General features: G+C 40.0%; 10 protein-coding genes across 10 annotated transcripts in view; 2 read left to right on the top strand and 8 right to left on the bottom strand.

Annotated features, from left to right (window-relative positions):
- Positions 1 to 11,222: 11,222 nt before the first annotated feature.
- On the bottom strand, positions 11,223 to 15,377 carry LOC306734405 (uncharacterized protein; the record flags this gene model as incomplete). Its single annotated transcript, XM_079215762.1, has 17 exons — positions 11,223 to 11,416; positions 11,513 to 11,643; positions 11,726 to 11,817; positions 11,897 to 12,066; positions 12,145 to 12,259; positions 12,325 to 12,521; positions 12,766 to 12,883; positions 12,985 to 13,193; positions 13,271 to 13,427; positions 13,514 to 13,731; positions 13,814 to 13,910; positions 13,984 to 14,148; positions 14,246 to 14,320; positions 14,395 to 14,538; positions 14,968 to 15,092; positions 15,182 to 15,277; positions 15,356 to 15,377. The coding sequence occupies 17 exons, from the start codon at positions 15,375 to 15,377 to the stop codon at positions 11,223 to 11,225; spliced, it is 2,325 nt and encodes a 774-aa protein (XP_079071888.1).
- Positions 15,378 to 15,814: 437 nt separating this feature from the next.
- Positions 15,815 to 17,781, bottom strand: ttc32 (tetratricopeptide repeat domain 32; the record flags this gene model as incomplete). Its single annotated transcript, XM_079214763.1, has 3 exons — positions 15,815 to 16,671; positions 17,303 to 17,469; positions 17,666 to 17,781. The coding sequence occupies 3 exons, from the start codon at positions 17,779 to 17,781 to the stop codon at positions 16,544 to 16,546; spliced, it is 411 nt and encodes a 136-aa protein (XP_079070889.1). The 3' UTR covers positions 15,815 to 16,543.
- Positions 17,782 to 22,038: 4,257 nt separating this feature from the next.
- Positions 22,039 to 27,465, bottom strand: LOC306734404 (uncharacterized protein; the record flags this gene model as incomplete). The annotated part of the gene is made up of 6 exons (XM_079215761.1): positions 22,039 to 22,091; positions 22,272 to 22,385; positions 22,789 to 22,914; positions 24,051 to 24,626; positions 25,818 to 26,351; positions 27,309 to 27,465. 6 exons carry the CDS (start codon positions 27,463 to 27,465, stop codon positions 22,039 to 22,041), a joined length of 1,560 nt encoding a protein of 519 aa, XP_079071887.1.
- Positions 27,466 to 28,250: 785 nt separating this feature from the next.
- Positions 28,251 to 35,289, bottom strand: laptm4a (lysosomal protein transmembrane 4 alpha). Its single transcript, XM_079215185.1, has 7 exons — positions 35,097 to 35,289; positions 33,106 to 33,226; positions 31,586 to 31,662; positions 30,404 to 30,526; positions 29,855 to 29,950; positions 29,425 to 29,523; positions 28,251 to 28,996 (listed from the first exon to the last, which is right to left on the bottom strand). The coding sequence occupies exons 1-7, from the start codon at positions 35,223 to 35,225 to the stop codon at positions 28,922 to 28,924; spliced, it is 720 nt and encodes a 239-aa protein (XP_079071311.1). The 5' UTR covers positions 35,226 to 35,289; the 3' UTR covers positions 28,251 to 28,921.
- Positions 35,290 to 42,550: 7,261 nt separating this feature from the next.
- On the bottom strand, positions 42,551 to 55,856 carry pum2 (pumilio RNA-binding family member 2; the record flags this gene model as incomplete). The annotated part of the gene is made up of 22 exons (XM_079215615.1): positions 42,551 to 43,698; positions 44,326 to 44,518; positions 44,827 to 44,948; positions 45,859 to 45,930; positions 46,196 to 46,321; positions 46,639 to 46,776; positions 46,901 to 47,035; positions 47,160 to 47,289; positions 47,407 to 47,674; positions 47,872 to 48,099; positions 48,195 to 48,518; positions 48,614 to 48,754; positions 49,561 to 49,681; positions 50,419 to 50,558; positions 50,720 to 50,827; positions 50,994 to 51,087; positions 51,183 to 51,537; positions 51,793 to 51,965; positions 52,088 to 52,275; positions 52,513 to 52,618; positions 52,910 to 52,978; positions 55,527 to 55,856. 22 exons carry the CDS (start codon positions 55,854 to 55,856, stop codon positions 43,567 to 43,569), a joined length of 3,693 nt encoding a protein of 1,230 aa, XP_079071741.1. The 3' UTR covers positions 42,551 to 43,566.
- Positions 55,857 to 58,095: 2,239 nt separating this feature from the next.
- LOC306733451 (rho-related GTP-binding protein RhoB-like) lies at positions 58,096 to 61,222 on the top strand. The gene has a single exon (XM_079214687.1). The coding sequence runs from the start codon at positions 58,145 to 58,147 to the stop codon at positions 58,733 to 58,735; it is 591 nt and encodes a 196-aa protein (XP_079070813.1). The 5' UTR covers positions 58,096 to 58,144; the 3' UTR covers positions 58,736 to 61,222.
- Positions 61,223 to 62,096: 874 nt separating this feature from the next.
- On the bottom strand, positions 62,097 to 77,296 carry LOC306733719 (apolipoprotein B-100-like; the record flags this gene model as incomplete). Its single annotated transcript, XM_079215004.1, has 26 exons — positions 62,097 to 63,219; positions 63,342 to 68,041; positions 68,172 to 68,545; positions 68,664 to 68,779; positions 69,805 to 69,980; positions 70,090 to 70,262; positions 70,398 to 70,599; positions 70,719 to 70,849; positions 71,076 to 71,246; positions 71,392 to 71,597; positions 71,862 to 72,029; positions 72,132 to 72,335; positions 72,439 to 72,612; positions 72,903 to 73,122; positions 73,247 to 73,458; positions 73,556 to 73,702; positions 73,804 to 73,918; positions 74,035 to 74,485; positions 74,590 to 74,675; positions 75,021 to 75,145; positions 75,404 to 75,556; positions 75,980 to 76,127; positions 76,256 to 76,401; positions 76,497 to 76,609; positions 76,824 to 76,868; positions 77,242 to 77,296. The coding sequence occupies 26 exons, from the start codon at positions 77,294 to 77,296 to the stop codon at positions 62,104 to 62,106; spliced, it is 9,927 nt and encodes a 3,308-aa protein (XP_079071130.1). The 3' UTR covers positions 62,097 to 62,103.
- A 7,654-nt stretch (positions 77,297 to 84,950) lies between these two features.
- On the bottom strand, positions 84,951 to 100,991 carry LOC306734403 (apolipoprotein B-100-like; the record flags this gene model as incomplete). The annotated part of the gene is made up of 28 exons (XM_079215760.1): positions 84,951 to 84,959; positions 85,066 to 85,575; positions 85,663 to 85,849; positions 86,066 to 86,177; positions 86,326 to 92,331; positions 92,530 to 92,903; positions 92,992 to 93,101; positions 93,197 to 93,357; positions 93,631 to 93,803; positions 93,888 to 94,098; positions 94,212 to 94,342; positions 94,426 to 94,608; positions 95,793 to 95,998; positions 96,095 to 96,262; positions 96,353 to 96,556; positions 96,667 to 96,846; positions 96,939 to 97,134; positions 97,258 to 97,469; positions 97,558 to 97,704; positions 97,787 to 97,901; positions 98,007 to 98,451; positions 98,559 to 98,644; positions 98,757 to 98,881; positions 99,200 to 99,352; positions 99,488 to 99,635; positions 99,718 to 99,863; positions 99,979 to 100,091; positions 100,937 to 100,991. The coding sequence occupies 28 exons, from the start codon at positions 100,989 to 100,991 to the stop codon at positions 84,951 to 84,953; spliced, it is 10,866 nt and encodes a 3,621-aa protein (XP_079071886.1).
- Positions 100,992 to 107,409: 6,418 nt separating this feature from the next.
- Positions 107,410 to 125,354, bottom strand: apobb.1 (apolipoprotein Bb, tandem duplicate 1; the record flags this gene model as incomplete). Its single annotated transcript, XM_079215003.1, has 29 exons — positions 107,410 to 108,405; positions 108,498 to 108,684; positions 108,817 to 108,840; positions 108,925 to 109,036; positions 109,128 to 115,157; positions 115,349 to 115,722; positions 115,811 to 115,920; positions 116,007 to 116,167; positions 116,440 to 116,612; positions 116,697 to 116,907; positions 117,021 to 117,151; positions 117,235 to 117,417; positions 118,603 to 118,808; positions 118,905 to 119,072; positions 119,166 to 119,369; positions 119,480 to 119,659; positions 119,745 to 119,940; positions 120,065 to 120,276; positions 120,365 to 120,511; positions 120,594 to 120,708; positions 120,798 to 121,242; positions 121,351 to 121,436; positions 121,549 to 121,673; positions 122,111 to 122,263; positions 122,405 to 122,552; positions 122,668 to 122,813; positions 122,919 to 123,031; positions 123,145 to 123,177; positions 125,300 to 125,354. The coding sequence occupies 29 exons, from the start codon at positions 125,352 to 125,354 to the stop codon at positions 107,410 to 107,412; spliced, it is 11,424 nt and encodes a 3,807-aa protein (XP_079071129.1).
- A 15,831-nt stretch (positions 125,355 to 141,185) lies between these two features.
- hpcal1 (hippocalcin-like 1) overlaps positions 141,186 to 144,179 on the top strand; it is a gene marked incomplete at its 5' end in the record, with an annotated part of 5,062 nt that continues 2,068 nt past the window's right edge. Inside the window, 2 exons of the mRNA XM_079214609.1 lie at positions 141,186 to 141,563; positions 143,761 to 143,866. Coding sequence (XP_079070735.1) covers positions 141,186 to 141,563; positions 143,761 to 143,866 — 484 coding nt within the window. The remainder of the gene's footprint in view (positions 141,564 to 143,760; positions 143,867 to 144,179) is intronic.

Genomic DNA, 144,179 nt, shown 5'->3' with positions numbered 1-144,179 from the left:
GTGGAAACCAAGCAATTTGTTTAAGTAAATGCAAGACACCGTTTATCACTGGCAAATTCTAATAACACGTCATCAAGTAAAATGAGCTCAAACATACTTTGTTGTCCACGTAGCAGCCCAGCAGAGACGAGTAGATTCTGGTGTTGCCCCACGGGTCAGACTCCATGCTGTATCCACACTGAGCAGCCAAGTTGGGTGTTAACACAATGTGCTGGGTGCCATCTGGGTGGGGGGAATAAAGACAAAGCATGACACCACTCTCCTAGTGAGGAACCAATAATGCTCATTAGTACATTGTAGACTCACTTATGGCCTCCACCTCAAGCTCATTCCCCACTGCTAGGGCCTTGTCCAATGACAGCCTCATTAGATTACCCACACAGTCTGAATGCAAGCCACTGCCTGTTAAAAGAAAAGGCTTGTGAGGAAGAGTAAACTTTCTGTAACAATTTCGTAAAGTAATTTTGTTTAAGTTCAGGCTTACTGGACTGTGAATTGAGCTTCATATTTGGCCTTGCTTGACCCAAGAGGATTACTGCAGCCATCAAGTTCCATAACAAACTACAACAAGTAAAACACATAATTTAGATACATTTAGTGTGCATCTAGCAGTCTTTGCAAAAATAAACTAAATTAACCTACATGTTCCCAAGCCTCCACATATTGCAGTCTGAGTGCAGCCAAACAAAAGAACGAGAGGAATCCAATCACAATCAGCGCTTGGCACTGACCGCACTGACCGCCCAACAACAGACCAACTCTGAAGAGAAGTGACTGACTGCTTTCACATCCATCGCCAGCTGTTTTATACATCAGTTAATTACAATACACAGGTGAGACCAATTGGTGATTCTCTACCCAGCTCACATTGTGAGAGCTTGATGTATGAAATTATGTACAAAACAGCTGGCGATGGATGAGATAACAGTCACGTCTCTTCAGCGTTGGTCTGTTGTTGGGTGTGCTGGGTGTTCAGGGCCTAGTTCTGATAGTGATTGGATTCATCTTGTTTAGCTGCACTCAGACTGCAACATGTTGAGGCTTGGGAACATGCAAGTTAATTAGTTCATTTTTGCAAAGACTCTTGGCTGCAAACTTAATGTCTCTAAATTATGTGTTTAACTTGTTTAAGATTGTTATGGAACTTGATGGCTGCAGTAATCCTCTTGGGTCAAGCAAGGCCAAATATGAAGCTCAATTCACAGTCCAGTAAGCCTGAACTCAAACAATTACTTACCATTGTTACAGGAAGTTTACTCTTCCTCACAAGCCTTTTCTTTTAACAGGCAGTGGCTTGCATTCAGACTGTATGGGTAATCTAATGAGGCTGTCATTGGACAAGGCCCTAGCAGTGGGCAATGAGCTTGAGGTGGAGGCCATAAGTGAGTCTACAATGTGCTAATGAGCATTATTGGTTCCTCACTAGGAGAGTGGTGTGGTGTCCTGTCATGCTTTGTCTTTATTTTTCTCCCCTAGATGGCCCCCAGCACATTGTGTTAACACCCAACTTGGCTGCTCAGTGTGGATACAGCATGGCGTCTGACCCGTGGGGCAACACCAGAATCTACTCGTCTCTGCTGGGCTGCTACGTGGACAACAAAGTATGTTTGAGCTAATTTTGTTGGCTGACATTTTATTATAATTTGCCAGCAAGAAAAACATTGGTATAATTCACCTATTCCTAAAATTCTTGAGACTATATCCAAGTGCAGTTAAAACATAGGGAGGTTTGATTAAGTTTTTCAGGAAAGCACAGTGTTTACTCTTTTTACTTTGAAGAGTAATGTAAAAATGTCAGGGCTGCATTCATCTGCCAATTTTCTCACCTCAATTAATTTCTTGTTGTATACAATTTCCAAAGCGAGGTTTTAAAATATCTTAACTCTAGGTAATGGGCAAAAATGGCAAAATCTTTGCTTTTTTTTTTTTTTTTATATTAAACAAATTTCTTGATTTCAGCTCTATTGACTCTCCTCATGCCAAATTCTTGTTTTAATGCTTTTAATTTTTAGGACGATCAAACCTTTAATGTTGGTTTAAGGCTCCGAATGTACAGGCCCCAGTCGTTCAGACAGGGTTGCCCATGATGTGTTGCAGACGTGCAGCTACACTCGGTGGGCCTCCAGAGAGATTCTCTGGGACAGGAACTACATGGAAGTAGGTCACTTAACATTGATAGTTCTTCCAACTAGTCTCTGGCAAACTATTAAGCCACCATTTCTTGTTCTTAGGTGTCCCACCACATCGCTACTCCTTAAGCTAAGGGACAGGCTCAAGATGTTAAAGAGATCGACACCATTCCTGATGTATGTGTAAAAATTCCACTGTTGCAGTGAACTTGCTCAGTTGGTTTATCATTAATAGGTGGCGTCCTCTTCATCAACGATGTAATCGCTTGGCACGCACCTCGCCATGTGACACCTCTGGTAGATGGCAGCTTTGAAATCCTAGAAATGCACATGGGCATCAACGGGAAGGGGCTTGATAGATCTCAGATGGCCACACGGAGGTACACACTGTCTACCACAGATTTCCACATCGTCATTGAGATCCCAGTGGGCTAGCCTGATGGCCACTACAAGGTTGGGAAATCCTCTAGCTTAGCAATGAAAGGGTCACTTTTTTTTTTTAAATTTTTTATTTATTTTTAATTTTTTTTTTTTTTTGCAGTTTTTGTTAAAATATCATGAATAATTGCAGAGCCTTGCCCCAGATTACCAGTACCACATCACCTACATTGTGGAGCTCATTCTTGAGGTACTGTGGAGGGCCACTGACACCCAAGATGATACCAGATACAAGGTTTTGTTCCCCATTACCACCCCTCTTATGCTTCAACCTCCCTACGTCCTAGAAAGTAAGTCACAATTATCTGGCAGACAAATTAACTTTAGGCTCGTGGAGAAGGCTTTAAACCTGTCATTCTGTCCCTCAGATACTGTCCCAGAGTCCCGGGTGTTCAGCGTTCTCTCTCCCCTTCTTCATGATGTGGTGCTGAGGAACATCACCTTCTTCACCCAAGTTCTCACTGTTGAAGAGAGCAATGCCAGAGGCTTTACCATCCAGGAGCACCACCACTACAATGGAACCAAGATCATCTCTGTTTTAGTGCCCTTTGATGCAGATATTGTCCTGAAATATGTATGTGAAATTATCATAGATGCTAAATGTCACTCAGTGCCAGCTTATTTACTCTGTATTGAAGTTTTTCAGTGACATGACTGAGCTGTGTATATCTGCAGAATCCTGAACCCTTGGTGACAACCTACATCCTCTCACTGATCTTTGGGTTTATCACACTACCTGACCAAAGTCCATTTGCCCACCAAGTCGAGTTGCAGGTATCTCTGCAGGATGTTGGTGAGATATTTAGCTTTTCACAGGATCTAGCTCATAATTGCTTTGCCCCAACAAGTGACTATGGAGAGCCATTTAACCAATATTGCCATGAAACTTCCCCATGTACTTTTAAAGTGTGTGTGTGTGTGTGTGTGTATACACATACACTCACCTAAAGGATTATTAGGAACACCTGTTCAATTTCTCATTAATGCAATTATCTAATCAACCAATCACATGGCAGTTGCTTCAATGCATTTAGGGTTGTGGTCCTGGTCAAGACAATCTCCTGAACTCCAAACTGAATGTCAGAATGGGAAAGAAAGGTGATTTAAGCAATTTTGAGCGTGGCATGGTTGTTGGTGCCAGATTTGCCGGTCTGAGTATTTCACAATCTGCTCAGTTACTGGGATTTTCACGCACAACCATTTCTAGGGTTTACAAAGAATGGTGTGAAAAGGGAAAAACATCCAGTATGCGGCAGTCCTGTGGGCGAAAATGCCTTGTTGATGCTATAGGTCAGAGGAGAATGGGCCGACTGATTCAAGCTGATAGAAGAGCAACTTTGACTGAAATAACCACTCGTTACAACAGAGGTATGCAGCAAAGCATTTGTGAAGCCACAACACGCACAACCTTGAGGCGGATGGGCTACAACAGCAGAAGACCCCACCAGGTACCACTCATCTCCACTACAAATAGGAAAAAGAGGCTACAATTTGCAAGAGCTCACCAAAATTGAACAGTTGAAGAATGGAAAAATGTTGCCTGGTCTGATGAGTCTCGATTTCTGTTGAGACATTCAGATGGGAGAGTCAGAATTTGGCGTAAACAAAATGAGAACATGATCCATCATGTCTTGTTACCACTGTGCAGGCTGGTGGAGGTGTAATGGTGTGGGGGCTGTATTCTTGGCACACTTTAGGCCCCTTATTGCCAATTGGGCATCGTTTAAATGCCACGGCCTACCTGAGCATTGTTTCTGACCATGTCCATCCCTTTATGGCCACCATGTACCCATCCTCTGATGGCTACTTCCAGCAGGATAATGCACCATGTCACAAAGCTTGAATCATTTCTAATTGGTTTCTTGAACATGACAATGAGTTCACTGTACTAAAATGGCCCCCATAGTCACCAGATCTCAACCCAATAGAGCATCTTTGGGATGTGGTGGAATGGGAGCTTCGTGCCCTGGATGTGCATCCCACAAATCTCCATCAACTACAAGATGGTATCCTATCAATATGGGCCAACATTTCTAAAGAATGCTTTCAGTACCTTGTTGAATCAATGCCACGTAGAATTAAGGCAGTTCTGAAGGCGAAAGGGGGTCAAACACAGTATTAGTATGGTGTTCCTAATAATCCTTTAGGTGAGTGTACATACACACACATTTGTGTAATGCCAGCTCTGAACCTGTTAATATTAACTGTTCGGGCCTTCAGGAGAAGTCAAAAGATTAAAATACAGCTGTAAAGGAAACATATCTTTTATTCGACTGAAAGATGTGTTATGGAAGCAAATTGACCTCTTAAATATGAAATGACACCAACACAACCCCAGTGAGAGCCTAAGGGAGACAGATGCTCAGTCAAATGGTGAACCTTTTCCCTGCTTTTAGAGCTGCCCACCATCACTGGCACCTGTGACCAGAACCAGTTTTACATCAGCGTGAACTACGAGAGTCACGGTAACGATTTCAAGGCAATGGTTGGACATCAACAGCTGACACATGGGATGGCTGACTACCAGTTCCAAGAAAACAGCACACACTTCAACCTCGTACTGCCGTACATTGCCAAGGACACAGCCTTCGAGGTATGTCAAACTATAACATCTCACCGTGAATCCTATGCACTGGATAACTTCCCTCTTTGTCTTACAGCTGATAACCTCAGATTCAGCAAGAGCCCGCATTGACTTCTTTCTATTGCATACCAGTAACGACTTGGTGCTTGCTGATCTCTTCTTGGCCTGCAACCTCCCCTTAACGACAACCGGTAAGGCTTAAACATGTAGTGTTTCTGCTGATGGTGATTGGAGGACATTGTCTTCACCTTACCACCTCTGCCCTCAGAGTGCTACCCGAATGGCACGATGACCGCTGTGGCTGTGAAGGTGGATTCTGTGACCAATATGCTCCCAAGTAGGCTGACCCTAAAGGACCAGTCGTGCAAACCGGCATTCAGTGATGATCACTTTGCATATTTCTCTTTCAGTGTTGCTACCTGTGGAACCACTAGATCAGTAGGTGTTAGGTCACCTTAAATCCCCACATTATTGTTGTTAAAAACTCTAATGCCTCCTTTTTATTTTTTATTAAGTTCTTTGACCACTACATGCTGTATGAAAATGAGATTGCCTTGCCTTACAACAAAGGAGCTTCCCCCACATCACCAGTTGGTCCTCAGTACAGGTAGAGGGACTCGTCCAATTGTTAATCGTAATATACTGTCTAGTGAGAAGTCAACCTTCAGTGTAATTTTTCTTTTCTCCAAGACAAACTATTTCCTGCTACTGTGTGGTCAATGAGACACAGGCTGTTGGCTTCAGCTCAAAACCAAGACACTATGAACCTACTGCAGAGATCGGCTCAGGACAGCTGGTGGTGCAAATGAGGCTAGCCCAGGGTAAAGTTGTCTTTATTAAACCGTGTCTTGCTTTTGCAAGACTGTACACCATCTGTCTGGGCAATGCCTCTTTCTAATGGGATTCTTCTCCTACAGATTCATTGTACGAGCTCTTCTACCAAGCAGAAGATTTTCCAGTTATAAAATATCTGAGGCAGCCGCTGTATTTTGAGGTGGAGCTGGTCAAGTCTACAGACCCACATTTGGAGCTCATCTTGGAGAGCTGTTGGGCTACACTTGATGAAGACTGGACGTCTCTGCCTAGCTGGGATATCATTGTGGACAGGTAATTGTGACAATCCACAAAGCATACTTTTAGGGATTTAAAGAAGTATTCAAATGTGTGTTTTTTTTTCTGCCCCTTCCAGCTGTGAGAATCCAGATGACAGCTATGTGACCATTTTCCATCCTGTTGTGAGCGACGTCAGGGTTTTATTCCCATCCCACATCAAACGCTCCTCAATGAAGATGTTCACCTTCACTAAAGACGAGGAGGTTCTGAAAGACGAGGTAAAATATGAGTCTTGTGTCCAAATTAAGCGTGTATTGGCCACATTACATGCTAGCTCTGTAATAAACCCTTCTGTCTGTCTACAGATCTATGTCCACTGTGATGCAGCTATTTGTGACACAAACAGCCAAGCAGATGGTTCATGCAGAGGCCAGTGTGTGCAACCTACACACCAGAACTACAGACAAGAGATGAAAGGAGTAAAACGGGGTAAGTGACATCTGGAATAACATTGTCAACTAAATCTACATGCAGTTGGTGATTGCTATTTGTCTTGTTTTTCTAGCGCAAAGGGGAACAGACTCTTCCAACCAAAGGCAAATCTCCTCTGGGCCTATTGTGTTTACCTCTGGTAACTTCTGAATAAACTATTGTTTTTTCTTTGCTCAATTTTTATCAATGCTTTGAAATATCCTTTTGGTTTTCACCCTGCATTACTACATAAGTCATAGTCACAAAGGCAGTTTTTCTTTTGCAGGTAGCTGTTGCACATTAGACCGATCAACAATGGGTGACTTTGTGAACTGATGCAGAGAAATGTAAATTGGGGCCAAAAATGTAATTAAGTATAAGTCTTTGTGGACTTATCGGCCAAGGCTTACCAGGTGAAAAGATGAGCTTGGGTTTATTATTTCACCATCTTAAGGACACCTTTGGAGGTTTGTGGCCAACCTTAATCAAGTATACACATGGTCTCTTTTGACATAACATCTCTTGAGTATTGAAGATATATCTTTGATGGCAAATGTATAATTTGTATTTATGCATATATTAAGTCCAGTCTTCAGACATCAAGCACTCTCCCTGCATTGTGACAAAGTGGGTGAGAACTCACCACTTTGTCAAAATTTCTTGATTCAGTGTGGCATTGCTTTGGTTTCTCATCTTGTTTCTTACCATACCCACCATATGTTCCAGAGTCCAAAGGAAGCACCCAGCCATTTCCTCTACTTATACACTGAATGGTGTCAGCTGTGGCTTTATGGGGTTAGTCAAAGTAAGGAAGTAAATAGTTTCACCTGCACTCATGGTACAAACTAGATCCTGCTAATTGAAGGCTCCATTTAACCAGAGGGTACGGGGGAAAAAACCTTGCTGTGTGCAAGTTAAATTAATCCAAGTTACCGTAACAGAGTAGCGATTTATTCAGTTCAGCTAGCTGTCTGTTGGTTTTGTTTCTTAATGTTTATATATGTTCGGCTACCCATATAGCATAGCTCCTAATGGAAATGAGCACCTTTTTTAGTTTTGTAAGATTCAAAAATATTTAGGTGGTCGTGCGAAGAGATGTCCAGAACTCGATGCGTTTATAAATCTAAAGGTTAAGTGTGAAACTGAGTCGGTACGACTTTAACACCCTCGTAGATTTAATAAAAAGATGCTCAGCGACACAGTACTCTATCGAGGTCCCTCGTTTCAACTATCGCTCACATCCACAAAAAAGCCCCGCACAAAGATTTGCGCGATGTGATATACTTTTTAGTCGCTGAGCCAAAGGCCTCTCATTTGTTAGTATTACAGCATGTACAACACCTTGTCCATTCTACTGCATGCAGTTGGCTACACGTTTCACAGGGGCGGAGTCTTCCTCTTCACCGGCCACCAAAAAAACAAGGTCCGGTAAGAACAGGCTTCTCTACTACCAGTGTTTCAAAGTTCTTACTCCACCCTCCTGATCAACTTCAGAAAGTAGTCCCCCCTTAAAGGAACAGCTACACAATCCTACCACATGTATCCATCTTGTCTATTGTCCCCCATTTGAAATCCACTCACCTGAACCATTTTACAGTAATACAAAACAAACATTAACCTTATGTTTACCAATACACATCCTTCATAATATCCCTTAAGTATCATATCCCTCTTATGCTGAATTATTTATATACATGTGCAAGTCCAAAATAAACTTTTACAATGCTACAGTTTCTGGACTAAGTATATTGTGTCTGCCTCCTACCACTTTCCAAGCCCCTCCGGTCAGGCTTCACCACCATTGGTCTCTGAAAATATAAGGCTATTTTGACATTGGTAAAGGACTAAAGGACAGGGTCATTTTGAAATCCAATTTAGGTGGAAAAGGTTTTGACTGAAGATTAACCAGCTGTTTTCCACGATGCCGCGTGGTTTCCGCCCCTAACGGCATCAGTTTGAACATTTAACCAGCAAAAATAATTACTCATGTAGCGACTTGACAATAAGTTGCAGGCAGAATTGCCGCTGTGTTGAAGTTGTCCCCAGAGACAAGAGGGGTGCCTGCGGGTTGCTGGGAGCAAGGCTCTAACTGTTGTTTGTGCTTATGCACCAGGCAGCAGTTCGGAGTATCCAGCCTCCTCGGAGGCGGTGGGAGGGGGTCCTGGAAAGGGTGCCACCTGCCGACTCCATAGTTCTCCTGGGATGAGGTGCATCTAAAGTCTCTTAATTGCATCATCGTTTCCCTCATTTGCGCCTTAGTCCCGCCCACCAGGGATGCATGAAGAGATGCAAGGAAACAATGTAAGGAGAGAGGAAACAAGAAAATATATTTTTAAGAGAAGAGACGTCATTTCCTCGAAAGCGTGACGTCTGTTTCTGATGAAGGCGACCGCTGATCACATCTGAATCAGCTGTCAGTCAGCTTTAACAGCTGGAGAGACTTTAGACAGTTTGTCTGCACACATGATCAGTGTAAGGGAATCGTTTCCTGGTATAAAAATCAACTTAAAATATTGATAAAAAATTATTGTATAATGTTTTCAGTTGATTTAACTACTACTTATACTCCTAGACTGGAGTTGAGAGGTTTTCTCTCTGTATTATGTTACCTGTTTAACAAACTGCATTGGGTATTTATACTATGTGTGCCCTGTGTACAGGGAAGATTTCTACCGGTGGAAATTTACAGTCTACCGCATCTGCACACAAAAAGTCAACCATTGTTGATCGGTCCAATTAGCAACAGCTACCCGCAAAAGAAAAAAATTCCGTCATGACTAGGAATTATGTAATGGAGGGTGAAAACCAAAAGGATATTTCGGTCGCACTTTATAACTACACACTATTCGGCATTAGTAAAGCATGAGTAAACACTTGAATCATTTATAAAGCATTGTTCCAACATGAACACTCATAACTACAATTCATAAACAGTTATAACTGTTTTATTCTTGATTTAATAAGCTTGATTATGCATTTCATGATTAGGTTTTCGTACTTTATAAATCTTATCAAGTCCTTAATACTTTCTTTACAAATGGGAAATCACTTATATAAAGTGTTAGTAAATGAAGAAAACAATATTAAATCATTCATATGATTTATAAATGCACTAATGCTTAGGGACTATGTTAACATGTGCTTTATAAACGTTTTTATACTGCAATTCATAATTAATTCAGGTAGTTAAGTAGGTTCTGTGACCTCATCTAAAGTGAGGACTATCTTGTAGCATCACTGGCTGAATTATAGTCTGGAGTCTTTAACTGATGGTTCGTAAAGGTTTATTGAACTCACCGTAAGAACTATGAAGAAAAACGGAAATAGCAGTTGGTTAGCTTAAGCTCTGACACAGACAAAACGTAACAATATTTTCTCAAAAAATGAACAGGTACAAACCTTGTGCCCATATCAGCCAGGTGCCAAACTAATACATCCGTAACCTTTTTAATCACTATTTTCCGTTGTTATGGCAAGTTTTCATTTCTGCCCGTTTCTTAACTTCCGGTTTTGTACCTTCAAAATAAGAGCGCAACCGGAAATGCACCGACTGCAGTAACAAAACGGACTAAAATAAGACTAGAGGAACAATTACAATACTTTAAACTCTCAGTGGTCCGTTACAATCTATGCATTTATAAATTACATTAAAAGGACGTGGCAGTGCCTCAAAGCTAACGCAAGTCTACCTGAATTAAAACATGTTTACAATCCCTAGCCATTGGTGCATATCAAACTCATTATATGTATAAATAACATTTATTAACACTTCATCTATAAGTCCTTAATTTACAAAATGGGGAAACCATCAATTAGATGTTACTCATGCTAAATAGTGTGTAGTTATATAAAGTGCTACCGATATTGCAAAGCATGATACAATTTAAGCAAAGACACTTGGAAAAGTTTAAAGACATTAGTTTATTCAGAAGTTACCAGAGGTTAACACAATAGGCCCAGAAGAGATTCGCCTTTGGTTGGTAGAGTCTGTTCCTCTTTGCACTAGAAAAAGACAAATAGTGATCACCAACTGCACGTAGATTTAGTTGGTAATGTTATTCCAGATGTCACTTACCCCGTTTTACTCCTTTTCGCTCTGGTCTGTACTTCATCTGGTGTGTAGGTTGCACACACTGGCCTCTGCATGAACCATCTGCTTGGCTGTTTGTGTCACAAATAGCTGCGTCACAGTGGACATAGATCTGTAGATGGACAGAAGGGTTTATTACAGGGCTACCATGCGATGTGGCAGATATTCTAAATTTGGAGACAAACTCATATTTTACCTTGTCTTTCAGAACCTCCTCATTTTTAGTGAAGGTGAACATATTCATAGAGAAGCGTTTGATGTGAGATGGGACTAAAACCCTGGCATCGCTCACAACAGAATGGAAGATTGTCATATAGCCGTCATCTGGATTCCCACAGCTGGGGGTGGGAAGACAAAATATAATATATACACGCACTTGAATGCTTCTTTTTAAACCCATACAATGTTTTGTCACATGGCAAATCGGAATTTTGAGATTGCACTTCTATGCTACTCATTACCCGTCCACAATGATATCCCAGCTAGGCAGAGACATCCGGTCATCATCAAGTGTAGCCCAACAGCTCTCCAAGATGAGCTCCAAATTTGGGTCAGTAGACTCAACCAGCGCCACCTCAAAATACAGCGGCTGCCTGAGATATTGTACAACTGGATAATCTTCTGCTTGGTAGAAGAGCTCGTACGATGAATCTGGAGGAGAAGAGTCCCATTAGAAAGAGGCAGAGCTCAGACAAACAGTGTACAGTCTTGTAAAAGCGAGAAGGTTTTTAATAAAGTCAACTTTACCCTGGGCTAGCCTCATTTGCACCATCAGCTGTCCCGAGCCGATCTCTGCGGTGGGTTCATAGTTTCTTGGTTCTGCACTGAAGCCAACAGTCTGTGTCTCCTTGACCACATAGTAGCAGGAAATGGTTTGTCTTGGAGAAAAGAAAAATACATAGAAGGTTGACTTCTCACTATACAGTTTATTAGGATAAAAGATTGGACGAGTCCCTCTACCTGTACTGAGGACCAACTGGTGATGTGGGGGATGCTCCTTTGTTATAAGGCAAGGCAATCTCATTTTCATACAGCATGTAGCGGTCAAAGAACTTAACATGAAAAAAATAAAAGGAGGCATTAGAATGTTAACAAACATAATTTGTGGATTTAAGGTGAACCAACACCTACTGTTCTTGTGGTCCCACAGGAAGCACCACTGAAGGAGAAATATGCAAAGCGATCATCACTGAATGCCGGTTTGCACGACTGGTCCTTTAGGGTCAGCCTACTTGGGAGCATATTGGTCACAGAATCCACCTTCACAGCCACAGCGGCCATTGTTCCATTGGGGAAGCACTCTGAGGGTAGCGGTGGTAAGGGTGAAGACAATGTCCTACAAGCACCATCAACAGAAACACTACATGTTTAAGTCTTACCGGTTGTCGTTAAGGGGAAGTTGCAGGCCAATAAGAGCTCAGCAAGCACCCAGTCGTTACTGGTATGCAACACAAAGAAGTCAACGCGGGCTCTTACTGAATCCGAGGTCATCAGCTGTAAGACAAAGCAGGAAGTTATCCAGTGCAGAGGATTCATGGTGAGATGTTAGTTTGACATACCTCGAAGGCTGTGTCCTTGGCAGTGTACGGCAGTACGAGGTTGAAGTGTGTGCCGTTTTCTTGGAACTGGTAGTCAGCCATCCCAGGTGTCAGCTGTTGATGTCCAACCATTGCCTTGAAATCGTTGCCCTGACTCCCATATTTCACGCTGATGTAAAACTGGTTCTGGTCACAGGTGCCAGTGATGGTGGGCAGCTCTAAAGGCAGAGAAAAATGTTAATCATGCGACTGAGCATCTGTCTCCCTTAGGCTCTCACTGGGGTTTTGTTAGTGTCATTTCATAGTCAAGGGGAGACACCCAAGGTTTTTCCAATTTGCTTCCATTACATTTTAAATGTACATGGGGAAGTTTCATGTCAATATTAGTTGAACAGCTCTCCCTAGTCACCGGTTGGTCAAAGCAATTATGAGCTAGATACTGTGGAAAGCAAAATATCTCACCAACATCCTGTAGAGATGCCTGCAACTCGACTGGGATGGCAAATGGACTTTCTTCATGCAGGATGATAAACCCAAAGATCAGTGAGAGGAAGTAGGTTGTTACCAAGGGTTCAGGATTCTGCAGATATAAACAGCTCAGTCATGTCATTGAAACACTTAATTACAGAGTAAATAAACTGACACCGAGTGACATTTAGCATCTATAATAATTTCACATACATTTTTCAGGACAATATCTGAATCAAAGGGCACTAAAACAGAGATGCTCTTGGTTCCATTGGAGTAGTGGTGCTCCTGGATGGTAAAGCCTCTGGCATTGCTCTCTTCAACAGTGAGAACTTGGGTGAAAAAGGTGATGTTCCTCAGCACCACATCATGAAGAAGGGGCCCCAAGATAATGCTGAACACCCGGGACTCTGGGATAGTATCTGAGGGACAGAAAGACAGGTGTGTAGCCTTCTCCACGAGCCTAAAGTTCTGTAATCTGTTAGATAATGTGACTTACTTTCTTTGACGTGGGGAGGTTGAAGCATAAGAGGGGTGGTAATGGGGAACAAAACCTTGTATCTGGTATCATCTTGGGTGTCAGTGGTCCTCCACAGTACCTCAAGCATGGGCTCCACAATGTAGGTGATGTGGTACTGGTAATCTGGGGCATGGCTCTGCAATTATTCATGACTTTTTAATAAAAATATGCAAAGACAAAAAAAAGTTACTCTTGCATTTCTAAGCTAGGGGACTTTCAAACCTTGTAGTGGCCATCAGGCGAGCCCACTGGGATCTCAATGACAATGTGGAAATCTGTGGTGGACAGCGTGTACCCCCGTGCGGCCATCTGAGATCTATCAAGTCTCCTTCCGTTGATGCCCATGTGCATTTCTAGGATCTCAAAGCTGCCATCTACCAGAGGTGTCACACGGCGAGGTACGTGCCAAGAGATTACATCGTTGATGAAGAGGACACCACCTATTAAGGATAAACCAATTGTTGACGCAACTGTGACAACGCAACGTTAACAGTGTCCATCCACCGATTGCTCGGAACTTGCCTGTGGGACAAGCAGCTGCTAAGTTCACCACACTCAGACCATGTGGTGCCTTGTAGTAGGCGCTCACCCTGAACACTTCCATGGAGACTCCACCCACCTAAGAGATGTCAGGTTTAATGTCATGCGTTAAGGCAAAGTTTAATGCAAAACACGAGATGGGTGATGCTTACATCCTCCGAATAAGTCTCTGCTGTATTGTACGGGGATCGCATAACCAGACGGGTCGAAGTCGCCATGACACCATAGCCGGCTTCTTCAGCCTCCCTCAGCACCATTGCCACTGGTTCTGGGGTGTAAAATGTCAACTTCCAGATACCATGTGCTGCCCCAGAGACCTATAGGGAGGATTAATAATTTCCTCCATTGAATGAGAGAACAAATGGTGCAGGTTGAAGAGCAATTTCACTGCAACAGTGGAATTTTTACACATACATCAGGAATGGTGTCGATCTCTTTAACATCTTGAGCCGGTCCCTTAACTTCAGGAGTAGCAATGTGCTGTGACACCTAAAAACAAGAAATGGTGGCTTAATAGTTTGTCAGAGACTAGTTGGTAGAACTATCAATGTTAAGTGACCTACTTCCATGTAGTTCCTGTCGCAGAGAATCTCTCTGGAGGCCCACCGAGTGTAGCTGCACGTCTGCAACACATCATGGGCAACCACGTCTGATCGACTGGGGCCGTACATTCGGAGCCTTAAGCCAACATTAAAGGTTTGATCGTCCTACAAATGAAATGCATGAAACGAGAATTTGGCATTGGGGCATCAATAGAGCTGAAACCAAGCAATTTGTTTAATTAATGCAAACATTTAGCCACTTTCGTCCATTTAAGTACCAAGAGTTAATATATTTTAAAACCTCGCTTTGGAAATTGTATACACCAATAAATTAAGTGAGATGATAATAATAATAATAATAATAATAATAATAATAAGCGGCAGATGAATGCAGCCCTGACATTTTTACATTACTCTTCAAAGTAAAAAGAGTAAACACTGTGCTTTCCTGAAAAACTTAATCAAACCTCCCTATGTTTTAACTGCACTTGGATATAGTCTCAAGAATTTTAGGAATAGGTGAATTTACCATAATGTTTCTCTCACTGGAAAATTATAATAACACATCATCCAATAAAATTAGCTCAAACATACTTTGTTGTCCACGTAGCAGCCCAGCAGAGACGAGTAGATTCTGGTGTTGCCCCACGTGTCAGACTCCATGCTGTATCCACACTGAGCAGCCAAGTCGGGTGTTAACACAATGTGCTGGGTGCCATCTAGGTGGGGGGAATAAAGACAAAGCATGACAGGACACCACTCTCCTAGTGAGGAACCAATAATGCTCATTAGCACATTGTAGACTCACTTATGGCCTCCACCTCAAGCTCATTCCCCACTGCTAGGGCCTTGTCCAATGACAGCCTCATTAGATTACCCACACAGTCTGAATGCAAGCCACTGCCTGTTAAAAGAAAAGGCTTGTGAGGAAGAGTAAACTTTCTGTAACAATGGTAACGTAATTGTTTGAGTTCAGGCTTACTTGACTGTGAATTGAGCTTCATATTTGGCCTTGCTTGACCCAAGAGGATTACTGCAGCCATCAAGTTCCATAACAAACTACAAGTAAAACACATAATTTAGATACATTTAGTGTGCATCTAGCAGTCTTTGCAAAAATAAACTAAATTAACTTAACCTACATGTTCCCAAGCCTCCACATGTTGCAGTCCCAGTGCAGCCAAACAAAAGAACTAGAGGAATCCAATCACTGTCAGAGCGTGGCACTTTGCACTGAACACCCAGCACAACTCTGAAGAGAAGTGACAGACTGCTTCCTGATCCATCCCCAACTGTTTTATACATCAGTTAATTACAATACACAGGTGAGACCAATTGGTGATTTCCCACCCAGCTCACATGCAGTGTGAGAGCTTTATGTATGTCTTATGAAGACTGGAACATCTTAATATATGCACACACATTAATTGGTAGTGTGATCAAAATAATTTATTGTACACGGATTACAAACATATATACATTTGGCATTACAAATATATTAGTTTAATTGTTCAAGAGACACATTGTGTCAAAAGAGGATGACTGTCTTTCCTTAAAACCATGCTTTTAGAAAGACATCTTTTAAGACACAAAACATGTTTTTCCTTTGCAGCTGAGAAACTCATTCTCTTTACTGTATGCCAACACTTCATTAAGGTTTGTTTATAGTCACAAACCTCCCCCCAGTGTATTCAAGATGGTGCAACAACATTTATTACTAACAGTAAACCCAAGCTCATCTTTTCAACTGGTGAGCCTTGGTCGATAGGTCTGCGTGGTCCACACAGACTTATAGCATGATATGCTTTCATTCATGAGGCTATTACAAATTTACCCAACTGGAAGAGTCTCGAGTTAGTGCAGAAAAGGAATTATCAATGCTCGTTCATGTGTTTAAATAACAAATGTTTTTATAGCAATGGTTTGATTTTTAGTGGTGTCATTGGTTGTTGAGTTTGATTTACATTGCCTGTGTTTCACTTTCATGTTCATATTCATGCACATATTCAAGCTTTAAATAAATCAAACTATTCCTATTCAGATCATATGACGATAATTCATTATATGACAGCTGTACATAAATGTAAGCAAATTGACAGTATGTCCATGTTTTCTTTAACTGCCAGATTAAAGGATATGTAAAATATGTACTCTATAGCTGATGAAGCTGTCAGTAGCCCCTTTCTAGCTTGTGCTGCTGGTCCAGAAGTGTCTGTTGCAGGCTCACTTTGGCCTCTTCAAAATCTGGATTGAGCATCAATGCTTGCTGGAAGTCACTCTTGGCATCGTCGAAAAAACCTGTAAAAAAGTTTAAAAAAAAATGTACATACATAATACGTTTATTTGTAATGTACTCACTAATTGGCTAGTTAGTACTGAGAAGTTGCATTTACTGGGACGCATAAGCAAGACACACCAGACTCACTCAACAGCTACAGCCTCAACCCAGCTTTTGTTGTGAATGACTTCAGACTGAGTCTCATATATGATCGGTGCCAAAAGACACATCACTGACACCAAGATGAATTTTCATTAAATTGAGAAGTATTATGGAAATAGGGACAACAGGAAGCTTGTAGAAAGGCATATGTGTTGAAGGAAGCTTTGTTCTGTAGTTCACTGAGCCAGTGTTGCGTTTTAGCATCTGCAATTTTCTTCTTATAAAATGTTTGTGCTATTTAAATAAATCTGGTATGGATATTGAGAGTCTTTGCACCCACCGATAAAGATTCCTCCTTGATTTTCAGTTTTTATTTCAGTTTGGACTATTTCAAAAGGTTAAAAATATTATAACGGAGCCTAAACTTGACATTTATTTTGAAGCAGAGCGGAAGTCACTACTTTTTCTCTGTCACTGTCAGGCTTGATGATAGCAGCACAGCTGAAGTCTAACAACAAAAAACATTTTTATCATTATTATGACCCTTACCTAGTCTATAGCGGATGAGTCCTCTGTTGTAGAAAGGTATTTCAAACCGGCTGTCAGTCTGTATTGCGGAAGTGAAGTCCTCTACTGCTTCATTAAAATCCACCCGGAGATACTTTATCTGTCCGCGGTTGTTATAAGCAACGGCCAAATTACTAGCTTCACATCCCCTGTGGAAATATGACACCGTTAAAGATGGATAATTAAATGACTCCATAGAGAGAGTAACCAAATAAATATCGGCAACAGTTAGCAAACAACCGGGTCATAGAATTTGATGGATGACTGAATATTGTGTAACACCAGTTAGACCACAGTGTTGGACTGTCAGCTCGTTTCACATCTCCAAAACGGAACAAACGGTACCTGAACTGTGCGCAGGACGAGATAAACGTTGTGTAAAGTTCTTCTGCCCGTTTGAAATGCTGTCTTTTAAACTCAGAGTGAGCATATTCAAGTATTGGGGGATTATCTTCCTCCATCGTTTAAAGTTTTTTTTTTTTGTCGTGTACTGCGGATATGACGTCACATCATAAACCATCCAATCAGTTTCAGCGGGTCGCAAGTGGGCGTGACTTCAATCAATACAGTAAAATCGAAAAGGAAATACTGTATTTTCCCTTTGCATCTCATATAATTTATCACTTTGATGTTACTAACTTATTACTTATATTATATGACATACTATCAATACTCTATATGTATATGCTGATGCTAACAAAGATGCCCCTTTTCCTGCAGTTTTTTTTATATATACTGTGACATAGATGCGACTTTCTCCATAATCCTTTTTTCTTTTTGACTCAATAACAAGTAATGATATGCAACCAATATGTGACACCTCCCATAAGTCGTATATTGCTTCACCTAATGTGCACATAAATAGATACATATATTATTTCCCATAAAATAACCCCAAATCATATGTGATTGAAATCCATACCATATGGGAACATACCATCTGAAATTAGTTCTACACTGAGGATAGCTGATATCTGATGGGTTTTTTTTGTAACAGCAGGTGGCAGTCTTGACTCAGATCTCCTTAAAACAGGCAGTGGAGTCTCAATTTGTGTCAGTGCACTAGTTGAACTAGTTCAAATGTTATACTACTAGGCATGCAATTTTAACACAGATTCCAGTCACCGGCTAACTATCAGAAACAGTATTATTCTAATAGTTTAGCAATGGGGGTGTTTTTCATTGTAAAGTAAAGGATGTGACACAAACAGACACAAACATCTGTCACACCAGTCTCAGGACATGTGGACACTCGCTGCAAGGAGGGAACCCATAAGCAAACTGGTGAGACATTCTCAGACCATCTCCCAGGTGAGGAAGTCAACTGCCCTGGTGAAAAAAAGCCACCTTAAGGAAGCAGAGGACGCTCAGTGGCCGTGCAGTTTCCTTTTGCGGCCCATTTATCTCCAGACTGTGTGGACGATTTGAAATAGATCTAACGGAGCGCAGTTTGACCCAGAGGAAGACGATGCGGGCCGCTGGCTGTTGACGCTTCTGAGAAAATGGCAATAACATGCAACCTGTGGAAATGTAGGTTAACTAGGTCATTTCATCACATGAAGCAAGAGGTGAAGCAAAGACTGTTATGTTCAGCAGCCAGGGAACTATTGCTTCCTCTTGCACCCGAACATTTGCTTCTAGCTGAGAGAACTAAGACAACGTATTAGAGTCCACTTTGGTCCGGCAGAACCATGAACACACATCCATGACACACCTTCGTCTTCACTGACAGACACAATGCCATCACACTTATCCCCACAGGTCACTGTCAACCTGTCTCAAACTTTAAGTACTTTTCAGTTAACCAGAGACTACCAAATAATATATATTTCAGTTTGGCTCACCCAGATTACACTTTAAAAACATGATAAATTAAGTTATTTCTGTACTGTAGGGAGGTAATTCCTTACTTCATTTGTGGCTGGTAGAATACAAACAAAATGCTGATAAAGATCCACAAAACGGATTTGACAAGGTCAATTTACCAGCTTTCTTTCAGAGCTTGGTGGAGTTGGTGGTCACAGTATAATTCCAAGTTCAGGAATCAATTCAATACTCAGTACATGCTCATTCAAAAAATCTTATCTGAAACAGAATATTATAAATTGTTTCAGGCTCTTCAATTTCTCTGGATATACATGTATCAAAATATTTCTTATCTATTTGCAAGTGAAACAATTAAAAAACAATATTTTATTCCAAGTACATACAGTTCAATGTTTGCTCCCACATTAATGCAGTAACACATATTCATCTACTTTAGTAAACACAGTTATTTTGTTGAATTTGGTCCATTTTCTTATACTGATATACTTTTTGATAATATATTAGCCCTGTTCTGGTGTCATAATATCATAAGTATTCCATCCTTAGTAACTTCTTACATAGTTTACAAACATAAGAGTGGTATGCATCTTCTCATCTAACTCTTGGCAAGGAAGTCAGTAAGTATATTTCCCAAAATGTCCAACTATTCCTTTAATACAGACTATCCTACTGCAAAGGATTAATAATGTTAATGCCACAAGTTCACTTGTATTCCTCACTTTTGAACAACTACATGTGGTTATTTGAAACATCCTCAGTCCGTCTCTCAGCTTAGAGGATTGTTAGATTGTTCATTATAAGGTTAAATTACTTTTACAAAACTTAATCATCAATGAAACAGAATACTGTTCAACTGTTTTTGAGAAAATTCTAGTTTGTCCTCAACTTTGCTCCAAACTCTGTGTTTTTTCCACTTCTCAGAGGTATGTGAGTCCCATTCATCTTTTTTCCACGGAAACGCCGGTGGGCTCACCTTCCTGACCGCCCATGTGTGTGGTAACCATGAAAGCCACTGAAATAGCGAACAAACACAAAACAGCTGTTTGGTTAAAGGAAGGAGGGAGAAGATCCAAACCAGACGAGAGGTAAACGTTGGCGTGTTGACTCTTTACCTCACTCAGACAGAGCAGACAGAGAAGCTCTGTTGTCAGCGCTGCTTCAGGCAAATAGACAGAGGTTACATGATGACCTCTGACTGTTGTTTTTTTGGCAACACTGAAGGTGTAAAAAAACACATGATGGTGATGGCAGTGTACACAAACCGATGGTGGTGTAGAAACATGTGTTTTGTCCAAATTAATTTATCAACTCAGGTTAGGAATGAATAGCTCTGCTCAGTCACAGCGAGATTGTGGACTTTATTCCAGCTTCATTTTGAATGTTTAGTGACTGAATGTCTCTTTCTGAGTAAAAAGGGTTTAGGGTCAGGGAGCGATCATCCCTTGACCTCAGGTCTCAGAGCGCTTTGACTGTTTTTGTGACGCCAAAGTAAATTATAACACATCGTTGATAGAAATGGGAGAGCTCGTCCATCATGTTTACCTTTCTATATTGACACAGAAATACATAAAGTATATGGCACTGAAATGTACAGTTATACAAGAGATACGAATATAATGGCTCTTCTGTATCCATAGAAACACATTTTAGAGTGATGTGTTGATTCTGCAAACTACTTTATAGTACAGTACAGACTGAAACGCTATCTTCATTAAGGTTTCATAAAGATACAATCAATCCATCAATGACAAAAAAAGGAAATTAAGAGAATTTTACTTCAAAAGGATGTGTTTGTCCTCACATGAGAATTCACAATGCTTGTGAGCAGAGACATGTATGATTAGCCTTTTTTTAAATGTATTAGAAGTAAGATTCAATCCTTCAAACTTTCACCAAACATTTTTAAGCAATAGCCACTCAATGTATTCTGTCGTTGGTGGCGGACCCCACCATTCCCATGCTGGATAAATGACTGTAATCAATGTATTAACGGGGCATGATACATGCATGTAATCCAGCCTTATTTTTATTTATTTCACTGTTAACAGCTTCACTGTTTAGCCTCAAAATATTATGTCATCATATTCATGACATTTTCAATATCATACATCATCTAGTTAAGAACAACAACAACAAAAGACAGTGTGCACAACAACCTCCTTTGTGATTATTTTATTGTCTGCTTGGTTACATCTATGATTCTTTATAAATGCAAACATTATAAGTCATCTGATAACATTCACAGACACATACGATTAACATTTATCATCTATGAAATATAATGCAAATTGCAACAATATTTGACCTGGTGTTACAGATTATACAATAAAGAAATAATGCAAAAATATCTACTGTAGGAAACAATTTACTGGTTGTAAAAAAAAAAAATCTATTAAAGTATGTAACTAATTAAATCCAATTTGATGTTTTCATAAAAACTACTATATACAATATGCAACTTTGTACAAACAGGATGCAAAACATACTTCATACAGTACAGGACAAACAATTGAAATAATACTTCTTCGGTTAATATTCGTCACACTATGTTCATGTAGGTGTTAAGAGAAAATTGTTTCAAAAGTTTCAAAACATGGCGTTTAATGCCCACATTCAACTGTAGACATTGTAACTCCACAGTGCACTACAGTCAGTAAATTGAGGGGTGTTGGTTTATGAATCACAGCTTGACACAATCTGTGGTTGAAATCCATCCAGTAGTTATGGGAGGATGGATGACAGGGAACACATGTCCACGTCCAGGAAGTAAGCCAGCGAGCCGTCTCTGCAGAAAGTAAATAAACAAGAGATCAGACTGTGTGGAGGGTTGAAAGCTTTTACCACAAATCTCCTCAAGAAAAAGAAATCTGTTAATACCTCTGCGTCCAGCTTCAGGCACGGCCCAACATGTTCTCCAGAAGCTCTATTCTCCCAGACACGTCGACTAGTGAGGTCGGTCAAGAAAAAAAAATTGCAAACACATTTACAGACACAATTAAAGGATAAAAACAAACCCCAAAACCAACTGCTAGATTATATTACAATTCCAACAGGTAGATATAATCAACTTTAATTTTAGAGAAATGTGCTGCAGAGAATGTTTCGAACAAAAAGTCTTCCGAACAAAAAAGGATATGCTTGGCGGTGAGCTGCTGGATGGCCGCATACGTCTGCTTCTGGAAAGCCAGTCTGGCTTCACATTTGCAGGGATCCTCCACCACCACCACCGCCTTCACCTCTTCGCCTGGAGGAAGCACATTTCATATCAGTGCAACAGATCATGTTGAGAGGGAAAAAGCACACAAAATACCACTCACTCCGCTTTTTTCAACTGGGCTGCAGTTCAAGAAAAAACTAAGCTTGAAAGTACACTTTCCAAAATATTCCACAGTATTGCCTCAACAGTAATGCCATAATAGTGAATACATTCTATAATATTACTCGATAATTGTCCAACAAATTGCACGGTCAACAGTGAATTACAGAGTCAGGAATTAAGCACCAGTTGGTTGGGATGTTGTGAAGCATTGAAGCATAACACTATCTGCACATTGCTTTGAACGATTTTACACACATACTTTTAGCAGCATTAATAGCACAGCAAAAAGTCACATTTGCTGTATTCACACACATTCTCTTACGTTTCGGGGAACATGTTTTCTTGTCTGCATTCAAGATATAACCATTCCGGCACTGGCAGTAATATGAGGCATTGCTGTTGACACATATGTGTTCGCAGTCATGTCCCAGGGCACAGGGGTCCAGACCTAGAATAAACCGGGATTAAGGGATGGCGCTGTCAAGGTGGCAGCATGGGTACAGTTTCATGCAGTATACTATTGGTAGGTATCTTGTAGGGAAGATAGTGATCTGCAAGTCCATCAAACCAGTTGACGGCTATCAGTATCTCCTTCTACTGTTGACAAAAGTAAAATAAAGTATTTTTTTCTGTTACAGTTAAAGCTGATTCCATTTACGATATTTGTTTGTTTGTACTGGTTAATATATATATATATATATATATATATATATATATATATATATATATATATATATATTCTAGCTTTTTTTTTCTTTTCTTTTTTTAGCTTTTCTTGTGTTTGTACTTGACCACATGTCATTTGTGTTGGAAAACTTGATCCAATCATACACCTTCACCACATCTCAGCCAAGGTCATTTGCAACCTGCTCAGGTTCACTGTGTGTTGGACAACATGTAAAATCACAGAACCCTGAAGTACAACAGTTACATGGACTTATTATCTCGAAGGTACCAGGGGGACAAGACACACGTCAGACAGTAGCATGGGGACAAATTCCGGTTTAACGTTGAAATCCTTGTACAATCAAAATCTATCCATTCAAATACATTATTCTGATCTGGAAATTGCTTTTGCATTTTCACACATTTCACCAGCAACCATTAGCGCCTTTTGGAGCTCATATGGATGTAAACAAGTGTATTATCTGTATTATCAGTCATTATTCCATTAGTTTGGATGGCCGTGCATTTAAATAATTTCCCATAAAAACGGATACATTGAAAGCAATCACCAAAATGATGCTTTGATTATAAACCATTTTCTAACAATCACCATTTACATTATTTTTCCTTTAAAAAAGAATAAGCTGAAAGTTTCTGGCTGCACGGCCCCAAGACTTTACACAGGTTTAACTTGTCGACTACAAGCTGGTTCTAGTACTGACATCTGCAGTCCATGTGGGGGTTGAGAGCATCTGGTATTTTTTCCTCATGACTGCAGAATTTCTATTTCACCAATAACACAGTTAATGAGCCACAATCTGCAACAAAACCCCCTGTAGAATGTAGGTGCCCCTTACTGAGGAACTAGAACCTGGGTTAATGGTGGGGAAAAAGGTCTCGCGGGTCTCTTTGTCCTACCGCACAGGGTCTCCCTGAACTTGGAGGTGAGCTTCTCGATAACGCCGTAGGTCTCCACATAGAAGACGTGGTCATCCAGCGGGATGCTGGCCATCAGCTTCAGGGAGCGCATATCAGCTCGGTCGACCCCGACGGCGTAGATCTCGATGCCCGAGCCCCGAGCTGCAGCAGAGACCTCCTCCACCTGGTCTTGGGGTCTCCCGTCTGTCACAATGATGGCCACCTTGGAGATTTTCCTGGAGCGGAGCCGGGCTCCAGACTGCTCGGTGAAGGCTTCGTTCACAGCGGTCTTGATGGCGAGGCCCGTCATGGTGCCGGCCGCCAAGGGCTCGATGCGGGAGATGGCTTTCTTCATGTCGGGTTTGTTGAAGTGGCTTTTGAGAAGGAACTCAATCTTGACCGTGCTGGCGTAGTTGACCACAGCCACCCTGGTGGCGTCGGAGCCAACGTCCAACGTGTCCACCATGTCAGCCAGGAATATCTTCACCTTCTCAAACTCACCCGGACGCACACTGCGAGAGCTGTCGATGATAAAGACCAGGTCCAGGGGGCGGCTCCTGCACTGAGAGTCCATCTCTGGTGATCAACCAAAACCATGGCAGGATTAAGTCCATTTCATACTGAAACCCCAGTTCATTATGCAAAAACAAACATTCAAGCTGGTTAAACTGTCACAGTGAGAACAAAACGCAGGACACACAGGATACACAACACATTTCTCAATGGTAGGAAAAAGGAAACGGTTGTGCATCACTGCAGTGGTAAAATAAAAGCTTGTGGTTCTGGTGAAATGATTTAGTATGCCATACCACATACTATATCAGTTCAGTCTTTCAACTGTCCATCACAGAATTATCATAGGACTGATCTTTTCATTTAATTTCCATGAATGAAAAGGATGCCCGATGCCCACACATAAAAAGTGACGTTACACCGAAAGATTGAGACAATGTTAGGAGCTCTGCCTGTCCAATCACATACACATACACATATACTAAAGTACATTCTGCAGTTCAGCATCAGATACTCTGTGCTTTTTCAAAGCAAAAATACTAACTGTTTTTACATTGAACAAAAATATAAACGCATTTGCTTTCATTTTTTTCATGAAATAAAAAAATATGTTTCCATGCACACACAACTTTCTCTGAAATTTTGTGCAGACATTTGTTTGAATCTGTGTTAGTGAGCAACATGAATGCATTTTTTGGGTCAAAGATTATCTATTGTGACCACCATTTGTCCCGTGCAGTTCCTTTGCATAGAATTTATTGTTGCCTGTTGAATGATGCCTCTTAATGAACTGCAAAATCTCAGAAAAAAACATTGGAGATAGCTCGTAGCTGAGAGAACTTGAGAGAAATAAGTCTTTTGTGTGCATAGAAAAAGTCTTCGAATTTTTATTTCAGAAAACAAAAGTGTTGCGTTTGTATTTTTGTAGAGTGTATATATATATATATATATATATATATATATATATATATAAGAAATACATTAGTTTTAGCTGTCTTTCTTTTTTGCCCTCAGTTCATGAATTCAAATAGGATAAATGATGGCATGTTAAATGTCAATTCAGTCCGTTTAGAATGCTCCTCATTTGCCTCCTGCCACTAAAATATATACAACATCAATTATGTCACTTTTTAAATAAGATAACATCTGCTTCAAGTGTGTTTCTATTCTTATCTCAGAATGAAAGAAACAGATCTGACCTGGAAAGCATTGAGGATTTGGTTTGGAAAGCAAACCTGACTGGTAATAGTCTACCTGTCTCCACAGGACTGACGGTGGTGATGAAGCCGCTTTGGGTACTGACCAGTAGCTTCTCAGGAGCGGTGGTCTCCACTGGCAGCACAGTGGTCACCTCCACTGGCGGCACAGTGGTCACCTCCACTGGCAGGCTGCTTGTCACCGGTGCCGCTGTAGTAGCTGGCAGAGTTGGCAGCACTGTTGGCTCTGGTAGAATTGGAGGGACAGTAGGGGGGTGCACCACAGGGGCTGTTGGTACTATTGGGTCTGACTTAGTTGGGCATGGACCTTTCAATTTGTAAGAGAGTGGCCCTTTGAAGCTTTGGTGGGGATGTTGAGCTACTGGTGGATATAGACCCTTGTATATGTGGTGCATTTGTGGTGCCACTGGCCCTTTGAATCTGTTGTGATAGGGCGGCATGGCCACCGAGGGCCTGTGGTAAGTCTCTGGAGGAGCTAGAGGAGCAGGTCGATACATGAGCGGTGGAGGGATCCTTGGTGGCTGGTAGTGGTAGTGATACCCTCCTCTATACGTGTAATCACTTCTGTGAACTACAGGACCACCAGAAAGGAAAAGTGATAGAGAACATTAATAGGCTGACAGTAAAGGAAAGATGTGTAAGTTGACATTGACAAGTAAGTTCTAGTGAAATATACGACATCAGACAGACACATTATTAGTTAAAGCACAAGTGTAAACTCAGCCACCTGGGTTGTTTACAACAAATTGGGATTATCCTGTATAACGCCTGTTATTACACCCAACAACAATAACACCCAATAATCCTCAACGATTTCACATTTCATGCAAGTTGTGTTAAAAAAAAAAAGTGTAAGATACCATTGTCATATTAATGGTTAAATTACATTTGTGAAAGATGAACTATCTAGCCACACTCGGCCAGGTTTAGCTTTTTATATTTTATCTTCATTTTACAAAAAATACGTTGATTCAAAAAGTCTAATCTAAAATGTACAATTACTCAAGTATTATAGTTCAATATTAAGGTACTTGTACTATACTTTAACACTTCCAGTATACACTACTTCTAAATCTGATAGGGAAATATAAATCGACTTGACAATTATATTACCTATCCTATCCGACAACTACATATCCGTAGTTATACAGTAAAGCAGTGAAGTGGATACTGTTGTTAGAGGTCACAAGTCAAATCTATGGTTTGATTTTTAGCAATGCATTGCATCTAATAAGCTTATCATATGCAATCTATTTTTTAATAAATCTTCATTTGAAAAGTCACAAGTAACCTTAGCAGTCAAAAAACTACTGGAGTAAAAAGTACAATAAATCTCATTGAAAAGTATTAACTAATGTAGGCCTACCAGTACCTCACAACTCTACTTAAAATAAATAGTAAATTAAGTTAATTACTTTACACCGGTGGTGTGATATTGAAATAATATACTTCCTCCAATACTCTTACCGACTATGCCTAACTGTCTTTCAGAAAAAGTAAAAAACTGATACAAGCTCCAGTAACTTACTTGCTGGATTCAGGGTCCTGAGTGGAGGTCGGCCATTGTTTCTGGTTTGAGCGTAGCTTTGTGCGGCGATCAGCTGAGGATCTCCCGCACTGAGGTGATATGTGGCCAGAACATCAGTCAGCAGCAGCGCCAAGAGGCTGCAGAGGAAAGACTTCATCCTTATCTGCATGTGGAGTCCCCCGGTGGTCTGTCCGGTGCTTCGTCTTAGTCTCAGATGGTCCTGCTGCAGTCTAACCGCCTCCACGTATGAGGGGCTCTTAGTCCAACACGTCAAACCTTCTGCCCAATCCAGAGGTGTGACATGACCTCCAGCGCACCGTGACAGACAGTATAGAAAACGACTCATGTCTTCTCTGCAAAATGTGGAGGAGACTTCAACAGTACCGCTTTCATCGATGTGTTTTCGGCTTTCTGCAACTCCAATTTGCTTCAGGGTCGATTCCATAGAAAAAGCCATGAGTCTCCAACACGCACTACTTTCCCCATGCTAAAACCGTCACATTGTTTTAGAATTTATTAGATTCTTCATATATTTGTGAACTATTAAATAATAAAAACACATTTAAAATATGGTTACGGTTTGTGTTTAGGGGGTAAAGGTGGGAATCACAAGTTGTTGGACGAGCCTTCAATATGGTTCAAAGAACACTTGACCTTCATCAATTATGTCATATGGTAAAAAAAAAATAATTAAAGTAATATCAAAGATCCATGCTATGGTGAAAACAGGAGTATTTAATAAAACAAAATTCATAACAAATGTTTTACCGTTTTTGCTGAATATTTCCATGACAACTGTGCAGACGCAACCTGCTGCTGAACATTACGGGATATAATCGAAAGCTCTACTAGCAGTGCCTGTTCGATATTGAGATTGGGTGTTTCTCTCTTAAGTTTACGTCAGCAGACTTGACATGAACAAAAGAGTCATGAAGATAGAAATGTTCTGAAACGTTTATTGAAGTCAAATGTATTTCCACTAGGATAAAATCATATTACCAGTAAAGTAATGGAGAGGTTGTTGATAAGCATGCGACTACTAATGTTCAAAAGTGGTGAACTGAACCACAGCAAAGCTAAATAAATAACAGACGAAAATGTGCTACAGACTCCATTCAAGACTGAGATGGAATTGCCTAGATCTTAATAATTAGGGGGGAAAGTAACACAATTCAACAATAAAAGCTATAATAAGAAGATTGTCATAATAGTTTTTTTTTTTTTACACTTCATATATCAATCTATAGATAGGATGGTGCTGGATTGATGATAGCATTTCAAGCAATTTAATTTTCACATGTATCCCTTTTACTAAGACATAAAAAGGCCAGAAGTGTGGGAGGATGGGCTGGTAACTTCCGTTGCTTTTCAAACATCACATTCATTCATTTATTTCACACAAATTTCAGTCTTTCCCACCTTTCTCCTTTCCCACCTCCAGGATGCTCTCTAGCTGCTCTGTAGAAATACAGAGGGTAGGGTTGGACAAACATTGTCAGTGGCCTTACACATACACAGTAGGGGTGTTCAGAAAGGGTTAGTGAGGTAAGGTAGGAATGCATATGTGGTGTGTGTGTGTGTGCATGTGTGTGTTTTGGCAACAGGGCTGGTGCTTAAGCAGGCATGTAAGGGGGAGGGGGCTCCTTCTCTGGCATCTTCATTGCCATCTCATAAGTGGGCAGGATGTACTGGAGAAGAATAAAAGAAAACAACGTAAAAAAAACCCATAAAGACCAATACATATACTAACTATGGAGGCAGCAGTGTGATAAGACGGCACGTCATGTGCCACATTTGAGTCCAAGACACTTTTTTTTTTTTTTTTACTGGAAATGGTGAGGTTTAAACTCTGCATTATAAACATTTAAAAATTTAGCTGCCAATTTTTGTTTTTTTCCCCCCTGACATGGTAAACTCTTACAAACAGACACTGCTGTCCTCTGTTAGCTTCTCAGACGTCACTCAGACCGTCAATGTGGTGATGGCTTGACACCTGCTGGTTTACCGTGAGCGTTACATATAGCTGCGGCCGATACCGGCAAGTGTGTTTTTAGGACAGAAGACACTTCTCGTTGAATTCACGACGGTCAATCAGAGTATTTAGCAGCTTGCATACCTGGGGAGGGGTCTCAAATGCCGGGTAGACTGCAATCTCTGGCATGTTCCTGCTGTTGATGTACTTGTAGCAGTTCCACACACAGTTGATCAGGTAAGACTGGAAAGCAAATACATGTTATTTTGTATTTTAGTTTAACCAGGCTGTGACTCAACAGAGTAACACGTTCAGTCCCTTTACTCGTTAAACCACAATGTCTCTTTACCGTAAACAGGACAGACCCAGAGTTGTTGACAAACAGCGCTATGCTAGCTGTGTTAACCATGTCTTCACTCACCCTTTTCTGGATCCACTGAGATTAAACTAATATCAATGTTCACATTTTACCAGATAAGATTTATTTTCATACTAGTTTCCTTTACAATGGTTTGAATTAAATGAACCAAAACACTCAATGAAACAGATTTAACTGTATAACTAATAATCTCACCTTGAGGATGATGAGGAAGGCAAAGAAGACGAGCACAAAGAGCAGCAGGCAGCTGGAGTCCAGAGAGAGGAGGTTATCCTTGTACGGGAAATCAGGCTGAGGCAGACAAGAACAGACGTCAGATGTACAAAAACTGAAAAATATATAGGCGGGACTTAAAAAAAAAAAATTATTTACAAAAATCAAGTTACACAAAATACGATTGCAATGTAAACAAACTAGTTTATCCTTGGATGGTTTTCCTAACTACTTTTAGGGACGGACTTAACAGCAGCACAGTCTGCAGCTCAGTTGCTTTTTTTCCCTCTGTTTTCTCCTCACTTTCAATGAAAGTGGAATCATGTTTTAAAATGTCAACAGTGTCCTCTTGTTGGGGAAAACACATTGATAATGTAAACAAATATAAGATTGCAATACGAACAATGAGGATTACTTCTAAACATTGTCTTTTGTTGTCAGTATCCGCCATTGTAAAATAAACATGGGAGCAGTAGTGCGATCAATTCATAATGTCAAGAGGATCAACCGGTGTGGGCTGTTTTTACTGACCAGCTGGTCCAGGTAGTCCTTGATCCTGGGTAGGTAGGTGAGAGAGCTGATGGCCACCAGGCAGCTCAGAGCAAAGTCAAACAGCTGATAGCAGAAAAATGGGATGAGCCAGCCATCACGATGCTGAGGAAAACGATTACAGGTGGAGAAAAGTCATGTTATGAACTACCATGTTGCATTTTTTTACAACCTTATATTCATACCCTTGTCTTCGATTAACTTTACAACATATCTGTATCCAGTAGGTAGGCTCTATTGCCCTCTGTACATTCTACAGATGATTCATTTACAGCCTGAGCAGCGAAATTAAACAGTACAGTTTTCAATGTTTTTAAAGTAGAGATGCACCAATTTCAGTTTCCTAGACCGAAATAAATGTCCAATTGGCTCGGGATGTGGCTGCATCATCAGATGTGGTTTGGGGTAAATTAAATAAGCCTGCCTTTAAGAGACAGGGAGTACTGACATTGTAGTAACTGTTAACTGTTCTTTGACTCGGCTACAATACAAGAATCTCTACAGGTATTCTGGGCATTTTCTATGAAAACAAACTGTACACTCATACGTCACTCTCCGTTCTTTTCATGAATATAGCTGGTATGTTATGATCATGGTTCAAACATTTAGGGTATTTAATTGGGACACTACATCTCTGCACCGCCACACTGTATCTGGAAAAGGGTTTCTACTACTGTTCTCTGGGTACAAGTATTTGCACAGCTAAAGCATAACTCTTGCACAGACTGCCGGCATGAACAGAGTGCCGAGCCTGCAGATGTGCGTCACACTTTAACCGTGCAGTCATCCCAACTAGCTGCTTAATGCAGGGCCACGTCAAAAGACTATCAAACCTGTCCGTCTGGATGCCATCAGGCAGGCCTGTGAGGTAAAGATGACAGTCAGTAAAACATGGCATTGTGCACTATACTCCCACTGCATCAGGATTCTTTTGAACATCCAGCTAAAATGCACTGGAGTTAAAGATGAAAAAAAAACATCTTGCTTACCTCTGAACTCTGGTGCTATTAATATAAAACTTGAAAGCAATGTGTGTTTTTTTTGCATACACATTCTGGGATTACATATTCGGATAAAAAAAAAAACATGACAGTGCTTTAAATTAAATGCATGCTGTCAAAAGAGAATAAGAAAAACGGCACAACATCCACTGTGAAGACTTACAGTAATGGCTCCGTACACCATCATGGCACTGATAGTGAGCATCAGGAGAGAGATGGCGAATCCAACACAGGCATTCTCTGTGTGAGAAAAAGTCAGAATAAATAAATCCAAAAAATAGAGGGAATGATGAATTCCAACTTTAGTTTCAGTATTTTAGCTTTCGCCTTAATCATTAATGTATACATATTAGTGTGTGCGGGTGAATGTATAATCGCCTGCTCTCTAGAAGCAGCAGTGATTGGCATACAGTGCAAGTGAACAGTCTCCAGGGCTTCTCTCCTTCCAGCTAACTCGGTTTTAAAGGCCAGCTCTGGGGAGCATTAAGCCTCTCCCTCTCAGCTGCACAGTGTCTGTAAATACACGATGAAACTCAGCCTGGGATAATTAAAAGGCCTGCCTTTCATATCCTCTTTTCGCTCCATCACTCAGTCTCTCCTTCCTCAAACTCCTCTGACTGTTGCACTAGAAAGAAATGATGACGTTGAGAAAGTTATAGCAGCACTGCGGCCCGATGGCATTTCTTTGTTATTTAGTAGCTCAAACAGAAAGTGTGTGAAAGTGTCAGAGGACTCTCTGGAGCTTATATTAAAGTTATAGCAACCAAAATGCACATGGCTTAGCTCTAGCATTATGTCTATAAAAAAGGGACTGTACATGGAGTTGATGAAAATGACCTCTTATTGCGTGTAAAACATTAAGTTCAATCATTATCTGTATTTTTCAGGTCTATACAATTCTTCTTTTTTTAAATTGGTTTCAGTGTATTGTTTTACCCTAACCCTAACCCTTATATTACTTAAATAACTTTTAAACCTGGCCTAGAATAAAATGAGCACAGCCTGATGAAGCTGCACTAATATGCCAACATTGCCTCTGCGTTTGTGGACAACCTCCACTGCTCTGTGTGCTGCTGGCATGTTCCCGCTGTGGGGGGGTCAACCCGGCCACCACGGGTTGTTTCTCTTCCTCTCAAGCTGAGTCACCGTTTGAAAAAAAACACGTAGAGGCCCTCCCCAAGCCAAATCAACAAAACAACCACCAGCTCGAAAAAAAAAGCACTCTGGTGGTCCTACCAGCCCTGCCATTGCACACATGCAAACACCTAGGACCAACATAAGTCCTTGAGGGAACACAAAGGAAAAACACCAGTGGCGCCCCACTAATAACCACATTCAGTTACATGTACATAGGATAGCAGTGTTGTGTCCTCATGAGTTGTTTTGTTTTGCAGTCAGTGGGGAGCTGTGCTCCCTGTGGAAGATGAATCACACGTTCAACCTCAGCATGACAGCAGTTCATCGGTTAGCAGCTATACACTTCTAAATCCAGTGCAATAGTAATGTTTCCGTGGTCAAGCTATCTTCCCTTCGACACAGTGGAATTATAAGGCCCACATGAAAGGATGTGTTGATGTGTAAATGTGTCATAAACAAAACAAAAAAAAAATCAACACATCTACAAGTTTTCATAATGCAGTTTGTTACGCTTACAGTAATTCTCATGTAAATTCCATTGCTTACCGGACATCCTGTCGGAGGCAAAGTAATGGTCGATGACCTCATACTGCAAGTCAATAGTGGGCACGTTCTCTGGGTGGGTCACAGCTACAGTCAGCAGGATGCCCATCAACAGATTGACAACCTGAGGAGAGGAAGGAGGAGAAGAAGGTTATTAAAATAACTTTAGCAGTACTTTTGCATGCATGATAGCACAATACTTAAATGGTTTCATTCATATAATTAACAACATTTTCTGACAGTCATTTGGAATATTTTTGTTTTAGATTAAATTATTCCCTTACATTCAGCCATTGGTTTCAGTTCATGCTAATATTGTGGAGAAGACAACTTGCAGAGGCAAGAGTGAGATAGAAAACATTTCAGTGAACAATTTATCACCCTTTTTTGTCAAGGTTACTTTATCGTCATCTGGGAATGCAGGCGTGGGAGGAACCATTTAAGGATTCAAGGACGCTTCAGCATTCAAGCCACTGAGAGGAATTTCACAAGACAAAATAAAGCAATTATAAGAAGACATTATACATGCCGGTACAAACTGAAACTATTGGTGATCTGGAGGGAAGAAAAATACCGAAAAAGGCTGCTTTCTGTGGTGGTGAGGTGACTGGTGAAAGAGTGCTCTGTGCGCCTGACAGCACATCTAGGCAGCAATGTTGCACACAAAAGCTATATGAAAACTACAATCGTACTTGTTGATGTAAGGACATAATTAGAAGATCTTATCTAAACTATTGGCACTCTGTTATGCCATTCTTTAATGATGTTATAATTGGATTTTAAAAAATGTATCTATGAATGTGATGGTGAGACAGTACTTCAAATATCAAATATTCAAATATTGTACAGAATTGTATTTAAGATGCTTTCAAGGGTAGTTACATCTACTTATACGATGGTGTAGTTACAGCTCACTGGCACAAACAACACTGATGGGTTGAATGTTTATGATCAAGTGGATCTAGCCTGCATTTCATCAGAGGTAGTGAAGTTTACATTTGTGTGGACAATAAGAAACACAGTAGTGAGATTAATGCCGCATCAAAAGTGTTGTATGTTAGTATTCGTTTTACATATTTAGATGCTTTATTCTAGTAGTATTAAAACGTTTTTCTCAACATATTTCAACTATTTCCTCACTTCCAGAAAACATAAGACATGTCTGTGGAAGTTGAGAAACATGGTGCGTTTTTAAGCGTGAAGTACTGCCTAGCTGGCAACAGAAAGTCAGCAGAGGACTCTTAAATGCAAACTAAACCAGGAACATCTGTCGTGTGTGACGTAGTAAAGTTGGGATTAATTCCGCTGTGAGTTGCATTAGAGTGCTGTAGGAACGAAACTGTTCAGAGGACAGCAATAGCCAACGTAAGCAAACATCCAGCTCTTTCAGCGTGCCCATGAAATGCAGCCTCTCGGTTTTACCTTAAAATACAATCTGCAACATACATGCAATGAGATTAAAACATGCGTCCCTTTCCAGCAGGTTCGGCGTTACAGGGGATTCCCAAACGGTCGCGTTTGTTGTGATACGTGGAGAGTCGGTGCGGAATGTCGGCTAGCTCGCGCTAACTTGCCTCAACGTTACGTTCAGTGAAAAGTGCCACTTATTTAAACATTCAGAACCGGATGCAGCTAACTAATAATACTCAGATACCGTTATTTATTGTCATGGTGTCGGTTTACCAACCGCAATGTCGAGGTTGGGCGAGTTGTGTCGACAGAAACACATAAGCTAGCTAATTAAACCTGAAATGAAAGCAGGCTGATGTGAAGCCTAGCGCTCCGTTAACGTCAAATCGGCATGTAACGGCTGGTAATTGGTCAAAAGTGGCGTTTAGCTAACATTGTAGGTGCTGACAACAGTCATCATAACACCATTAATATATAATGGCTGATATACATTGTGTACCTCGGTACTTAAAGGACTTTAACAGAGTTGATAGGCGGTGCTAGCTAGCGTTAGCTTGCTTAGCTCCATCAACCATTTTACGTACCATGTACCATGTTCCCAGGATGATGGTCCCCGTGCGGACGTGGCAGCATCCACAACACCTGGTGGTGTACAGTCTGTCTCGACTCGGCTTAAAGTGATGCATGTCCTCCACGAGCGTAGGAAGAAACATCGGGAGAGCTTGTCGTTGAGGAAAAAAATCTTCTCGACATCAACAGTCAGCGAACTAACAGGGAGGAACGCCCACCACTTCCTTGACAACCCCCGTGCGACGCCGGGGATCAAAACAAACGCTCTGAGAGGCAGCAAGAGGGCGGGACCAGAGGATTACTTTTGACTGACAGGAGTTTCAACCAATGTCCTTGAAGATATTCCGAGTAAACCCAAAAGGCGTCAGGCCATGATGGCAGTAAAATGATGAAACTCGTGTCCATTTAATGTAAGCTTCCTATGAAGGTATGGCTGGATTTCCAACCGAGAAAAAAAAGTATATAGTTTGCAAAAATGGTGTAATACTACTAAAGAAAATTATAAAGCAACCCTTGCATACTTTAACTAATCTTGAGAGCCCATTTTATGGAAGGGACCAAGAGGTAAAACCATGTTATGTGATTAAATAACTGATAACAGATAATAAACCATTTCCATATACCATCACTTATCAACACTCACATTGGCTATGTGATGTCAGATTGATTCCTAAAAAACTCTGCACTGCAATACTTAATCATCTTACTGTACTATATATTATAGTATAACACACATAGTGCAATAGCATTCACATAGCATCCTCTCATTGTTATATGGAAGTTTAAACAAACTGCATTTATGCTCTCAATATACACTCATAAAACAAAACAAACAACACAACACTTTCAGGGTTAAGACTTGTAAAGCAATTTTATTAACAATGATGTAATATATACATAGTACATATAATTTCATGACTTACAGTATATCTATTCATCCATTATCCGTAACCGCTTATCCTGTTCTGGGTCACAGGGCTGATCCCAGCCAATCCCAGCTGACATTGGGACAGACAACCATTCACGCTCACATCCACACCAAGTGGCAATTTATAGTCACCAATTAACCTAAATTGTATGTCTTTGGACTGTGAGATGAGCAGCCCGGGAATATATAGCTGGTAAAGTCTGGAGCTGCTCCATTGACAATTAATGGGAGACGGATTGTGCGGACGCACAGAACGTTTGTTTCTTTTTTATACCCAAATGTGCTTCTTTGTAGGATTCTCAGTCTTGACACAGAACATGTATCCATGTCCTCAGAACAATCCCTTTAGTGCTCTCAGAGTCGTCTATAACATCTTTCACAGTTCGTTGTCTTTGGAGCAGTTACACACTTTTTACTTGATGACATCACATTATTTGAATTTTTACACACTTGTTTTTGATTTGGGAGCGAGTTGTTCATGTTTACTAACATTTTTGGACTGTCTTAGTTATAAAAAACATGTGTTTGACAATGGCAATACAACCTTAACCCCAAAACCTAAGCAGCTTAATGGAATTCAGTCATTGGTCATTTCATTATTTCCACCTGTGATTTTACCTGTGATCAAAATGTCTTCCATGAAAAAGAGATATCAAGTATTTGTTGCACAAAACAGTGCTTGTAAAGAGACTCTTGGTCTTTTTGTATTAAATGTTACAAAAATGTGGGCATAATGCCACTTCAAAACAATAATATTGCAAAGTGTATCATACAAGATTGATAATGAATTAATCACATATTGCATCTATACCATCTTCTTTCAACCATGCAACCACAATTCAACAATGATCATATACATCTACTGACTACAGCTGATTTCTACAAAAATGGAAAGTGTCCTCAGTCTTGCATATCTGTTTTGCTCAATTAAGACGTTAACAAAATCAGGTTATTCCTTTCACCTGCAGGGAGTCATTCACACTTTTATCTCCTTCAGACTCTGTTTTGAAAGGTGCTGTATAAATAAAGTTATTATTACTTCGGCCTTGTGTAAAACAAGCAAACTCAAATCTTTGAGAAAGATAGTCAATAAATACTCTTCTTGTATTTCATCAACAATATAAATACATTATCAATGAACAATTGCAGATACATTTCCATTAAGTGCAAGTATAACTGTCATCCCCCCTCAAAAAAAGAATACAAGATAATAAAACATTTTACAGTAGCTCCCAGGTTACAGACATTGGCCGTCGAACACAAACATTTTTGTGAAAGTTTTAAGTTAAACAAGAACTACCTCCCTGTTGGGTCTGTGATAATCTCCGCCTGAAGCCCTCTGCTGACCCGCAATGTATCCTCCGTTATCTTTCTTCTGCCACATGTAGATTAATAATGCTGCCACTGCAGCCGCAAATGCCACCCCTATTACTCCTCCTGCAATAAGGGCTGCAAACACAAATTACTGAGTTAGAATACAAACACACAGAACATCACTCTGCTTAATTCAATGTATCATACTATCAAAGTACCGGTGAAGATTTCTTTGTTCTCCAAGAAACCTTTGCTGTTTGCCACAACAATAAATCCCGATCCGCTGCCTTTGTATGTATCATCAAAGTTCAGGACCGGAGAACCCTGAAGACAAAAGTAGTAACAGTTGCACAACTTTATTTCCTGCTCTGCCAGCTATACTACAAGGTGAAGAAATGGAGACTTGTGAAAACAACCATACGTGGGAAGTATTCTTGGTTCCTTTGCTGCTGGGTTGATCCTTGATGTTTTCTATTTCCCCTGAGACAGAGAGCGTGACATATATTGTGTGTTGTTTCGGAAAAAAGAATGACAAGAACAACGGATACAATAATAAGTGGATTATAACCATTTTACAGTCATTACCTTGTTCTGACCAATCCCCTGAACCAGAGCCAAAACTGTCCAATTCATATCCTGATCCCTCTAAATCCTCAGGATGGGTAGAAATCTAAGTCATGGAGAAAAGAATGAGGATATTTAAATATGACCATAGACCACCACAATAATAGTCTTATTATCAGATATATAAAAAAAAACAGCCAGGAGGAAAAGGAAAAAGGAAACCTGTAAAAGGTACTTTCCTTAAGAGGACAATAAAGAAATGAATCATGTCTTGGATACAAAGTCCCACTGTAGCAACACAGTCTCAAACGCAAACTGTGGCTGACAAACCCAGAATGATGCCATTGTTATCACCAATAAAGTGTAATGAGTAGAGCACATAGCTTAAATAAATGGTAAAATCACTCCACCCATTTGGCAAAACAGTGCAGGTAAAACAAACACGTAACCTGGTGTTTATGACTCATAACAGCTTCAGTCTTTACAGGTCAAGTGTACTGTATATGGCATCTTAAAAACACTTACAAACATTCCTCAAGTAAATGATTCATGAGAATACTATTTTCTTCAACACAAGGCATTTATTTAACAACTGTACTGAATATTCTCAAGATAAACTTATCGATAGGGACTAAATGGCACATATACAATGACTGTATGCATTGAATTAAAAATATAAAGCTGCTGTGATGAGGTAAAGAGAAACAATCTGAGCAGTCCTACTTTTAAAACCCTACCAGATAATAAAATGTGCCTTCGGTACTTCCTGGATCGAGGGACATTATTATATTGCATCAACAATGTCCGTGCTGCCCAGCTGTAGTTGTGCACACCAATAATGTTAACAGCTGGAAATATCTGTCAAGCAGCATAATGCTTGAAGGGATGCAGTCACTCTTGTGTTCAACTTGAAATGGATCCACAGTTTGTTTCTCCCAAATGTTTGCATGCGTTTCCTTCCCCAGACTATGAACTTTTGCACAGGTGTGAATGTTTTCTGTGCGTGTGTGTGTGTTAGCCCTGTGATAGACTGGCCATTCGGGCTGGACATTGACGCTTATCTAATGCGTGCTGAGTGGGGAGTGGATGAATGTAGACCTGAGACAACTAGTTGATGAATCAATGAGTCAAATGGGAGAAAATGAATCATCAACCATTTTGATGAGCCATTTATCATTTGAACCATTTGTTGAGCAAAGACACCACATCTGATTCCAGATTTACAGTGTGATGATTTGCTGCTTTTCTCTCTCTTATATCATGAATTGAATATCTGTGGTTTTTGCATTGTTGGTCAGACAGAACAAGCGATTTGAAGACATTATTAATCATTGAATGAAATACTACACTGCAAAACTATTTATTAATCATGGGCAACTTGTACTGTATGCATTATGATTACTATTGATACTTTAAGCACATTTTCCTTGTAACTACTTCTGTACTTCCACTTATGATTCGAGTGAAGGATTTTTTTACCTGTCATGGAGTATTTGTATATTGTGGTGTTGCTATTTTGACTGAAGCATCTTAAGTACCTTTTTTTTTTACTTTGTGGATTATAATTGTACATACATAAAATGGGTGCATATTATAGATTAAACCACACAACAATTATATAATTTAAGTTGGATAATTATATCATTAATTAAAATACTGCTGACATCAATGCATCAATAATTTTAAAATGAATTTACACACTTATGGGAATACAGTCTCACTCTGCTCAATGAGCACCTTTACTTTTGATACTACATCCACTTAATAATTTAAGTACTTTTATCCGAGTAACTTTTGCAGGACTACTTATAAAAGGAGTATATTTTATATGTTGGTGTTTCTATTAAGATAATATATTACATTCTCAGCATACAATAGCTTATCTCCAATACCTTTGCTAATGAATGTGAAAAGCCATTATTGAAATAAAATATAAATCAAATGAGCAGGTAAGAATTCGACCTTTGCCCATTTAATAAAGGTAACTTTAAATCTTTAAAACTAAAGGTTTCTAATAAATCTCAAGACCGTAAAAGTAAACACACCTTTGAACAGTAATAGAACGAGCTAAACTTCAGGAAGTGAGGAAGGTGAGCACGAGACTCACTTGACGTCTACAACAGACTGAACAGGACTCACCGACATGCTGATGGGATGTATTAACCCCAAAGCTAAGATCAAAGAAGCTGCCATAGAGTTCCTCATCTTTCCGTTGAGTTGGTGTTCAGTTTATTTTGTCCTAATCCTCGACAGCTTCTCCGTAGGTGTTTCAGGTGTTGAAACCTCGAGCCTCCACCGCGCTGCCCAGCCCCGCCCACCTCTGCATCGCGGACCAATCAGAGCGTCATCTGCTGCCGCGTTTACAGAGGGCACCTGACGTTCTTTAATAAAGACCAGCATGTATTGTTGATGTCTTCTAATGTTGTGGATGGTCAAGGTGGAGCAAATAACCAATTCATATACCCTGGGATAGTCAAATCTAGAACAATACATAATAGCTTTCAGATATTTGTTTATGTAAATTCATAGTTTGGACACCAACTTGGAGATGGCTTGGTTAATGTTGTACTTTTTCTCCAATACCATGTATTGGAGAAAAAGTACAACATTCACCTCTAAAACTTAGTGCAGATGTAGTATAAAATAAGTACAATATTTGGTTACATCTGTACATTTCTATTAGTCAACTGAAACCCTGTGACTACACACAGCAGATTTGAGGCGTAAGGAAGCATATTATATCTCAACATGGTAGTTAATACAGTACTTTAGTATATACCTTTTTACTTTTCCCCACACGTCTTATCATTTACAATAACATGGTTATACATGAATTTTGTCATTACATACATTTAAAATCTCTTTAGTTCCCCTTGTGAAAAGTTCACATGCATCAGTAGTGTTTACCACTACCAACCCCTCTCCCACACTAACACCAGTGTGTGTGTATACACACACACACACACACACACACACACACACACACACACACACACACACACACACACACACACACACACACACACACACACAATTATATTATCCAAGACATTGCGCTGCACCTTAACTGCTTCTCTTTTGCACTCTGGACAGATGCAAACTCCATTTCGTTGTCATAGTACTTGTACTATGTGCAATGACAATAAAGTTGAATCTGAAACTAGTGTTTAGGGATAATTGTGTAGTATACAGAGGATGATACCTTTCACAAGTGAGCAGAAGTTCATACATTTGATAATTAAAATTGCGCTAGAACAGCTTTAAAGATTGGAAAACGTGCGAAAGACCACAACAATGCGGGTCAAATGTTAGAAGAACAGTTTAATCATACATAGTCACAATTCTGCTTCCAAAAATGAGTTTGTTTTCTTCATCTAACATCTGGAAATGTACATAAGGCCACCTGAAAATGTACATGACTTTGACAGTGTGACAAAACTCATATGTTCATATTTATATAATTGACAATATTTTACATTGCTTTTGCTTACAAGGTAGAAGCTGTTCCAAAATACAGCACTCATCTGTACAAAAATAATTCTTGTCATGTCCTGTGAAGTTTCCATGGTATCAGAGAGGACTAAATAAAGCCTCAATTTTAGTACAGAGTGTTTTTTTTTTTTCTTCTTTTTAAACTGTCACACTTCAGAAATACTATCAACAGTGGATGTTACAGCTCCAGTACAAATAGAGGCTGGCCTTTCCCATAACGGATTAAAAACAAAAACCATGCCAGATTGTGAAGCCATAAAGATTTTTTTTCCTTTAAAATAACACTTGATCAAATAAAACTGTATACATTATATTCAAGGGGAAAGGAGTGATGAATATACACACACATCAAAATGCACATTTTTGCCTTTTCCTCCCCAAAAAGTGTAAAAGACATCCCATTTACAGCATAAACGTTTACAAATGTACAACTGTACAGACGAAATAAAAGCATCACTACAAATTTAGAGCAAGGCCTGTCAAAACACCACAACTAGACATTTTTTTTTTTCAATTAAACTAATAATCTTACACTTATTAACTGCACATATACTACAAGTATTCATATGAAGCCATCACTACGAGCATTACAGGTGAATTGTATAGCTTTCGATGGCCCCACCGGCCTCCAACAACGCACTTGCATACCCAACCAAATGGAAAAAAGGAAGATTTAAAAAAACAAAAACACACCATTTAAAAAAGAAAGAAAAGAAAGTTCTTTCAGCATCCCTTTCAACTTATCCCACTACTTCTAGTTAATGTCACCTCAGATACACAAAGCGGGGAAAAGCGCCACTTCACAACATTGGTTTCCTACTACTCTGACCTTCAGGCGGTGGGGGTTCCTTCGGCGCTGCAAGCCCCTACCCAAAAGCAACAATTTACACATACATAAAGATGCTATACATCGTTAAACTACTTCTACGCAAGAGATGATTATTCAGTACATAAAGATACCGTTTCTAGGGCAGTGTTCATCTCAAAGTACAAGACAGATAAGATGTTACACAAAACATGATAAAGGAAAAAAATCATTCCAAGGATTAAAACCTGTCACAGCATGCCAACACATACCCTAGTCCCAACCCACTATACTCACTAAAAAGCCCCCTCCCCCCCCACTACAGCTATTTCATGTTAAGATTATACCAGGTTACACGCCCGCTGTACAACCACACCTCATGCTCTGCTTCTATAAGTTAATGGTAGCTTTTATATTTTGCATAAACCCCGAAAGATCACCTGGATGAGGGACAGACGGCTCAATTGGGGCTCAGTGGTTGCAGCAGCTCAGGTTGGTCAGTCTGTAATATTTAGTACCGAAACTGTTCAGAGAATTACGTCAGGCAGACTACAGGCTGCTCGGGTAAACACACGGCCCCCAATTAGCCTGAAAAAGAATAAGCCACCACTGGAAAACACCGCCCTAGACTAAAGCACCAATCCCGAAGCCAAGCTCGCAAACTGGTCTTGAAGACCTCTGGGTGACTGGCACAGGACACATAGTACTCACCTGTGGACGGAGGGGTTTATATCCATCCATACCATGTAGTGCTATTTAAAAACTAATCCATCAGCTGCTTTGGCATGGGAAACACTTTTACTGTGCATGGGATAATATACAAATATAATATTCAATTGCCTAGACTTGATTAGAACAGCTGACATAATAAGTCTGGTTACAAAAACAAGTGGAATTGTTTTTTAAAAGGATCACTCAGTTTAGACTTATAAAATCACTTGCTGGTGTTAATTGTAGGAATTGGAAATTTCAGCAATGTGTATAAGTTTTGTTTTTTCTACAGAGAATTTACAAGGTAAAAAACTAAATGTACAAGATAATATGAAAACCAGTCAAATACATCAATTACATCATTAACAATGGGCTTGTGCTTTACCCAGGGAAAAGAAATAAAAAATAAAATCTGCCTGCTGACTGTGCTTCCCCTGGTGCCACACTGGGGACCTGCACCAGGGGTGGCGTGGTGGCAGAGTGGCAGGGGTCAGTTGTCACAGCGTTCTTAGGTGAAGTTGACTTGTCTTTTTTTGGTAGTTCCCTCAAAATGGGATAACAGAGGGTGTCAAAGGCTAACCCCTATGGCTAAGGAGCATCTCTCACAGAACAGGGGGGTTTGGGGCTCTTACTCCTCCACTTCTTCAGGGGACCCAGGATTTTGACGTGACTACATGAGGCCGTTCGTGGGGCCGCCGATGGGGCCCAGTTCAGATCCGCTCTTCATGTAGTACTTTTCCAGCTTGGCCAGAATGTGCTTTCCGTAGGTGTACTTACGTAGAGTGGCAATGTGAGGACGGATCTGAGAAAGGCAACATGGCAAAGGTGAGCAGACATTATTTGTTTATTCATCATTCATTACTCAGTTGATAAACAGCAAATTTAAATCATTTGACGCAAACACGATACAAATTCGCTAAACTGCCAGCTTATAAAATGTTGGCACGTCACAATAATAAATAAATATATATATTTTGGACCAGTGGTTCACAAAACAAAGACATCTGATTGACATTCTCAGATTTCTTACATTTAATAGGGAATGAGTTTCCAAAGCAAGAAAACAATTGGCAGAATACATTATACAAATAATTGTCAGTTTCCCCGAGCTGAATATCATTGCGGTGTAACCTTTCAAACTAATTACACCAAATCAAAATTCTACATTGTTAAATAAAAGCTAAATATAAAAAAGGCATATCTATGTTCTATATTCAATTTTGGGCAGAAGTATTGTTTCAACAAATGGCTCAGACACTGAAGTTGGTTTAAAGTAGAAAATCCAAGTAATTATATTTTTCTGATGCAGGAGATTTAATCATCGTATTGGTTCACTGCATTTAATTAGAAATAAGTGTACATTTGATGTAAATATAAAGGCCCCTCATTCCATATCTGTGTGATCACACAGATTTAGTAGATTACCAACCTTGTGCATGATGATTTTGCGCTGAGCAGGTTCTGCCATGTCAATCATTCTCTGAACAACATAGTTGGCGTACTGGTCCTTCATCATGGTGTACAGGGCGCTGTGGGGCCCGTCTTTCTGGCAGCACACTTCATCGATCAGTAGAGCCCTCTCTGCACGCGAAGAGTGGATCACACACTTCTCCACAACATTACTGAGGAAAAATAGAGCGCAGGTAGCTTCAGTTTCAAACTCATAACTAGGACTCATAAAGGAGCAGCCCATAATATAAACCAGGCAACATGATCCACGGTCATTGAATGTTAGAGTTTCGTGCAGCACTGCTAAAATGATGTCTTATAGCATGATATTTTAGCAGATTTACAAAATCAAAACTACATTAATGTCCCATTAATGGTGACAGGGAAAATAGTTTTGATATCTAGGTAGTGGCTGCACTGTGCTCAAATATAACCATATAGTGGTCGACTGAGTCACTACATTAAAAACAGAAGAACTTACCTTGCAAATTTGTGTTGACTGAGGACAAGAACCTTTCCACGAACTTCCGCGACTATCTTGCTCTTATCTTCTGGTCTGCCGTGCTCCAAAACATGCTGAATGACGTAGTTACCATACTGATCCTGTTGGAGGCAGTGGAGGTGCAAGAGCAAAGTTAAAAATCATTTCAATATTGAATAGTCACTAAAGGATCTGCAACACTTTTTACTCTGATGCTCATGCACTACTTTTGGTCTTAATTGGTGACAGATAATCATGCATCGCTCCAATGATGGGTAGACAAATGAGTGACACCCCCATTTGCAGTCTTACAAATACCCGCATGTCATCACTGCAGAAGTTTAGACAAAATAAATGCTGTTGGTTTGGAGTGTGGCTGAACAGACAACACAACCAATAGCATCGTTGCCCCTTCAGGAATGGGTGATGGACAGTTATGGGTGTAATTTTAGTGTGACAAGAGGGAGGCAAGAACTCACCTGACCAAGCAACAAATTACACCACTCTGAATTGATCTTGTTAAAGCAGTAATTTGTTGGGTAGGTAATATAACCTCCACCTTTAATTTGATAGTATTTGCCTTCAAATCCATTTCCTGTCAATCCGTTTTAACAAGAACCTGCATTATTTTGCTCCTGGACTTGAGGTCTAGCCAAGTACTCAAAGTTAAGTGATTTAAGCACTACTTCTGAACACTTAAGTGGTTCAAACTCTCTGGAAGCTCCCATCTAACAATTACAGTGAAATCAAGTAAATTAAAAACAGAAAAACAGATTGATCAGGAGATGCTTTAGGCAAAAGAGAGGAGTCGTCAGACAGCAGGGAAGCATGTGCCTTGTGAATCCTCTGTGACATAAAGCAAGATAGGGAAAAAAGGCGAGAAAAAGGCAGCTCGGAGGGTTAGGAGAAGGCCTGTAGTTGGAAAACTATTTACATGTTAAATTAGATGTTTTACACAAGAAAAGATTTTAAAAAAAGAGGACAGAGGAAGGGAGGACAAGGACATCCGCAAGAGAGGCAAATTGCTCTGACCTTGAACAGTGCATCACGGGACACCGTATAATATGTTTTGGGTGTCATCTCCAATGATACGCCTTGATATTTCTAGATGGAATAAGTGAGGGGGTAGGGTGGATGTTTAGATAATCACATATGTTCAGATGCAATGACAGCTAACAGTACAAAAACATTCATCCTTACACTTTACACTTAGCAGACCACGACTACACAGGAACAATGACAAGCTGAAAATATGAAATGCTCAAACATGAAGGAGACATGCAAATACACATGACAAGCACATATCTCAACAATGATCCGTCACATCTAACAAACAACGAGGGCTTAGAAATCAGACAGATGTGCTCACCTGGCCCAGCTGTTCAGAGTGTTGATGCAGCTCTTCCAGGATGGGCAGAGTCTGCTCCTGGGTGCAGTGCTCCAAAATCCTTTGGATAACTCTGCAGCCATAGGGGTGTGTGGAGAGCACAAACACCTGCAATAGAAAGCAAAAATAAAAGCTGATCAATATGCAAGTGTGTGTAATGTAATGTAATATATATATATATATTCATGTGATGGATGCAATGATTAAGTTTGATTTCATACTCTGTAGTCACATGTTTTTCACTCAAGTCGGATGTTTTTTTCCATTACATTCTTGCTTTTATATAAACAATACCATTGATAAAAGTGGGATACATATGCAGGCATTTTAAACATTTTACATTTCCATCTCCACCAACGCAAAAAGTAAATTATAAAAAAGGAAATGACTTTCAGCTAAGCCATTGCTTATGATAATAAACCCACCTGTCCTTGGAAGGCATCAATAATGAACTGTAGGGCCTGAGGCTGCACACACTCGATACACTTCTGCACCACATGGTTGCCATTTTGGTCCTTGACACACTTCAACACATGGCCATCCAGCTCACGGACAATGTCGCTCTGAAGTGAAGATAAAAGGGAACGAGGGCATAATTATGAACAGATGTCACCGTGTTGACTGATGAAGAATAAATGAATGAAAAACAAGGTTAGCAAAAACGTCATAGAGAATGATCTCACTTACAATTACCTGCTGGTCTGAGGAAATGGACTCCAGGGCTTTCTGAATGACCCTGCAACCATACATCTGCAAAGCCAGAGGCAGGACATGTCCACGGATACGTGTTGCCAAAGCCAGCTTCTGGTCTGCACTTCCGAACTGCACCAGAGAAAAAACACAAACACTATTGCACAGATGCAGAGAGCAGAGAACTCTAGTCTCTATTCTAGTCAATGTGTTGTTACTGAAATGACACTTAGATAAACCGTAAAACTGTCCCAACCTCAAAGAACTTTTGGATGACATAGTTCCCAAATACGTCAGTCATCAGTTGGTATGCCGCTTGCAGAATCTCTCCAAACACCATCTGCCTCTCAGCTGGAGTGGCCCTCTCTAGCTTCTGCTGGATAAATCTAGACAGAGAAGATTGAAACAAAGAGTAGAGCTGTAAAGACATTTGTCAGATTTTGGTATAACAATCCAATCTCTTAGGTCTACAGTTAAAAAGAGAAGAAGCATTTCTTAGCCACCTGGATCCATGCTGATCTTGAGAAAACTCCACCATGTGGCCGGGCAGGTCACGGAGTTGGAGGTTTGGGAAGCGGTTGTTCCTAAAGTCTTCCAGTAGGCGGCTGCGTCCGGACGGCATGACATCTGAACGACTGTAACGAGGCCGAGACGGAGGGAATAGCTGGCTGCTGGAATTGAAAAGACTTGATGTCCCCCCGGTGCTCCGGTACTTGGCCTCAGCTCCAGGCGCGGCAGAAATGTAACGCCCGCTGCCATTCGTCAGGCCACCTAAGATCAGAGAATAACCGGATACTGTTGTAGTGGCCGTAGCACATGATCCTTATGCATGTGAAACAGAATGCCATGGGACGGAAGACACATTTCAGAAACAATATTCTGATCTTCAACTGGGTGTAAAATATCCGCTTTAATCAACTATTTAAAAGCCATCAATCACTCACTGTTCTAATGAATACAAGGCCTACCTAGGTGAAGGCTGGAAGAGGATCCATGAGAGGAGGGCAGAGAAGGTGGAGGAGTGAGTGGAGAGTGACCTGGTGTGAGGCCAATGGGGCTGGGTGAAGAAGAGTAACCCAGGCTGTTGTAAAAGGGCTGGCCGATGGGAGTTAAACTGCTGCCGCCGCGTTTGTATAGATCAGAACTCGCCAACAGGGAGTCCCTGCGAGATACACTGCTACTGTTAGAGCTGGACACTGCAAGAAAAATAATTGAGAACCAGTTGAGAAAACAGCCTACATAAAAGGAAAAGTCTGTTAATCCTCATGTAGCTTGGAGCCAAGTCACTGACCAGAAGAGCCGAAGCCTCCAAGAGCAGAGCCCAGGCCAACGCCGAGGGTCCCACCGGCATTGCTGAAGCCCAGGGAGGAGCTTTGTGGTGGCGGCGCAGCAGACGTGTGTGAGAAAAGGGAGCTGCTCTGAGAAGTGTTAGGGACTGATCCAGAGCCGTAAAAAGAGCTGGAGGGCAGGCCGCTGTTGGGTGGGGGAGCCTGCTGCTGCTGCTGTTGTTGCTGCTGCTGCTGCTGCTGCTGTTGTTGCTGAGGCATTGAGCGGTATAAACCGTTGCCTGGACCAGACATGTTGTTTCCGGCGCCAGATGCTGACACAGCAGCTGCTGGTGGAGGGGGAGAGAGGAGAGTGTGAGGGGTAAAAAGGGGCGCTGAGGTCCAAGAGACCCCGAGTGGATATGACGAATGGACTAGTACTAACCGGCTTGTGCTGCTGCAGGGTTGATGAGGAGAGGCGTCTGGACTAGACGAACTGGCCCACCTAGACCAGCTCGGGCACCAGGGCCCATCACCAAGGTCCCATTCTGGTCATAATATGCTGCAGGGGCTAAAACTTGATAACCTACAAAAAATAAAATAATCAGTCAGCGATTATATATATTACTATGTACAGAACTAAAAAATGCAACGACTTTGTTTTTGCACCTTTTTTGCAGTTGGAAAAAATAATATAATTGAAAAACATATAAAATAAAAGACTTTCTATGCACACTAAAGACTTATTTCTCTTAAATGTTGGTTTACCTTACAGGTGTAGCATATCAAAATGCTGATTAAACAATTCTACAGGTTTGCCTTGTCACAAAGAAGGCCACTCTGAAATGTGTAGTTTTATCACACAACACCATAAAGTGTACCTTTAGTATGCCGACTGCAGAAATGCACACCAGAGCAGTTGCCCCTGAATTGGATGTTGCTACCATAAGACTCCTTCAATATCCTTTTTCTAGAATTTGAATGTTCATCCAACTGGCCACACCAGCTCAGGACCTCTACATCCGGCTTCTTTACCTGCAGGATTGTCTGAGACCAGCCACCGGGACAGCTGATGGCAACAGTTCGCTTGCACAACCAAAGAATTTCTGCAGTCTTTTTTCAAGATAAATTGGCCCATTTTTTAACAAATCTGAACAAAGAATTTGAGATAAATAAGTCTTCAATAATATTTTTGTTCAATGTATAAAACAATTAAATAGAAATCACTGAACAAGTGATGATAGTGTCAGAGCAATGACAAGCGTCAACATTACATATACACAAACATACATACTTAAAAGAGCAGTTCAAATGACATCAAGCCGAGAAGATAAGTGCATTTGGCTGCTAGTGTCTTTGGCTATATGGAGTTGTATGAGGGGGTCTACCAACCAGACATTCCTGCGTACGCCAATGCAGGGTTCGCCGCTGCTGCTGCAGCGAGAGATTCCTGCTGACTCTGCTGGCCTTGCCCAGGTGTAAGAGGTCGCTGGTTGTTTCCCGCACGCATCACCTGGAGAAGATCGTAAGGATACTGTCACTCAGAATGCCAAAGTGCTAAATTGAAAGCTCAGAGATATTCTTAATTACAAGTGCCTGAAAACAGTTTCAAATCTAAATTATTTATATATTACGAGAAATATTTAACTCAATATTTCAGTATTTGACAGATCATACAGAGAGAAGAGAAAATAAATAAATAATCAGGCATGGTAATCGGGCACTTCAAAAGCACATGTTGATCAAAATGCAAGTACACTTAAATTAAAATCAAGTGAGCTTTGCTGGCCCATGGCTGTAGATTCATAGTAAAAAAACATTTAATAATTTGTTTCCCCTTTAAAAAGGCCACAAGACAGACACCCAGAAATAGGTCTACTAAAATATAAAGGGGAACAGGACAGGATAGCCAGCCTGAAGGTCATTAAACCATGGCAGTGGTTTGTAGTGTAATATTTTACTCTTATATTATTAAACACGTGCAGCTCTGTGGCCATTAACACCATAGTTTTGTCAGTGCGTGTCTGTTTTCTTCACGGTGAAATGAAATTATGTAACCAGTGCTTGATTACTTGAGTGTATAATAAAGTCATGAAATAAACCAGACTTGAGTTAGTCTATCTATATTAGCTTTGAGTGGTGTTTATGACATGAAGACAATGGTGCAACTCGTCATTTAAGACATTTTCAATATGATTTTCGAAGCCCCCTTTATGAAACGGCTCAGATCAAAAGCACAACCCTTCCTACCTGTTGTTGGCCTGGCCCCTGATTGGATCCTTGCTGATTAGCTGAGTGATTGGCAGATGCTGCAGCCTGTTGCTGGAAAAGGTTGGCTGGATACACACCCCAAGGAACACCATAGTACTGTGGTGGAACCACTGTGGGACCTGGGGAAGATATTTAGATGTTTCATACAGATCTTGTACAACTCATCAGGATAGTAAAATGTATCTGAACATGGCACAACAGCATTGTGTATCAAAAATACATCTAAATGCTAGCTTTAACTGACAAGTACAAAAGGGATAAAAATGTGCTGTATGATCACCTCCGAGCGAGGCTGCCGCGGCCAGCCCAGCGGCAGTGTAGGGATCCGTTCCAGGGGGGGCAGCATTAATGATGTAAGGGTTTGGCACAAAGGCAGGACCAAGGCCAGCTGGGTAATACAGAGGAACAGTAATGCAATTCATTTCTCCAGATCAAATCTCATTCAAATGACTAAGCAACTCGGAATAAGATAGGTCCGCTGCTAATAAAATAGTTGAACTATATTACGCAGCACTCTGTATTACACCCTTAGTAAGACAAAGAGCCTCATTTACCAAGATGTTGCTGCTGGGCTGCAGCCAGGGCATATTGTTGTTGCTGAGCTGCAGTTAGCTGTTGAACAGCCAGGGCATTGGATCTCTGGAACAACTGGGGGGGGGGGGGGGGGGGGGGGGGTAAAATCAATCTGCTGCGCAAACTTACATTTGGATCTCTTGAAAGATGCGTTTTCTTTGTCAACCAACCTGCTGCTGAGTGTTGTAGTCAAACAACCCTACTGGAGTCCCTGAGGAGTCCACCTGAATCTGGTTACCAGCATAGTCAAACTGGAGGGACTCCACACCGGCTTGCTGCTGCTGCTGCTGCTGCTGCTGCTGTTGTTGTTGTTGCTGCTGCTGCTGCTGCTGTTGTTGCTGCTCCATACCTCCCATGTTCTGGACCTCCTGGCTCTGGAAGTCCTCGGGTGCCTTGTTTTGGGCAGGGTTGTGTTGTTGGAAGGCATGTGGGTGGTGCTGTGCCATCATCTCCAAACCTGACTGACTGGGACCCATTCTCTCCACAGCCTCAGTGGGGGAAGCTTGGCGGCTACCAGGGGTCGGACTGGAAAAGTAAAGAAGCACATGGGTGTTGTTTTGACAATTAAGTATGATCATTATGTTTAGACTTCATTGCGATATTCAAACTTGCCAAAACATTAGAAGACCACCTTTAAAATAGCCATGGCCATTTTGAAATAGGGAGGATTTTTGAAAGATTGCCAATGATGGTTGGAAGATACAGTTCAAAGTCAGAATTTTTAAAATCACCATATTTATAAAGTGTCAAACAAGAGGTTGCCGTAAAAGGAACACATACTTGAAGTCTTTGCAGTCCCTATCCATGCCGTTAAGTAGACCTCTTCCGTTGGCTTTAGCAGGATCATTCTCATCTCCAACCTTCATCTCTGGGCCCTTGTCCTCTTCATAGGGGGAGACTTTCTCTTGGACATCAATCTTCTCTCTCCCATCTTGGTCAACATCTCCTCCACCCTGAACACATAAAAGATTAGTTAAGAGTATGTGCCACGCTTTAGAATAAGTGTTTGATGAGCATGCCGTCCGGACCACAGCCTCTTCTTTTGAGTTAGAAGTCAGACAGAAGTTCAACTTACATAACCACCGTTCCTGTAGCGACCATCCATCTTGTCACCAGGAGAAGAACTGAGGACATACTCCACCATGCTCACCCCCAGACCTCCACCTTCTGAGCGAGGTGAAAGCACAGAATTGGCATCACCATTCCCATGGAAACTCTGGCCTGGTCGCCGCTGCACCATGATTGGTTGAGACACTGAATGATCTGAATAAAAAGTTGTGATCAAATATTGAAATAGATGTGCACAAACTGTAGCTCAGTAAACATCCAGTCAGATTAAGATTGAGGCAACAATACAAATCTTAGTCATCGGGCATTATGCCATTTCCAATTATGTAGTTTGATTTGGAATAAGTTGCGTACAACCAGATCTAATAAATCATTCTTTATCTTGAAGAAAGAAAAGTGAGAATACAATATAGAGATATAGGAGCCACTCACGAGATGATCCCCATGCATTGTCTCTCCACTCCTCTCCAAGAAGCATGCCTTTCCTTCCGTCCTTGGCCATCTCGTCAGAATCCCAGAGTTTTTTCGCTGGGAGAAGCTAAACAAAGTGAACATCATTTGTAAGATAATTTTGCATGTCTAAGTGCAACGTAATATTTGAAAAGCGAATTGAAGTTTAAAATAGTATTTACAGTAGTGTTGGTCAGTTTAACATTTTCTCACTTAGTTTGTCCCTTCATGGAGAACACTTTATTGCAATTTTATCCCTAATAATTGCAACTACTGCAGTGCAGAGTTAGTGTAGGCATATGATCAAATTCATTCATTTGTATGTATGTATGTATGTAAGGCTATACTGTAAAGGAGAAAAATAACAAAAACCCCTTACCTCTCCCATGCCCCTTGACTCCAAAGCAAGAGCTTGAAAGTCATAGTTCATTTCATCCGCAGCACGGACCTGAGACAAAAAAAAGGTGTAAAAAGAAAGCTTTTTGATCAATTTTACCCTGAAAATGTTTTGGCCAACTACAAACCATGGTCTCACACATCATCAAGAGGCCCTTCAACCCTCAAAAGCTTTTTAAACATGAAGTATCGAAATAATTAACATACAAAAACCTCCACAGGTTTTTGGTTAAAAAAAAAAAAAAAAAATTGTCTAAGAAACTCTAGTGTCAACATTCTTTGAAATGTGCAATTCTACATGGATGATTAGCTATCCATAAGTTATAATCACCAAAGTACAACTGTCAAAAAATTATTTCAAATAAGGACAAAACAGAGTTGCTGCACCAAATGTATTTAACCTGGCCCCTCGGGTGCTGAAGACAAAACTAACTGGCATGACTAAGGGCCCTTTGTCATCTCAAAATAAGATATTTTACATAAACGACAAAATATTATTTTAAATGCAGTAATGCAACATGAACCCTGATCAAATCTGCAGTACACACACAAAGAGAAATAAGGTAGCCCTACATTAACATATTTCTTTTCATCAGGCTGAGTGATAACTCAGGGCCCAATCCACAGTATGTAGGCTTGCATGGGGGCCTTTGTCTGAGACAAAGGTCCTCAGACATGCATAGAAGATTGAGGACCCAATATACAAATCAAAGCGGGACCATTGCGACAGACATGGAGAGGCCATGTGTCTGAATATTAAGAAGGTTGGCCCCAAACAACATGTTTTTATGAATGAGCTTGCGAGTTGTGGTGCCTGATGAATTCAGGCACCGATACTGGTTCTATAGGGGATACGAGGCCAATTAAATCAGCCCAGTCTGATAGAAGATTAATATACCTAAATAACAACCATATCAAAATAATTTAGATACCAATGTGACCTTCTTTAGCATGTCCAACACTATTTCAGGTTGAGACTATACATTTGCCATAATAATGTAGTATTCTACTAACTACCAAGTACTTTCCCTTTGTCCTCCCATAGCCCAAATGCATGCAGGTTGGTTGAGGTGGGCGTTTCACTCCAGATACCAGTAAGAAGATATATCTTTCATCATTGTTATTTTTATAAGCTGCTACTTCGACAAACAAATTTCCCCTTGGGGATGAATAAAGTATATATCCATCCAAGTCAACCCAAGAAGTCCTGTTTGTGTAGCAAATGTGTAACCAAGACTTTTCAAATGCCAAAACACTGCGCGGCTGTTCATACTGTAAAACAGGATATTACAAGTCCGGTCGGTCATCACAGCGACACTCACTCTCTTGTTGTGCCAACACACTGGTCTCACACGATTTGACTGCTTTAAATGAGGCTGCTTCTTTTTTTTTTAAACCAGTGCTATTAGTGTCTAACGAAGCTTGGTCTAAATGTGTTTGCCATGGACAGATCAGCAGCGCGTGCTGGGATTATCAAATAAAGAGATTAGATAGATCAGAACTCAAAGGGGTTCTAAATTATAAAGGATTTCTAAATTTTCTTAAAATTCTACAAAGTCAGGAGAAAGGCAACAAGAGCATCCAACTTGACCTTTAAATTAATTACAAGAGCAAGCTGCAGTAAATATGTCAATGTTCTAGATTGTTAGAATTAATTTAGAGAAATCACATTTATTGACTTTCATTATTTTAACCGTTATAATTTTTGCCTTTATTCTGCTGTGTTCTTTCAACAACAAACAATTTCATTCACTATTTGTGTAATGTCCATTCAGTTACAGTAGAACACCCACTGTGCATCAGAGGGACAAAAGTATAGCTGTGATGAGGGACTATTTCTATTAGTTTCCTCAATGCAGTTAAATCATTTCTCCAGGTGGACTGGATTTTAAAAATATGCAAATACTTACAAACCTACATCAGTCTGAAATTAGTCCCCGTTTAAAAAATATATATACTTTCTGACATTAATTTATCATTGTATTTACAGACATTTTCAGTAAAATTGTTTTGCTGCGCAACACAACCTTATGGTCTACCAACAAAAGCCACTGCCATTTTTCAAGGCACTCCAACGTTGGAATATACATGACCTAGTGTCAGTTGTGACCAACAGAATTTTGTAATTTTTTTGGGGCTGAAAAATCACATTATGTGTCCAAACACAAACTGTTACAATAACATCCTACAGAGCCCACTGACTAGTTATCCAGTGGAATTTATACATTTACCGTGCAGGTTCTTGAAATTAGCTATGTGCAGATTTTCTTCATTTGCTGTTTTCTGGGGATGGAATATTTGAACAATATGCCCGATCACCACTTTTTTAAGTTGTGAAAAGGAGGGAGGGTATGCTCTGACAATCTGGTCCAATAGAAATCACCAATCATGTTTTGTTTTCTACGGTGTGCAGTTTCGGTAAAACTGACAACCACTCCACCATTCACAAAGTATAATACATTACACAACTACAATAAGTTACTTATTGATACAATATTATGTAAAATGTGTAGTAGCATTAGCAAATACAAAAATACTGCCGTCTGTCCCTCTAACGCCCACTAGATTAAATAATATTAGAATGACTGGAGACCCGTTACCTGATCAACATGATTGGCATCACCAGTTGGCCAGCGATGTTTGCTTGGTGTGCAACCGCCTAGCTGCTCCCCAGGCTGCCTCTGAAAGAAGTATCCAACTGTGGCGTCATCCTGAGATCGTCCACTCAGGGGAGGCTGCGGGATGCCTGGGGTAGGGATAACAACCCTGTCCATGCCCTGTAAATGTGGGACTACAGAAGCCTGTCCGGCTACCCCAACATGAACTCTGACACCTCCAGTCTCAGGAGCACCATTTGCATGCAGCATCCCACCTCTTGTCTCCTGCCAGGCCACGTCATTCATACCTAGGATGCTGCATGGAACGCTCATTCCACGGGAAAGCCTGCAAAAAACATACAAGCATTATGTTGACAAGCATATGCAGTGTTGTTATATTGGCCCTTTGGGATGTCTGGAATTGGCCCATTGATGACTTCTAGCATATGAGAGCGTTTGCCGGACACAAATAATTCAGATATAGGGCTAAAAATACTTTTTATATCCGAATAAAGTCAACGAGGCCCCCCCATTTTAACGTGACAGCTAGGTTACTGTATTCTGGTCAGGCTGTGGGGTTATGAAAGCTGCACGTTACAATATATGCGGCCTTTATCGCCGCATAGTATGCCAGTCTTTCGAATTACACTTAGGGATAAGGATGCACCAAAAGAATAATACAACTTATTTTTTCTGGCCGGGACCAGACTAAATCCTGTACTGCTAGCTTCACGTCACGGCTGTTCTCCGGTTGAAGATTGAAATGTTAGTTTGCGCGAATGTCGCCCTGGTTATCCATAATTTAGTTACATGGCCTGTCCGACAAGGGGCCGTGGACGTCAAATGGCAGGTCTAAATCTGGTGGTTCTCGTTTAGGAATGGGCAAAACAAGAACAAATCAGGTGCATTACAGGCATGTTGATGGCTCGCAAGACCGAGAATGCTAACGCTAGGTAACGTTGTCGTTAGCTTAGTGTTAGCTAACGCGACCATTAACCTTACGAAGTTAATGATTAAAAGATACGCGCAGCTACAACGTAACGCTGCTGTTTTGTAGCCACGAGAGCTGCCGTTGGCTTTTAAAAATACACAACTAGCTACAACGAAAAAGCCAACATTACTGGTCATGGTAGCAGACCGATGTCGGAGCTAACGTGGCTAACCTAGCCAGAGAGCCCGCTGCTAATTAGCACGCTAACCAACGGATTTTACTGCACATTCACGGAGCTAAATGGTGGTTACATTAAGCTAATTACTATACGTTTGTCCCCGTGTGGCGTATATGTCCCTGGTTATTAGTGTTCAATCCCTTTATTGACCATGTGTATTGTTAGCTAATGCTACTTCGCTAGAGAGCGTTAGCAACAAGCTAACGCTAACCGCAGCGGGCCTGCTGTGTTTATTATTGACATCAAAGTTAAATACGCGAATGTACCTTTGTATTACAGTAAGCAAGTGTGCTCCGGTGTTGGACGAAAAATACAGCCGTTTTCTCCACGTTGATTGGATGCGACGAGCCAAATAAAACCCAAATAGCCCAAGCAAGAGCTAGCACACGCCAAGTTGGTGTTGTGTGTGAGCTAGAACATCACCCAAACACTTGGTGGCTAAACAACATGGCCCCCCCCTTCAAGTCCCAAACAGAGGGGCCTTAACCGCTAAACAAAAGGGGAAATACTCACACCACGGCAGCCGCGTTTAAATCCATCCCTTTGCACACATTTTGCTTTCGACGTGAACACATAAAGAGGAGATACTCACGCGTTGTCGTTTGGAGAGAGGGTCTCTGCTCGTTGCACGCCGTCAACCCAATTCTATATTGTTTTGTTTCCTTGGAGAGAGCGGTGATTTAGCCAGGCTCGCTTGATAGTCAATGCTAAGAGTTTGCCTCCGCTAGTGCCCCCTCCCTGTAAATAGCGTGAACTACGTAGACATGCGTATAACAATCAATGTAAATGTGCCTTCCGACATATTCTCCTTTGTACGCCATGTGAATGTAGCGTAAATGTTACGCCGAGGCGTGTTTAATGTGCACCAACATTTTATGAATACGCATTTCTACAAAAAATGCGCTCATATTGCTGCTGGATATAAAATGTACTAGTGAATGAAAGCGTGTTTCATACTAGTTCATTCATTGCTGTGGACAAGAATAAGTGTAGATTAAAACAGTTAAAACAATATTTCGGATATGGGAAAAAATTTAATCACGAGAAGCCCATGAGTCTCAATAAAGGAGAATTAAACACAATCGTCGCGCAAAATATCATCACGTATTTAGATTTAGTCAATTTTGGCTGATCCTGGGTCGGGTGTATCCTCGTGGGCCATGCCCCCCCTCCCCCCCTCTACATAAGGAAACTCGGTGAGATCCAATCACCTCTTCCTTTTCACACTGTGATCTCACCTCCCTATTTCCGATTGGATTGCTAAATTTAGGAAGCCACCCTTTGCTTTATAAGCGATCGCAGTGGTTGCTGGTAAATGATCTGGAGTTGTTAGACGGGAGCGGCTTACGAGGCAACGTTTGTTTAGAGTTTAAAAGCAGGAAGAGTGAGCGTCCCGAGACTGTCTGGGTTTTTTAATGCCGCATTCAACCGAGAGGTAGGAACAAGGCAGCAATGGCAGACATACGGAAGAAACTAGTCGTGGTGGGAGACGGCGCATGTGGGAAAACATGCCTATTGATCGTATTCAGCAAAGACGAGTTCCCCGAGGTGTATGTTCCGACTGTGTTTGAGACGTATGTGGCGGACATAGAGGTGGAAAATAAGCAAGTTCAGCTCGCTTTGTGGGACACCGCCGGGCAGGAGGACTACGATCGACTGCGCCCCCTCTCCTACCCGGACACCGATGTTATTCTGATGTGCTTCTCCGTGGATAGCCCGGACTCGTTGGAAAACATCCCCGAAAAGTGGGTCCCCGAAGTCAAACATTTTTGTCCCAATGTGCCCATTATACTAGTGGCCAACAAGAAAGATCTCCGCAACGACGAGAACGTGAAGAACGAGCTTTCCCGGTTGAAGCTGGAGCCAGTGAAGGCAGAGGACGGCCGGGCCATGGCCGCGCGCATTGGCGCATACGCTTATTTGGAGTGCGCTGCCAAATCCAAGGAGGGCATCTGGGAGGTATTCGAAACTGCAACACGGGCGTCTTTACAAAAACAGAAAAAGCCATCAGGAGGTTGTCTCAAATGCTGTGTTTTGATGTGAATCGACGCTGTCTCGGAGAACCGTGACGTGCAGGCGAGACGCTTCCACCGCTGGGATCCGTGTCTGAACATGTATGGGCCGTGGCCATGGCTTGGTTACTCCCTTGTAATCGGACGACCTTGCTTGAGCCAAAACGAATGACTGTAAACAAGTTGTTTTGAACACACACGATGATAATCTGAAACCGGTCTGTATGTCTGTGTTGGTCTGTGTCTGTGTGTGAGAGACATGTACTGGTTACAGCATGTTCTTTGCGGGTCACATGATCCCAGTATGACAGGTGGAGGGGTAAAAAGGACAAACTTCATGTCAGCCGTCGCCTTATTTATCTAATGCGGACATGGCTCTTCTAAAGGCCTGTTTTTGAGCCCCTGTTTAAATTGCTAACTGTTTGTGTTTCAAGTGTTTGCATAGGCCACTGCCTTACTGCCAAGGTTACAGCCGTATACTTTGTAATAAGCACATATTGCACTCGTTTATGTCCACTTTGTATTGTAAAAATGAATATTTAGTTTGTGAAATTGCACAGCAGAATTACTGTTTGACACTACAGCAATTCACATTAAAAAAAAAAACGTTCTAAACCTTAGTTCAAGTCAGTGCAGCAGTGCCCATGGTGTTTCCTCCAATGTTTGACCCACAAATAAACACATATCTTCAGTTTACAGTGAGAGAAAGCAGGTGTCAGTTGGAACCACATCAAAAAAGTATGTTTTTGATTACAGTATTACATGTCTATATAGGCCGATGTTAGAATGTGTGTGTGTGTGTGTGTGTGTATGTGTATATATATATATATATATATATATATATACACACACACACACCATTGTATGTCTGAGAGACATTAGACGGTATTGTTTAGCAAGTTTTTATGTCTATGTTGTTAGTTAAAGGTACAATTACTCTAAAAAAAATTAGGTTTGCTAAGCCTGCTTCTACCCAAAATGTTATGCTTTGCTGGTGGCTACAATTTCGTAAAAGAGATGCTTTTTTTTAATCATAGATTACAAAGCAATGAAAGTCGCGCAAATACATTGTACCCTGTAACTAGTACAGCGAACAAAGGATAGGGATGCTTTGTCACTACAGCTTACCATTTGAAGCACATACTATACTCACCATGTTTCTTAACTTTTAAATCCGATCTCAAAGGCTGGCATGTCTCATCAGACTTCAAAGACCTGTGGTCCATTTTCTATTTCACTAGTGGTTCAGTTTCAGGTATGGTGGTGATACCCAAGAGAAGGTTGAGCATGTGAGTGCTCAGTGAAACGTTTTTCTTAAAAAGTGTCATGAAAAGAGGGCTGTGTCAGAGCTCTATGAGCCAGTAGCACACTCACATGGGATTTTGGGAAAGTGTGGCTATTTACATTTTTCATGTTATGTTATTAAAATCACAGTTGTATAATTATTACACAAACGTAAACAAAAGGGTATCCTTTTGACTAAAACCCTAGATAAAAAATAAATGTAAATTGTAAAAAAATGATTTGCTTTTCTGAAGATGTTAATGGTTTGTTTACAGCTGACGTATGTATGATTGATTGATTGATTTTGAGAAGCACACACAAATACAAACTTTCCACTTTCACGTCTTTCATTATGACGATGATATTGTTGGAGCGTTGAAGTTGGCAACAGAAATCAATGCATTTTAGCTTATTTTCATGTAATGAGCTCATGTTGGATCTGTGTTTTCACAAGCAGTGTTGTGTTGCTGTCATCTTTTACACAATGAAGGGAGTGCTTGTTCAAATGACATCTATGAACATCAGTTTCAAACTGTGACCTGGGAATCCAGGGTAAAAACCCTAGTGGATTTACTATGTGAGTTATTTCTATTCAAGCATGTCATTTTTATGTGGTTCATTGAATAACCATACGCTAAATCAGAGTTTAATAAGTTATCTTTTATAAATCCAACCGGTTACAATGGTGTAAAAGTCACATTCCTCCCTGCCTCCTGTTGCTGGGCTTTTTGCTGACTTACAGGACAGGAATGCATTGTGCTGGACTGGTTAATTTTCCCACACTGGCCCCCTTCATGTGCTTCTGATTTAAGTTATTATTCCCTGATCAGATCTAGCATCTTTTTCTTTAATATACTTTGAAGAATAAAACTATGAAACCATGGAGAAGGAAAATTATGAAAATGTGCTCAACACATTTGTTTGTAGGAGTGTATCAGATTATGACTATGTTATTGTAATGGCATAATTTACAGGTTCTAATGAAACAATGATTTCTTTTGAGGAAAAACAATACAGAATGTAAGAAAAGAAATTGTACTGTTTTGGGAAAGTCAATAAAAAATTGTCATTGTGTGTCACCACCTACTTATCCACTTTTGCCTCATTTTTTTCCACACCAAAGACAAATACTTAATGTGGTGTTGTAGCTGGTATAAGGTTCAACATACCTCAAATAATACTGTATGTATATATGTATTGATAATTATATAAACTTTGTTGTAATATTCCGTGACATTTGTGATTTTTTTCGTCGAATACATTTACCCATAACATCAATATGGGTACTTTAGCAAGTACTTTACTGACTTATAGTTTACACACAAAACATCATGAGTTTAAAAGTACAATACAACATTATGTGAAGGCTTAATTTTCCTGTATTATGAGTTATTTTAAAAATGTATCTTAAAATACTTCTTGTATAGTGTTGTAATGTTACTTTTGCTTAAGTAAATGATCTGGATAACACTGCTCATTATTACACACAGCCAATAGCCATTATTGAAAAATGGGCGAGTCCATTTTAGAACTGTCAAACACTCATTTATTCTCAGTTTTATGATAAGAGCGCTTGTGTCACGCAAGCTATTTGTGTATCAGCTAAATTTAGACACAAGGATACAAATAACTTATGGGCATGTTGCAGCAGTGAGTTAAAACAATATAAATATATATTAATGAGTAACTATTCATTTGTGAGATATAAGGAAGCATCTTTGACTCAAACTTAAGTGCTTCATGTCAAAAAAATGCCAATTTATATATTGGGAGAAATATTAAATCTAAAGACGATTTTACCAGCCTGGAAAAATCATATTATAGTACCGTCGCTTCAAATTACTTTTATAAGCATGCAAAACGTTTTATTTTTTGTCATTAATGTTAAGTTATATACAAGAAATGCACAGAGATGTACAGTCTGCAGTAAAACTGTCTTTATTGAAGGCAACATACATGTTTTTAAATAGTATAAGACACAAAGGGAGCACAGTACAATTAGGAGTGAAATTTATTTGAAAAACAGAGTTAAGAGACATGCATCATTGTTATACAACAGATACAGTCAATACAAACACTGTTGTATATCCTAGTTATCCACAGTCAGTTAGTCAGTTAGAATTTGGCAACAAATGGTAAAGGAATGTCAACCTCAATCTGTCTGTCACCTACTCTCACAAATTGTTCAACACTTTTGCTTTTCTCCTTAAGTGTCTTTATGACATTGTTGTGGAAAGAATTCACACGTTTTACCAATAAGTCAATCCAGTACTGGATGTCAGCTTCAAGTTGTTCATAAGACATGTCAGACAAAATATTCTGGAGCTTATCTTTTACAGATTTTAAAAAATCTACAACATGTGTGTGTGCAATTTCAACCTGCTTGGCAACATCAGCCAGTACAGGAGAGTTGATGGCATCATTGTATACATCGTTCACAAAGGTGGACAGCTTCTCTACATTCTGAGATTTAAGCATTTGGAGAAACTTTTCGCTTTGTTCAGTGGTAAACTGCACAAATGCAGATAATTTATTAATGATATCTTCCAGCTGGATTTCCCCCAGTTTCCTAACAGTCACAAGCACTTGGTCCTGAATTTTACTCAAAATGGAAAACAAGTTATCAATAATTTTTCTTCCGCTGACAACGGTGCTCGTGCCAGGAATGGTGAAATCAATGGCTCGGACATAATCAAGTACTGCTGTAAACATGGAGGCAAAGTACTCTGGAACCTTTTGAACAGCCTCTTCAGATACATCGGCAACAAAAGCACTGTATTTCTGGTAGATCTCAAGCCCAGACAGCTTCTGTTCATACCCAGGAATCTGGAACTTGGTCACTCTCAGAAATTTAACAACAGCATTAAGGACAATTTCAACTTTCTTTTGGTACGCTTTGAGGATCAAAATGGTTTTCTCTGTGACAGTTGTCATGAAATTAGAACTACTTACTGCTCCAAAGTTGTCAACAGCCCTCTTGAACATCACTTTACCCTGCTCTTTAGCCTGCTCAAAAGAACCCTCAAGGCTTCTGGCATATCTGCGGATTGTGTTGTATGTCCTGACAGCAGGATCAGAAACCGCTTCCATGACTGTGGGCACCTGTTTCTTCAGTCCCAGCATCATCTCATATGGCATCTCCATGTTCCAGGTCGTCTGAAGGTTTAGCTTCTCAGAGTTCATCAGAGACAGCTTCAGAGCCAAGATATCAATGTCTGTTGTTGGTTCAGACTGTGTGGGAGACATAAAAGGAGACATAAAACAAATATTACTGAAATATAAATACACTATTCACATTGAAATGACAATCTAAGGGTATTAGTAAGCAAACAAGTAAGCAAAAGTTATCTTACCGGGTAGCGACCATAGAGTCTTGCTTTCACTTGTGCTGGGCGCTTAGTCTGCATTTGAACTGCAATGAGTCCTGCAGATGGAGTGGACATAGAGACAACAAGGCCTTCCTCTGGATTTCCAGTAATCTCCTGATTGATTTCCATACTCAGGACAGGTAAATTGACCTTGGCTGAATTAGCGATGGAGGCATCCACATTTTCATAGCTTACGGTGATGGTGCTGTCATGGTTTCCCTCAAGCATTGCATGTTTCACAGACAGGCCAGAGACCATTTTCAATCCACCGGCCGTGTTCACATTGGTGTTGCCCTGAATCTTTCCAGTCAGAACCTCAAATTCAGAGATTGAAGAAGCATCAAGTTTGATGATGATGCTGTCCTGGTTAAGGATGCTAGCATCAGTTTTGAGTGTGACCACTGCGGTTTTCACGGAGAACTCGTAAGTCAGATCTCCCAGTACTGGAATCCTGATGCTCTGAATTTTGGGCAGAGTGATTTTTGGAAGAGTGAACTTGCTGAGGGCAGATGGAACATGCAGAGCAGGTGATGTGATGACACTGATGTCGGGCAGAGGAATGGTGAATGTGGACAACTCAACATTCATCACTGGAACTTTGTAGGAAGGGACTGTAATGGTTTTGGGAAGCTCAATGCTGTACTTTTCATACTCGGCCTTTACTTGGTCAAAAGATGTAGCGAGGATGGCAGCAGCCTTATCCTTACCAATGAGCACTTTCTTTTGAAGAGTTTTGACATTGTTATTAATTAAATTGATGATTGGATCTACATTAATTTCAATGGTTTTCATCTCAGGGTTCTTCATGTACTTCAGCCTGGAGTTCATGTCAAATGTCTGCTGAGTTGTGGTCAGGAGATTGCTCAGGCCGGTGTCTTCCCACAGAGAGTAGTCTTCCACTCTTGGTGTCATCGTGCCAACAAATGGCACAGTTATTTTAGGAATGGTGATAGGCTCCTTCAGTACATCCAGATTAGCTTCTCCATTGATCTGGGAAAATATGGTAATTTCTTTGTCACCATTATCCATGGTGATGTAATGGGAGTATTTGTACTGGTTGAATCTAGCCAGACCTGTCAAACTAGCCTGCTGCACTTCAGAGTTCAGGGTCAAAGAGATGTCATTCTGGAGATCCATCTTTCCAGACAGCTTGAATGGAAGAGCAACCTTGACATTTCCCTTGTTCTTGGTCTCAATCATAAGCTCACTAGGTGTGACCAAAGCAAGTGCAGAGTTTGAGAGAGTTCCCTCAACCTGTCCAGTTAGCTTTGCACTGTGAGAGGCAGTGAAATCAATTTTCATGTCTTCAGCCTTAGCCTGGAATTTGACATCTGCAATGCTGCCCTTCATGAAAGGTGTTTCTGTCTCAAACTTGGCATCAATAATTACATGGCGGAAAATGCAGATTTCGGCAACTGCATTTTGATTCAATTTGAAGTGGCTGCTATCTGTTGCTCCGGTGAATGTCACTTTGGCTGTGTGGAGATCCATCACCACCTCCATGTTACTTTTGTGAGTTGCCTCATCTGAAAAGTCATGAACTGCATATTTTCCATTGGCCAGATTAGTAATGGTCAGACTGGCAGTACCAGCATCCAGCTGAAGGACATTCTTTTGATTCATTGATGTTTCACTGAAGATGCTGAAGGGTGGCATGTTGAGATCATGTTTATAGCTGGTCTCCGCAGTGGCAGAAACTCCATTTTCAAGGGTAAAGAATGCATTGTTGACAAGCTCGGCAACATATAACTCAGTGTTAGCCTTTGCAGTAGTTTCAGCAGAAGCGTGAGCTGACAGGCCATTGAGAGTCATTGTTCCTTTGTGGTCAAGTGTGAAAGACGACTGGTCAACGTTGATGTTCTCAGAGATGGACAGGCGACTCATCTTGGGCGCAGCAAAATGAGCACTGGCATCCACTGTGAAGTCAAGGACTTTCAAAGTAGATGAAGCCTTTGAGTTAAGGTTGAATTTGAAATCTGGTGTGACTGGTGTAGTTGTGGTATTCTCGAGGTCAGCAGTGGTCATCAGTGTGTAGTGAGGGGAGGTTACTTTGAACTCTCCATAGAGTTTTCCAAAACAGGGAATCTTGCTCATATCTACAACTTTCTCTTTCAACTCCATAGTGAATGTGTCATAATCGAAAGATCTGATTTTCTGTACCATCCTCATGAAATAGTCACTCATGTCATCAATCAGCTGTTTGAAGTTAAAAGAATACAGCTCATTCACAAGCTCCTGAACAGGTGCCATCACTCTTTTGAGCAAAGGCTCAATGTCAATTGACTTGAGAGCAGCAAAAGCAGCCTGCATCTTTTCCCTCACCTGATACTGTTTCATAATTTTAACAACCTCATCCATGATGGCCCCAATCATCTTTTCAACCTCATAGCTGGAAAGGATTTCCTCTATTTTGGCATTAATCACATTGAAGCTGTGAACAATGTTCTGCTTCTGGATCCAAGACATAATCGCATTCTTCAATGATTTCAGCACATTTATGACTTTATCCGTTGGGAACTTGGCTGTCAGGTTGCTCATGACATTTTCAATGGAGTTGATAAACTTGGTCAGGTCTTGGACAAAGAGGTTGAAGTCAAAGTTATCAATAACTTCCTTCAGTTCTGACACTTTGTTCTGCAATTGGGCGCTGATCTCATACTTGGTGTTGATGTCTTTCAGCATCTCAATGCTGTGGTCCATCAGCTTCATCATTGTGGTCTTTATGTTTTCAATAACCATAGGCAGATGCTCAATGAATGGGATCTGGACGAAGTGGCTGTCACTGTTCTTGTCATATTTCACAAATCCAGAGATGGCGTAATCTTGAGGGACCTCACTGAAGAGTGGAGTTGAAACTGCTCCTGACATCTCAATACCCATTCTCTCTGCATTGTTATAGGCACTAATGTCTTGGTTGAAAGTGTGCTTGTCTACTGTGGATGCCATCTTCAGTGCGACACTTTGCTCTTGGAGGCTCAGCATGCTGTTGAACTTGTTGTCCATATTGGTGTTGATAGCGTTTCCGGATTCCAGTTCATGGGTGGTTGAGGCTCTGTACTCAAATGAATTCGTGAACAGCAGAGGTTCGGCCTTTAGGAGGAATTTGCTGTATAGTTCGCCACTCTGCCCTAACCCATAGAGATACCCTGCACCATTTGCGTTGATAATAGCATCAATGTTCAGAATGAAGGGTGCAGCAACAGTATTGACTGTACTGTCCATACGAAGAGCTGGTGAGTTGAAGTTAGCCACATTGTTGAATTTCATGGTCAGACCAGCAACTTCCATATCAGTGGTATGTGTAATTTGAGCTCCCAGGAGTTTACCGATGGTATTGCACTTTGTTGAAAAGACCATATCAACAAACTTGACTTCATAAGTGTGCTTCAGCTCTTCCTTTGAGAAGGTACCCATCATGGTTCCAGTCAGCTCCATGTTGTAGGGCTCTGCCTTGAAGTGGGCATCATTCACAAAGTTAATCTCCATGATCTTCAGGTCATTCTTCACATTAACTGAAGCAGTAAAACGCTCCATGTTAACTGCGATGTCCTGCATGTAGGAGTTCCTCTTGTCAAGGACGTTGTCAGTCTTGGAGCGGAGCATGAAAGATCTCAGTGTAAGAGACAGTGAGTTGGTATTTTCGGTCCTCATCTCGTTTAGAGATCCAACTATGCTATTGGAGAGAATCAAGCCATCTTCATTCAGTCTGAAGTTCACTCTGTTTAAGGTGTTGATGTCAAAGAGGTTACCCTTAAGGATGCCGTTGAGATACATGTCTGCGCTTGCAATCTTGCCCTCAACATTGAGCTCAGCCTTATTGTCTTTAATGGCTCCCTTAGTAGTGAGGGACACGGTGGCACCAGTGGTGTCAACTCCACCGTGGAAAACATTCTCAAAGGTCATTGGGCTGTGCTGAGCAGTTGTTGTACAGCTGGTGGTCAGGCCATTCATGTTCAGGGCCAAGGTTGCCTTGTGAGAGGCAAGGCTTGAGAAGACGTTCAAAGAAGCATCAGCATTGATCTCTAAGCCGGAAGGGTTCATGGACCCAGTTAACAAAGAGTATACACGGTTCACTGTGTCTTCCGCTTGATTCTCTATCCTGAGGCTGGCCTGTCCATCAGAGGCAGAGAACTCCATTTGGCTACGAAGCATTCGCTCATCGGCCTTGGTCACAGAGTCAGACTGCATGGTAAGCTTGACATCTTTGTAGCTGAGGCTCATTTTGGTGGTGTGCTTGATGGGGTCAGTGTCCATGTTGGTGTTAGAATCAATCACAAGTTCCTCATTTGCATATGATGCCTTAATCTTGTTGGCAACCTTCAGGATTTCAGAGTTCAGCCTCAGTGTACTCTCCAGTTTAGCTTCTTTCTTTGCTGGTTCAACAGAGAAGGTGTGGAGATAAGTGGTGCTAGCAGTCATGGATCCAACAGACACACTTCCGTCTGTGTTGATATCTCCAGAGAGCATGTTTGAATCTAAGGTGACCTGGGTGGTAATAGTCAGCGATGTATCCACGCCCACAGCAGTGACGAGATAGATGTTGTACCTTCCTGTTGACATTACATTGTCTGTGACAGCAACTGTTTCCAACACGTCAAAACCTGTGTTCATTAGCATATGCTTCAGGGAACCATCAATGGTGAATTTCATCGTCTTCTCTGCTGTGTCTTTGATTGTTGTAGCTCCTGTAAAACAGATAAAATATAAAAATATTTATGAGTGTGAACTTTTATTATGTTTCTCTAAAGTTACAAAACAAACATATAATTATTTTAATTAAACACAAGAATTAAAAAAAAAGAAAAAAAGAATTACCCTCAGTTGAGAAGGAGAGAAGTTTGATTGGACTGTCGGCCACGGCGCTGAACTTGGCTGAGTAGCTAGGAGACTCTGCAGTGTTGTTACCAGCAGACATAGTTGCCTCCAAGTTATAATAGTTGCTGTTGACCTTGGCAGATGCCTCCACCATTCCCATCAGAGGCAGGGTGAGATCATATTCAGAGGGGATGGTAAAAGTGGGGATTTGGATATCTTGTGAGGCAAACTCCATGCCCAGTTGAGGCATTGAGATGTGTGGGGAGTTGACCATTGGAGGTATCCTAAGCTCTTCAGATGATTTTCCTCCAAGAGGTAGAGGGACAGTGATGGTCAAACGGTCCTGGTTGAACTGGTATCTGAATGTACTCTCACTGGTGTAGGGATTAAAGCAGAGCATTTGTTATTATGTCATTTTAAATATACATTCAACTGGTGAGTAAATGTTGTGAAAAATAATAATTATTATTATTAGATATGGGGTTTACTTACAGGTTCATGTATAGGTTTTCAGGCATGGAGGGCATTTCCTCATCTGCAATTCTGTTAATCATAGTCTTAACAGAGGGACCATCATCTGAGATCTTGTCTATCCAGATATCACTGGCCTTAAGAAAAAAACACCACATTTCTCATGCTTTAGTATGGAAGAACTAGAACAGAGGTCGGCAACCTGCGGCTCCGGAGCCGCAAGTGGCTCTCTAGCCCGTCTGTTGCGGCTCCCTGAGGCTTTGACAAAAAAAAAAAAAGAAAGACAACTTTTTTTTGTTTTTTTTGTTTTGCCCAGTGGAAAAACTTTTAAAGAGAAGTCCTCTTATCTTGGAGTTTTAGGTGATATTGTGTCACTGAAAATAAAAATAAATGTTTAAATATTTATTTCACTAAAATGTGCGTCACGTCGCTGTCAAGCCTCCGCCCCTGCAGCTGCTACTCGTGATTCAGAGCCCCGCCCTCGCGCGCAGATGAGTGCAGAAGAGCGATTCCTCAACTGCTGCAGCAAACTAAACTGAGTAAAGTAGATATACTTTCAGGAAGTGGATCACGTCTCCAAACTCCACTACTGCTGCTGGTTCTGTGTCAGCTCATGACACAGTGAGGCGTCCGTTAGTAAACACGGATCCGTCCTCCGTTTGCGGTGCTCTAGTGAGGAGGACGCTCAGTGTAAACGTAGCAAAAGAAATGCGTTTAAAATGTAAAACTCACTGAAGAGGACAGGTATCGAAGCCGCTACCTTGCAGTTACAGGGCAAACACTCTACTACATGAGCCACAAATATAGATAGACCTGAAGGTCTGCATAGTTGTGTTTTTAATTAACCTTAATGTAGCTGACACATGACTACTTTTTGTTTGATAGTTATAAACAGGTAAAATAGCAATACAATGTAAAAAAAATGTCTTCATGCTTGTTCTATATTTTCATAAATACAACAAACTATTGTTTTTTGTATATATAATATGACTATATATAAAACTTCAGAAGCTGTGATATCAAATAATTTTTGCGGCTCCAGACAATTTTTTTTGGGTGGAAAAAGGTCAAAATGGCTCTTTGGATACGAAAGGTTGCTGACTCCTGAACTAGAATCAAGTAAAGGTCTGATAAATAATTGTAATGATTATATTCTTTTCACCTCGACTGCCTTGTTGAAGACATGACGCAGTTTCATGTCTGTGTTGACAACCTGCTGGTCCATGACATCCTCCATCAACTGCCTGAGCCAGGCCTGAAGGGCTTCAGTGTAAGGCACCAGGATCTTAGTATCAGCATTCATGTTGGACATCAGCTGAATCTCAGCCTGGTCTTCACCTGAGATACAAAGCATTTAGCATTTTACTTTTGAGACAGTGTTTGAGACAAATGCCAAAAATGATAAATCTCTGAAGTCCATTAGTAGTATTTTCTTGAAAAGACATACCATATTTGAATGTGACTGCCTGAATGGAGGAGGTCTCTGGGAGTTTGACATCACTTTTTATCTCCATGGTGAGTCCATCAGTTTTGCTCATGGTAGCAGTGATGGCGGCATCAGTCTTGAGTGAAGGGACTAACAGCTGAACCTGCAGCATGCCATCGTTCATGGCCTGAAGCCTGTGATTAATAGAGATATAAAGTCAATACCTGTATATACAAATGGTGTTGCATTATTGTGCACATGAGCATGTTACAGTATATAGCTCTCAGATGTACTATTTATAAACAAATATTTTAGCTGGGTTGACTCACTTGGCACGGCCAATCAGGGAGAGCTGGGGCACGTTCTTGTTGGTGATCTCGAGGGTGATGGATTTGCCTTTGGCATTACTGTCGGTCATGCCAATCTTAACGCCGGCCTCAACGTCAAAGTCAGGTACCTGAATTTGTGTGGTGAAAACGTTCCTATTCCTGTTGTACTTCATGGTGGCGGTAGCCTCGGTAGGCTGAGAACCTAAAGTGAGCAAAAGTATAACGTGATCACTGTATGTAACCCTATGAAAATGAAAAATTAAGATATTATGGCAAATAGAAAAACTTATTATAAGGTTTTTCCAAATAAGATGCACATACCCTCAGCTTTCAGAGCCAACTTCACAGAATCAACCTTATGGTGGCCGTCCTTTCCTTCGCTGAGGAGTTTGTACGCGATGGTGGCTGTGTACTCAGTCACCTCGTGAGAAGGCTTGATGTCCACAGAAAACCTAGGTTGAAAAGAGTTACATTTAAAAAAATGTATCTACTATGATATTGTACTAGAAAACACAAACATATTTTTGTATTAAACTTGGACTACTTCTACTAAACGGAGGCGTGACACAATTAAATTACCATTTTCTTGTCACCTTCCTTGTGTAATCAATCATTATGTTACAATCATTGATATTAAAATTGACAAAATAATCACAGGTGCTTCAAAGATCTACTTACTTAGACTCTCCATTCAGGGGGAAATAAGGAACGGCAGTATCATCTCTAGTGCTGGAACGGACTGTTTTGGTGCAGTATCTGACTCCAGAGAAAAGGGGTCTGCAGCTTTCTTCACCCTCTGTGTGTGGGAGCACTGCAGCTTGACCAGCACCCACAATCACCACTTTATTGCTTTTTTAAAGAAAAAAACAGCAACATCAGTTTCCACCTTCTAAAAACTTCGGTCAACATTCTGTATTAACTATCGCCATCTACCTCTAAAACACTTTTCATTCATGATATATCATTTATGAATGTATTTTGTGTTTTGTGTTACCTGATGCTCAAGAGCTTTGTGGTGCCCTGTGGGGCGGGTATGGAAAGCTTGACCTGGTTCTGATCCATTGTGATCTTGGCATTCAGTGTGCTCTCGTGGTATATGTTGGTGTGCAGCTCAACAGCGGACACAACAAATTCAGGGACATGGACACCCATCTTAGTCACAAACTCAACTCCAACAGAGGGTGAGAACAGTAGCTCCTTCTGTGAAAAAGAAAATAGAGTACATGAAATTAAATAGGTTGCAGAGTTATGACAAAATATACAATGACACTGCTATTATAATACAACTACAATATATTGTACTACTACTACGGTATATATATTTACTCTTTATTATCGTAATAATTTTTGCAGGAAATTTAAAGAAGTACATCAATAAAACAAAAAAACATAATGACAACACTTTAGTTGACTTTTTTGACAGAGCACTGAGGGTAGATTGAGGACAAATATTATAAAATGTACCATGTTTGGAGCCATGCTAAGGCCTCCCTTTGCTCCAGGAGCGAAGGTACCAGACAAAGCAAATGTCAGAGGCAGGCCAGATGCTGTTGGCACCATGAATGAGTGGTCCATGAAGATGTAATGGGCAAAAATCTCATTGTCAGTGCTGGACATCAAACTATTCACAATCTGTAAAAAAGAAAAGAAAAAGAAGGACAGTTTGAAATCTCTCTCGCTGTGGTATAGAAAAAGGCAATATATTAAATGTATAACAGGAGTACATAACTGTACCTGTGTAGGAATGATCTTCATGAAAATGTCTGCATACATGATTGCGTTTTCAGCAATAAACTTCAGATCATTGCCCTTGATGTAGCCAAGCTCAGCTCCCATTATCTTCAGGTAGGCCATGGCCTCTGGGGCCTCTTGATTTTGCAGTTCCTTTACCAGCTTATTGAAGTTGCGAACAACTTCTCTCACAAGATTTTCGGGAATCTACAAAAAGTTGTATTAGTTGTGGTGGTATCAGTTTAAATGATAATAATAAATAAATAATATCTCAGTGTGTTTAACATAAATAACAACACACAATATGTACCTTTCGTCCTGCTGTGTCCAGGGGAGAAACCCATTTCCCCAGTTCCTCTTTCATCTTTGGTGGCATCTTATCTAAAGTCCAGTACATCGTCTTGCCCAATGTGTCAGGGAAGAATCCGTTCTTTCCAAACAAAGCATCAATGGTTGGCTCGAAGCCCCTTCCTTCCATGCCAATCTATTGGAAAAAGAAAACAATTTGATTAAAAAACAGTGTGGATTGAGAGTGGTACAGTCTGAATCTGGGCCAAATAATTTGTTTAAATACTAGTTTGTTTTTACTTCACGAGCAGATGACTAGGGTCGGCCAAATTAATTGAAAAAAGTGCAGCAGAACAAACAATAGTAATAATAACAAGAAGACACCTATGAATGTAGCCTTCAGCTGCTAGTGTTTTCAGTCGGTGTAAAACTACAATTTGAAACCGCAATGCATTCCTGATTATTATGTCCTAAAGTCTTACATACCTCCCAAAGATCCATGCTGAAACCAAAAGCTTTCAATGTAGTTTCCAGCATCACCTCCCTTGGCAATTGGCTACTTGGATCAAAGACAACGTTTCCCAGGACGGCAGCCTGCATGCTCCCTTGTGCCAGGCCCAGCTTGTAGTTGCCAGACTTTGTGGCATAGTCGCTGTGTGTGGTGACGTCAGTGTCCTTCAGGGCAGCCATTATCTTTTGACCAAGCCTTGGGTGAAAATGAAATGAAAAGAAAAAAATCAGCGGAATATAAGAAGTTGGGTTGTTAAACTAACACAGTACTTCCATTAAAGAAAGATTGTGCTGTCGGTTGAAGGGTGCTCTATTCTTACTTCTGGGTCTCTGAATCAGTGGAGGAAATGATATTGTAGACATGGGAGGTCACAAAGGCCTTGATCTGCACGTTCTGCTCCTGCGTCAGCAGCTTCTTCACCATCTCAATGTCACTGTCCTGGGGATCCCTCATCAGGATCAAGTAAGCTGCCAGGCGCTTCTGCACAGCACCCTTGGGATACTGGCTGACCCTCTGGAGGTTGGAACGAACCTGGATAGAAAAACAACAGTCACGTGTTTGTCATCGTGGAAACTATAAAATTGGGAATCTAATATATTGTTTATCTGTGTTGGGGGATGTTAGTTACCTCATCTGTCGCAGACATGCGTCTGAAAGCCTGGATGGCAGCAAGCTGCACAGACAGTGTGGTTGCAGGCTGTCTCATGCACTTCATCAGGGTGGTCTTTACAGCAGCGTCAGCCGCCTCCATTGCATCTCCCATGTTTCCAATAACCTGGATGTAATAGTAAAGGACAATAAGAAAAAACATGGAACTGGGAGTTGCCATAAAAAGTTGTGTTCATAAGCGGGCTGTGTTCACAGCTGGTTACCTACCCTCAAGGTCAGGAAGGTCAGCTCTTTCTCTCCAGCGCAGTCTGCGCCCAGGATGGACATCATGAACTCAGAAACAGCAGTAATCTCGGGGGTGACGCCCTCAGCCTGGTACAGTCTAGTGACAAGTTTAGACATTAGTGATTAATTTACAGTATAAACCCCCATCCACTGCTACATTATTGAGGAGAGCTTTCTTCAGATTAAAAAAAGATCTTATGTAAATTGACTTACTTCCTGACTGCATTGCTCAGGGCATACATGATGGGTTTGCTCTGCTTGTACTGAGCCATTGCCAGCATGTCCTTCACCATAAGGCGGGAGGGGTTAGACAGCATTCCCAGGGCGTAGACAGTAGCATCAACCTCAAGAGAACCATTGTTAAAGGTCCTGAGAATCTTCAGCATGGCGCTGGTGCATTCTGGGGTACCGCACTGAGTCAAAGCTTGCCATGTCAGAAATTGGGACATGTCCATCATTTCTTCAGTAGCAGATCCCACAACATCAACTTTCAGGCCACGCAGCTCAGACACTAGCTTGTAGAAAAGGCCGGCACGGTCCTCGCCCTCACTGGTCTTTGACAGGGTGTTCAGCTGCTGCATGGTGGCAATGGCAGTATCCTTGGTCTGCACAGGAGACTTGTCCTCAGAAACAGCCAAGTGCAAGGTTGTGTAGATGTACATATCTGCAGAGAATTATATCACAAACAATATAAAAATGCAGCAATTTTGACACAATTGACACATTGAGCATTTCTTTTTGAACTATTTTTAAAACCAAAACACTCACGGATGTTAAAGATTCTGTCATTGATCTTGCTGGTCTCTTTTAGAGTCAGAGTCTGTTTCACCAGAGTGGAAATTCCATATTCACTACTGTTTGTAGAAAAGGAGACAATTTCATCAAATGGCCATAATAGGCAAAACATTTTTATATTATTACATATAAATCTCTATATGTTGGTTTGGAACTTTTGGGAAATATGGACCAGTTAGTAAAATACAATGTTCATATCCATCCAGCACAACAACATTTATGCAAACATACTAAATGTACTTTTTCTAAAGCATATATAAGTCAGAAATGTTTCTAAACTGTACACAAATAATATAACAAAACTACATTAACAATGTCCATTTCTGCTCTCAAGAAGTGGGAATTATGGCTCTCTGCCCATTCTAGAAACTGCTCACTTTTGAAGTCTAAAAGATGAAACTTACACAGGGGAGAGGGGCAGGAAGTTGTGTTTCTCTGTGCAGGTTCCACTGGTCATGTGCTTCTTCTGGTTGTCAAACTTGTAGTTGCAAGTCTGGGTGCTGGTCATCATCTTGAACAGACGGTTGTCCTGATAGTAGAACGACAACAATGTTTTGTTAGATTATGATGAAGAGCAGACTGCTGGAAAACAGTGAAGGGAATACGTTGATTTCTTTTTCAGTTTCACGTGGGCTGGCATTGTAGGGCAATCCATCAGTTGATTTATACCATGAAAATATAGCTTCTTTTAATTGATATCATGCAATTGAATCCCGTACTCAATCTAAACAACTCCTGGATTTAGTTTGAGATTGTGCTAGCAGGAGGTTGTCACTTAATCTCTTACCATGCCAGTGATGAGGGCCATGGGACTGGTGGTCTGCTTGTCGTAAGTGAAAAAGCTACATTTGGAAAGATCCCTGCTGACAGTCACATCGGTGGCAATGTCCTCTCTGGCGTTGACGCTGAAGTCGGTGGGGCACACTCCATGCACGGTGGACTGAAAATGATGAGAGGGGCATCATAAATACTTAGGATCTTGGAAACATATCAAAAAACAAAGTTACAAAATGTGGGAAACATGCTTTTCGTCCTTAAGCAATCCTCCCTGAATCTGATTAACGCTTGATCTAAAAGATTGCCCCCCATTATGAGAGCAGGTGATGCCATTAACAAGATAAAGGTATCTTGGACTTTGACCTGCAGCTGAAGACTGTCATTGTGAGAACATTCTACATAAGCGTGTTTATCACCTGTAACTCGGGCGGCTTATCTACTTATTGTGCAACTTGTTTATCTGTGCATGAGTCTTCACCGCAATCAGAATCAATCTCTACACGGTGACTCTGACCTGAATTGATTGGTAACTGCTGTAAATACTGACAAAACAAATGTAACGCAATAAAACATTGAGGAGAGCTACCATTTTGTCGTTCTTATCCTCTTCCATTACTGGCACGATGAGAGCAGAGACAATTCCCCTCTTGATGTTCAGGATGTTGACAGTCTCATCGTCCCCGGGGTAGAGTCGGACATCAGTCTGTCCTTCGACTGTAAACTTCAAGAGGTTCCTGTTGTCGTGGACAGATCATCATTTACAATCTGCCCATTAGCCCACTCTTCTCTTTTATTTCCACGTTTCAGTTTTAGGACTAAACAACACAGCTGAATATAAATACTTGCTGGAAACATAACTTACTTAGCCATAGCATCTTTGAAAGCCAGAGCTCCCTCCGCAGGGCGATACTCTGGGTTCCCTTCTGTGTCCATACCATAGATCTCGCTCAGAGAGCACTCTGTTGTACGGAGGATGAAGCTACAGGTCTGGGGCACTTCAATCTCAACCTGTGTAGCAGAATTAACAGTTTTTCTTTGTACTAATGGTTTCTAATCAGGGTCCAGAGAGTGTTTGCAGTAATGATCAGGGCTGTGAGACATACTTTGCAGGAGACTTTGGGACCGCTCTTATCTGTTGTGGCTCCATTCATGCCGTTTAAGGTTTCAGCTTCATAGTCGTACACAAAACGCCGGAAGTTTTTGAATCTTTTGGCCACTAAAACATATTTAAAACATCAGTTAGAGCTTTGTAACGTTAATACACTGTACAACTTTATCCATGCGTTTAATTACTTGAACACTAAGATAACATGATAAATGATTACTGACAGGTGAGCTCATCCGTGAGGGTTCAAAGGTGGAACCGTTGCTGTGTATTTCAAGTTAAATCACATCTTATAATCAGTGTTAAGAATGAAAAGGCAACTCACAAAGGCAGACTGGAGATTGTTCATCAACACTTCCCACATCTTTCTCTGTAAAGGATAAAAACATGTGTTTGCTTAACATTATAAAAAGCCACAAACTGCTTAAAAACTTAGAAATGAAATACTAAAATGATATAAAATTTGTATTTATAGATACAATTAAACCATTATTAAGTGTTAATGTGTTGTGCTAGTCATTTGAAAATGATTTGAAGATACACAACTTACACAACTATACTACCAAACACTCTATTAGGTATTTTCACAAAAAAGATAGTAAAAAAATAGTTTATAAAACTAAACACTAAACAAACACAAACTTTTTTCTCCAAAGTGGATTTACCCTTAAAAGACATACATATTTATTTATATTACAAACATACTATAGCTATTATCTTCATAATAAAAACACAATACTTACGGGCTAGTGCGTATGTGCCCAGCAGCAGCAAAAGGCAGAGCTTGATACCCCCCATGATGGGCTTAGTAAAGCTCCTGAAGGCCTTAAGGTAAGCAGAGTCCTCCTCTTTCTGTGAAGACTAATTCTCGTGCTTTGGTCCCTTGGCTTTTATAGTGGTCCAATCGTACTGTATGTGATCACCAGGACCTGCAAATGTGTTGCCCTGATTCCAAAGTTTGAGCAGTCCTTGTGGCAGGCCAAAGGTTAAAACGTTTCACAAACTAAGACTGTCAGCACTGGGTGGGGATGTTCTACGTGATTATGTGACATTACCTGTTCTTCTTTTGTTTGAGGTTGTTTCCTTGAGACATTAGGCTGATCTTAAGGTCATTTATAATGGAGAAAATAATCTTTTAATGTTTATTACATATCTTTAACTATAAAGAAGCATAATTGTAATCAGGTCAATATTATATTATAGTCCATGTTTGTTTTATCCAGTTGTGTGTGCCATTTGGTTTTTCATTGCAAATGTTTCAAAACTATTGTCTTTAAGTCAAATGATTGTTAGACATTTGACTATTTTAGAGTTGGGATTTCATGTAAAAAAAGAGAAGTAAATACTCTGCAGCTCTTTATTGACTTTACACCCAAAGGTTACACTATAGCGTCCTCTCTGAATATTTACAAATACATGCAGGCCTCTTACAGAAAGTAGAGTAAGCCTTTGCTTTCGTTTGTTTGCTGAACAACGAATCATATTCACACAGAATTGCAACCTTAGGTACCTGCTACTTTTGTTCCAGCACATGGAGAGTTGTATCACTACATATTAGAGTACGTCTTAAAGCTGTAGCACTGGCTCTTTTATGATCCTATATGATCTTTTCTCATGCCATGCTACTCTTTACGTTTTAAATATTGTGTACACACAATATTATGATTTATTTTTATATTATAAGTACATCTAACATTCATTTAGGTGTGCCAGTTCCTGAGCCCTGCTATAGTGCATAATGTCTAACTGGCATTGCTTATTGGAACACCTAAATGGAACACAGTCATCTTTAGCGTTATTAGCGTGGGCTTTTTTCTATGCTAAGTCAAAATGTCTCCCACAAACAAAGTCTATTCCTTGTCTATTACAGTCAACTGAATCTTTTTAGACTGTGGTTCAGAAAAAAACAAGACATTTGGAAGTGTCACTTTAAGCCCTGGTTACTGTGGTGGGCGTTTCATTAGCAGATTTGACCATAATAATTATTTGCAAGCATCCCTAAAATAGTTGACAATTAGCTCCATCTCAAATCAACCACAGGAGTAACATACTGCTTGAACCTTTATGCATGAATAATACTGTATAGTATATACACTCACAGGGGACGTTTTTATGCATTGAGTACTGTTACATGTTAGACTTTAGGTACATTTACATATTATACTTTTACGGTAACATTTTCAGTACAGGACTTAAGAGCCATTCACAAAGAAAGCGACAATGGTCTCTGAAACCCAATATTTCCAATGGCTTGGGCGACCACTTGTAGTGTAGTGGCTGTGTGAACGGCCCACATGGTCACAACAAATTGATTGTAAGCTGATATCCGCACAGATTCATAGCGTACACCCCCTGATAGCGAAAAAAATGTCATGCCGACCGGAGTGGAAGTTGGATTACTAATGGTCGAGGGAAGCATAGCTTCGGCTTTACTTGAAATACATATTTGCATATAGTGATATTGGTACTTTGACTTAATTGTAGAATCTGAATACTTTCTCTGCCACTGATAAGATGCAACAAACATTTAAATAAAATCACACAATCAATTAAAGCCTTATTTTAGACTACTTAAAATATGTGTATGACTTGTGCAGTATTCTTCGTAGCTAAATCATATTCTAATTTCACTGAAACTACATGACAATGTAAGACAATATATCCTACTATTCAAACTTGGTCTCTCGTATACTTGTCTTAATAACTAACTGTCTCAGACACTGTTGCATAATGTTACATTTACTCTAAAGAAAAGGTACAATGAACCCATGTCCTCCAACACAGTGATTTAATGTTACAGTCAAACAGTACATTTGTGTGTACATTTTTGCTGATCAAAAGACAGGTGCCTTAACAGTCTTGGTTAACCTTTACCTTCCTAAGAGAGGTCTGTGACAGCTGTTTGATCAGGATTACATCAGGGTGAACTCAAGATAAGTAATCAGGCAGAAGAAGCCTGGAATTGCACAAGAGTCACAACATCACTAGGTACAGTGATTACAGTACCTAGAAAATATCTCATTGGGCCTGGAGCAAATGGCCATAATACAAAGTTATATTTATACAAATAAATTGTGGGACAATTAATATGGCGATTAAAAATCTGTTCTGAAATTATCCTTTTTTGGGGTTGTTATGATAAAAACCACAAGTCATATTTTCAAATCACAACCAGATATATAAAGGGTGACAAGCATCAACAAATATGTAAATATTGAAGAATATTGAGACCAATCGCTAATCACAGCTGTGGAGTCCTGTGTTGTTGATTTTATGGTGAAAATGTGTTTTTAGTTTCCATATGTGAGGGATATTCTAGGCCTAAATATTTGGCTTTTACATAATTTCCACTTTATTAGGTACACCTAGACAACACTATTGCAGTATAATAATTTGTGCAACAAAGTCTACCAATACATGAAGCTTATAATGGTATTATATGTATTGTTGTATATAATTGGTCATTGATATAAAATGGGGTGGATAACATATTAGAAAGACTTCTGTATAATGCAATACAACTGTATAACCTTCATGTTTGCATAATATAATGTATTACAGGGTTGTTGTTTCGACAACAACTTGTACGCAGTAAACTGTGTTTATGAGAGATGAGCATTGCAAACTTTTTTTATCTGGTTTAACTGCATGCAGTATCTTTAATAACAACCACGCATACGTTTACAGGTGACATGAAACATGACACAAAAAACTAAATTATAAGTCACTTTTTCAACTGGCAAAATAAGACTTTCATAGCTGATTTTAAAAGGAAAGGGATAACAATGTACTTACTGCCAGCGGCCCATTGGGGCTTTAATTGTGGACTAAAATGGCTCACTGGCTACTCAATCAACTGGCATCCTCATCGGCATACAAACAGTCCATCGGTCCTGCTGGAGTCAAAGACAAAGTGAGTTGATTGACTGATTTTAACTTTTGAGTTATATCAACTTTGTGATGTCAAGAGCTACACTTAGCGTTAGCTACGTTATTTGTACTGATACTCGCTTAATGTAGCTAACGGATAATGTGACACATAACACTAGATTCTTTAATATGTATAAATTAATACTACTTACACTTTGATGGCGATCGCCGAAGAAGATGACAGCGAAGAGACTAGAAAGTGCGTCACGCCGGAACAGTCCGAACCAGGTCAACAGCGGCGCGCGCAGTCGGAACCGGGTCACAGAGACACTGGTTGCATTTCAGCCACGTGTCGTCATGCTAGCTAAACTAACGTTAGCTTACAGCCCATCCACAATTACATGCTAGCATCATACTAATTTCAGTCTTATATCGATGGTTACGAATTCATTGTGAAATTGTGAAAGCTACGTTAGCTACTTGAGTTTTAGGAAACATTCTAGATATCAGCAGTATGGTGTGTTGGTAATTGCATGATACTAAATGCTATTAAGCTATGAAAACCTGGGTGTGGGTTTTTCCCAATTTGTGTCTGGTGGTGTAGTTACAGCGCCACAAAAAGAGCCTGTGCCCTAGACACAAAGAGGTAATGTGCTAGACAAATGCCAGGTTCTTTATTTATGGGAACCCATGCTTGTGTGAGAAACTATAGTTTAAAACGTATGCTAGGCTACATTAGTGTATTGGGTTATTGGATAGGCTGAAGTGTACTTGAGGTACTTGTACTCTCACAGGTGTTACCAAATAATCTACAAATTAAAAATCTCACTTTCACACACACACACACACGCACGCACGCACGCACACACCCACCCACACACACACACACACACACACACACACACACACACACACACACACACACACAGAGCACAGAGCACAGCACACATTACGAATGAACAAAAGAAAAAGAGGTAACACATATAGCCTCTTATAGAGTGATTGCACCTGAGTAGGGTATTTCATTTTCTGGCCAAAGATAGTTGTTTTTCAGTTATTTCTTGCTGCTGTATGGTCAGGTAACTCTTCTGGTGGGGGTCTCTAACTTTATTGTTCAAGATAAATAAAGGAATAGGGATTTAAAATAATTTAGATAGCTTGATAATTTACAAGGCAAGGATGCTACTACCAACATGGCCATATCAATATATTCACAGACAGCTTGCTGCTCTGTTAACTTCTGTGTGTGTGTGTGTGTGTGTGTGTGTGCGTGTGCGTGTGTGCGTGTGTGTGTGTGTGTGTGTGTGTCTTGAAGGTCATTGGGCTTCTTGCAAGAACCACTAGTACCAACAGATTCCTTCTTAATCTTAAATGGCTTCTAAGGTTGATTAAGAGGAACCAATCAACTTTCTCCTTTCCATTCATTCCTTTTAGGTACCAAGCCTTTCCAGTGAGCCAGGTAAATGGATTTACATTATTATTAATGTTACTGTACTACTTAGACCTGTGATTTTCTTTGACATGTCTGAAATATGGCTGTGTCATTCATTAGGATTGCCCACGGGCCATTACACAACCACATTAAAACTGTAATCTCAAGAGCTCTGTCAGGGCAGTGTTGAACAACAGAACAAATATCTAATGCTGTGGCCTGTGTGCCTCTCACCTGCATTTTGAATATGAAGAGCTATTGTGACAGTGCTTAGATAGAGAGTTCGGAATCTGTTTTTTTCCCAGTGTTTGTGGCTGTTCCTCAAGGTTCTGAAAAGCATGACTTAACTATTATAGAAATGTATCTGATAATTAAAGTAGAGTCTGGTAAACATGTTGTTGAGTTATCTTATTGTTGCTCCCATCAGTTAATGTATAATTCTACGTGTGTGTGTGTGTGTGTGTGTGTGTGTGTGTGTGTGTGTGTGTGTGTGTGTGTGTGTGTCTGTTGGCAAACAGCAGGCTTTTGAAATTGCATAACTGACAATTAACCAATATTAAGTTGGCCCAGCTTTCAGTGCTGAGCTTCCAGAATGCATCATACATGTTGGGGCGGGCTTAGGTTTTAATTGATTTCATAACATTACATAAGAGCTGTCATGATATAGGCGTGTAACTTAAGCAATGCACATGTTTGGGGTTCACAAGTATTTCTGTCCAGAAAAATACATAACATTGTGTGCATAGACTGTTGTGGAAACTTTTTATAAGTACACTTTTGAATGTGACGCACTAAAATAACATCTGACTGACTGGTATCTCCTTGTATCTTCAGGAACTAGTTGATAACATGTTCTAATACTGTTTAGGAGACAAAGAGAGATCAAAGGTGTCAGTTTCTGACAATGTTCCTCAAAAGCTCAGTCAGGGGTTCAGTTGAAATTGTCTCTCCCTTTATGACTCATTTTATAAAAAAAATAAAATTGTATATATTAAAGCTGGAAGCTAAATGATATGCAGAACAAAATCTACTGACCATAAGACAGCCAAACACATTTATCACTGTGGCATAGTAATTTTTTCCAGCCACAACAAAGACAAAAGTACCCGTCTATTTTTTGGTACAGATTGATTCACCAACATGCAGATTCCCATTTAAGTTATACAATTTTAGTATTCAATGGTTTATAAAGAATATGTTATAGGGTCCCCCTTTGGTTGCTAATAGACATTGCATGTGTTGGCCTGTTCATGAATCTGATATAAAATGTAGTCTACAGAAAGCACATTTGTCAAATTTACAGTTTAAAGCGTTTGAACAACTACACAGTTGTTTTGAGTTTCAGGTTGTAGGTCTGAGAGAGCTCTGATGAGAATTTATGAGGTCACAAGTCTTACCAGTAAAAATTAGAAACTCTTTTTCTTTCCCACGTGCTGCCGCACGCACAAAAAGGAAGGCTTGCAACTGTAGCAATTAGAAACTTCATTCGAAAACCTCAATAGAAGCTTTGAACTTTGAGAGCTAGGACTGTGCACGACCAACTGTTTTTCATTGCACACACAGAACGGACAGCTAGCAGACCGTGAAGCAATATTTGCTGAAGTTGACAAAAAGTGTATTAGATTAGAATCACAGACTCCTCCTTAAAATATGCTTTTAGCCTGTGTGTTATCATATTTTTAAATTTTAAATGGCGGGTAAAAATAGATTGTGACGGAATCTTTACAACCCTTTCCGTCAAAATGACAAGCAAGGTGGAAGTCTAACACAACCACTGGATGCCATCATGTTTAGATTTTTGTATTAATATAAAGAGGTATTGGATAGACAAATCCTCATTTTATCTTCATAAATCAGCTGTTCTTCGTCCGTTGCAGGCTTACAAAGCAAGCAACAAGAATAAATAAAAACAAGGGAATCTGACTAAAGTTAATCTGGCACACCGTGTCACGCTGCACAGTGCTGCGTCATGGACATAATAAGTAAACGTTTGAATAGTTAAAACCTATGTATTTTTTTAGAACAAATATTTAAATGTCAGATTTAATCCAATTTTGACAGCCCAAGTGGCCGTGCAGATGTAACTTGATCAACTTTGCTCAACTGGATGCTGGGCTTTTCTTTGCACATCATAACAACTATGTCAGATTTCATGATATTCAGATATATTTTAACTGTATTTTTTTAATATACTATTAAATAGTATACTATTAAATAGTATAATACACTAGTATGTATAGTAATACTATATCCTGTTAGCAAAGTTGTTAAGTGTAGTTTTTCACCAATTCAATTGAATTGTATTGCAATTTTTCTTTGATAGAATGAAAAACAGCCAACATAGTGCAACCAGCTCCAAATATTCATATTGTAGTTTAAGTATGCATTGTGGTTTATAGGCATAATAAATCTATAATTAGTTGTTAATTTCCATGCAGAAGTAAGTAAGGTAGTGTCTTTAAACATTGGGAAAAAATGCTGCACAACAGGATTTAATAAACTACATTTATTTCACAGCACTATCCAACACAAAGATAGAAAAATGAGACATGCAACACACATAGCATACAGGTTGTTATATGCACCGTTGTTACATATAATGCCATTATTATATGTTTATCCATCCATCTATGTTTAAATGAAACTGAATGAGATAGTTTCCCTTCATATAGAATTTGTTTATCTATGTTTTAGTTTTTTTTAAATATTTTGAACACTTAGACATTTATGTTAAGATAATGCCGTAGCAATTCAAGGAGTAGCATTTCAATATTGTAGCTTATTGGTGAAGGTGGAATCAAAGATTAATCTCAATTTTTCTTCCATTAATTTTTATATAAGACATGTATTGAGCCTGCTTCAGATAGTCCGTAGCATTGTAGTAAAATTGATTCACTACAGATCTTAAAATATCTAGAATGTAATTAATGCTGCCATTTATAGAACTAGTGTCAAAAGATGTGTTCGCGTACTTGGTTATTGTTTTCATTAAGGTGATATGCATGTCATAGAACGCATTTATGTAGACAGCAATGGCCTCAAGTACATCAGACTTTAGGGCGTTGTCAACAAAGTCCTGAGCTTTGTCAACAAACAATTTTAAGGTGTCACCCAGTTTCTTCAGGAACATGTCTACACTCTCCAGGTGCTTCAGAAAATCTACAATAGGATTAGGCATAGTCTTTAACCAGTGCCTAATCTCATCAATTATTTTTGCTCCAGCCATGACGTCACCGATGGGCATTGTCACCTGAATTTTTCTGACCATGCCAAACATGGCAGTGAAAAAATGCTCTAAATTAACAGCCACCAGGTGAATTGTCTTTTCTAGCGCAGTTGTAATGCTCTTGGTCATCTTATTGACCACCTCAATGAGAGGGGTCATCTCCTCAGAGCCAGGCAGTTTGACTTGGGTCTCTCTCAGGACCTTGATGGCATCATCCAGGAAGACCTGAACAGTCTGCTGGTAGTGAGCAATAGTGTTCCTAAAGAGGATGGATACCTGGCTCAGATGTGGGGCATGGGTGTTTGCAATGTTGTGGACCTCCTCAGTATAGTAAATAATAAGATTCTTTAGCTGAGCAGCATGTTTGAACAGTTGGTATTTTGCAGCAAAGCTAGACAAAGAAGAAGTGATGGCAGGAAGTCTTCCCTGTAGTCCACTGATCATGATGTCAGGGACCTCCATGTTGATGACCATCTTCAGATTAATTTGATCAGCATCCTTGGCAGTAGCTCTGATGGTGAAGATATCAACATCCTTCCCAGGATCAGACTGTTAAACAGTAGAAACATAACATGAGATAAAACAACTTTTGATCATTGTAATTCTGCAAATATAATAGCAGTTTGAGCTTCTCACAGCATAACGTCCGTAAAGCCTGGCATTCATTTGAGATAGGGCCCTGCCATGTAGCTGAAGACCCAGAAAGCCACTAGATGGGATAGAAATTGTGGCACTGATTCCATCTTTGCGAACAGCATAACGTAAATTCATGTCAGTGAAGGCAGGGCTGATCATGTCCACAATCAGGGCGAGGCGAGAGTCACTGTAGAGACAGGCAGGAATGTGTCATAAACAAGGCGTGTGTCATAAACAAGGCCAACCAAGAAACAGAACAATTTACAGAACATAATTGCAAATAGCTTAGATCTTATGGTGTCTTTCCTTGGGTTACGTGTAAGACTGTGTGTGATCTGGAGTAATGAGGGAAATTACAACTTTAAATTCCAATCTTATCTCACACAGTGCTGATAACTGTTACCTCAATGTATGGGAAATAATGTGTTGAATGTCCATGGTCAGATCGGTGTGGGTGAAAACGGCCTTCCCAGTGAGGCTTATGTCAGCATTTTCAAAGTTTATAGAAATGGAAGCTGAGGAGGCACATACACTTTAGTTAATACAAACTTGTATTTGTGATGTTGGGCTATTTAAAATAAACTGAATTGAATTGATTTAAGTACAGTAAATTATGCTTTGCTTCAAATGTAACGGTAATATTATATACTAAAAATAACTTACAGTCCAGGTCATATTCCACGAAGACAATGGCAGAGGTTGCAGAGGACCTAAAGTTGACTTTGAAGACTGGAGCATCACCCTCTACTTCAGCTGCAACATTTGTAGTGTACAGTGGGCTGATAAACTTGCCAATTGTAGATATATTTTGCTTGGCAGCTGTCACTTCAACAATGGTCTTCTGAGAGATGGTGAGGTCACCCAGGCTGCTCTGCTGAGATATGTCAATCTCCATATCAGCAGTCAATGAAGACGTTGGTGCAAAGTCAATGGTTGCCTGGGCAATATGCTTCCCCATGGTGTTGAAACTGAACAGGTTTGCCTCATTGTTGCCAGTATATTTCAGCACTGCATACACACGGGTAAGGGAGGCTTCTACAGCAAGATTCTCATTTACATCCATGCCAATAAACTTGGTGGTGCCTTGGTTAAGCTTGGCATCAGCAATAACCTTGGAGGTGGAGCGTACTCCATCATTATTCAGATACAGATTAATGTCATTATCCAGGACTCCCAAAAGTAGATAGTCTTCAAGCATTGTGCCATCCATGTTGGCCTTTGTAGATGACTCCATGGAAACATACTCAAAGCTTCCCTCCAGCTTCAGACTGTGGTCTGCCTCTGCCTTTCCAACAGCATTGATCAAAGGGAGGTTAAAGTCTCCCTTTATCCTCAAGGTTGAAACAGCATTTGCTTTGGTTTTGGTGTCTGCAACTAAATTTTGGTTTGCCTCCAGGTTGAGTATAGGCAGGGCAATCTTTGCAACAGTAGCCACAGATAGAGCACTTTCAAAGGTCTCAGTACTCATACTGACGGTGCTGTCATGAGTGCCTTCAATATGAAGATTTTCAAGGGAAAGGGAATTGGCCAATTTGATTCCTCTCTTGGTGGTCAGACTGGTGGTACCATCAAATGTGGCTTTTAGTCCCTCAAACACAGAGGCTGTGGTAGCTCCCAGACGGAACACAAAGTCATTCTCAGCATAGAGTCCAGCATTGACATTTAGATTAATGACGGCAGACTTGAAGGACAGCTCAGTGATCAGGTTACCCACAGAAGGAGTCTGATTCAGACTCATCATATCAAGGGGGGCAGCCTGGCTTTTCTGGTAAACGATCTTGGCATCCACATTAACAGTCTGGTCAGTGGTAGTCAAAATGTGTTTCAGCCCGGTTTGGTCATACAAGTCAAGAACACTAATAGCTGGGATATGTACGTAAACAAATGGAATATATATCTCAGGAATGCTGATTGGCTTAGTCAGGAAATCAAGGTTTGCTTCCCCTTCGACAGCAGTAAGCATGACAGCCTCCCTCTCATTGTTGTTTACAGTGAAGTTCCAGAACATTTTGTACTGATTAAGACGGGCCAGAGCTACAGTATTCATATGTTGCATGTCAGGCCTAATTGTTGCGGAGTAATCATTCTGGAGATCAATTTTGGCAATAAGAGCATCATTAAAATGTACCTTAGTGTTTCCCTTGTTCTGAAGGCTGAAAACAACCTCTTTGGGACAAAGAGAAAAATCGATCACATTGTATAGGGCTCCATTAAAGAAACCTATTAAATCTGTGCTTTGGGTTGCCTTCAGTTCAAGCTTTGGGTCATGCAGATTGGCATAAACTGATCCCACTAAAAGGTTATTTTTGATTGATGGGCCTTCTGCTTCAGAGCGAACATCAAACTTGAAATATCTGAAGATGTCAAAGTCAGCACTCAGGGTCTGTCTCATCTTCAGAAGGATTGTATCTGTGTCACTAATGAAGATCAACTTGACAGTACTTGGATTGACAGTAACTTCCAAGTCACTCTTGTGTGTACTGTCATGAGAGTTAAATGTGGTAGTACCCTGATTTCCAACAGTTATTGTAAGAGAAGTACCTTCTTGGCGGGCCAGACTTTTTTGAGTTACAGATATCTCACCAGTGAGGCCTATGATGGGGAGGTTGAGCACATGTTTATAGGACGTGTCAATAGTGGCAGATAAACCACCCTTAGTAGCTAAGAAAACTTCGTTTAAAAGCTCAGCATTATATGATGCTGTGTTGGCCTTCACTATGGTCTTGGCTGAGGCCTGGGCTGAGAAGTCATTCAATGTCAGAGATGTATGGTGGTCCAACTCAAGAAAATTGTGAGTGAATTTAAAAGTCTCAGACGCAATCACACAATACTGCTTGGGAATAGCAATACGAGCAGTGGAATCCAGGTTGAAGTTAAGGACTTCAAAGCGGAGGGATGTCCCTTGGGAAGTCAGAAAAGCTGTCAGCTGAGGAGTCTCATCTACATCAAGAGAGTTCTGGACTTCAGCACCATTCCTAATAGTGTAGATTGGGGAGTTGACTTTTATCTCATAACTCAGTTTACCAAATCTTGGAATCCTGACCTCAATGGGAATGATTGGCAGCTGAAATGGTGGGAGTTGGAGAGTCTTTATAAGGTCCTCTGCTGGAACATGAGGAAGAGTGGGAAAGGAGAACTCGGGTACAGTAAGTTCAGGAAGTGAAAACTCAGGCAGGGCAGGAAGGTAGTTAATAGTCAGGTCTCCAAACGAAGCACCCATATCAAACATCTTCATTTCGAAGATGAAAAGGAAATCAATTAAGTCAATAATTATCTGCTTAATTTCATTAGTTGAGATAATGGTGGCTTGCACAGTGTGGAAGCCCAAGACAGTGAACTCAGGGATGTACAGCTGTGATGGGATTTCAAACTCGTGTAGCGTATCTATGCTGAATTTCACGGAAGGCACAACAAGATCGGTGAGAGGAATGGTGAAGGATGGCATGTTCAGCTCGGCTTTCATCAGTCCAGTAATGAGTCCCTCAATTATCTGCAATACCTCATGGATAATTTTTGTCTCAGGGGCCACCTTCTTAACCATACTGCTGAACATATCAGTGGCAATGGTTATTAACTCAGTGTAGCACTTCCTTGTTAACTGCAGATAAGAGGTAATTTCAGCATTAACATCCAGTTTTGCAATTTTTTGCTTTAGAATTTCAGCAAATGCGTTCATATTATTTAACACAACCTGGTCGAATATATCCTTCACTTCTGCAATTTGAATTTCTCTCACCTGTTCCAAAGAACCCCTGACAGAGGATACGACAACGTTGGCAAACATTCTTGTTGCATTAAGTTTCTGGGGGATTTCAAGAAACCTGATCAGGTCATTCACATGAGTAGTGTACTTTGTTATCATTTGATTGCTGTGATCAACAAAGTCTTTATAATCAAATGAATTCAATTTCTGCTCAATAATGCCAATATATAAATTCAACTGTGAAATAATATCCTTAACCTCAGTTGTTTTCAAATAGTGAAAAGCACCCTGGAAGACTCGCATGATTTTGGTAGGGATGTCTGCATCCATCACCATGTTTGCCACAGCCCTGATATTTTCTTCTATTCTAAACTGCTTGATGAGCTCCACAACCTTTTCCAAGACAACCTCAACCTTTTTGTCAATCTCAACCTTAGCAATCAACTCTCTTAACTTGGCATATAATGTGTTGATCTTACTTAGGATGTCAAGGTCCTGAAACATTTTCTTAATGTAATCTGTTATATCGCTGAAAATCTCTGTTGGAATCTGACTCACTAGTTTTTCAATACGAGTGTTCAAGTTGATGGATGAAATGAAGTTCTTCAGCTCAGCAACACATTTCTGCATGTCAAAGCTCTCAATCATTTGTTTAATATTGCCCATGATTTTCACTAGAGTGGCCTTGAAATCATACTTATAATCAATATCACGCAGGAATTCAATGCTGCTGCCACAGAGCTTGTTCAAGTGAATCTCATCGATAACCTCCCTCATGGTATCAATCACATATACAACCATTGCCTGGACGTCATACTCCACATTAATTGCATTTAGCTGTTGCTGGAGCTTCTGAATGAGGGTTTCAGGTAGGGTGCCACTAACAATAATCTCTCTCACCATACCAACAACATGTTGGAAGTAAACTGTGAGATCGGCCAACAGTTTCTCTACAATAATCTTCAGATTGCTCAAAGAGGCGTCCACATCCTCCATGGAGATTGCATAGTTTGGGGTAAAATCATTGAAGTACTGTTTCAGCTGAATGAGGTAGCCTTCTATATTCAATTGAGCAACATACTCACTTACATGTTGTGAAAGAGCCTCAAGTTTAGTCCTGATGTCTTCATTGTTGATGTTGTTTTGCAATGTCTCTGCAACATTTACAATAAGCATCTTGGTGCTTTCAAAGGAAGTAGAAATACTTTCAATAATAGGAAACTGAATAATGTGACTATCTGTGCTCTTGTCATACTTGAGGAAGCCAGAGATGGTAAATTCCTGCTTATCTGTGGAGACTGTGTTTAGGATGTTTGTGAGTATGGTACTAGAAACCTCAAATCCAGTTCTTTCAGCAGTGTTGTAAACACTCATATCCTGATTTAAAATGTGGTCATTCAATTTAGACTTCATTCTAAAACTGGTCTTCTGCTCTTGGAGTGACATAACAGTATCCATCTTGTTGTCAGTAATTGTCTCAAGGGCAAAACCGGTGTCTAGCTGCTGGTTTATTGATGCGCTGCATTCATGGGAGGTAGCAAAAGCCAGGGGTTGTGCTTTAAGGAGGAACTTGCCATAGAGCTGGGCACTGTGCTTTCCATACATGGTCATGTCTCCATCAGCATTGAAAATGGCATCAAGGTTGAAATCGAAAGGAACAATGCTGCAACGGATGGTGTGGTCGAAGCGCATTGGCTGTGAGTTGAAGCGGGCATCATTGGTGATCCTGGCAGCAAGACCAATAACTTCAAGCTCGGTGTTGTGGCTCATGTGCGTTCCCAAGACTTTTCCAGTGGTGCTGCACTTTGCGTTCGCTGTCATATCAGCATAATTTACCTGATAGGTGTGCTTGATCTCTTCCTCACCATAGATGGCTTTCAGGCTTCCAGTCAGATCCATCTTGTAAAGCTCTGCCTGCAGGTGAGCTTCATTAATGAAGTCAGCTGACAGAAGTTTTAGATTGTTTTTAACATTTGCAGCGGCAGTGTAGGGTTTCATGTCAACGGTGATATCATGAGTGTAAGTGACATACTCACTGGCATGGGCTTCAGCCTTTGAGTTGAAGTCAAGGCCAGAGAGAGTAATGGTCAGAGTGTTGGCATAATCAACCTTGATGTCAGACATTGCAGCCTTGTTGGTAATGGATAGAGTAGCCATTGAAGCATCTAGCGCAGCGTTGAAGGTGTTTTCTATAGACAGGGGACTCTGGAGGGTGGTTGTTCCACTTGTGGTCAAACCATCCCTGTTCATTTTCAGAGTAGCCTTATGAGTAGCCTCATTCTCAAGGAGCTTCATGGTTGCATCGCTGTTCACAGCCAGGCCATTGACATCAAGAGAGGCAGTCAGCAGAGAGTAAACACGGTTTTCAGAGTGATCTGCACTTGTCTCCATTCTCATGAGGACTTCACCAGCACCAACAGAGGATTCAGCCTGGTTACGTATCTTCATACCAAGAGCAAGGGCATTTGCATCACATTTCAGTGACAGCTTGCTGTCTTTAAAGGAAAGCTCAGCAACATGGGTCAAGGTGTCTTCAAAGGCATTGATGTTAGACACAACTGAGAATTCACCATTGGCAAGAGTTGCTGCAATTTTGTTCTGGGCCTTACCAATTGTGGAGTCAAACTCAACAGTAGAATCAATATTTGCTTCTGGCCTGAATGGGAAGATGGTGAATGACTGGGTTGAAATGGTCTTGCCATACATGGGTCCAGCCGTGAATGTTCCCTCAACGTTGCTATCAGCAGAAATTTCTTCAGTGTTGAATCCAGTCATGGCATTGTGCTTGAGTATAATACTAAGACCCAATGGGCTTGTGGCTTCAATCCTGCCGTTTGATTTCAAATTGATTTTGTCTGTGATGGTTAGGTCCTCAACAATACTAATCATGGCTTCAAGGAATTTATGTTCCAAAGAGCTTTTCAATTCAGCCTTGATGGAATCAGTGGTGGCCAACATTCCAAAGCCTACATAAAGCACAAATAAAGAACAGATGATTTATAGCTTGATAACATATACATTGTTCACTGTAATACTGTATCCAAAAGTAAGTGTAATTTGTTCACATCAGTATGACTTGAAAACTGTAACTGAAAACCTTTTTAACTGTGTGTTAATCCATTTATCAAATTCTGGTTTTATGAATGATATTTACGATGAAATACCTTTCATCTTTATTGAGAGGATGTCAATTGGTGAGGTTCCTTTTACTTCAAACTCAGCTGAGTAGCTTGGTGTTCCCACAACATCTTTCCCAGCAGCCATTGAGGCCTCCATGTCATATAGGTTGCTCTTCATCAGAGTTGATACCTCAGCTTTTCCAAAAAGAGGAATGGACAAAGTAAAGCTCTCGGGGACAACAAGCTCTGGGATTGGAATTTCCATGGAGACAATCTCTAGTCCAAACTGAGGTAGAGACACGGTGGGTGTGGTCAAAGCTGGTGGGAAGTGAAGCTCTTGTGTTGACTTTCCTCCAAGAAGTAGAGGGATAGCAATGGTGAAATGCTCATTGTTGAAATGGTACACAGCCTTTGCCTCACTGTTATGAAGACAAAAGTAAAATGAATACATATCTGGATAAAATGCAAGTGTCTTCAAACATTAACCTCAGAGTTTTTCTTGCTTACGTATTCAGGAACAGTGTCTCTGGCAGGGAAATCTCTGGCATATCAGGTACTCTGAAGTTCTGAATGTAAGGGATATCAGTGCCATACTTTTCCATGTAGTTGTTTGCTGCCTAAGAAAACAATATCCAGTATTTTATTAATTTTCAACATTGAAAATAAGAACAGAACAGAAACTGTGAATATTCTTAAAATCAAAGAGTCATACCTCCACAAACTTCTTGAAGATGTGACGGACTTTCATGTCAGTCTGCCCCACATGCGTGTCAAGAAGTTGGTTGCCATACTTCTCAACCACATCAGCATTTGGCAAGCTGGTGGTGTGAGTGTTCACATCAGACTTGAACTCAATCTCAAATTTGCTGGCATCTGCAACGATAGAAAACAATTAATGGAATCCCTAAACATGAGGTAATATTCCTCTAATACCCAGGTTACACTTCTGGGAATACAATTACTGTGGCATTTTCTCTTAGACAAAAGACACCCATATCAGGGTCCAAAATGTTAACCATAATTCGTAATGATGTATGATGTAGCTCCAGTTAGGATGCAACCTAGGTTTAAATGTATTTGTCAAAAAAGGACGCCACTATTAAATACATTTGCATGTAATATTCTGGAAAATAACTGCAAAATTACCATATTTCATTGCAATTTTCTGCTCAGAGTTTGCAGCCATGATCTTGATTTCACTCTTAAGTTCCAATTCTAATTCCTCAACACGCTTCATGTTGGCTGTGATGGTGGCATCAGCATTTATTGAGGGGACAAGAAGTTGTACTTGCAGCATACCCTCCTTCATGGCCTTCAGACTGAAAAATGTGCCAGTAAGTTAGCATACAAGTAATTGTGAGGGTGTCATTAATGTTAACGAGGATTGATGGTTGATTTCTTACTTGGCACGGCCAACCAGAGAGAGCTGAGGGATGTTCTTGTTTATGAAGTCAAGAGAGATAGAGTGAGTTCCTTTGCCCTTGGTGTTTCCATCAACAACACCCAGCCTGAGTCCAGCCTCCACATCGTAGTCAGGGACTTGGATGTCAGCTGTGATGACATTCTTTCTTCTGTTATATTTCATGACTGCTCTGGCTTCAGTGGACTCTGAACCTGTTGTTGACCAACAAATATATTCATATTACATGACTACATAAACTTGTTTTGCCACTTGAGCGACTAAGAAGACAGAAAGGGGTTATCATATTGTACATATTATACTTTACCTTCAGCCCTTAGAACAAACTTCACAGAGTCAACCTTCTGCCGGCCCTCTTCTCCCTCTCTAAGGAGCTCGTAGGCAACAGTGGCGGTGTACTCAATGACTTCACCATTGGGGTGGAGTTCTACAGCAAATCTATGTAGATAATTCAGATATTTAGCCAATATTGATAAGTGATACATTTTTCAAAGAAAATGATGTGCTGGTGGTTTGCTCACTTGCTGTCTCCATTGAGGGGAAAGTAGGGGGCTGTCTCTTGGGAGAAAGCATCAGTGTACTGCAGAGCAGTGCAGTATTTCATTCCAGCGAAGAAAGGAGTGCACTCTTGAACATCAACCTTGTCCATCACCATCGGGGGGATGGTCTTCACCTCTGATCCAGTCACTGCCACTAGGGTGTTTCTAAATGTTAAATGTATAAAGGTCAGAATGCATCTTTAGCTGTTTTAATCTAAATGTAGAAACGTTGAAATTGTTGCAATCCAAGATATAAGATCCCCTAAATCATTTGTATGAGACCTAATTAGCGGGGGAAAAAGAGTTTGCACTTAACCTTTTAAAAAACCAAGGTATTTTTTAGGATTCTGCTCGAAATAACATACCCAAACTAAAAAGGGTGTATGTCTGCAACCACAAGTGCTATTTGAGGAATGTTGGTGTTATAATAAAGGCAATCCATGTGAGCTTTTATTCAGATGTGTAAATATTCGTATATATGTTACTGTTTAAGAGTAAATAAAGACTGAAATACAGCAAAAATAGAAGTTTCAGCTCCGCCTATAAAAAAAGCACTTTCAGGATGATTATCTCTTTGAAATGATGCAGCAGTAAGGTTTAGAGGTCTCTCCCAAATCATAGCTCAATATGTGAACAGTCTCTCTGCAAAGTTAGACTTTGAAAAAGTGAAGCAGAACAAAGTTAGAGAGGGTTTAGTACAGAGAGAATTCTCCAAAATTTGTGCCATTTGAATTTTCTCATGTACCAAACCTTATATTTCACTCGTATATTACTTATGGTGTTCAATACACTTATATCAGTGTGGATTTACCGGGGAAAATGCGTTTTTCTTCTTCTAATCAACAAAGGTAGGCAGTATTTGCTGACTGTAAAGTGATGAAGCGATTCATGTTGCTGTGTTCTTTGGTTCATATCTCGGTGATGCTTTGGAGCAGAGAGATTTGGTGAATAGATTTGGAATCTGTGTGGAATTGTCTTGCTTTTTTTCTGATGGCAGCGAGCTACGGGTTGCTAGTTCCGGAAACATACCGAGTGGGCTGACTCGTGACAAAATTATGATTATGAAATTTTAATAATTATTTTAGTTGGTGTTTGAGTTGTGTTGAAATGGCTGAGTAATTATTGTAGCCCAGGTTCTCTTGTTTAATTTGATGTGTAACATCAATATATTTGCTCATGATTATTGTAATGTTTTACACAGTTTAACTATCATGTGTAAATGTCACCCTATATAGGGGCCCAACATGGCTGTATTCAACCTGGTTAAATAACATTATTACTGCAGTTGCATTGCAACCAGAGGTGTAAAACATTTTCTGCCTGCTGCGCTTTCCAAAAGTTCTACTTACGTCATTTGGATGAGCTTGATTGGACTTGTTGGAGCAGGGATGGTCAGCTTGACACTGGCAGGTCCCATGGAGATCTGGGCCTTAAGCCCACTTTCATGGAAAAAGTTGCTGTGCATCTCTAATCCAGAGTTGACATATTCAGGGATGTAGGAGCCAATGTGAGATACAATCTCAATGCCGGCAGAGGGCATGAAGGTCACTTCACTCTGTGTGGACACATAGGAGAAACGTAAAGGGTTTTGTTGATGCTATTTATTGTGAAAAGATATTGCTGGAATTTAAACACATTTATGAATAATTACCATGTCACGAGCAACCTGAAGTCCACCCTTGATACCAGGGATGAAAGTACCAGACATTGTAATTTTCAGAGGCACACCAGTGACAGTAGGCAGGAAGAATTCATTGTCCATGAAGATGTAGTGGGCAAAGATTGTGTTGTCAGCCTTGGTCATCAGTGCCATCATGATCTGTGGCAAATGAAGATACACATGGGACATTAAAATCACAGACAAGGGAATACTAAATGAAATAATTTGCTCTTAAAAAAAGGTCCTTACATCAGTTGGGAACATCTTGAACATGCTGTCAATCATCATGGCAGCAGAGTAGGCCATCTCCTCCATTTCGTTGGTCCTTAGATATCCCAGCTCATTTCCCAAAAGTCTAAGATAAACCATTGCCTCAGGAGACTGTGCTGTCTTCAATTCCCTCACGAGTTTGTTGAGGTTGCGTCCGATCTCCCTCATCAGGTTCTGGGAGGCCTAAACATGGATGTTCACACTTTCTTAGAATATTTTTCCCTTACAGAAAAATGTATCATCATGATTACAGTTGTTTTAGTCATGTGTACAAAACAGATTGTTCTGAGTACCTGTCTCTTCATCCTGTCCTTCTTCAGAGAAGGGAGCATGTTCTGTAGAATCTCATTGATTCTGAATGGCATGTTTTCAGAAACAAAGTACATTGTCTTCAGGGTAGTGTCGGGGAAGAAGCCATTCTTTCCAAACAGGGCATCAATGGTTGGCTCAAATCCTTTCCCCTCCAAACCAATCTGTAAAAGTAATACATTTTTCAGTGTCACAAATCAGCCAACTGAATACATTTCAATGCAAAATTTGGATTAAAACCGCTCAAAATGTTTACCTCAATCATGTCGATGTCATAGCCAAATGCCTTCAGAGTCATTTCAAGCATGACCTCCTTGGGCAGATAACTAGTACTCTCAAAGAACATGTTGCCTTCCACAGATCCGATCTTGTAGTTGCAAGAGAACTTGCTGGGGTCCATTGTGGGCCCAACCTCATTACCCTGCAGGGCATCTTGAATCTTCTCTCTCAGTCTGTTGGAAAGAATACAATATTACTGTTAAAGGTCTGATGGTGATCAAATCAGAACTCATACTCGCCATGTTGTAAAACAACTCAAGAAATATCAATTTAATCTTAAACTTCTTTTCACTTACTCTTGCGTCTCTGGCTCAGTTGAGGACAAAATGTTGGTAAGGTGGGAGATCACAAAGCTCTTGACTTGTTGATCCTGCTCATTGGGTATGGCATCAACCAGCTGGGCCAGTTCAGTGGTCTGGGGGTTCTTCATAAGTACCAGATATGCAGCAATACGCTTTTGCATGGGGCTGGTGCTGTCCATAAGCACCTGCATGAGAACCTCTCTGCCCTGTGACCGATGGACATGAATACAATTAATATCCACTATAAATTATGATTCCAATAGTCTTTCAAATCTTTGAAATAGTTTAACTTGCCTCTTCGGGGACGGGAGTCAGCCTGAACACTTGGATGGCAGCCTGCTGCACAGCTAGGGAAGCATCAGGTTGGTTCACACACTGGATCACAGCAGATCTGAGTGCGGGACCAGCAGCTACCAGAGCTGGAGCCATGTTTCCAATAACCTGGAATCAAAGGACACATTGATATTGGGCTCCTTGGTGTTGGCAGTCATTTCTATTTGGGCTAATAAGGAAGGTTACCCACTCTCAATGTCAAGAAAGTGGTGTCCTTATCACCAGAACAGTCACCCAACTGGGCAGTCATGGTCTCAGCAACAGAGTAAATCTCGGGGATCAGCTTTCCCTCAGCTTTGTAAAACCTGTTGGAAAAAAAAGACACTTAGAACCAAAAGCCTATGTACCTTTTTACATCAAAAGGGGAAAGGTTCGTTATTTAATTTAGACGCGTGATTAATTTCACTAACCTTTTGACGACATTGCTCAGGGCATACATGATGGGTTTGCTGGTCTTGTGTTTGGCCATTTCGAATATGTCATTGATCAGGAGGGCAGAGGGATTGGACACGAGTCCCATCGCGAAAACACCGGCATCTACCTCGAGTGAGGAGCTGTCGAAAGTTCTGAGGATCTGCATGATGGCGCTGCTACACTCAGGAGTTCCACACTGGGCCAGAACCTGGTAGGTCAGGACACGGGACACAGCAAGAGCCTCAGGAATGCAGGGGCTCAGGGTCTCGGTCTTCATTCCACGGACCATGGTGACAAGCTTGTGGAAGAGGGGGGCCCTCCTCTCACCCTCAGTCTCGGGCAGAGAGTCCAGTTCTCTTAGGAGGTTGAGAGCTGCATCTTTATCCTGAATAACACTCTTGTCCTCAACAGTGTCCATGTGAAGACCCTTGACAATGTCACCTTTGATACAAAAGTGTGTTGCATTGAGTTATTCATATCTTAAATTCTATTTTTCTTAATTTCCCCTAAAAATATAATAATAAAAACAGGTATGAAGAGAAGCTTACTACGGTCAAATTCTCGGTCGTTGTGAGCGGAAACCTCAACCAGAGTCAGTTCTTGCTTTCCAACATTGGTAACTCCATATTCTCCCCTATGGAGACAACACAAAGTTGAAAAGTATCGTAGAGTCTTTGAACCAGACGTATCAGATTGTCCATGTCCATATTTACACAGTAAAGAGTCCCGTGTGAGGTTGGACTTACTTGTGAGAATATGGAATGATGATGTGGTTCTCTGTGCAGGACCCTGAGGACATGTGTTTTTTCTCATTGTCAAACTTGTAGTTGCAGGTCTGAGTGCTTCTGACCATCTGGGCAAGAGGGTAGTGCTGATAGACAAATAATTAAGTTTATCTGCAAGATTTTTATTTTATGATTTGAACAATGTTGTCGATGCTATGTGTACTAATATTAACACATTTGATTAATTAAGTGCTTTTCTGAATACAGTGTCCTTTAGACAGAATTATTTCAGAAATGTGATTTGTGTTTGATAGATAGATGGATAGATGGATAGATAGATAGATAGATAGATAGATAGATAGATGAAGTTGAAAACATCGTGTCAGCAGTGTTGCTTAATCGAAACAATGTAATTTGTCAGCATTTCAAACCCGACCAACCCATGTGTTGCTTTGATATCTTACCATGCCAGAGATAAGCGCCATGGGGCTGGTGTGAACTCTCATGGGGCTAAACTTGTCACATTTGGACAGGTCCCTGTTGAGGCTGATGTCAGTTGCAATGTCCTCTCTAGCGTTGATGGAATAACGGGTCTTGCAATTTCCATGAATAGTGGGCTGAACATTTTTTTAACAAAGATATCCATATAATTGAGTTGACATCACATTATTTTTATTCTGTTGTAGGAAAGAGTTCTCACATGAGTATGTGAACAGTGTTACATTTTTAGCATGCAGTAGTAGGAGACTTACCATATTCTTATTCTTATCTTCTTCCAGCAGAGGCACAGCCAGGGCAGAGATGATACCCCTCTTGATGTTCAGGATTGTGGTTGTCTCACCGTCTTCGGGGTACAGCTTCATGTCGTACACGCCCTCAACCACAACCTTTAGAGGAAACCTGCAGAAAATGTGTTTCATTTCATAATGTGAGTTCATGCAACTGGATGTCTTGGATTAGGAACATTGTTGCTATAAAGTACCTTTCCATTTCAGCAGCAAAGGCATCAGAGTTGGCTCCAGGGCCGAACACAGGGTTTCCCTCTGCGTCCATGTCAACCACCTCACTCAGGCTACAGCCAGTGGTGCGAATGATGAAACTACAAGTCTGAGGTACTTCAATTTCAACCTGTTTTAAAATATTTTTTTAGCTGCTAGATTTTCAATTTAAAATGATAATGATGTACATTAAATTGATTTAATAGAACATATAATTATTTAATATAGCCATTACAGTGACATACCTTGCAAAAGGCCTTCGGTCCATTCTTCAGATTTGAAGCGCCTTTGATAGCGTTCAAGGACTCAGCATTGTACAGGTATTCATACTTGTGGTAGGGTTTGTACCTCTGGTTTACTGGTATAGAAGATAAGGATTTGAGTAAGTACAACGGTTTCACCTCAATAATTAAACCATAATTTTAAAAGTCCTGCATGGATAAAACATCATATAGTGTTTTAATACAGAAATGTTAGGAAAGAAAATGCAATAGACCATTCACAGTTGTCAATGTAAACATTCCAAATGCACCCTTAATTATGCAATTGCAATTCAAACTTCTCAGATCAATGTTGGCTGATGGACATCCCTAAAAGATACTGACACAAATTATTGTGAAAAATACTTATTGAAAGCTGTTTTGTTGATTTGCTTCTTCACAAAATTCACTGAATCGAAATTCCTCCTGATAAGCAGTGATGCAGTATATACTGTATGTCAAAGGCTTTTATTGTGAAAGTTTAAACATAACGATTAAAGTGGTATGTGCTGCCGTTGTGAATGTTCTGACAATAAGTGTATTTTCTCAAATTATTAAATACAGAGTACTTAGTGTCCGTTTGCGTGGTGATGTGCTGCTCAGCACAAATGTAGGTGTGAGCTAGTGTCAAAGTTCAATTTGCATATCATCTCATAATATATAGTCCTAGTTGTAGATTACTTGAACAGATGCAATGTAATTATGTAATTAACATTGACATTATCTTCAGGTTGTGTAATTAACTTGTGAAAGTACTGTAACTTACTCAGGCAAGTCCCCTGCTCTTCTTGGGAATCTGTAAAGACAATTATAGGAACATTAGAACGTTTCCTAATGCAAGAAAGATATTTAACTTTTAAAAGAGTTTTCACTTTGTACAATTGTGATCCATTTATTGCACCACCATTCTAAAGCATTATGCCAATTAAAAAAAGATACTTACAAGCCAATGTAAGTGTGGTTAGCAAGAGGGAAAGACAGAGCTTTGCGTACCCCATCGTGGGCTCTCCTTTGGACTCTTTTGGTGGGAACTCAGACGAACCTCCTCATTGGCCTTTTATACCAGAGTTGCTCTGATGGGGGTTGGTGGGGATTTACATACATTACTGTAATGTCCCAGCTCCAAAGTCCACTCTGTACGTGTAGAGGGACAAAGGCAAATTGTTTCATAAGTCTTGCTCTCCTTACCGTTTTCAGTGACAGGTCTAACTATTTATAATAACTACTCATTGTGAAAAGCAACAATATCAAATCGCAACATGACACCAATAATATCTTGTATTTTCCTTCTTAGGTGAAACATTAATACATAGTTGTGACTTTATTAATACTCAATATTAAATGCTAAAGAGACACCTTTGTAAAGGTTTATATCAAATCTTCATCAGCACATTTCAATCGACTACAAGTTCATATTTTGCATGAAAGACATTTAAGTCTCATCATGTTATGGCTTTAATAAATACTTTGTTAAGCAGATTTAAAACTTTAATCTTTATGATCAACAGACAATATCAAAGATTTAAAACATTCGCTTTATAGTTTAAAAAACATTTGTATCATAATCAGTTACAAAGCTTATTCATAAGCATAATCCAGAAACTGTAGAGTTATGCCCCTTGGCCACTGATAAGGAGCTGTAACACAGAACTTGAACAAGTTGTTCTCGAGCATCTTGTGAAAGCAGCAGTGGACTACAGTCTCTGTCCACTGTGTTGGCATTATGTGGCACACAGTGAAATAGGTTTCACATTCTCTGAACTGGTTATCTCTTTTGGATAAAAATAATAATGGAGGGTGTGGCTTTGAGTGACAGATGGATGGTATCTCAGTCCACTCGCAGCTATCACTTCTCTGATGCTTTGTTCAGCTTTTTTGTCCTTGTTATTAGCTGGTGTGTCCATTTTTGCATACTTATATTAAATAAAAATATATAAATGTGCTAAAACCATATGCAACACAGATTTTAAAGTTTATGTAAAATGCAGCATGGTTTACATTCATGTTTACTAGTTTGCAGTCATGTTCTTTGCCGTTGCAGGTGTATCGCTGCATATCTTGGTGTGTTACTGCCACCTATAGATCAGTAGACTAGGGTGACACAGTTGGTAGGACTTTTGCGTTATCTGTGCCCTATATGAGGTAATTCATTAAAAAATACTTTGAGCCACGATCCATTTCAGAGTGTGAACAACTACTTTCCCCACCGCAGCCCATAATATGAGCTGACTATGGTAACACTCATCCCAATATCGGACTGAGGTTACTGATCCATGTAAATATGAAATAATGGTGGAGCATGTCCCCCTGGCATGTGTAGCTAGTGGATATCTGGGCCAAGACTGTTTCACAAGTAGCCAAGCTCATTTTAAACCAAAAAAAGCAAAATCATCGTCATAAAATAGCATGTGGGTTTTGAGATTGCAATATGAATGCAGAATCAATTTAAAGAGATTAGTGTGGACCTTGACACAGTGTAACTAAAATTAACCTTACTTCAACACAGCTTTAGTATCACAAAAACTAGTTCAAGCGTATCATTGTTGACTTTGCACCCTAACTTAAGAGAGAATTCACGTATAGCTGGTTCAAAAGGCTGCAAAACAGGAAACAAACATGATAAACAACACATAACTATCATTTATACTATCCCAGCAAAGTTCTCCCAGCTTTCAACCGCTCCAACACAGACGGTTTTGTCTTCCACTTTCAGGGGCTCTTCTGAACACTCAGCTAGTACTTGTGTTTATTAACTGACAACATCAGATTTTTTATTATTTATCAGAACTCAGCTTCTCTCAACTGACTCACATGAAATACTGTGCAATACCATAATCCTGAATATTCCATAATAACCCTTCATTAACCACTCATTTGTATACTTCCTGTACCTCAGATTTGATACTGTACATGCATATCTATATGCAACCCCACCTAGATGTAGCCATGCTGTTAACCTGATACTGGAATTGTGTATAGAGTATATATTATGGATTCCCACATGGTTGTTATCTTTGACCTTTTTGATATTTGCACTCTTTGTATTGCCTCTGTTGCACGCAATTTCTCCTCAGTATGAATAAGGGTTTATTTGATCTTATCTTTCATCACTAAGGGCAAAAAAAGTGCTGGTCAAAATCCATTTAAAGGGGTAAAGACTTTATTGTTAGACCAACACGTTCTGACCTGGTGGTGGTGGCTGATGAGGCTGATAGAATGATTAGTTGATGGATCTGATGAATGTTGGACAGAGATGGGGAGGTGGAGGGGTGTGTAACAGCAACATGAATGAACTGAAGGTAGAGAGACAGTCATATTTAGACAACAGCAAGATGATAGGCTAAAGATGTAATTGTTTCTTTGTGATAGAGGAGACAAGCTGATTTAAACAGCTGATGTCACAATTGACACCCAGAACAATGACAGCAAGTAAACAATGAGTGAGCATGCGTGAGAAGTGATTGGCAAATGTATGAGAAAGAAATGATGGGCCTAAGCATGCAAGAGTATAGTCTTCCACCTAAACTTACGCTACAGCTTAATGTTTTACTAAACTTGAGTTAAATCTTTAAGTTGAAGTAAAAGACAAAGCAGACAGGAGGAATGACTCAAACTGACGGATGTCTGTATTCTTCATTTTACATTTGTTTCTAGTGAGATATTAATGACTTTATACGCTGAATTTGCTGTTGTAAACATAACTGTCGCTTGGAAAAGGGGGGCTGAGCTGAAAGCTTTTTAATTGGTTGCAACCTGCCATAAACCACGAGATTCCACGAAAACGTTCACACTGTCCCTTTAAGCAGATATGATCAAACTCTTGCAATAAACAGCATAAATGTAAAATATCAGCGCAACAGGAGAAAATAACTATCACAATTGCATTCAGGCTCTTCTTCAATGTCAATTAATTGACAATTGCACTGAATCCATGAGACCACTATCAGGAGTGTCGAAGTTGATCACGTGCTGACATGCAGGGACATGTCCCGCTTATTGAGTCCAAGTGGATAGCATGTGGAGACTTGGTAGCAGCAGCAGCTGTGCAAACCGTTCGTCATAAGAGGCAGCAAGTCGTCAGATCAATAAGGGCCAAACTCTTACTGGAGCAAACCCCAGCAGGACAATGGTGGAGCTTACTGATGTTTCCAGAAGCATTTATTCATGTTCAACCGTCATCCTTATTTTGAACATGAATTTTCTTTCCTCTCCTTCACAACCACTCTTCACACAACACTGTAAGAGCTACAGAACAGATATAAATCATGAATGAGCTCTCACACGCATAAACATTATGCAAATGTTTCTTCACATATTGAGTCAGTGGTAATTAGCATTCCCATGTAAACTGACCGCATGCAAAACTGCAACAAACACACCCTCACCATTGCCTTCATTGTGTGCCACAGACATCGAAGACTGACCTCTAGTGGACCCTAAGTAAAGTGCATGAAGACCTTCCATGCACAGAAAAGGGAACCGACAGCTGTTTGCCTTGAAGTGCAGTCTTGTTTCACTGTAGTATTTGGACTTGAGGATTACACATGTTCCCTTTTCACTTGCTATCGACTTATCCACAACTTTTTCCGGAGTGACAGAGTGAAAATGGTGATGATGACGAGGTTTGAGTGGCTGTGAGTGATTTCTGAAGCACTGACACAAAATACAATGTGCAATTGCTTTGGTATTCAGTCCATGAGAGTTGTGCCATTTGATTATTTTCACAGTTTAAACTGAAATGTAGAACAATTTGTGATGAGCTTGAAGGTTCAGAATGCTGTTTTATAAAATCAACCTAATGTTTGGTGCACAAACATTCATTCTATATAATCTTAATTACAGAAATAATGAACACTTTTAATACATGCAGTTTAAAAGAAGTCAAGTGGACGTTACATAAGTTAGAAACAGTAATGACAGACTTTAGTCAAAGTTATTGCATTTCTGCTCTAAAACGGAAGAAAGATTACAAATGCGGACACGTCATAGTTCAGGTAAAGAATAAGGTCAATAGCGCTGTGTAATTATAGTTATAAGCATACATATTCATAATGTCTGATAACAGTCAGAATACATGATGGTTAGGTATCATATTACTTCCTAATTGCTGGTTACCCACTGAATTTGATCTTTAATACATAAAATATATGATCTCTTTGGGATTTGTTATAATAACTGTTCAAATGGATTATTATGTGATTATAATAATATAATGTATTACAACTATTGGGATTCATAATGCACTATTATCCTTTCATAACTTGATTGACACAACATTATAATGTGTTATGATTATAGATATAATAATGAATATTCATGATTTATTATAACTATCATGATACAGTGCCATATGCACATTATAACATGTATTATTATAGATCTAGGCATCATAGAAAGTGTTACTGTCTCCAGACACAAGTTCAGAACATACTGTATGTGCGTGTTGTTCAGCTATCAGCTCTTGTCTTAGTGAGGCAACAAGAGGTGCTGCAAAGTATGAACAGATGGTGTCACGAATAGGCGGACCGGGTCCGGACCGAGACGGCGTTGTATCTGGACCCTGGAACTGCAACCGATAGGTAATTGAGAATTATTACATTTCGATGGAGCGCTTCTATTTTAACCGGCACAGCTTTTCCAGCCTTTACGACACTCATTCAGTGGTCCAGGAAACACAATAACATGCGTTGTAAATTACATCACGTGATGATATACAGCAATCAAATATGTGTATTATGATGATTGACGGGAGAAACTGGAGGAGAGGCTGAACAGTAGGAATAGTATGTAAGTCAGAGAAGTTATTTCACATGGCGTTCTCCAAAAAGAGAAATGTGGACAGCAAAACCAGAGCCTTTAACCAAGAATGGACACAATCTTATCGGTTAATAAGTTAAGGGCAGTTCAAAACCATTATGTCTCATATGTTCAGAGACCATGACGATTATTAAAAACAGTAATGTGAAACACCACTACAAGAAAAACCTTTTTTTTTTAGCCAACGTACAATACTCAAATCTGAAACTAAGGCAGCGAATCATAAACGATACAAGAGCCCAATACGATCAGAATCCTAACATATTCATTCACTGTCAAACAATAATGTTAACAGAGAGGAGAATAGAGCTGATACAAGTGGTTTTATTAACCACAGATAATGTACTTGCACACACATTTTTTCTTTTTAGACGAAGATAATAATATAATATCTTGGCTTTTTTAGGTGACATTACTTAACATCTGAATTCACTGAATTAAAAGCTATAGGGAAAAGACAATTGAGTTAAATGTATTTTTGTAAAATGAAATACTTTACTTTAAGATAAACATTTTTCCAAAGCTTTCTGTAATGTTTTTTTTCTTTCATTTTTAAATCCAGCCTATATTGAAATTGAAATAAGAGAACAACGTCTATTTATTATTACAATATTTGTATTTATAATTCATCCCCTTAAATTTGAAAACTGTGGATAAATATTGTTGAGATATTATTCACTTGAACTTTCTTTATTTGATTTGTCAGTTGTTGACTTCATACAGACGTTGATAGATCTGCTAGGATACTTAAATAGTTATGGGACTAAATCATAGCGCAAGTTAGACATTATTGTGATATTCCGGACCTTTGCATGAGGAAGTCATCTCGAACTTTCTTGTTGAACATTAATTGAATACACCTGGCCTATGCCATAGCTAGTTATTTTCGGTTGGTTCTGGGCCCTATTTATTGCAGGGGAATGGGTTTTCTTTACATCTGTTTGTCTTTTGACTGACAACTTACTAGCCTGTTTGTATGTAGATGTTGTTGCTGTACCCATTTTTTATTTCATTGTCTGCTCTGATTTTGTGTAAATTATTTAGTGTTGTCTTATTTGTTCAGTGTTTGAATTACCCTCACAGTGTATGTGTATATTGTTAATATGTAAAATGTCACATCCAAGTAGCTGATATAGACAACTGATTGACCTACTGCATATTTAGATGAGAATTGTACACATTTGATTGACAATGACTAAACAAAAGCATATAGAATACTGTCTAATTAGTCAGTTTTAAATATCTCAAAAGTACCATTCATTCTTGAATCATATCGCTAAATAAATTCAATGAGATTCATCCAAACTGTGTTGTAACATTACAAAGCAAATCAGACATTTTCAGATTTCATTAATGTATTTTATTGATGATTTTCACTCTTTGCAGGAAGGTGAGTTTCAGTAAAATGTTACATTTTCAACGTTTGTACACAATGAACCATCTAAATGAAAATGATACAACATGTGCTTTTATTGAACTAATTGTTATAAATATGGTTAAAGAGCAAATTGTCCATACTCCTTCCAAGTATGTGTTTTGAACAGATGGTAGTATTTCCTATGTGTATGTATTTCTTTGACGTTCGTCTGTGAGAAGTTCTCACTGCAGGAATGGAAATGGAAGGTCAATCTCTAGCCTACCGTCACTAACTTTCATGTAGACTTGAGCCTCCTTTGAAGCTTGCTGCACAAAGCCATTAACAGTGTTATTGAACTGGTCCGCCAAGTAAATGAACATGTCCATAATGTACTCAAATGCATTGTTGAGCTGCTCCATATTTAGGGCAGTGATCTGGTCAGCAATATTCTTTAAGCCTGTAATAAGGTTACGGTAGACAATATTGATGTTAATGAGAACTGCATCTAAATAATCAGACTTGACAGAGTCAACAAACTCCTGAGATTTCTCAACAATAGCATTTAGGGTCTCACCCATCTTTACTAGCATAGTGTCAAGACTCTCCATATTTTTCACAAAGTCTACCAGTTCATCAAAGATGTTCTTGAAAGCTGATTTGACCTGATCCAAGATCTGGCCTCCAGTGATTGCATCACCAACTGGCATGCGCAACTTCACACTGCTGATGTGCTCAACAAAGGAGTTGTAGTAGATCTCCATGTTGGCAGAGATAGACTGGAGGGTCATATCTAGCATACTAGCAATGCTGCTGGTCAGCTTTTTCAGCACCACAGGGAGAGTGGTCATCTCATCAGACCCAGGCAGTTTAAACTGGGTTTCTCTCAAGACCTTGACAACAGCATCCAGCAATACCTGGACAGATTTCTGGTACTGGACAATGATGTTCCTAAAGAAGATTGACAGCTGGCTCATTTGAGTGTCATAGTTGATTGCAGCATTATAGGCCTCGCTGATGCGGTCAACAACAGAGTTCTTCAACTCTTCTATTTTGCTTGTGATCTGGTACTTGTCAGCAAACATTGTGAATGTAGAGAGAATGGAAGGTAGTTTCATCTTGAGTTGATCAAGCATTACTTTGGGTGCCTCCATGTTGTAGGCAATCTGCAGGTTCATCTTAGCAGCATCTTTGGAAGATGATCTGATGACCAGCATGTCAACATCAACCTCTGGGGCAGACTGTTAAATCGAAGAAAATATTATTTTACCTATATTTTGATTTTGATATTTAGTTTTTCATTGTATCAAAAAGGTCTGTTAGTGATACTCACAGGATAACGCAAATGGACTCTCGCAGTCATCTGAGATGGGACTCTGCCATTGAACTGAAAGCCCAGGAAGCCCGTTGATGGGGTAGATACTGAGGCAGTGACGCCATCTCTGCGAGCAGCATAACGAAGGTTTGCATCAGTGAAAGTAGGACTGGTGATGTCCACATTCAGGGTGTTGCGAGAGTAACTGTTAGAGAAAGAAAGCATTTCAATAATAAAGCCACCATTAATTCTTGACCTGATATTTAATATGAGAGAATCGGAATCATACAAATTAAGATAAATGGCCAAGATGAAAATGTTGGAAAAACATATGTACCTGTCATCAGCCTGACGCTTTCTCCTAAAATGTGAAGAAAAGGAATTCATTACTTTCAACTTTAAGTAATTAATCAACATATATTGCAAAATAGATGCAAAATATTACCTCAAGGCTTGGGTAATGACATGATTGACATCCATAGTCATGTCAGCGTGTCTCAGGACAAGTTTGCTGACCATGTTCAGAGCTTCACTCTCAACGTTTACAGTAGTAGAAGCTATTGAAGGAAATATTTTGTAAGATGTAATGCTCAACAATGCTTGCAAAATAAAACAGATAAACGTGTTAGGGGAATTTGATCAACTCACCATCCATGTCATATTCAAAAAGCACAATGACAGAGGTGGCAGAAGACTTCAAGTTGGCTTTGAAGACAGGAGCATCACCCTCTACTTCTGCTGCCAGGTTTGTGGTGTACAGTGGGCTGACAAACTTGCCATTGTAAGAGATCTTCTGCTTTGTGGCTGTCACCTCAGCAACAGTTTTCTCAAAGATGCTGAAGTCACCCAGGCTGCTTGGCTGAGACATATCAATCTCAATATCAGCAGTCAAGGAAGAGGTTGGGGCAAGATCAATGGTAGCCTGGACAACATGTCTCCCGTTGGTGTTGAAATTGAATAAGTTTGCCTCATTGTTGCCAATATATTTCAGCACTGCATACACACGGGTAAGGGAGGCTTCTACAGCAAGATTCTCATTTACATCCATGCCAATAACTTTGGTGGTGCCTTGGTTAAGCTTAGCATCAGCAATAACCTTGGAGGTGGAGCGTATTCCATCATTATTCAGATACAGATTAATGTCATTATCCAGGACTCCCAAAAGTAGATAGTCTTCAAGCATTGTGCCATCCATGTTGGCCTTTGTAGATGACTCCATGGAAACATACTCAAAGCTTCCCTCCAGCTTCAGACTGTGGTCTGCCTCGGCCTTTCCAACAGCATTGATCAAAGGGAGGTTAAAGTCTCCCTTTATCCTCAAGGTGGAGACAGCATTTGCTTTGGTTTTGGTGTCTGCAACCAAATTCTGGTTAGCCTCCAGGTTGAGTATAGGCAGGGCAATCTTTGCAACAGTAGCCACAGATAGAGCAGTTTCAAAGGTCTCAGTACTCATACTGACGGTGCTGTCATGAGTGCCTTCAATGTGAAGATTTTCAAGGGAAAGGGAATTGGCCAATTTGATTCCTCTCTTGGTGGTCAGACTGGTGGTACCATCAAGTTTGGCTTTTAGTCCCTCAAACACAGAGGCTGTGGTAGCTCCCAGACGGAACACAAAGTCATCCTCAGCATACAGTCCAGCATTGACATTTAGATTAATAATAGCAGACTTGACTGTCATCTCTGTGATCAGGTTACCCACGGAGGGAATCTGGATCAGACCCATCATATCAACAAGGGGGGCAGCCTGGCTTTTCTGGTAAACGATCTTGGCATCCACGTCCACAGACTGCTCAGTGGTAGTCAAAATGTTCTTCAATCCAGTCTGCTCATACAAGTTCAGATCACTGATAGCTGGAGTATTGAAGTCAACAAAAGGCAGGTCTATCTCAGGAATGTTGATGGGTGATGTCAGGAAGTCAAGGTTGGCCTCGCTTTCCATGGCAACAAAGATGCCAGCCTCATTTTCATTATTGTCAACAGTGAAGTTGTAGAACATTTTGTACTGATTGAGACGAGCCAGACTTACAGTATTTATATGTTGTCTGTTTGGCTTTAAGGTGGCTGAGTAATCATTTTGCAGATCTATCTTAGCAGTCAGAGTTTCAAAAATGTCAACCTTGGCATTTCCTTTGTTTTGAAATTCAAAGTTAAACTCAACAGGACGGACTAAAATGGTGATTCCATTGGTCAGGACTCCAGTGATTGCACCATACAGTTCTGTGTCATGGTTTGCTTTCAGCTCAGCCTTCATATCATGAAGGTTGGCATGTCCAGATGCCACAAGAAGACTGTTCTTAATGATTGGTGCTTCTGCCTCATTGCGGATATTAAACTTCAAGTAGGAAAGGGTGCCAGATTCAGCAGTAATTTGCTGTTTCATCTTTAAGAGGGTTGAGTCTGTATCACCTGAGAAAGTTAGCGTGGAAATGCTGGGAGTGAGTGAAAATTGCAAGTTGCTCTTGTGAGTGCTTTCCTCAGCATTGAATTTGCCAGTGCCTGAATTGTCAACTGTTAGTGTGAGGGTGTAGCCATCTTGGCGAACAATTGCTTTCTGGGTTACAGTGGCTTCACTCCTGACATTGAGAATTGGAAGGGCCACTACATGATTGTAAGTTGTATCAAGAGAGGCAGACATTCCCTCTTCCATAGCAATAAAGGCTGTGTTCATGAAGTCAGCAGTGTAAGGTGTAGTGATAACCTTAACTGTAGTTTTGCCTTGGGCCTGGGCTGATTGACCATAGAGAGTTAAAGATGCTTGATGTTCAACACCAAGAACACGATGGTTGAACTTTAGAGTCTCAGCAAGGACAAGACGACTCATTTTTGGGATTGCAATACGAGCAGTGGAGTCAAGTTTGTAATTAAGAATTTCAAAACTTGGACATGTGGCCTGGGAAGTAAGGAATCCAGTGAATTGAGGTGTCATTTCACTCTCAGTGGAATTCTGGAACTCAGCAGAAGTCTTGATGGTGTAGATGGGAGTCTGGAATTTGACCTCACCATAGAGTTTACCAAAGCATGGGACCATAATCTGATTGGGAATTGTTGGCAGTGTAATCTCAGGAACTTGGAGAGATTTGACAAGCTTTTCTACGGGAACTTGTGGGATGATAGGGAATGAGATCTCAGGAAGGCTGATTTCTGGGAAGATCATCTCAGGCATGGAAGGAAGATAGTTCATTGTGAGGTCTCCAAAGAAAGCATCCACATCAGGCATTTTGATCTCAAAGTTGACAATGAAATCAAAAAGTTCAACGATTCTCTGCTTGATGTCATCAAAGGAAATTGTGGTGGCTTTCACAGTATAGAAGCCAAGGATGGTGAACTCAGGGATGTCCAGTTGTGATGGGATTTCAAACTGTTTAAGTTCATCCATGCTAAACTTCACAGAGGGCACAACAAGGTCAGTGAGAGGCATGATGAAGGATGGTGTATTCAATTCAGCTTTCTTAAGTTCAATAATCAGCCCTTCAATGATCTGCTGAATCTCGCTGATGATTTTTTGTTCAGGTACCACGCTCTTAATCACCTCAAGAGTAGTGGCGAAGATTTCAGTTACCACAGCAATGAATCCAGTGTAGTATTTGCTCACAAAGTTCAGATAAGAGGTAATCTCCGCTTTGACATCCAGATCTGTAATTTTCTGTTTCATAAATTCAGCAAATGTCTTAACGCTGTCAAGCACAACCCGGTCAATTATGTCCTTGATAGATTTAACAATTTCAGCAGCTTTGATTTCTCTCAGGCTTTCCATTAAGCCACTGACAGAAGATAACACAAGGTTGACAAAATCTCTTGTTGCCTCAAGTTTCTGGGGGATTTCAAAAGTCTTAATCAGCTCATTCACGTAAACTGTGTAATCAGCAATAATTTGATTAGCATATTCCACAAATTTATTATAATCCAATGCCCTCAGCTTTTGCACAATTGTTTCAATATACATATTCAGCTGTTCAATTATATCCTTAACCTCTGTAGTTTTCAAATAGTTAATAGCACCCTGAAAGACTTCCATGAATTTGGTAGGGATGTTTGCGTCCTTCACCATGTTTCCCAACGCCCTAATAGTTTCCTCAATTCTGAACTGCTTGATGAGCTCAACAGTCTTTTCTAAGACAGCCTGCACTTTTTTGTCAGCCTCAAACTTAACAATCAACTCTCTCATCTTGACATAGAATGTGTTGATCTTACCTACGATGTCAAGGTCCTGAATAGTTTCTTTAATATAATCTGTTATATCGCTGAACATCTTTGTAGGAATCTGACTCATTAGTTTCTCAATACGAGCGTTCAAGTTGATGGATGAAATGAAGTTCTTCAGCTCAGCAACACATTTCTGCATGTCAAAGCTCTCAATCATTTGTTTAATATTGCCCATGATTTTCACTAGAGTGGCCTTGAAATCATACTTATAATCAATATCACGCAGGAATTCAATGCTGCTGCCACTGAGCTTGTCCAAGTGAATCTCATCGATAACCTCCCTCATGGTATCAATCACATATACAACCATTGCCTGGATGTCATACTCCTCATTAATGGCATTCAGCTGTTCCTGGATCTTCTGAATGATGGTTTCAGGCAGGGTGCCACTAACAATAATCTCTTTTACCAGACTAGCAAAGTGTTGGATATAAAGTGTAAGATTAGCCAACAGGTTTTCAGCAGTAACCTTCAGGTTTCTCAAAGATACTTCCACATCCTCCATGGAAATGACATACTCTTGGGTAAAATCATTAAAATACTGCTTCAGCTGAACAGCCTTGCCTTCGATATTCAGGTCAGAAACAAAGTCGCTTACATACTGAGGAACAGCTTCAAGTTTAGCCCTTAGCTCCTCATTGTTGAGGTAGTTTTGCAATACCTCTGCAACATGCACAACAACACCCTTGAAGGTTTCCAAGAATGCAGGCAGATTTTCCATCAGAGGGAACTGAATAATTTGACTGTCTGTGTTCTTGTCATACTTGAGGAAGGAAGAGATGGTGAATTGCTGGTTCTCTGTGGATTCTGCATTGAGCATGTTTGTGAGGATGGTACCAGAAACCTCAATTCCAGTTCTCTCAGCAGTGTTGTAAACACTCATATCCTGATTAAAGGCATTCTCATTAATTTTAGACTTCATTCTAAAACTGGTCTTCTGCTCTTGGAGTGACAGAACAGTATCCATCTTGTTATCAAATGTGGTCTCAAGAGCAAAACCGGTATCTAGCTGCTGGTTTATTGATGCTCTGCATTCATGGGAGGTAGCAAAAGCCAGGGGTTGTGCTTTAAGGAGGAACTTGCCATAGAGCTGGGCACTGTGCTTTCCATACATGGTCATGTCTCCATCAGCATTGAAAATGGCATCAAGGTTGAAATCGAAAGGAACAATGCTGCAACGGATGGTGTGGTCGAAGCGCATTGGCTGTGAGTTGAAGCGGGCATCATTGGTGATCCTGGCAGCAAGACCAATAACTTCAAGCTCGGTGTTGTGGCTCATGTGCGTTCCCAAGACTTTTCCAGTGGTGCTGCACTTTGCGTTCGCTGTCATATCAGCATAATTTACCTGATAGGTGTGCTTGATCTCTTCCTCACCATAGGTGGCTTTCAGGCTTCCAGTCAGATCCATCTTGTAAAGCTCTGCCTGCAGGTGAGCTTCATTAATGAAGTCGGCTGACAGAAGTTTCAGATTGTTTTTAACATTTGCAATGGCAGTGTAGGGTTTCATGTCAACGGTGATATCATGAGTGTAAGTGACATACTCACTGGCATGGGCTTCAGCCTTTGAGTTGAAGTCAAGGCTAGAGAGAGTAATGGTCAGAGTGTTGGCATTATCAACCTTGATGTCGGACATTTCAGCCTTGTTGGTAATGGATAGAGTAGCCATTGAAGCATCAAGCGCAGCATTGAAGGTGTTTTCTAAGGACAGGGGACTCTGGAGGGTGGTTGTTCCACTTGTGGTGAAACCGTCCTTGTTCATTTTCAGAGTAGCCTTATGAGTAGCCTCATTCTCAAGGAGCTTCATGGTGGCATCGCTGTTCACCGCCAGGCCATTGACATCAAGAGAGGCAGTCAGCAGAGAGTAAACACGGTTTTCAGAGTGGTCTGCATTTGTCTCCATTCTCATGAGGACTTCACCAGCACCAACAGAGGATTCAGCCTGGTTACGTATCTTCATACCAAGAGCAAGGGCATTTGCATCACATTTCAGTGACAGCTTGCTGTCTTTAAAGGAAAGCTCAGCAACATGGGTCAAGGTGTCTTCAAAGGCATTGATGTTAGACACAACTGAGAATTCACCATTGGCAAGAGTTGCTGCAATTTTGTTCTGGGCCTTACCAATTGTGGAGTCAAACTCAACAATAGAATCAATATTTGCTTCTGGCCTGAATGGGAAGATGGTGAATGACTGGGTTGAAATGGTCTTGCCATACATGGGTCCAGCCGTGAATGTTCCCTCAACGTTGCTATCAGCGGAAATTTCTTCAGTGTTGAATCCAGTCATGGCATTGTGCTTGAGTATAATACTAAGACCCAATGGGCTTGTGGCTTCAATCTTGCTGTTTGATTTCAAATTGATTTTGTCTGTGATGGTTAGGTCCTCAACAATACTAATCATGGCTTCAAGGAATTTATGTTCCAAAGAGCTTTTCAATTCAGCCTTGATGGAATCAGTGGTGGCCAACATTCCAGAGCCTACATAAAGCACAAAAGAAGAACAGATGATTTATAGCATATACATTATTCACTTTAATACTGTATCCAAAATTAAGTCTATTTTTTTTGACATCAGTATGACTTGAAAACTGTAACTGAAAACCTTTTAAACTGTGTGTTAATCCATTTATCAAATTCTGGTTTCATGAATGATTTGTACTATGAAATACCTTTCATCTTTATTGACAGGATGTCAATTGGTGAGGATCCTTTGACTTCAAACTCAGCTGAGTAGCTTGGTGTTTCCACAACATCTTTCCCAGCAGCCATTGAGGCCTCCATGTCATATAGGTTGCTCTTCATCAGAGTTGATACCTCAGCTTTTCCAAAAAGAGGAATGGACAAAGTAAAGCTCTCGGGGACAACAAGCTCTGGGATTGGAATTTCCATGGAGACAATCTCCAGTCCAAACTGAGGTAGAGACACGGTGGGTGTGGTCAAAGCTGGTGGGAAGTGAAGCTCTTGTGTTGACTTTCCTCCAAGAAGTAGAGGGATAACAATGGTGAAGTGCTCATTGTTGAAATGGTACACAGCCTTTGCCTCACTGTTATGAAGACAAAAGTAAAATGAATAAATATCTGGATAAAAAGCCAGTGTCTTCAAACATTAACCTCAGAATTTTTCTTGCTTACGTATTCAGGAAAAGTGTCTCTGGCAGGGAAATCTCTGGCATATCAGGTACTCTGAAGTTCTGAATGTAAGGGATATCAGCACCATACTTTTCCATGTAGTTGTTTGCTGCCTAAGAAAATAATATCCAGTATTTTATACATTGAAAATAAGAACAGAACAGAAACTGTGAATATTCTTAAAATCAAAGAGTCATACCTCCACAAACTTCTTGAAGATGTGACGGACTTTCATGTCAGTCTGCCCCACATGCGTGTCAAGAAGTTGGTTGCCATACTTCTCAACCACATCAGCAGTTGGCAAGCTGGTAGTGTCCGTGTTCACATCAGACTTGAACTCAATCTCAAATTTGCTGGCATCTGCAACGATAGAAAACAATGAATGGAATCCCTAAACATGAGGTAATATTCCTCTAATACCCAGGTTACACTTCTGGGAATACAATTACTGTGGCATTTTCTCTTAGACAAAAGACACCCATATCAGGGGTCCAGAATGTTAACCATAATTTGTAAATGCTAGATGTAGCTCCAGTTAGGATGCAACCTAGGTTTAAATGTACCTGTCAAAAAAGGAAGCCACTATTAAATACATTTGCATGTAATATTCTGGAAAATAACTGCAAAATTACCATATTTCATTGCAATTTTCTGCTCAGAGTTTGCAGCCATGATCTTGATTTCACTCTTAAGCTCCAATTCTAATTCCTCATCACGTTTCATGTTGGCTGTGATGGTGGCATCAGCATTTATTGAGGGGACAAGAAGTTGTACTTGCAGCATACCCTCCTTCATGGCCTTTAGACTGAAAAATGTGCCAGTAAGTTAGCATACAAGTAATTGTGAGGGTGACATTAATGTTAATGAGGATTGATGGTTGATTTCTTACTTGGCACGGCCAACCAGAGAGAGCTGAGGGATGTTCTTGTTTATGAAGTCAAGAGAGATAGAGTGAGTTCCTTTGCCCTTGGTGTTTCCATCAACAACACCCAGCCTGAGTCCAGCCTCCACATCGTAGTCAGGGACTTGGATGTCAGCTGTGATGACATTCTTTCTTCTGTTATATTTCATGACTGCTCTGGCTTCAGTGGACTCTGAACCTGTTGTTGACCAACAAATATATTCATATTACATGACTACATAAACTTGTTTTGCCACTTGAGCGACTAAGAAGACAGAAAGGGGTTATCATATTGTACATATTGTACTTTACCTTCAGCCCTCAGAACAAACTTCACAGAGTCAACCTTCTGCCGGCCCTCTTCTCCCTCTCTAAGGAGCTCGTAGGCAACAGTGGCGGTGTACTCAATGACTTCACCATTGGGGTGGAGTTCTACAGCAAATCTATGTAGATAATTCAGATATTTAGCCAATATTGATAAGTGATACATTTTTCAAAGGACATGATGTGCTGGTGGTTTGCTCACTTGCTGTCGCCATTGAGGGGGAGGTAGGGGGCTGTCTCTTGGGAGAAAGCATCAGTGTACTGCAGAGCAGTGCAGTATTTCATTCCAGCGAAGAAAGGAGTGCACTCTTGAACATCAACCTTGTCCATCACCATCGGGGGGATGGTCTTCACCTCTGATCCAGTCACTGCCACCAGGGTGTTTCTAAATGTTAAATGTATAAAGGTTAGAATGCATCTTTAGCTGTTTTAATCTAAATGTAGAAACTTTGAAATTGTTGCAATCCAAGATATAAGATCCCCTAAATCATTTGTATGAGACCTAATTAGCGGGGGGAAAAAGAGTTTGCACTTAACCTTTTAAAAACCGGGGTATTTTTTAGGATTCTGCTCGAAATAACATACCCAAACTAAAAAGGGTGTATGTCTGCAAACACAAGGGCTATTTGAATAATGTTGGTGTTATAATAAAGGCAACCCATGTGAGCTTTTGTTCAGATGTGTAAATATTTGTATATATGTTACTGTTTAAGAGTAAATAAAGACTGAAATACAGCAAAAATAGAAGTTTCAGGTCCGCATATAAAAAATGCACTTTCAGGATGATTATCTCTTTGAAATGATGCAGCAGTAAGGTTTAGAGGTCTCTCCCAAATCATAGCTCAATATGTGAACGGTCTCTCTGCAAAGTTTGACTTTGAAAAAGTGAAGCAGAACAAAGTTAGACAGGGTTTAGTACAGAGAGAATTCTCCAAAATTTGTGCCATTTGAATTTTCTCATGTACCAAACCTTATATTTCATTCGTATATTAATTATGGTGTTCAATACACTTATATCAGTGTGGATTTACCGGGGAAAATGCGTTTTTCTTCTTCTAATCAACAAAGGTAGGCAGTATTTGCTGACTGTAAAGTGATGAAGCGATTCATGTTGCTGTGTTCTTTGGTTCATATCTCGGTGATGCTTTGGAGCAGAGAGATTTGGTGAATAGATTTGGAATCTGTGTGGAATTGTCTTGCTTTTTTTTCTGATGGCAGCGAGCTACGGGTTGCTGGTTACGGAAACATACAGATTGGGCTGACTCATGACAAAATTATAATTATTTTATTTTAATAATTATTTTAGTTGGTGTTTGAGTTGTGTGGAAATGGCTGAGTAATTATTGTAGCCCAGGTTCTCTTGTTTAATTTGATGTGTAACATCAATATATTTGCTCATGATTATTGTAATGTTTTACACAGTTTAACTATCATGTGTAAATGTCACCCTATATAGGGGCCCAACATGGCTGTACTGAACCTGGTTAAATAACATTATTACTGCAGTTGCATTGCAACCAGAGGTGTAAAACATTTTCTGCCTGCTGCGCTTTCCAAAAGTTCTACTTACGTCATTTGGATGAGCTTGATTGGACTTGTTGGAGCAGGGATGGTCAGCTTGACACTGGCAGGTCCCATGGAGATCTGGGCCTTTAGCCCACTTTCATGGAAAAAGTTGCTGTGCATCTCTAATCCAGAGTTGACATATTCAGGGATGTAGGAGCCAATGTGAGATACAATCTCAATGCCGGCAGAGGGCATGAAGGTCACTTCACTCTGTGTGGACACATGGGAGAAACGTAAAGGGTTTTGTTGATGCTATTTATTGTGAAAAGATATTGCTGGAATTTAAACACATTTATGAATAATTACCATGTCACGAGCAACCTGAAGTCCACCCTTGATACCAGGGGTGAAAGTACCAGACATTGTAATTTTCAGAGGCACACCAGTGACAGTAGGCAGGGAGAATTCATTGTCCATGAAGATGTAGTGGGCAAAGATTGTGTTGTCAGCCTTGGTCATCAGTGCCATCATGATCTGTGGCAAATTAAGACACACATGAGACATTCAAATCACAGACAAGGGAATACTAAATTAAATCATTATTTGCTCTTAAAAAAAGGTCCTTACATCAGTTGGGAACATCTTGAACATGCTGTCAATCATCATGGCAGCAGAGTAGGCCATCTCCTCCATTTCGTTGGTCCTCAGATATCCCAGCTCATTTCCCAAAAGTCTAAGATAAACCATTGCCTCAGGAGACTGTGCTGTCTTCAATTCCCTCACGAGTTTGTTGAGGTTGCGTCCGATCTCCCTCATCAGGTTCTGGGAGGCCTAAACATGGATGTTCACACTTTCTTAGAATATTTTTCCATTACAGAAAAATGTATCATCATGATTACAGTTGTTTTAGTCATGTGTACAAAACAGATTGTTCTGAGTACCTGTCTCTTCATCCTGTCCTTCTTCAGAGCAGGGAGCATGTTCTGCAGAATCTCATTGATTCTGAACGGCATGTTTTCAGAAACAAAGTACATTGTCTTCAGGGTAGTGTCGGGGAAGAAGCCATTCTTTCCAAACAGGGCATCAACGGTTGGCTCAAATCCTTTTCCCTCCATACCAATCTGTAAAAGTGATAATTTTTCACTGTCACAAATCAGCCAACATTTCAAAGTAAAATTTGGATGAAAACAGCTAAGAAATATTTACCTCAATCATGTCGATGTCATAACCAAATGCCTTCAGAGTCATTTCAAGCATGACCTCCTTGGGCAGATAACTAGTACTCTCAAAGAACATGTTGCCCTCCACAGAGCCGATCTTGTAGTTGCGAGAGAACTTGCTGGGGTCCATTGTGGGCCCAACCTCATTACCCTGCAGGGCATCTCGAATCTTTTCCCTCAGTCTGTCGGAAAGAACACAATATTACTGTTAAAGGTCTGATGGTGATCAAATCAGAACTCATACTCGCTATGTTGTAAAACAACTCAAGAAATATCAATTTAAATCTTAAACTTCTTTTCACTTACTCTTGGGTCTCTGGCTCAGTTGAGGACAAAATGTTGGTAAGGTGGGAGATCACAAAGCTCTTGACTTGTTGATCCTGCTCATTGGGTATGGCATCAACCAGCTTGGCCAGTTCAGTGGTCTGGGGGTTCTTCATAAGTACCAGATATGCAGCAATACGCTTTTGCATGGGGCTGGTGCTGTCCATAAGCACCTGTATGAGAACCTCTCTGCCCTGTGACCGATAGACATGAATACAATTAATATCCACTATAAATTATGATTCTAATAGTCTTTCAAATCTTTGAAATAGTTTAACTTGCCTCTTCGGGGACGGGAGTCAGCCTGAACACTTGGATGGCAGCCTGCTGCACAGCTAGGGAAGCATCAGGTTGGTTCACACACTGGATCACAGCAGATCTGAGTGCGGGACCAGCAGCTACCAGAGCTGGAGCCATGTTTCCAATAACCTGGAATCAAAGGACACATTGATATTGGGCTCCTTGGTGTTGGCAGTCATTTCTATTTGGGCTAATAAGAAAGGTTACCCACTCTCAATGTCAAGAAAGTGGTGTCCTTATCACCAGAACAGTCACCCAACTGGGCAGCCATGGTCTCAGCAACAGAGTAAATCTCGGGGATCAGCTTTCCCTCAGCTTTGTAAAACCTGTTGGAAAAAAAGACACTTAGAACCTTTTTACATCAAAAGGGGAAATGTTCGTTATTTAATTTAGACCCATAATTAACTTCACTAACCTTTTGACGACATTGCTCAGGGCATACATGATGGGCTTGCTGGGCTTGAATTTGGCCATTTCGAGCATGTCATTGATCAGGAGGGCAGAGGGATTAGACACGAGTCCCATCGCAAAAACACCGGCATCTACCTCGAGTGAGGAGCTGTCGAAAGTTCTGAGGATCTGCATGATGGCGCTGCTACACTCAGGGGTTCCACACTGGGCCAGAACCTGGTAGGTCAGGACACGGGACACAGCAAGAGCCTCAGGAATGCAGGGGCTCAGGGTCTCGGTCTTCATTCCACGGACCATGGTGACAAGCTTGTGGAAGAGGGGGGCCCTCCTCTCACCCTCAGTCTCGGGCAGAGTGTCCAGTTCTCTTAGGAGGTTGAGAGCTGCATCTTTATCCTGGATAACACTCTTGTCCTCAACAGTGTCCATGTGAAGACCCTTGACAATGTCACCTTTGATACACAAGCAACATGGTTATAATGACTGAATGTTACCTTGGGTGACCTTATTCAAATAATTAACTCTTCATCAAAAGAATACAAATTAAACAAAGGGCTTACTGTGCTCAAAGACTCTGTCATTGTGAGGAGAGACCTGAATTAAAGTCAGTTCTTGCTTTCCAACATTGGTGACTCCATATACTCCCCTGCAAGAAATAATACATGCTTGAAAATACTGTTGATGTCTTGTTTAAGAAATATCAAAATATACACTTATATGATTGAGCATTTTATAATCAAATACGAGGTTGAATTTACTTGTGAGAGTAGGGAATGATGATGTGGTTCTCAGTGCAGGACCCAGAGGTCATGTGTTTTTTCTCATTGTCAAACTTGTAGTTGCAGGTCTGGGAGCTTCTGACCATCTGGGCAAGAGGGTAGTGCTGGAAATAGACAAATAATCATATGAATGCATTGAATAGAAGTAGAATAGTTTGAGCTGCACTTCCTAGATACCAATTGCCAATGAAATATACTTTGTGTTGCAGTTGAGTCTGTTTTAGCCTTTTCTCACATTGTTGCTACAGAACAGCTTAACTGATACACAAGTTACTCTTGCTGATTTTACAAGCATAATATTGAATTTAATTAAATGGATTTTGTACAGCCAAAATCACAAATGACAAATTTGCCCCAAAGGGCTTTACAATCAATCAAGATTCTTTCTTGTGCACAATGTGGATTTTGATCCTAATCTAGATGTACAGGGCAGTAAATATAACAAGTGTAAAAGCTTACAGGAAGTAGTTATTTATTTAATCAACCCTTGAAAATGTTTCTAACAGTTCATGTTGCTCCCACAGACAATTGGATATCTTACCATGCCAGAGATAAGTGCCATGGGGCTGGTGTGATCTCTCAATGGGACAAATTTGTCACATTTGGACAGGTCCCTCTTGAGGCTGATGTCAGTTGCAATGTCCTCTCTAGCGTTGACAGTGTTATAGGTCTTGCACTTGCCGTGTATGGTGGGCTGAAATAGAAGATCAGGAAATATATATATATTTATATAGATTGTTTTCCAAACTGTACATTTTAAGCATTGTTTACTTTAAAGTGGATACTAGCATTTGCAGATTTGAAAGCATTTTCTTGGTTAATTAAAGTACTGCACCATGTTTTTGTTCTTGTCCTCTTCCAGCAGAGGCACAGCCAGGGCAGAGATGATACCCCTCTTCATGTTCAAAATGGTGGTTGTCTCACCATCCTCCGGGTACAGTTTCACATCGTACACGCCGTCAACCACAACCTTCAGAGGATACCTAAAAATAATAATAATGATATTTGAGCTTGATTATCAGTGCAAATCCTCCAAAAAAATCAGATTGACAATGCAATTATTTTGTTTACTTCAGGGATTTTTATAAAGTAACATACTTCTCCATCTCAGCAGCAAAAGCGTCAGAGCTAGCGGCAGGACCGAACACAGGGTTTCCCTCTGCGTCCATGTCAACCACCTCACTCAGGCTACAGCCAGTGGTGCGGACGATGAAACTACAAGTCTGAGGTACTTCAATTTCAACCTATAAGAAAAGGTAAATGTTTTTTTTCATCTCACTCTGAGAAATGTAAGATGGAAAGAGTCAAATCTGATGACTAAAGATGATTGTGAAAGATCTTTCTCGTACCATGCAAGAGGCCTTGGGTCCGTTCTTGAGCTGTGAGGCTCCATTGATGGCATTCAAAGATTCAGCTTCATATCGGTATTCATACTTGTGTAGGGTATGGTACCTTTGGGCCACTAGAAGAGAAAATCAAGGTTAGGAAGAGATTTTGAATACAAAGGTCTTTTTTTGTTCTCCCTAAAACTATGTCAACTGTATGTCAACACAAAAATATTACTTATTAACTTACGCAGGCAGGTCGGATGATCTTCATCTTGGGCAACTGTTAAGAAAAAAAAAGTGTTGTATTCTTTAGTAATTGCAACTGACTACAACTACCATACTACTGTAACTACACAAATCCATAGGTCCTCACTCATAATATTATCATAGCATGTCTCCACACAGGTGAGTAACGCTTCACTTTCATGACAAATTCTTACATATACCTTTTAAACTTTATTATAATGTACTTTATTAAAAAGAGTTTCTCTGTTTTTCTCCATTAGAAAACAAGGCTCACTTGACATTTTTAATGAACAATGAAGGAATAGAGGTGGTCAATAATTTAAAATTCTTCGTAATAATCAGATCCACAGCTCACGTTTGATAAGCATGTTAACAGCATTTCAAAAACAGTAGAGGGCCTGAATTATTTGAAACAATTAACCTTTTAAGCCCCGTTAAGCACCAAGGCATTTTTTAGGATTTAGCTCGAAATAGCATACCCAAACTAAAAAGGGTGTATCTCTGCAACCACAAGGGCTATTTGAATAATTTTGGTGTTATAATAAAGGCAACCCTTGTGAGCTTTTGGTCAGATGTGTAAATATTAGTATATATGTTGCTGGCTAAGAGTAAATAAAGATTGAAACACAGAACAAATAGAAGTTCCAGGTCCGCCTATAGAAAAAAGCACTTTCAGGATGATTATCTCCTTGAAATGATGCTTCATTAAGCCCTGAGGCTCTCCCAAATCATAGCACAATATGTGAACAGTCTCTCTGCACTGTTTTCACTTGAAAAAGTAAAGCAGAACAAAGTCAGATTGGGTAAAGTACAGAGAGAATTCAGGCGAGAATGCAAAATTAGCATTTCGGCACATTTGCGCATATTTTCGCGCATCTGTGACATTTTAATTTTTTCATGTAGCAAACCTTATATTTCACTTGTATATGACTTATGATGTTCAATAAACTTTTATTAGTGGGGATTTACTGAGGGAACTGCATTTTTTCATCATTTGCTATTTTCTCATTTTTTTTTCAAAATTTGCTGACTCAGCGATTTAAGTTGCTGTGTTCTTTGGTTCATATCTCAGTGATGCTTTGCAGCAGAGGGATTTGGTGAATAGATTTGGAATCTGTGTGGAATTGTCTTGCTTTTAGCTATTTGTCTTTTTCTGATAGCACCAAGCTACGGGCTGCTAGTTCTGGAAACATGCAGAGTGGGCTGACTCGTGACAAAATTATAACTATTTTATTTTAATAACTATTTTAGTTGGTGTTTGAGTTGTGTTGAAATGGCTGACTAATTATTGTAGCCCAGGTTCTCTTGTTTAATTTGATGTGTAGCATCAATATATTTGTTCATGATTATTGTAATGTTTTACACAGTTTAATTAAAATCTTAAAAAAGGACCTATACAGGTCCCGTGGGGCTTAAAAGGTTGCACTCTACAATTAATGCACTTTTTATGACAATATGGGCTCAAGCATCACCATCTACAATCAAAAGTGTTTCATCCATAGTACAAAAGCCTGTCCATCACTGTACCATACTAAAAATAGACAATATAATTAGCTTTGAGAACATTAGTATTTAAAAATAATGTAATTAGTTTTCAAACATATTAGCCCAAGAGCATCCAGACATCCCAGACCAAGACATTAACTAGGAGCTTGGTGAATGGCAACTGTAAAATATGACATGGTAGATCTAAATTTGGACAATCAGCTTTGTTCATAAAATCTAATTCCAGACAAAATATATTTTACAACAAAGGTTAAATGCTGGCCAAAAGCAAACAAGAGCTATACAGTGTTTGCTTATTGCACTATATGTGTATTCTTGAATCATGGTATTTATTTGTATTTCCAAATTTGTAATGCATTTTATGATCGTGAAATATGTATAGTTTATATTTACACTACACAACAAAGGTCAAGAGTTGAAAATTAGCAAAAGCTATAAACTGTGCAGTTTAATCTTAAATTGAATTGTCCGTCTAATATGAAATTCAAAGATGTGTTAAAGGAATGGAAAATAATTTAGAATTACATTATTTGCAGGAAAACAGTAGTAAATAATTTAAATTAAAATTAAAAATAAAACCATTACAGTGTTAAACTACGTACACCTTAAACTATGCACAATAGTCAAAGAAATGTTTTTTAAGTACTTACAAGCCATGGCAGATGTGCTGAGGAGCAGCAGAAGGCAGAGCTTTGAGTCCCCCATGTTGGGTTTGTTGAAGCTCCCTTGTCATTGGCGAGTACTCAGACGAGACTGATTTCTCAGCTGCAGCTCGGGGCTTTTATACCCTAAGATGGGCTCTATCAGGGGACTGGGAGGCACAGACAGTGCTTTGAATGCTCAAAGTCCACCCCACCCTCCTGTGTGGAGGGACAAAGGCAAAAGGTTTAGAGAGTCTCATCGCTCAAAGCATTCAATTCTGTTAAATCTTCAAAATGACCTCTTTTGGCTGCATCAATGCTGCTTTTTATGGATATTTAAATGCACGTCAGACATTGGATGAGATATATTGATTGATTAAGCACATTAACGCTTAGCCTTATCAGATACTGATGGTTTTATATTACTAAGTCTGATATAAGTGAGCTATCCATGATGAGCAGTTATGTGTTCACAAGGCTTCTACTTTTTTCAGACATAACGAGGCCCATTACTTGGCATTCAATGATAAAAGAAATAACTCTTGGTTTAAAAAAGCCATTTATTTACTTCAGGATGATTGTATTTTCTGTGATTTACTGTTATTCACTGTGAAGATTCACACGACAATGGGTTAGATTAAGGTAGTGTGCCTTGACTTAAACATTTGGGTATAATATTTCACACTTCAAAAATCTGGTAAAGTTGATATTCGTGAACTTCTGCTGTAAAAATGCAAAGTCAGTCAATGAAGTTCACAAGCTAACAGCTCGAGTGTAAATTAGGTCACTGATAAAAACTCATTAGTGACTGCTGAGTGATCAAGGCGTGCTCCAAACACAAAGTCCCTCAAGATGTGAAAAAGATGATTAACTTGTCTTTACCTGTTGATGGTATTGACCAAAAAACAAACCAACATCTCAAAGCTTTGCTTTTGATTTGCTTCCCTTATGTACATGTTAGATTAGTCCTTTAGTGTTAGTTTGGTCATTTTATTTACTGGTTTATTTAACAGGGAAAATGCATATTCATAAACAGTGCTGTTAATACACCAGAATTATGAAAAAAAACTATCTGTAATCTTTACATTAATGTAATATCTTTATGTACTTTGATTAAATACACTCTACACACATTATGACTATACTCAGTGTTTAATATAGCAATGTGGCTAATGTTAAGAGTTAAAATAATTGTAGTTATAGTACTTACAGTATAGTACCTGGCAAAAGAGTTCGATGCTTGTTGTTCTGCTTCCACTGCCACAAGCCAAAATGAAAACAGCGAAAACATTTGCCAAACATCAATATTTTTTCGATGATGACCTTTGATCTACAAAGATTAAAATGTTTACATGTAGTTGGAAATGGGACGGCAGGTACAGCAAATGCACTAAATAAACAGCAATACCTTGAATTTGCTAAAATATTTTTAAAAAAGTGAGGTTTTTAAGTTTTTTATTGTTCAGTTTATTTAACACAACTACATTGTGTAATGCTCTGGTGCAACATATCCCCATCAGGACCTTAAAAAAGTTAGATACTGACAGTGTTTACACAGAGAGAGTCCAAAGGGAGCTTTAGTCTCTTTAGACTTTTGGCTGACACTTTATTTGTCATCATCTATGCTAGATTTTAATGTATTTGAATAAATTTAGCTTTAGATTAGATATAAAACAATATTTTTTTCGAAAAACAAATGTACATACAGTCTTAAGGTTCATTCGGCCAAGCCTCATTGCAGTTGAGCAATGCGTGCTCCATGCTCTCAATGATCTCATGGGTTAAGAGGAGAGGATACTTTGAGGGAATACTTCTTAAAATAGTTGCTAGCACACTCATTCATATACTAAATGCTTTAGAAAAAAGGCCTTTATTTTTTGATGTTTTTCATACAAATTAGTTTAAACAAAAACTTCAGTATTTTTTTTTTCAATATTGTTCTGCCTAAGTGACTGATGGGAAGAACAATTATTATGTATCCCGTTCACAGTGTTCATCATTGCATCATTCACAACCTAACTTCACTAAGTTACACATTCTGTACATTTACATCAGTTATCTGCACAAATGAAACATATTATAATACTAATAACCTGCTTATACATCTTATACAGGCACCTTTTATAAACAATATTTACTAAGTGCTTTACATACAATAAAACCCAAAAGCAGCAACAATAAAAAAGGCAGTTTGGTCCAACGACCAGGGGCCCTTATAGAAGAAGAAGGACTAGTCACAGAAGATAGTGAAGGTACACACTACCTATAGTGAGCTGATAACATACATTTTAGTCTTCTTAATTTTAGTCAAAAGAAATAATAAAATGGTGCTTAATTCCTGTTGAGGACCACGAGAGTGATCATAAACTCTGTGACCCACATCACAGGAGACAGACATGTGCAAGCCCCCAGCAGGGCAACTGAAGGCACTCTTGCCCAATCGTCATAAAGGTCAACTGTTTAATCCACTGAGAGCACTGGTTATATTTTTAACTGCTATTCAACCTTATTATTTATCTACTTCCTGTTAAGTAGTCTGAAAAGTACATATAGCTCCCTGAAAATGCATGATCACAGTGCATGATAACTTTAACTCATGAAAGTTAGAAAGAGATGCAGCAGTACAGATGTTATCAGCTGCATGCTCTGCTGGTTATCTGTCATCTCCTTAATCACATTTTGCAACCCCACATTATGGATTGTTGTGCTGAGTAGTATGACAAACTCATCACATAAGCTTTGAGTGCTGCTTCTTTAAACAAGATTGTCAAAAGGATTCAATTGGGTCACACATGCTGATTTTTGCAAACCTATAAATTCCGTAGCCCTTCAAGTCACAGTTAGAATAGAAATTGCATTTATTATATTTTATTTAATCAAAACCGTACAATAACACAATAACCTATCAAAAGGTGAGGAAAGTCAGTTTCTTATCTGACTTTCCTCACCTTTTGATAGGTTATTGCGTTATTGTACGGTAAAACTTGAGAATCATGGAACACTTTCAACATTATCAAAAACAATTAAATTTAACTTTTAAAAAAAAGATTTGATTTTGTGCAATAACTGCAATAAATAATAATAGTTTCTGTATTTGTTTTGCTAAAACCAAACTATAAACATGTAGTTGTGGGCAGGGCAATGCTTTTAAACGGGACGAGAGGAGCTGATGTGATTGGCCATGTTCACTGTTATACAACATATAGCATATAATCCCTCTCGCACCACCCTGTTTCCAGTGTTGCCCTGTGTATCAAGCCAAAGGCCCCTGGCACATTGCTTACCTGACAGTGATTTGCACTTTGTGCCTTATTTGATGTTCAAATGCAAAAACACAGTGTTCCCCTGTCTTTCCCCATGTCTGTCTCTACTATCAATAAAGAGTGAAATGCCAAAAATACTTGTAAGATTAAAAAAAATCTTAAAAGATCAAACTACTAATTTCATTGTAAAAACCTTGTCATTGGTAGCATAAACGAAGCAACATTCCTCTGTATGAATCTCCTGTGAAGAGACAAAAAGCTCTATAGGCCCTATTTTGTTCTATTTGAAAATACAAATATTGGTCTATATTTGTTCGATCTAAAACAGAACATACAAAGATGATACACTTCTGTCTCTTTCTTGAAACTGAGTGTTGCCTGTTTGTGTTGCCTTTGACACTTGAGAGCATTACCTGAACAACATTTTGGGAACAAATGCACAAACAACTCAGTGCTACTCTGCTAAATGTGTTGGCATTCCACTTGCACTGTGTGCTGCAACAACATTATAGATTAAACTGCTAAAACTCTGTTTTTACAAGTCTGTCTCACTTGAAATTGTGCACAACACAATGTTGTACAAAACCATATTTGTATGTACTAGTTGTGCATGCATATGTTATTACATTAGTGAATAGATGTAGATGTCTTATGCAACGTCAACACAATATTTCAGTTACTTGATATTGATATTACATTTACTGTCTCTTCCATCATGAATGCAAAAAGGGAAAAAAGCACTAATCTGCAGCACTGTTAACTGCATAATACAGCATGCAGTGTATTCTCCAACAGTTTACTGACCTGAGTATTAGTCGATGCGGTTCAACAAACATTGGCTGAAAGTCCAGACACAATGAAGTCATGCATAGGGTATCGCTGTGTTGTAAATCACCATGTTCCTCAAAGTGATATTGTTCTTTAGCTTTATCTATAACTGACAGATAGCCCGTAAGACCAAACCTGATAAAGCTTCACTGATAGAAGAACCCTTCTTTAAGACGGATCAAAGTGTATCACTACCACGCAGCATAGCATGCTTTCACACATGCGTGAAAGCTTTACATGTACAAAAGTATTTCAATATTTTCATTATTAGCATAAAGATATTCATGTTCAAATATTAGGATTTTTGTTAAATACATAATGAGTAATTATTGCATTAGAGTACCGTATGCTGCACAGGTATTTATTTTATTGTATTTAAGAAAATCACCAAAAAAAACACTGTGCATGAATATGCACAACACATTTTATCAGTGAATCATAGGTGAGCTACAGTATCTGCATTTCTTTTTAAGTATGATGACGTGGATAGCAAAGCTCATTCTAATGTGTACATTAGTTTTTGAGTTTGTCAAATACTGACAAACAAGCAGAGGCATATATATATATATATATATATATATATATATATATATATATATATATATATATATATATAATATGAAAGGTTAATGCATTAGAAATATTGTTTATTTGCATCCCAAAACTATTGTTTATAGCATACAAACATAAACTTTACATTTTCAAAAAGAGAAGTCAGTAAATATATTACATTTTTCATTGACTCGTATTTCAGATGAGTTCAGAATTGTTAAAAAGTGTCTTGCAATCACAGAACCTGCCTATTTGAACACACACACACACACACGCACACACGTACACACGCACACACACACGCACACACGCACACACGCACACACACACACACACACACACACACACACACACACACACACACACACACACACACACACACACACACACACACAACATTTGCCACCCTAGTTGAAAGTCCCTTTTCTATTGACTGCAGGACACACACACAGCACTCCACGGTACAGAACATGCAGTATACTGTGCCTGTACATTACATCATATACATTGCACACTTGGCTTCTTTCCAATAGACATGTATACTCATGCATAAACACACACACATAGACACAACTCAATGGACTTTGAGTGGAAGAATTGTGTTGGATTTAACCTTTGTTCTACCATTTTTTTTCTTTACCTCTGAAGACCTGACTGACTGGATGCTGCTACAGCAACTATGTGGGTATGGAAATGCAAAAACATGTTTGTTACATGAGTGAATGAGAGGAAAATATGTCAGGCAAATGTATGTGTACATTCTTTTGCTATGGTTTGAAGTGTAAATGATAATTTAGTTAAGTAACAGACACAGATGCACACACACACACTGGCCTTTTTACAAACAGAAGCTATAGCTTCATCAGGAAGTGTAATTCATCACTGCAACAAAGAAAGTGAGACCTCACAGAAATGTCAGCATGCTAACATGCTCCCAATGCCAATGCTAACATGCAGGTGTAATTTAGCAGGTATAATGGTTATCATGTTCACCATATTAGTTTGTGGAAGCATTCTTACACTTGATTCTTAGCATTAAATACAAATGACAATGTCATTAGTTTTGCAGTTGGTCATAAACCAAACTATTGGACAATCTGAAATTTGGACCTGATGATGGCGCTAGATAAAGGCTCCAAAATTATTATAGTTAGTGTTCTGAGGACTGTACAAAATGTAATGGTTGTTGAGATATATCAGTAAAAAACTAAGGAAGATTGATCAGCTGGGGACCATGAATTGACATGATATTATATCACTTTTACAATACCTATTTCACATTTATCTTTGAGGTCACAAGAGATGAACATTCAAACAAAAATGAATCAACTGAATAAGCTTCGACCAACAGACAATTTATGACACATATAATCAGCAACAGTATGTTCAGACTTCCATAAGGGCCAAGGGTGCAAGCACAGCAGAGCATTTAATCTACATCTAGAAACTTCTAGGACAGTTTACTCAGCATTGCCACTTTCAACACAACTCAGTAAAGAGCGACGTAGTGCAAATATGATAAGCCAGCTGCAGGTGTTATAGCACATGGAGCATATCAGTAAAGATAATACATTATTTTGAGTTGTTGCTGTACAGTAATTGTCAGAAACAAACAAGAGTATTATCAAAATGTCTGATTGCATCTATCTAATGGCACAGTTTTTCCACTAACAGAGGTGAAATCTTGGTCAACATGTGAAGACGAAATGAAGATGTAACTTGCTTCGATTATCCAAAACTGGTTGATGACAATAATTATAATGCCAATGCCAACGAATGACTGTATGTGGAGACTGTCTAAACGGTCGTTATTTATAAGTGCAACAGTGTTGCCAATTTATTCCAATATAGCTTTCAAATTGAATAAAGTGGAGTTACTTTATAAAATGTATTTCTTGATTAAGTGTAATTATTTTTCCTTAAACTTGCAATAACTGATTTTTTTGGGCACTTTTGGGCAGCTAGAACACACCGCAAATATTATATTGACTTATTATGTACTTTTTAAATTGATATGGAAAACTTGTTGGTGAACAGTTGCATATTTACACATCCAGCAGATAGGAAGCAACATTTATCTGGAGTTGTGTGACTGGTCACCTGGTTCCCTTTAGTAATAAAGTGATTTGAATCAAGCGTAGAGAAAATCGTAATTCTGCCTCAATCAAGTTAAACCTTCATTTCAGTACCATGTGTTCCCTAAATATTGACAGAAGACCAACAAGGGGAGCATTGCCCCTCACTCTGTTTAATGTAAAGACAGGCTGATCAATATTTGAGGAGCGTCTGCAGCTTCAGTGACTGCTCTTCACTAATCATGCGAAAGATTAAATGTACGTACCACGGAGGACAGAGGTTCAACAAGTTATTTCATGAGGAAATTCCGCACTATCTTGCAACATGTGTCGACTTGAACTTCACTCAATCTAATCTTTTCCCATCAGGACAGTATAAAACCCTGCAGGGTCATCCATTACAACACAGTAAGGTGCTACTGTATGTAGTCAAGTCACCAGAAAGTAAGAATTGTCTTATATTATTGTAATTTTATCGCGGAAGCGGTGCAGATGAACCTGTTGATCTGTCTAAAAGTAAGACAAACTTAGACTTAAGGATAAAGATATTGCTGTGGCTTGCAGTGTCCCATAATACCTCTGTGTCTGTCCACGGCTAATCTCGCATTCTGCTGCAGAGAACTGCTCAATATTTTGCATGGCCAGGCATGTGACACTTTAAAAAAAAAAAAACTTGTTATGCCTGATTGATACAATTTTCTGCCCACTGGCTCCTCACTCACTACTCTTAAACAGCTGCCGTCCGGAAGGGGTCGCTAGTGATAACACAGCTGAGTGCATTGCCATCAGTAGTTATTCTGCGCCCAGAGACACAGTTATGTTGTGCCTTTTTATTGGAGCTCAACCTTCATATTGTCGAAAACAATTGAGACATACATGACATGTGGTCCTGCACAGAGCAGACAACTAGTTTAAATTGAGAGCTTATCTGTTGAGAAAAAACACTTGCAGTTTAGAATTGTGGGTAGAATTAATTTAATCAAACATTGCAGCAGTGGTCGCTGCAGACACGGCTGAGATATACGCTTGACTGAGTGCACCTTTTTAGTTCTTAGTGTTTTTGATGTAACATTTCATTTTTTTTTTTGCAAATAAATTAGCAGTATCAAGCTGATTTGTGTTGTGTTCAGAATGAAACAAATCCAATACTTTGCGAGGAATCTTTTAGTTTGAGAGCAAAAGAAAGTATGTGGTTGTAAGTTTATGTGTGTGCTTGCATGAACATATCTGTGTGGATAAAAGAGCGATATATGTTTTTGTGGAAACATATTGTCATGTTCTATCAAAATAGTAAAGAGAAATGACACAACATGGCATCACTACATCCACATTCAGAATACTCTAGTAATTGGCTGGAAGGAGACTGTGCTTGTAAACACAGATCTTGTAAACACAAGTTACAGACCTTTCTGGTCTAATGAATGAATGAATATATACTTTATTAATCCCCAAGGGGAAATTTAGTAAATAATAATAATAATAATTCATAATAATAATAATAAAACTCACACGTCATCTGAATATAAGCTTTAGGACCCACCTATCAACCTAACAACCAACAACACTACAGTAGCAGCAGAGCGGAGGGCAGTCAGTGGCCTCTAGTGGATCTTTATGTTTCTGCAGAGCAACACAGAAATTGTCACTGTCAATGCAGTTTTGCTACATTACTAGACTGTCTCATGTTCAATCCCAGGCGGTCATTGCGTTATGTCCTTGAGGAAGACTTGATATAATGAATCCTTGCTCACTCAATTTAAAAGTTCTCTCTTGGATTAGAGCATCAATTATATGTTTTGACTGTGGTGGCTTAATGAAAAAAGCTATTTTCTCATTGTCATATGGGAAATTCTCCCTAAACAAAAAGAGATCCTTCTTTTTTAAGAAAGTCACAACAATGTTTTTGATCGCATTACTCCAGCAACGACAGGATGATAACATTATTAAGTTACTACTTTATCACTGCCTCCCCCCCGCCCCCTGCCCCACCCCCCACCACCACCACCACCTCTGTATTGTACTCACTCTTAGGTAGAGATAAACCTTCCATGTGCTTTTAGAAACAGGTGTCAGGCTTCAGGAAGAAACACACACACACACACACACACACACACACACACACACACACACACACACACACACACACACACACACACACACACAGTTAATTATTTATCCGCTCAATGAAATGCTGACATACACACCGTCCTGTTTGCAGTGTCACTTTAGCCTACACAAGAGAGGTTACTGTCATGGGTACTGATGGACGAGTGCACATCTTCAGTGAAGCTAAGAGAGAAGTCTGGTGAAAGATATAATAACCTCTTTTTTATGTAATATATGTAATGTTTTGTAATATTGATACTTTCCAGTGCAGCTTGTTCCACAACATTAGATGGACGTGTGATGGATGAAATACATGTATTTTCAGAGCTCATGATGATGCTGGTGTTTGTAGATTATAATTAAAAAAGATTGTCCACCAAGGAGTTATGTTATCAACACTTGTGCTACTCCACAAGGGTCTTCTTTATAAGAAGAGTATGCCAATCAATCCAAGTCTTGCATATAGGATGTCATATGAATTGTAAATACTAGAATAGTTCAATCTAAATTAGATTATAACTGCTGCTTTGTGAGGTTTCGCACTGTAATAAGTATATTTAGTGCATTTGCATTTGAGCTTTTCTTTTAGTATCAAGATTTTCCCATAAATGTGAACCGTCTATTTTAGATATTGTGCTAATAATAGTCTCCTTTGATAATTTTCCACAGGACGCTGCTGCGACTGTTTCTACGATGGAAGCAGTGAGTGTGGACGGATCCATTCAGTGGGCGAGGGGAGGGGGGGTATTGTAAATACATCGAGTCTGTAAATTGCAATAAAACACATTTTAAATAACGATTACGTTTACTTTTGACACGTATATTCATTATTTAGCATTGCAAGCTGTGCTTACTTCCCTCGCATACGGACATAGTATTATAAATCGCCTTCGAAGAGAAAAATAAACCCTTTGGTTGTAAAGTCAGCAAGTCAGATGAAAACCGAGCTCTGTGCCACATCTTCCACTAAATGATAAAGCGGCTACACCGGGAGCTGAAGGCAGGACCGAACAAACCAGAATCGAGCTTCAAATAACACCATTACGGCCATTGCGACCAGACTGCAGGTCTTGCTTTCTTGTGGAAGACTCAGGCGGTCGTGAAACTCTCTCGGACATCTCGAATTGTCCTCGTCTTGGATTTGTAGCGGAGTTGTATCAATAAGAGGAGGCGTTAGGTTTGACTGCTGCAAGTTAACGGGGAAGTTAACGCGTGCCATTTGGTGACGTGAAGTTGGAAAGTTTTACCTAAAGCTTCACCAAAGTGGACTTTTTGAAGCGGAATATTCATAAACAACTGTTCCTCCTAAAATAGGTAAGTTGACATGTCTAGAATGAATAATAATGAATGATTAGAATTAGAATGACTGGTTGAAGCAGTACTGTTATGTCCAGCCCATATTCAGGAGTCCATCCTGGTCTGCTGTGGCAATTCCCCCAGGACAGAAGAAGGTGTTGTGAGATCTCACCTATGTTGCCAAATATGTTACAACTGATACAAGTTTTATCCAACTGTTGGCAGATTCAAAATGCATTTTTAATCAGTGCAAAGTTTGCAAGTAGCTTGAAATACTGAATGTATTTGATAGAATATGTTTAAAGTTATTATCACAATTAATTATAAGGGCATTTTCCTGTATCAATAGTGTGAGGAACTTTCAACCGGTTATGACATCTAATTTAATACTGATGCCTCTACATGGTCTACATAGGCCAACAAGTCCATTAGTGAATCGTTTGGCTATTTCTATTTCCTTATTGGCACTGGGTCTGATTCGGCTTGAAATCAGATGGACTCGTGCAGGTTCACCAGGAACTCCTTTAGGCCAGACTCCTTTAGGCCAGACTCCTTTAGGCCAGACTCCTTCAGACCAGACTCCTTCAGACCAGACTCCTTCAGACCAGACTCCTTTAGGCCAGACTCGTTTAGGTCAGACTCCTTTAGGCCAGACTAAAGGAGTCCAGCCCACCATCGACAGACCAAGATCCGCCATAGACTTGCAGTCGGAAGCTCTGGTGGGAGGAGGAGAGCTCAGCAAACAGCAGCAGTGCCTCCTCCTCCTCCGGCCAGAAGTTGAGCCATGCCTCGCTGCCCCGCCGGTCCCCACTGGGAGCCAACATCGACACCAAGCTGCTGCAGGCCCTGGCCACATTGCTGGGATTGCTGGAATAAGGGAGGCACAGGAGAACCATGAACCTGTAAAATTAGGTTTTCTAAAGGTTGTTCTGACAGATTTGGTGTGTAGACTCAGTATTGATGAACAAAGATGTGGCCATCCATCCCTTACAACTTTTTGTCTTGCCATAATTATGCTTCAACCACTATTCCACAATTTTGTAATAACAAGAACAGAGCCAACTTGTGAAGAGTGTATCCAAAATAAATAAGTACACTCACCAGTCTAAAGAAATCTAACATTCTTACAAACTTGCTGCTAAGATAGAAACACACTTAAGGATTTAGCTGTCGTGAACTTTTGAGCAATGAACATGATGCAGAAATCATTGTGGATGACAAAATATTGCTGTATTCGAAGAAACTGTTTTTTAAACCAACAGCAAGCATTTTAAATGTTAAATGCAAACACACAGAAGTCTTAATATATGTTCTGCGTTTGGTTCAGATTGATAGTCACACCGCCTCCCTCTCATAAGCCTATCCTGTTGCCTTGACTACTGGTGTGTGACTACTTCATCCTGATCCACTGCTTGATTTTCTCCGACACTAGTTCAGAGAGACGGCCACGAAGCGAGAATAACTTGAGAGCAAATGTTCTCTTTTTCTTCCTCTTCCACTGGACTAACTCCTCACCCACCTGATGCAGTCTCTCAGTTAGTGCCTCTGACCGCAGGCTGCACTGCAGCTCTGCTCATCCACTGCACAGCAGGCTACATACAGTACTAAAATGGTAACTCTGCTTTCCTTCTGTGCACCGAACCATCAGTTTACATTCCATTCAAAAGAGCCACAACACAGACGGCATGAACAATATTTTCATATTGCAGAGTTTCATATTGCAGAGTTTAGGATGGGAAAGGTTGATGATTGCAAATGATCCAGCCAATTATAGCACACTCTGTTTTCGGGCATCAGCTAAGTTTATTTCCATTATCATTTTTAAATTAGTTGTTTAGTCTTTCAAATGTCAGTGAATGCTGAAAAACACTCATCACAACTTGAAGGTTGAAGTCTTCAATGTCTTGTTTTTCCAGACCCCAAAAGTGAAATCTATGATAACAGAAGACTGAGAAAACCAGTGAATATTCACAATTTAGAAACAGTCTAAGGTTTTTTTTCTTACAGAATGACTTTGACATATAAAAAAAATAATATATATATATATATATATATATATATATATTTTTTTTTATATATATATATATATATATATATATATATATATTAATTAATTCTGTCCATTGACTATATCTTTTTTCTTTTTCTTTACATTTGGATCTAAACATTGACACCAGTCGACTTTGTTTCTCATACTCCCTAAGTGAAGCATAATGCGCTCCATCAGCTTTGTGTCATGCTTTATGCTTTATGGATGGATGACTACAATATGTATCTCAGCAAAACACCCCTAATCTCTCCTTTCCTGACTGTCTTTGAGATTTATTTGTTGTTATTACAAGACATAGTGAGCATCTGAAAAAATAATGGAGGATTTCTTTGTTGTGAGAAGCCACTACCCAGGAAATGAAGTGGGCCTGAGAATGGCAAACAGCAGTTAAAGTTGACTGGTCAGGGGTTTACAAGGTCTCCGCTGTAGCCTTGGGCAGGAGGATACTTACTGCGCTGTAACTTGTGTGAACCAGTCTCATTAGGCTGGGAACCCACTGGAAAAAGTGGACTACACAGAGCAGGAGCGGCTATGGGGGCTGAGACTGTTGCTGTGCAATTGAGGGGAATTGCAAACACGGAATCTTGAAATGTCAATGTCGAGGGACTGTTGTGTATCAAACAACGCTTGCAGACCTTGTTTGGCCTTACAAACTTATTTTGCATCTCTAACAGTCGAAGGCAACGAGAGCCGGACTTCCTTTGAAGTCATTTAGATGTCAGAGCAATATTGAGCAGTTATTTCTGACCACGTTTCAAGATGTTTTCCACTGCACCAAGTAGAAACTTTAGGAAATGACCTAGCCAGTTCCCAGCTGTGAATACATCTAAAACATCCTGTGACGTCTGATATGCAGGCCGGTATGCATTCCTTGCATACACAGGAATAACTTACATTTCATAAGCACAAACGGAACAACAATACAGCTAATCGGCCAATCGTACGGAGGCAAGCAGGTGACAAAGTTAACCACGACTCACAGGAGTCATTTAAACCGTTTTCTTGCAGCAATATTTCATATGTGGACAACGGAAAAATGAGGCAACTGTTCTCACTTAAGTCCAGAAATGGGCTTTTTCATTCTGAGCATAATGAATGAGCATATTTCAGAGGCCAGGGGAAACTATACAAATGTTTTTATAGTGTTTTTGAAGTGTGTTTGTACATTCCCCTCTGTTAAGGGAGCTCTTAATTTAGCAGCTTGAAACCTCATGGCAGCACTTTTCAGTCTTCCAGCCTGGAATCCGCTGGGTTTCTTGTGGTGTTGTGTGTACGAGGGAATAAATAGCAACGCCCATATTTATGACTGTTCCAGCTCAGCCTGCTCACTGAGCTGCCCTGGAAAAGTCCATGTGGCCCAGAGCTGAGGAGATGCTGCCGCTCCCTCATCCTGTTGTACGTTAGAGCGGAAGACTATATGGTCCGGCCTGCAGGGCAGTGTGTGATTTATACCTCGGCCCTGTTTAAACACAGTCAGCTGACTGTGTTATATTCTCAAAGTAAGCATCACGTTTATAGTGTGTGTGTAAGGCACCACAGAATCCTACTATATGACAGCATTGTTACTATTTCAAAATGCAATAGAGGGCTTTCGTTTTAAAATAATTTCATTTGGATCATATTATTAATTCATTGGATAAGATTCATCAATATGCAGAAGATGAATCATTATGATCTTGGTGATTCCCTTTATTTTCTCCTAGTATCTCCAGCAGGGCAAATTTGGAATGCAAGTGAATTATCTCTTTTATACTTGATGGATTGGCTCACAATTTCATACAGACTTTGTTTTGCAAACATGTTAGCATTATTTTATCATTTCGCTCAAAGCACAACCTCACAGGGCATGTAGACCCTTAAATCTTAAAATATTTTCAACAAATAATGAAGCAATCTGGAATTAAATATTTTGGCATTGTCATTTAAAAAGTTGCACCTACCACTCTGGTTAAAACATGCTAAGAAAACTGGGGTACAGGATAAACCGTAATACATGTGTTGTGTTTTATTGATTTATTTTCCATCTATAAGTCCGGGGGACATTGTTAAGCGTTTAGGTTACTGGCTAGTCCTCAGACCTGCCTGCCTCTCATGTTACTCTCTGACTTTGATTCATAAAATTGCAGGAAATTACACCCATGTGACAATTAGGAGAAATAAGGACTGCGTGTTGAAAAGACCTCATCCAAATTCACACAGCTCTCATTTGTTCTACGCCAGATAAAATCATTCTGGTGCCAATGACACAGGAGTAATGGGAGCTCAACAATTGGAGGAGAGCAAACATGGAGATAATACATCTCTCCCTTCCACAAATTCATTATTTGTAACACAGAAGAGTGGATTTGTTATTCAGAAGGATTATTATGTAATTGAACCGCTGGTATTAGCTGGAAATAGTTTTTCTTTTTATGTGTCATACTTTTTCGATTCTTTCTTCCTCCTGCCCTCGCACATCTCTTTTTATTTCCCTCCCACGCACACTTTACCAGATTCGTGTTGGAAAAGATTTGCTCAGGTTTTGGTAAATTTCTTCTTTTGATTAAAAAAAAAAAGGAGAACCTGACACGTGTTTTTAACTGTTACTTTTTACATTCTGACCATGTTGAAGTTCGTCTGTTTCTTTCTGTTCCTTTCTTTCAAACCAAGGCTGCTCACAAACTGATGAAACACAGATTTGAGATGGTTGATACTTAAAATGAGGAAAAGCAGATGGATTTCATTTCCTCATGTAAATGTCAATAAATGTGTGTGTTTATACCACCTTTCCTTGCTGACAAAATATATGAAACATGAAAGATGTTCTTCTCTTATGTGACAAAAACAAACATATATGTTGTTAACAGTATGCAAGTGTCATTACCTTTTTGCTTACTAACACACCCATGTCTGCTTCATCTGTGGTTTGCATGCACAGTGTCCCATTTAATACTTATTGTATTGTTTTGGTTTTGTCCTGGATGTGTTGTTTTTATGCATCCTCACATCCTCAATCATGAATACCCCTGCATACATGAATAAACAGATTATAACCATGGAAACTGAATTTAGAAAAAACACAAAAACCAGAGGTGAATAGGTCCAGGTGGTTATTGCTTCATTGTCCTTGTTAGCATTGGTATTTTCCCCCCTTCATCTGTGTTTCTCTTGTTGAGCAGTGTATGAACTCCTCTGCTTAAAATTAATTAGAATATACATTTTCACGTAAAGATGAGGAATATTGTTGAGGTGAATGTCTGGCTTTCTTAGTAACAACAGTCAGTACCCGCCTGACCTTTAAGCAAGTGAAATTATTGAGAGTTACAGTGCACCAGAACACTTGCCCCGCCTCCATGCAATTAAAGGTCGATAAATGATCACCGTGCCAGAGGATTAATAGCGTCTCCGCGGAGACACATCCACACCCCCACCACACACACATATTGTAACCTCATGAGACCTGAGTTGTAATCTAATCTCTACTTCTCTCCTGTGTATGGACATTGTCTCAACGATCCGGATTTATCCCTCAGCTCGGCTGCCCGAGAATCATCAGCACATGTTTTTATGATAAAACACTGCTGCTGGCTGAGAGGAATTATTGAACCGATGAATCATTTATGATGTTCACACAAGGATGTTAATGAGCGTTGTTGGTCTCCTGCAGGAGCAGAGGAAGCCGAGCCGCCAGAGAAGGTAGAAACACCGGCCCGGCTATCTGCCCGCCTCCCTGAGAGCGCTGTGTTATGGGGAAACAGAATAGCAAGCTGCGGCCCGAGGTCCTGAACGACCTGAGAGAGAACACAGAGTTCACTGACCACGAGCTCCAGGAGTGGTACCGCGGCTTCCTCAAGGACTGTCCAACCGGCCACCTAACTGTGGAGGAGTTCAAGAAGATCTACGCCAACTTTTTCCCCTACGGAGATGCCTCAAAGTTTGCTGAGCACGTCTTCCGCACGTTTGATACCAACGGAGACGCCACCATCGACTTCAGGGAGTTCATCATCGCCCTGAGTGTGACATCGCGTGGCGGGTTGGAGCAGAAGCTGCGCTGGGCCTTCAGCATGTACGACTTGGACGGGAATGGGTACATCAGCCGGGCAGAGATGCTGGAGATAGTTCAGGTGAGGACTGTATGCAGAACAGGGTTTCTTTATGGATGCTCATGCTGGATACAGCATCCATCATGGATGTATCAGTCTCCTGCCTAGTTTTGGTCAGAATCAGCTTCATTCTGCAGATATAAATATGACGAGGTTCTAGCAGTGCATCTCATATTATACAATCAAGTAGGAGGAATGTACATTTAAAAGGTTTTTAGCTAAATATATATCCATAACAAAATAACAAATGTAATTTGTCAAAAACTAGTAAATTATGTAGAGTTGATATGAACACTGAATAGAGGAAAAAATACTCTGAATTATTAACACTGAGGCAAGAGTAGATTTTACTCTATTTAGATTTGGACCAAATGTTATATCTTTTAGAGTACATTTTTTCTCCAATTTGAGTGAAATTGACTTTGACATATTGACTGTGTAGGCTCAGTATTCATTTGTGGGTCTGAATTCATAAGATATTTGACTTCATAGATGCGGGCTGCCCTTTCTGTTTTTCTTATCACTGTGGCTATATTTACTCTTCCAACATGGTTAGCTGAGTCGCCGGCAGGGCCATATCAATATTGGCTCAGTTCGTTGTGTTTGTGGATACAAATGAATGTGACAAAAAAACAGGCACAAGTATCAGAGCTTTTGTTAGTGGTGAATGTGTTCCGTTTTTCAGAAAAACCTTTCCTCCATCACAGACCTTTACGCGATCCAAAACGTGTGCAGTTGTAGAGGAACAGACAAAGAGGGACTTTCTGTGAGAGTAACAGCAGGATGAGCTTCATTTGCCAGAGCACCGTCATTACCAGCAACAGAAAACAGGTCACAGCATTCAGACAAAAGATGGAACAAATCTGTCAGATGGGAACATAATTAGTACATGAGAGGTGGACATAGTAACTGACATAGGAACTTGTGCACAGCTGTTTTGGAGCCTGAGTACTGCATTTTGGCTGCCGCCATCTTGGTTTTTTTTTGCAACCAGAAGTGACATGAGAGGGTGGAGCTAAGTAAAACCAAATACATTAGGTGTCCGACTTGATCCTGACTTGCTCTGACGTCATTCACACGTAGTCAACAATAATCTCACGAGAGCAAAGCGGCCCAGATTTTAGAGCCAGGTACCGCAGTAGCTCTCCACCGACTGCGTAGCCCAGTGCACGATGGGAAACGCCTGACTGTCGCTACATCAGAGAGCTGATTGGCTCTTAGATTTGACAGCAAACACCACGTATTGTAGATAATTCTTATTTTATGTGTAGTTGTAAATAATACTTAACACTTGATTGTTAACTATTAGTCTCAGGTTTAATCTAAAAAACATATCTTGTGTGGTTGATAATAATAAAGCTTATTTTACAACACATCAAAACCAGTAGTAATGTATTTCACAGGCAGACATAAAAAAAACCCCAAACAATGCAGCTACACACACATTTCTACATAAATCTATATTTATAAGCACATATGAATAAATCCAAACATGATCTGTAAACTACAAGTAGCCGACAGATGGGAACTAACAGGAAGTCATTTTTTCTGTGACTTCCTGTGTATACTTTGGAGGCAGCTGAAAACTGTCCGACTTGACCGCAGTTTTTTGTCAACGCCTCCTGCTGCTCCCGCCTGCTCTCGTCTACATTCCAGGCGAGGCGCAGCTCTTTCGAACAAGCCTATTTTTAGGCCACCAAAAAGGTTACAATTAACTTCCATGAACCTAAAACCTAAAAAAAAGGCTTTAAGACAAAAACACTGACAACATGCAAACCTGACAACACCGTGGTAGCAGCCTGTCAATCACAAGGTAGCCAGGCCCCAAAGCATACCCTGCTTTGTTGTCTATTTTATTCTAAATGGGACCATACATTACAAAATGAATATCATGCTGATTTGAAGAAGACTTGAGACTAGTGATTGAGACCATGAAGTCACATCTGCAATGTTTACTGAGGTAATAAATCAAGTGAGAAGTGAGGTACTTTTCTCATCGACTTCTATACAATCTGAAGGATTTTTGCAACCAGGGGAATCGCACCCTGCTGGTCTTTAGAAAGAATTTCAAGGCACATTTGATTAACTTTTTCAGAACCCGATGTTGCTGCCAGAGTAAAACAGTTATTTTTCACCTTCACCGCCTAAAAGCTTCACACAGACGACAAACAGAATTTGATATGCTAACAACAGCAATCATTCTCTCCCTCCTTTGTAGGCCATTTATAAAATGGTATCCTCAGTAATGAAGATGCCTGAGGACGAATCAACACCAGAGAAAAGGACAGATAAGATCTTCAGACAGATGGACATTGACAATGATGGTAAGACTGTTGTTTTATTTTGTATGTGCCTAATTTTGAAAGCAATAGGGAGTCCTAAATACAACTGTCTCATGGTACATAAACAGGTATATAAGCTTGTATATAACAATTGATGTAAGCAGAAATAACTATAACTCTTCCTGTGGGCATCCATTCCAAGAGGACGTTGGTGTATAAACATATAAAGCTGATTTAGTAACAGTTGTAATCATATAAAATGACTTCATGCCAATCTGTATATTAATAAAGTGTCTTATATCAGCATATCACTTCCTGATAGTGTGTTATAAACCATTTATTAAATTACTTTATA

This window comes from Taurulus bubalis, assembly GCF_910589615.1.
Source record: "Taurulus bubalis genome assembly, chromosome: 3".
Lineage (NCBI taxonomy): Eukaryota > Metazoa > Chordata > Actinopteri > Perciformes > Cottidae > Taurulus > Taurulus bubalis.
Note: the sequence above shows the minus strand (reverse complement) of the source record. Positions and strands in the feature narration are given on the sequence as shown.

Excerpts from the sequence above, each read along its gene's own strand:
- laptm4a (XM_079215185.1), bottom strand. The coding sequence starts at position 35,225 with ATGTTTCTTCCTACGCTCGTGGAGGACATGCATCACTTTAAGCCGAGT. Across the intron at positions 30,527-31,585 it reads TGGTGTACGGAGCCATTACT|CATCGTGATGGCTGGCTCAT; the intron begins GTAAGTCTTCAC and ends CGTTTTCCTCAG. Across the intron at positions 28,997-29,424 it reads CATTTGAGACCCCTCCCCAG|TACATCCTGCCCACTTATGA; the intron begins GTATGCAAGCTG and ends ATTCTTCTCCAG.
- LOC306733451 (XM_079214687.1), top strand. The coding sequence starts at position 58,145 with ATGGCAGACATACGGAAGAAACTAGTCGTGGTGGGAGACGGCGCATGT.